Source organism: Dermacentor albipictus, chromosome 1 (assembly GCF_038994185.2).
Source record: "Dermacentor albipictus isolate Rhodes 1998 colony chromosome 1, USDA_Dalb.pri_finalv2, whole genome shotgun sequence".
NCBI classification, from domain to species: domain Eukaryota; kingdom Metazoa; phylum Arthropoda; class Arachnida; order Ixodida; family Ixodidae; genus Dermacentor; species Dermacentor albipictus.
The window spans coordinates 46,947,363-47,074,850 of NC_091821.1; the positions used below are offsets into that span (position 1 = coordinate 46,947,363).

The 127,488-nt window shown below is 45.6% G+C and overlaps 2 protein-coding genes across 10 annotated transcripts in view; both read left to right on the forward strand.

The window, feature by feature from the left end:
* The window catches only part of LOC135905876 (uncharacterized), a 10,210-nt gene extending 5,325 nt beyond the window's left edge, over positions 1-4,885 (forward strand). For all 3 annotated transcript variants that reach the window (XR_010565552.2, XR_010565558.2, XM_065436990.2), the window contains one exon: positions 4,364-4,885. Coding sequence is in view for 1 of the 3 variants with exons in the window: in XM_065436990.2 (XP_065293062.1) it covers positions 4,364-4,484 (121 nt within the window). In the remaining 2 variants the exon portion in view is untranslated. The remainder of the gene's footprint in view (positions 1-4,363) is intronic.
* An 18,966-nt stretch (positions 4,886-23,851) lies between these two features.
* LOC135905851 (microtubule-associated serine/threonine-protein kinase 2-like) lies at positions 23,852-116,107 on the forward strand. Of its 7 annotated transcripts, none has more exons than XM_070541422.1 (18): positions 23,852-24,063; positions 25,305-25,382; positions 25,448-25,497; positions 30,961-31,164; positions 33,426-33,587; positions 34,678-34,769; positions 37,291-37,456; positions 46,043-46,215; positions 46,278-46,348; positions 46,728-46,844; positions 46,907-47,017; positions 53,617-53,964; positions 58,246-58,376; positions 67,687-67,813; positions 69,130-69,275; positions 73,626-73,810; positions 93,130-93,279; positions 114,481-116,107. In XM_070541422.1, the coding sequence occupies exons 1-18, from the start codon at positions 24,045-24,047 to the stop codon at positions 114,917-114,919; spliced, it is 2,769 nt and encodes a 922-aa protein (XP_070397523.1). In that variant the 5' UTR covers positions 23,852-24,044; the 3' UTR covers positions 114,920-116,107. The 7 variants fall into 7 exon arrangements, with proteins under 7 accessions (XP_070397523.1, XP_070397527.1, XP_070397530.1 ...); XM_070541426.1 differs by having other exon boundaries at positions 23,853-24,063; positions 25,371-25,382; XM_070541436.1 differs by having other exon boundaries at positions 23,856-24,063; positions 93,130-93,295; positions 114,481-114,626.
* The last annotated feature ends 11,381 nt before the right edge of the window (positions 116,108-127,488 follow it).

Below are 127,488 nucleotides of genomic sequence, written 5' to 3' on the forward strand. Positions count from 1 at the left end.
CACAATGTGGGGAACATGACGTTTGCTTAAACGCAGTGAAAACAAACTTCGCAGTGCTTTTCTGCAGTCGATGCACCCTGCGGCATAAGGATGCGTTCGCAGGCTAGATGGCAGTACATGTTTACGGATAGTATACTTACGTATGGTTTAACCACAGATGACTCTATGCGCTCTTTATAGAATACATGGCACTTGTCCTGTGTTCTTTTTCTCACTTGTCCATAGTCTGTGCGTGCATGCTGGGTAATATACGCACGTGTAGTCTATACGCAACAATTTTCTGTTAGCAACCACCGGAGTTTCTGCACCAGGCCTTTGTCCTGCTATGCTATGATATTACGAGCTCTTCCGGCGTCTGTTTTTAGCGAATCCAATGTGTCCCATTCTTGCTCTCAATTTTGGCTTCTTCGATCACAGCAGCCGTAGGATTTCTGTGTTAGCACCCTGCGCGGCATATTGCCACAAGGTCTTAACGAAGCCTTCTTTGTAAACGAGGATGCCGTCATGTCTAAAACGTATTTTTTCACTATGACGCACTGAGGATTAACTGCCGACGAACAGGTCATTGGCATACAAATAACTTTATTAGGAAAGAGTTGGCGCGACGTAACCGGTTGGCATAGAGCAGGATTCTTTTTCGCCTGAACACAAGGCTGAACTTGGCCCGCGTGCATTAAACTTATCGGGCCGAATTCACAAAGCTTTTCTTTCGTAAGTGCTCCCTCCCGTTGGCCAACTGGTTTTGCTAATATATTCAGCATCAGAATTGGCTGGAATTTGCTTTTACGGAGAGACTGGTCGTATCGGCGCCGATCGTGCCATTATTAAACGGCGATCGCAACCATGAGTGGTGGGCACTCTAGTTTTATGGCCAATAATGTGACACTTTTACGTAAGAAATATTGTGACTACAAGCCCTGGGGACGAATTAGCGAAGTTTTTCTTTTGTAAGTGCCCTTAATTTGCCATTGCTTGGCCGCTTTCGCTAATATGTTCAGCGTCAGAATTGTCTGAAATTTGCTCTTACGAACAATTCTATCGAATGAGTTTGTTGTTATTATGGGCCCCGATTCCCTGGTGTGACAATGCCTAAGCCAATCAGGGACTAAATTCGCAAAAATTTTCGGCGTAGATGCTGTTTCTTATTAGCCAGCCACCTTCGCTAGTAATGTGTCCTGCATTACACTCGGCTGAGATCTGCTCTTGCGAAGAGTTTTAGCGGAAGAACATTTTTGTGTTTTTGAGAATAAGAAGTGATTGAGGGGGAGGCAATTTCATTGCGGGCATATCGTCTGCTTGACGAAAAGACACTGGCTCTACCAAATATGAGAAGACTTGGAGCCTTTGACTTTCTATAGCCAGTCAGACCAAGGACATTGATGACAAAAGTACGAAATTTTTGTAGCAATTGCTGGCCGAATCCTAGAGAAATGAGTTTCCCTCAAACATCCCTAGGTTAAACTTCCGAATGTAAACTTTAATTTGCATAATTAAAACATAAATAATTGGTGCAAATTATAGAGCACTCAGTAAAATTGGTACCAATTAATTTCGCTCACCTGAACAAATAATACAGCTGCACGAGTATAATCTCCATATTTGTTATAGGTTTTAGTTTGAATGCGATTTGTAAAGAAAAAATACACAAGACCCCAAGCTTAGATGGCATCCTCCATGAAATCTTTGACGCGCAAAACAAGCATATACCGGCCGTATTTTCGCGTGTTGGTTGGCAGTACTGCTGATGGGAAGGCCTACATTAACTTTCATGATACACCTTTTTCTTTTTAGTTCTGCCAATTTATCACTCGCATTGGTCACTCATGGAAGGCTAAAGAAAAAAGTGCGCACACACGTGGTTTTCTGCTGGTGGTTTTCAGCGTGATAAAGAAAAATCCCGTTAGGACGCCGTTGCGAAACCATGGAGGAACTGATTTCGATAAATATTTTCGCAGACAGCATCAAACTTGTCTGAACAGCTAAAACTGCTGAAAAATCTCTACTCAGAGCATATAAAGCGATGTTCGCGTAGACATAAATTTACTTCTTGGCGAAGCGTATTTTACATTCTTGAACTTTAGCTTGGTGGCGTAGGTGGAGATTTATTTAATTTCCGCGAATGAAGAGTTACGTATGAAAATGTTTTGATTACTATACTATTAGATATTGCTGACCACAGAGCGCACAAACATTCTAACTTGTCTTGTTTAGGAATCGGATAGCATACGAATGCTCAATCACAGATCCACATGCTATTCTGTTCGCTTCAAATCTGCGCCACCAATTATGCCATTCCACATATCACAGCATAATTGAAATGTTACTAGCTCCCACTGAAATCTGAGAGACATCTAAATTAGCCCTCAGAAAAGATTTGAAGCATAATGTAAATTTTAAGAGTGAACTTCATCTTTAAGTGGAAATCATCAGCCTTGAGCGTAACAGCAACATTGAATACGACAACCATACAGCGACTGTATAGTTTCTTAATTTGTTTGCATGTTGAGTGCATGGGAAATAGAAGGGGCGTTCGGGTTCCCTATTTCCTGCAGACAAGTACGTTGCGATTTGCATGCAAACCGAAGGGCCATACTCTCTGAGGTGCTGTTTAATAATACGTTGAATAAGCGCGCAAGGAAGATTTTGTGGACGAGCACGCTGAATAATGTCCGACATTGTTTATTGCGCAGTGTATAAAGAAACATACGGAAAGTGCGAAAGAACTCGGTACCACTGCACGCAAGCTGACCATCATTGTGGGCGAGGTTGCGACATCCTTGGATAAGATTGCCGAAGTCCTCGTCACACACTGGCTGGCCATCGGTGACGCTATTGTCAATAACGTTGACAATACAAGGGAGCCTCCGGAACAGACGAGTAGTTCCGTGTGGCATCAGATACCTATTTATGGGGGGGTTATGTGTTTTACCTCAAACAGGACATTGCGAGCATGACGTAAAGAGCATGACGTTGCGCTGTATCGATTGAAGTGCATACGTATACATGTAATCCTTGAGATCCGACAGCGTTGGCACGTGTAATAATGACATGGTAAGGCGTATGCTAATATAAGCCAACACTGCATGCTTGGGGAAATGCACGGTCGCTGTGCGTGAATACTCCTTACAAAGTTAGTGTCAGAAATAGGAAATCACTGCTGGAAGATAGTCCAAATTAAAGTAGGCGCGTTGTATGAGATAAGATTACCCGCCGCGGTTGCTTAGTGGCTGTGGTGTTGGGCTTAGTTACTAAGCACGAGGCCGGGGGATCGAAACCCGGCCACGGCGACCGCATTTTGATGGGAGCGAAATGTAAATACACCCGTGTGCTTAGATTTAGGTGCTCGTTAAAGAGCACCAGGTGGTCCAACTTTCCAGAGTCCCCCACTACGGCGTGCCTCATAATCAGATCGTGGTTTTTGCCCGCAAAATTCCATAATTTAGCTCGAGATAAGATTATAACCGCTCAGTCTAACTTCCGGCCTTGCGTCACCTACGAAGTGCATGATGTGCGCATTTTCGCGTTTTGTTCTTCTCGCTCTCTTCTGCATTTCGGAATTAATTACTTTCTATAAAGGGGATACTTACGAAATGTCCATCGCTATTTCATTGTTGGTAAAACCATGTCATCCTGTTTTTCGACTGGGCGTTTTCCTTTTGCCATCCCCGTAAGATGGAACGTATAAAAACACCAGCAAACAAAATAAAAAAAAGGTACCCCAAACACAGGGCGTCAATACTGGGCGCAAATGTCGTGAGGTCACACGCGTTTGTACTGCCATTGAAGTGTCAGCCACACGTAATTGCAAAAGAGCGTGCAGGATCTGCACGAATATTCATTAAATTATTTTTCTCAGCCTTTGAAGAAATCGGAGGAAATGTTTTCGCAGACGTGCGCGTCAAAGCAACTGCGTTTGGTCGTTGTGACTCGTTCAAACCCCTGTGCGACTGGAGCTTTACTTCATCGGTATAGATGTGCGGCATGTTTTTACACAGTAAGCAGCTCCTTAGGAAGTTGTAGGCGAAAACGCGGAGAAGCGGAAACAATTTAATGGTCTATTACTTCATGATACCTTGTCATGGTGGGCACACGTTCTGCTGCTGAAGTGCAAGATCGAGGGTTTCCTTTTCGACCGCGGCGACCATATTTCGATGGCGACGGAACACAACGCCCGTGCGCCGAGCCTCCTGCGCCGCAGGTTACAGAACCCCCGGTAGCCAGAAATTATCGGGAACTCTCCAGTATATACGGCGCCTCTTATGGCGCTTGCATTTATTTGGAAACATTAAACATCCCCAATCAACTTCGCGCCGGGATCTCGATAACGCTTTTAAACATGAATATGCGTGTTATTCACTTCCAGTACGCAGACGTGGTCAGTTCTAACAACGAGATGGTCCTTCCTGGGTGATGTGCTGTTCGAAATCGACGGCGTGTTAGCACATGACCGACACCAATGTCCCGTCGAAGTCTACAGCAGCTGATACACAGACCGACTGCATCATTATTGGCCCTGCCCTCGGACAACTGTTTTCTCGTATCTGTATGAAACCTGTATTATTGTATACGGCAAAAAGTGCATAACTTTCAAATGCTTGTATTATGCCATTTAAAGAGATCGCTCGCAAGCTTCCCTCCATAACGCATTTGTTATTTTGGCAGTATTTCGCCATTGCATTTTTGTGTGATATTATGGTATGTTGGAATACTTTCTCTAATTACGCTTCATTGGAGGGGAACGTCTATTCAATGCACCATAATAAGAAGGAACATTGCTGATGTCGCGGATTTAGCATGTACTTAGACACTGTGCTGCGATCCTGCAGGCTGTAATCCAGTTGCTTCTGGCTTGCATTATTAAAGAAAATCTAAGTATGTGTGTGAACTCGGAGCTGGCAGTGATGTAAGTGAGCAACTCTGTGTGGGGAAATACTTTATCTAGATGACTGTAGTAATAACACTTTTGAATGACTATTGCGAAGCTGCTACACTGACATAATTGCGAAGTCTGGCAATACCAGTGAGAACACTGTGCTCACCGATCCGTCTTGGCCATTTTGTTTGCTTTCTATGTTTCAGTAAAGCCAATGCTTCCACTAATACGCACCTCGGAGATCTTGGCGTCATGTTTTTGTGAAGAGTGCACCTTTCCCCTTTCGTTAGCCGGTCTTTTCAGTGATAACAGTGTGCTTGTTTAGAGGATGAATGAGCCTATACTGAATACGCATATTCCAACTCGGCAGGCTGCTATGATGGCCTCATGCTTTCTTGTCAAACCATTTTCTTCAGTTGTAAATGTAGCGTTCGCGTGAGGCAGCTTGCCGTGATAATTGTCGCGTATCCAGCTTTACAATGAATGTGTATGTCCAGCCAACTTGTACGCTTTATGACATGAAAAATATAAACGTGGGGCTCTTGTGATGAAGCATAGCAGCAAGCTTCAACAGGCGCACTTCGCGTTTCGTTTTCCTTTGAACAATGCCTGATCCCGTCATTAGTTAGGAAGCGCAGTTGTGAAACAGGAAAAAAAGAAAGAGAAAACAGATAAGCTTGCACGCACACCACAACAAATCTCTGAAAAATTATTACCATGCAATTCTCTAATAAGCTAACAGAAACAAATACCTATGGTTTGTCCCTGTTTGTCGCCCAAGGTGCAAACATAAGTTTCAGCTGGCCTATGATGGTCACATTGAGTGAAAAAAAAGGAAATTAAAACGACGCTGTATAATTTGATGACAGTGGTATGGGTGGGGCAAGTACACCCCTCTATGCAGGGTGTTTTTTTTTTTAGCTGCACCAATAAAAAAGGAATTGCCTGTGGCAGGTAATACAATTCTAACCCTTGATCTAAATTACTCGATGAGGCGGCCATTACTTATACGAGAAATCAAAATTATCATCAAATCATCACCAAATCATCAAAATTATCATCAAAATTATCATCAAATCAAATTATCATTTTAATGAATTACTTTACGGCACATATTTAAATCTACGAATTATAGCCGCTGAGTTCACACGGCGTATCCACTTGGAACGAATTCTCTGGACAGCACCAGTTCCGAGATATTAATTTTCGAAGTGTCCGTCGAAACGTATTGGTGTTCCAACTACTTCAGTGCTTCAATGCATAAAACAGTGATTTCTTAAAAAAGTACCACAGGTAGGCGCCGCCCCGGGAAAAGCAGGCGGCACAGCGGCAGGGCTCAAAAGAAAGCATTACGGAAGGCCAATCTTATGTAGGCGACATGAAAAGTGAACTAACCGGGCGTTTTCATTTAACCTCGGCTGACAGATTACGCCACTTCGGAAAAATGTGTCCATACATGTGGGTTGGGGCCTTGCACATTCTGTCATCTACAAACATCTGACCTTGTAATTTTCTCCTCACTGAATGCTCAGATCATGTTAAATCTCCAACTCACGAAGGTCACCATAACTTGGCATTCCCTCGAATGAAATGACCTTGACTGTTTGCTTTAGCGAATATTTGATGATTACACAATGCTTGTTTGTTTCAGAGGTGGATAATTAACTGTCAGGAAACCTTTTTCTAGGAATGCAAGTACTGTAGCATCTAGTAATGGAATGTATATAATTTTCCTTCCTTTTGTTGGCACCCTGTGATTGCTGTTGTGCTGTATCAGAGGGTCTTGAGACTGCAGGCAGTCATTTGCTGTTATGTTTAACGACTCAGAAACTATTATTGTGTTGTTCAAATAAACTTCAACTTCAAAGAAGACCTGAGGTCGAACCCCTGACGACCCCGTGAACTGTCCAAAGTTTTCTTCTCCAGCATCAACAGCCGACAATCACCAGCTCTTTTGGCGCTGCCCACAAACGAAAGCTATACTGAAAGAGAGGCTTGCAAGTGTTGCCGTTTAGAAGCTACGAGCGGATCAGACAGACGGTTACAACAATGGGCTCAGGAGCTGTAAGTTCGCTAAGTCGCTGCTGAAATTTCTTCTTGCGGATGATCTCGACGCTTTCATTTAAATACACATGTGTGCGGCATGGCAAGGTTCACGAAAAAAAATGCAGCTCGAAGGATAACACTTGTACGCAGATGACACTCACGGAATAGTTGGTCTTCAGCGTGACAAAGTTATCGCCACTTTCGGTATTTGTGTCTTCATTCATGAGGTTAAGCTGTTAAAGCATTAAAACATAAAGGAACTTCACAATTCAAGAACAGCAAGCAAAGAAAACAAAAAAATATACATACAGGAACGGGATTTCTGTTGAATCGCAGGTACGAATTGGAACTGACTACAATACGGAATCCCTTCGTTAAGTCATAATACTACAGCGACACTATAGTGACACTTTAGTACACTACAGTGGTAACACCAGACGATACAGAACCTATGTAATGGCGGAGCTTTCCGTCTGGTTTCATGGCACCGCAGAAAGGCGTTGGGCTCTCGAGTTTGAGGTCCTGGGTTCGAATTCTGTAAAAGCATTTTTTTCTGTGTTACATTTTAAGTTGCTGCATTATTTTTCTCATTTTACGTCTGCCTTGTTCTTTAATCATTTGCTTCACCACCACGCCTGACAAGGAGAGCTCCTGTCAAGGGGAATCAAGCTACCCGTTGCGTAGCCCAGGAAGAGAGGCTGAGAGGAGGGGTGACATAGGTAAATGTCGCTTGAGCAGCCACAAACCACTGATTAATGACACGTTGTTACCTGGCTACAGTGCCGCCCCAGTGAGATGGGCCAGCCAATGAACAGCGAAACTCGGCGCACATAACATGCGATGGAGTAAAATGAGCGCCTGTATACTTCCGCAACTGTACAGTGAGTGGGCCCGTCAAAATAACGTATAGATTATTATGACGGGCTCCCCCACCTTAGTAAGTGGCAGAGCAAATACGCAGAAAAGGGATTCCTCTTTAATCGCAGGTACCTTGCTTTGTTGAATGCACATCACTCAAGGTAACCAAGGGTGCAGAACAGCATTTCCTTGCACGCCATTTCTTTTTATTCGGGGCGAGGGAAAAGAAGCACACACACACACACACACACACACACACACACACACACACACACACACACACACATATATATATATATATATATATATATATATATATATATATATACATGAAGTTCATTTCTCTGCGGATTGCAGTAAAAAGGACCCAGAAACATAAGCGTACGCAAGAAGGAAGGTTTACAATTAAACTTTTTTAGAGGTAACAAGCAATTCTGAATGTAACCTTGTGTTTTACGACCTATAGGAGTGCTTTTATTTTGTAAAAGTGTATGTTATATAAACAACCGCAATGCAATATGCTAAGTAGGTCACAATTAGGGATATATTACTATGCTTGTTCCATACGATTCGTTCCAAAAGCAAAAGGTCACAACCGATAATTTGGAATGCCATTAAAAATATTAAAAATAACAGAAGAGCTACACATTCTTCGGCCAAAAGGTATATTGAAGAAAGCCCGAACTCTAGGAAAGCTTTACTGGTTGTGACTGAATGACGGTCTCTTGAAAGTGCGTGCTAAGCTTTTCTTCTCGCACTATTACTTACTCACCTCTTTTGTCCCTTTCACCCCTTCTGTAGTGCAGGGTATTAAACCGAGCTCAACCTGGCGAACCCCTCACCCGTCTCATGGCCGCATCACCTTGTGCTTGCTGTGTCTGAATAAAGTTACTGTATATATACGACCCTTGACTTGACCTGCTCACTCGCAACGATTTTAGAGTGCATTTCGGATTTCTTGCAACTGGGCATTGCTTTTACGTTTATCTTAAGCGACACGCTTGTTTCACCGTGGCCTCCGAGACCGGGTCTCGCGGGCTGTTTATCCCAGGCCGTCGCACTCGCCACGAAGGGCGCGTAGTCGGCGGAGTTCCTCTAACACTGCTGTGACACTTACCGCCGAGTCACATACTCTGTGCACGCAGCTTGTATATAGGCAGAAAATAACTCAGCTTGTGGCTCTCCTTGCAACGGTACGATAAACCATGTAAGGGTATGATGTTATTTCGGATGATATTACTTATGCTGAACTCTGTGGTGACTTCGGGGGGGAGGACGAAAGACGGACTCTTTACGCAGGCGAAGCAGAAACAAAAAACTTTATACAATATTTACAGAGGGTGGATGATAGCGTACAGGTAGCTGCAAGAGCGCATCAGACCGACTTGGTGGCTAGAAGCGACTCTCTCTGTTCACAATAGGCCAGTTCACCCTTAAATCCCTTCAGCGACTCCTCGTCGGCAGGAACCAGCTTGGCGACATCTCATCGGCAGGAACCAGGCGGGGTAGGGCAATGACGTCGCCCGCATCGAATTCTTGATTCGTTGCGGAGATGGCTGGGAGCTTCTTGAAGTGGCCTCCCGCGTCGAAATTCTTCATTCGTCGCGGAAAAGTAGGAGCTCCCGTCACCTCGATGATAGCGACGTAGTGCACGTAGTATGGCAGCTCCCATAGCCTCGGCGATAGGCACGTGGTATGGCACAACAGCACCCCCGCCGCTAGGTAATACCTCCAGAAGTCAAGCTGTTAGACTTTGCTCGACGTGTGCGATGTGCTGATTGAGTGATGTCCTTGATGGGGTTCAGGAACTGTCTTTGCCGCCCTTTCATACGCTGGTCTTGCATTTGCTTGGATCTGAGTAAGCTCACGGAGTGACCGAAAATCAACGCCAATCACTTCGGTGAAAGTGAGCACCCTCCCAATGCACTCCAGAACGCCAGACCAAACTCCGCGAAATCAAACGCTCTAATCCCCTTTGTGCTCTCAACAGCACCATTACTGTCATTGTACTAAACACGAAACACGCACCCGATAAAGAGCCCGGGATACAGACATCCACAAATAGTGCTCTCAAAGGAGACACATTCAAAAAGAATAAATAGCTAAAGAATAGATTGCAAAGAAATTACTAACAGTCATTCAGGCAAGCAAGACACAGCTGAGGCGATCGAAGAAAGTTTATATTTTGCTCTGTCTCACTCCGAGTGAAATTCTGTCACTTATCATTGGGTTTACCAACTTGCTGACATGCGTCGCATGACCGAACAAGTGTTTCAACCTCTTTCCAGCACCCTGGCTAATAGAAATCTTGCGCTAGCCTAGCCTTTGTCTTCTTGAAACCGAAATCACCCGCCTAAAAATTCCCATTCACTAACTCTAAAAGCTGTGGTCGGTACTTTTCTTGCACGAGTAGTTGGTTGTATGTCCGACCCTTAAAATCCTGATATTTCCTCTACTTGAAACCTGGCCTAGTGTAGAATGAGATGTTCTTTCGGGCCACTCCTTCATTTACATTAGCTTGCAGCACAGTTTGCAAAGGGTCACTTTTCTGTGCCGCGATGAGCGCCTCTCGTCCAACCCGACTAAGCTGCTCCCAGCAAGAAGATGCGGGACTAAGCAGTGAACCTTCCACTTCAGCCTTAGGCGCCCCGTTTTCCCGAGTCTTGAAGGGCTCCGCACCCACTGTCACTGATTCGGTAATTGATCCGTCACAAGCCTGAGTCCTCTGCTTTTCATCAGCTGTATCTCCTGGCCTAGGCTGCCGCTGTGAGGACGTTACACTGTCAGTTTCCTCGTTTGAAGATCAGCTTTCACGTTTGTTTGAGAGGGCGCGTGAACGCGATCGCGTTAATGCCATGCAAGCTAGACTGGCAGAGAATGACCGGCCCCCCTTTTCTAAAAGATGTTCCGATTTGCTCGAAAAAAGATATGAAAAGTGCTTGGGTAAACTTAGACTCACGGCTGCCTCCGTTTGGAACCTTCCAAAAGCGCCCTCGAGGGTTGTTACCGTGACAACTGGCAAGCACGCGCTCTGCTCTTCTGCGACTTGTCTGATCCAGTCGCATTCCTGTGTATAGTCCCCGAGAAAAACACAGGACGGATTAGTAACATTCATAGTGGCGGTGGAATCGCGAAGTGCCCTTTAATGCTGACGAACGCAATTTGCTCCTTGCAATTTGAGGAAATATGGCCTTCCGTGTTGCAACGGAAGCAGATAATTGGTCTCCGGGCCTTGAACGCGCGCTCTACATCTGCCTTAGCTTCAGCGGCCCCAGCCGACTGGGCTGTCTCTGCTAGCCCTTCCCTCACCACCTCAGCCTTAGTCGATACTCCTTTGCTTAACTCGTCGCTCGTAGATGATTTCTGATGCGGCAAAATTGCGTTGCGAGGGGAAAACCGTTTTACAGAAAAGTCTTGTTTTTCTAGCCTATCTTCCTGAGTGGGTTCTTCTTGGAGGTTTTGGTGCGTGTAATAGTCCTCCGCGAGCTGCACGGCCTTCTCTAGGTCTACCTCTGGGAGCCTGTCCTGCAGCCAAAGTCAAACTTTTTCTGGAAGAACTCGGTAAAATTGCTCCAGTGCTACACATTTAAGCACCCTCTTGTCGTTGTTGCCACACACTTCTCCACTTTTGAGCCACTCTTTTAAGTTAGATTTTAACTCGTAAGCGAACTCAGTGTGCGACTCGCTGCCCCTTTTTGCCTGTCTAAACCGCTGTCGAAATGTCTCGGCAGAGAGGCGGTATTTGCGAAGAAGCGCAACTTTTACTTTTCCATAGTTGTTGCAGTCTCCTTTACACAAGCCTGCGAGAACTTCCGCAGCCTCTCCTGGGACAACTGAAAGAAGTTTTTGAGACCAAAGGCATTCGTCCAGTCCTATCTCTTCACACGTGCGTTCGAAATTCACGAGAAAAAGTGCGATATCACCGCCTATCCTATACGGTAACATCAGGTCCTGTATTCTCAGTTTAGGCGCATCGTCTCCACCGGAAAGGGGACTCGTACGCACCGAGCTGATTTGGATTTGCTCTATTTCCAGTTCTCTCATTTTAAAAGCATGATCTCGCTTTTAGCGCCTTTTTTCTCCTCTGCCTCCTCGCGCCTTTTCTGCTCCTCTTCCTCGTCGCGCATTTTTTTCTAGCTTCTCCTTTCAAGAATTTCTCCCCAAACCTCTTAGACTTCCTCCTGAGTTACCGCTTGTGCCCTCATAACGTCCAGAATGGCATCCTTTTGCTTTGCCGTGGCCACCGAAAAGCCTATCTCCTGACAAACATCAAGAAGGTCCTGTATCCTGAGCTTCTCCATCGAGATGTGACGGCTCATCTCTGGTTTTGCCTCTAAATTAGCTTTGCTTCCGAAGCCTGAAATGTATGCAAGGCCTGAAGCGAACTAAGACAAAACCACAACAACCCATTCAGAATACTTGAGGAATTGTCCTTAGCATATACGTGTGCAATAAAGGTCTCGCGATGCGAAAGACAATCGTCGGGCACTCACCACTTCAAAGTAGCTGACGCCGGTGGTCCTCGTGGCTGCCGTTGAGCGGTTTAGCGGGACTTATCTGGCTTGGAATCCCACAGCTTACCATCCACTTTTGGGACTTGGGGGAGGGGGACGAAAGACGGACTCGTTCCGTAGGCGAAGAAGAAAAAAAATATTTACAGATAGTGGATGATAGCGCACAGGTAGCAGTAGGAGCTCATCAGACCGACTGGGTGGTTGCAAGCGACTCCCTGTGCTCACATTAGGCCAGTTCTCCCTTCAATCCCTTCGGCGACTCCTCGTCGGCAGGAACCAGGCGGGGCAGGGTGATGACGTCGACCGTGTCGAATTCTTGATTCGTGGCGGAGATAGCTGGGCGCTTCTTGAAGTGTCGCCGTGTCGAATTCTTTATTTCTCGCGGAGAAGTAGGAGCTCCTAAGTTGATCTAAGCTCATCTAAGCTGCCTACCATCAAGCAACTAGATATCTTCACTGATTCTTTAGCGTCTATTCAGGAACTCAAGAAGGTTGATAAGGCGATGGAAATCTGCGAGACAATACACACTATGAATAGTAAAACAGCTACTTGCGTCAAGGTACACTGGATTCAAGGCCACTCAGCGAACCCTCACAACATTGCTGCTGACCAGCAGACACACTGCCCTCCTAATCCTGATCCCCCACCTATTCCCCTCCCACCCCAACCCCGTAACTCGCTCCGAGCCCGTAAAAATGTTTTCCGACAGGACACACGTACGTGCTCTTATCGCACCATGTGTCTGCTCCCTCCCCCTTCACCTTACTAGGACGGAGGAAGTTGTGCTTAGGAGGCTTCGGGCCGGGATGGCCCTTACACCGGCTGTGGTCTCAAGGTGGAACTGGTCGCATTTACCACTGGGTGCTACGTGTCCATACTGCTCCGTTCCTGTGGTGGAAGCAGATGCATACCACCTAATATGGACATGTACGGATTTACAATCGGAACGCTCGCATCTCCTACTGCAGGCCGGCCTTCGCTACAGTGTGACAACCAGCTATGACCACTGGATACATGACAACAGATTCCACAGAACACTGTTTCAATTCATACACAACACAGGCCTCACAGCGCACGTAAAATACACATATACGCTCCAAGAATTATGCCTTAAGGGCAAGTCTTTATCGCAAAAAAAAAAGAAAAAGGAGGAGCTCCCGTCGCCCCGCTGATATGCACATGGTGCACGTAGTATGGCAGCTCCCGTCGCCTCGATGATAGGCATCTGGTATGGCACAACAACTCTAACTCGGCATGGTGACGTTGACCTTGTGAAGCATACGACTACGGGCATGAGATACTGGTCTCCGCAGCAGAGCAACACTTTCCCGGAAAAAGTTGTTGGTTCCTTTGCACAGAAGTGTGTGTGCGTGTGTGTGCTGTCGCTTTATCCGAGAAGTGGAGGTGACCAAACCGGAAAAAAACATATCTTCATGTGGGCGTTGGTGCTGTCAATCCAGTGTGCTTAGTTTTCCCAGAAGATAGGAAGTAATACGACATTGGCTTAGGGTTGTTCAAAAATTTAGTAACATATCTAAAAGAGTTAACCATTAGAAACTGAAAAGCTAGCTGCATCCAGTGCCCCAATTATTATTTTCTCACAAGCCACCTTCTACTACTTTCTTCTTAATAACTAATTTATTATTAACGTATTGGTTCAATTTAAATGTCTTTCTTCATTTATTGAATTATTTCACTTAAGATCATCCTGTTTTCTCTCTCTCTCAGCTTTCTACAGCACACGTAGTCTTACTGATTGCTTTAATTTCCCATTTGCTCTTCTATCTCTTGACCGGACGCCTAGCTCTAGATACGGTTCAGTTCTTTTTTAAAGCTGTTTATCTTTCTTTCTTTCTAGTTTTATTGTTTGATTTTCAACAGTCCGAGGTCTATCTCTTCTTAGTTGCTGTTTTCTGTGGAAATGGAAACCAAATATATAGAAATGTTTCAGGTGACAAAATCTGGAAAGAACCGTTACGTGGAAACAGGCGTTGTCAGTATACGGTCGGCTTAGCTTTCCCAGAAAACGGGAAATAATTATAGACAATTTCTGAACAGTTTAAAAACAAACAATAAAACAGATAGTTTAAATAAACTGAATTGCACCAAGAATTTGACTGCACACCAAGATTCGCACGTGTACATTTGCAGAAACCAGGGGCCCCATAACGTGAAACTATTTCAATATGTTTTTATTCCAATCTCCTGACGTAAAATTTGCCTAATCGCCAACGCAAGCATCCGGTGGTGACCCGCACGGTTATCTGAAGAAACCAATCAAACGCTCTCCTCATAGGAGGTCACTTTTGTTGGCTTTAAAAACGAATAACATCGCCTACTATGAGCGGCTTGTCTTATCTAATTGGCTGACAAGAGGCGCGGAGCACGCTCAAGTGGAGAGGCATTCGATGGGACCGAATCAGCGCACTGAAAATCGATAGCCGGTTGAAGAGGGTGATGCCGGCGTCTGCGACTGGTCCGCTTTCCCTTACTTAGCTTGCGGTGGCTGGTTGAAAATCACGGCTGCATGCAACGGAAGCTTAAGAATGACGCTAAAACAGATCCTTAGCAAAGAAGAGTTGGCAGAATGAGGTCGTAAACGTGACGAAAGTGCTCTAAAACATTACGCGGCCACGCAAGAAGTTTTATTACACGCAAATAAAACCATGCTCTCCGGCTGGTGCGAGAAGCCGGTGCCTGAGTGATCGGTGGCAGCCATCTTTTATTCCCTTCGGAACGAGGCAGCCTGCGGCTGTCGAGAAGAAAATTCAGTTTTGTTCGGCATAATAATGCATCTTTAAGGTGTACACGCCACTTTGATGTGGTGGGTTTTCGCGATCTTGTGACATCGCGTGACAGGCAGATGAAGTGGGCGCAGCCCGAAAACTTTTGACCAATCGCCGAGGGCTAATGGCGAAAACGCGGCGAATCAGATATGACAATTTTTCTTTTTTTTCGGTACAATCATTCATGATCAGTGAGTAACGTCATATCAGACGGGGAGCTATCACGGTTTTTAAGACGTCACGTGACAGACAGGGGAAGTGGGGGGGGGGGGGGGCGGGTTCTACAAAGTTTTTCACTAATCGCGGAGGGCTGATTGCAAAATTTGAATAGAAAATTTTCGGATAGCTTTACGTTATAGCGCACCAAGACGCTCTTAAAAAAAAAAAGATGACAAAAGTAGACCAGCGCTGTCAGAGAATTTCGTGCAAGAAGCAACTGTGCTAGACCGGACAACGCTCATATGTAGCATCGGAGCTGAAGCCGTTGTTTGGGTGCATAAATAATTTATTTTCCACGCAGCTACAATTTCCATCTGCAAGATGCGGAGTGATGATGATGCTGTCACTGCTGCTGCTGATGATGTTAATGGTGATGTATTGGCATCGCCTTTGAAGCGGGGCTGTGACAAGTGGTCACCTAGCCAGCTAGAGCTAATGAGGTATGCTCTACAGGTTTTTCATTCTAGCCTTTTGTACACATCTCCTCAATATTTTTTCATCTTCCTTAAAACTTCTATATTTACCTTGCACCGCTACCGATGCCTGTAACGGATCCGGTCCTATCAATCTCTTCGCTGCTTTTCTCCCCACTATAAATTATCTCGCTTATCTCGACTGCTCACCGGTTGATGATTCCATCCACTTGAAATACAAGCGCTTCTGAAAGGTGTACGTTATCTACGGATCTCGCTGGGTGCCCGGATTTCTGCCGCAGCAGACACATGCCTCAATTTGTTGCGAATATTTGTTCCGGCATGTTTTTGTACTTGTGCAACCAGCTCGAACCTGAACTACGTTTGTGTTACCGAACAGTTTTTCCTTTATAATCTTTTTTTTTACATTCTTGTAAATCTCCATCGTCTTCTTTTGTTCATTCTTTGCATCCAATTTACTGTCTCTGTTTCTCTCAGTTTCTTTTTTGTGACTCCTAGTTGTCTATTTACAGTTTCAATTACCCTGTGCTTGGTTGCCTACTTTCTTGAAATCTTCCTCCATTCTGTGTCCACGCTTTTCAGGTACAGATACTTGTGCACTTTAGCCACCCGTTTCTTTTGATCCATGTCCCTGAGTCCTTCGTCAAAACTAATTTTGCTCTGTGCTTCTCTGACTTCGAAAGAGGCCAAATCTATGCCACCCTGCACTGTCTCATTTATGGTTTTCTTGTGGGTTCCCAAAACCAACCAGCCTACCAATATTTGGTTTACTTGCAACCCCGACAAGACCATTTTGAAGCACAGGATGGCATTTACGGACGTTAGCGCTGGTATGATTTCTCCTTTCGAGATTTCGCGCACCACCTGATATTTACTGTAACCGTAAAGGGCTCTATGTTTCATCATTGCAGTACTCTATTTCCCCTATGCTTTCAGATTATCTTGGTGGGTGTTTCAGTAGGCTTTCCTTTCGTTTATGCCTACACAAAGGTATTTATACTGCTTGATTATGGGCGTGACTTGTTCTTGAAATGATACGACGTACTTACTCATCGCTTTATTAAGGATCGTAATCCCCAATTTCTCTGTGCTAAACTTAACGCCTAGATATGTCGCTGCGTTGCCACATATATTCGCAAGTCTCTGCAGATATTTTGCATTGTCCGCTAGTAGTACTATGTCGTCCGCATATATCAGCCTATCGACAATCTGTTATACCCTTTGCATATTAATAATGTAAGATAAATCAAACCATAAATACTTGTTTCCCAGCCGTCTTTCTATGTCCTCAATATAAAGCGTGAAAAACGATGGAGACAGAGTACATCCATGCTTCCGTCCTCGGTGAATTTTCTCTGCTTCATTGCATTTCCAGCCTTACCATACAACTTGCAATCGGCTGTTCCTGTATATCTCCCTCAGCTGCTCCACAAGGTCTTTAGCTGTGTCATCGTGCTTTAGGATATTTCATATGAATTGCCTGTCTACGTTGTCGTAGACTCGTCCTATGGTTTTCTTTTCGTTGTGTTGCGTCTGTCGCGCTGTCATGTACCCACTTTCTCTTAATATCAGGAAATGCTATTCATGAAAGCCTTTTCTGAGCAATTTAAATCTCTATGCACTGAGTTAGCCCAAACATATTATCCTCTAAGCGTCTGTCTGGTCTAAGCTCATTGTGTAGTTCTCCCAGTATATCATTTTTCTCCACCCACTTCGACAGTTCTAATTTTATGGCTTGCATTGTCATCCTATATATCACCAACCTTGCTGTAACTGGTCTGTGCGAGGTTGTCCTATCCTTATCACCTTTGCCTTTGTAAATAAGGTTCGTGTTGCTCTTACGCCACCCAAATTACATTTTTTTCGTTTTAATCACTTGCTCTATGGCGTAAGTCATCAATGCCTTGTTCTCTAGACCCAGCTGTTTTGGTAACCATATTGGGATTTCATCGGGTCCTCCGACCATGTTTTTAGGGAGTGTTCCTTCCGTTTTTTTTTTCCAGTAAATGTTTTCTAGGCTAAATTTGGATCTCTCAGCGATGCTTTGGTGGAGAGTGCACCTAGGGGCTTGCGGTCAAACTAGCGCATATTACGCTAGAGCTGCTGGGGAGCGGGTCGAGTTGGATGGCCTTGCAAAGACACCGTGCGCCGGGCGATGTCGAATGCCATGGTTTCACTTGTTGCGTGTGCTAATTGGAAGGTGTGAGGGCGGGGGTGCTGAAGGCAAGAAGGAACAATTTTATTTTGAGAAAAGCAGGGAGGTCGGCCGTAGGAGCTTCCCCTCTATCCTGCTGCTATACCTAGGGGAAAGGTAGAATAAAAAGGAGAGAGAGCACGGATGAAGATGATAGTGTGCAGTGAACTGTGTGTTAGGAACTACATGTACCCTATGAACTATCTACTCGAAGGAATGAATGGATCGATCTCGAAAGCAGCAGGTGTCAGAAATAGGTAGAAATAAGCATTGCCAGTTACTTCAAGTGTTTGTCCTTATTAATAGTCTATACGGTAGGTGTCCGTTATCAATTCACAAGTTAACGCTATCGGAAATGGAAGAAACAGTGATATCGGCAAATATGTCACCGCCACAGTCATGTTTCGATATTAACAGTCTATACGGTAGGTGTCCGTTCTAAATTCACGCTTAACACTACATAAAAAGGAAGAAACAGTAATATCGGGAATTGTGTCACTCCCAAAGTCATGTTTCTTGGGATATAAGATCAAAAGCTATCACAGCAGCTAACACTTTTAACTCAAAAGAAAAAAGAAAACCTTTTCACTGGTATTTTGCTTTAAAAATGAGGAATGTTTATTTGTCTTTAACCGGAGCCGTTCAATGCTTTTAATCTGGTCAGTAAACTCCCTCGACAGTTTCATATAGGGACAGAAGGTGCCACTAGACGCACTGGCGCCAGTTAAAGAGCGTGAAGCTGTCGCGGTGCATGGATGGCCGACTGCACGATCGTGGCAATCTTTTGCGAGGAAAGACGCCTCTCCAACATTTAATTCAAACTGTTTTCATAGTGAAGATACAACGGCAACATGCTGGCATGCAACATTATTAGGCATTGTCACTGTCACAAGCCCTCGCGGTCACAACAGGGGCGAGAAATATACGGTGCTCAAAAAATGAAAAGCGAATAGCGAAAAACAACAACGAATGCCTTTCATGCATAATCACACAGAAATGCGACGTGTAATCGATCTACAACTGGGGCCTTACAGTGTAAACATATTCCACTCTGTTTTTCGTACAATCTCGTGACGTCAAACCACCGATACTGGTAAGCATCAGGCGGTAACCCGCAGCGTTCTTGGAAAAGCCCGATGAAACGCTCTCCTCGTCATAGGAGGCTACTTCTGTTTGCTTTCAAAGAAAATAGCATTGCCTATATTAAGCGGCTTTTCTTTATCTCTGGGCCTTGCCCAAAGTTGCGGCCATACATCTCGGCGGTGTCCTCGACGCAGGCAGGCGCCGCACGCGGCAGCGCAGCCATGTGTGGGCGACGGTTGCAGCCTCGGATCGCCTGGACGAGACGCAAAAGTTTTTTTTTAATTATTATTTTACGCAATTAGGCCACTTCGCATGTACGTCACTCGAGGTGCACCAAAACCACGAAAACTCCCCATCTGATATTTTTGACAAGCCAATGCCAGAGCGTTCGGTGGGCAGCCACCTTCCATTCCTTTCGGAATGGAGCAGTCAATTAAGGGCCATTCAGAAAAAAAATCACTTTCTTTCGGTGTACTAACGCACCTTCAATGCGTACACGTACTTTGACGTGTACGGTGGCGTCACTCTCTCACCCGGTTATCTACGTTCGCTACGTTGGCTCAGCGCCACCGCAACCCCTCCACTTCAGTGTACTCCTCGTTTCTTGTCAGCCTGCTTGTCCTGTGCCTCTGAGTTCAAATGCCGGATCTGCCTGGCTCTGAGTAGAATGATGGAATTCAGAAATAATAATCTTTATTTCAATAAATAAATAAATAAATAAATAAATAAATAAAGTTTTATTTAAACAATTCAAGGAATGCGTACAAAAATAGTTGGACTAATAGCCTATGTGGCTAGCAGCTGGTCTGATTCACAAAAATACATATACAGGTCAACCAAGTACATATTTGCTCAATGAGTAAGAACATTATTTACATGAACAAGCACTTTTTTTCAAGAAGGACAGGAAGAAGCATTTACATACAAGATCAAAATTTCTGGTTACTTTTGTTTCCACAGCCACAGTGTTCCAAGTTATAGCGCCAAAGAACTCTAATAATCGTTCGCCGTAGACATTGCTGCAATAAGGAAGGTTTAAGTTAAAGGTAGTTGCTTGCCTGATGTTTGTACGCGGGAAGTTAAATATGGTGTTGGGTAAGGGTAATTTGGTGTTTAGTGTTTTGGGAACTAAACAAGTGATCTTATAGTTATTATAACTGGATGAAAGGGTGGCGCTGGCGTCTGCGATTGATCCGCTTGCCCTTACGCAGTGTGCGGTGGCCGGTCAAAAATCGCGGCGACGTGCAACGGAAGGTTAAAACTGTCGCAAAGACGAATCCACAGCGAAGAATAGTCGGAAGAGTGACTTCGTGTACGTGCCTAATTGGCTCGACATCGTTACAGTGAGACGGAAAAGTTTTTAGTTTTAGCAAATAAATCCAAGCTCCCCGGCATCTCCGAGTAGCCAGTTCCAGAGCGATCGGTGGGCCGCCATCTTCTATTCCTTTCGGAACGGGTAGTCTACGCCTATTCAGAAAAAAATTCAGTTTCATTCGTGTATACTAATGCATATTTAATGCTTATACGTAGTTTGACATGGTAAGTTTTCGTGGTTTTTTGACGTGGCGTGATAGAAAGGCAAAGTGGGCGCAGCCCGAAATCTTTTGAACAGCAGAAGACGGCCAATGTCAAAAAAGGCGTTTCAGAAATAATTATTTTTTTATTTTGTTGAGTCTAATGATGCAAAGTCAATGTGCACACGTCATATCAGATGGGGAATTTTGACGGTTTTGGGGACATCGCATGACAGACAGGTGAAGTGGGGGTGGCCCGTATTTTTTTGACCAATCGTGGCTAATTGTAGAGTTGGAATATAAGCGGTTTGGAATAGCTTCACGTCATAGCCCTGGTTTCTAATAGTTCTTGGAGTGGTCGCTTCCATCCTCCTACTCATAGTCGGGCAGATCCGGCATTCCTCGAATTAAGAGGCAGAGGACAAGCAGGCCAGCCGATCGTGTAATTCGCTCTCGGAGGAAGAAATGACAGGGGCGAAAGCACGTGTCTAGAGAAAAAAACGTCAGGTTTTGCTTAACCAAAGCTGGCAAAGCTCCCGACGATGCGAGGAAAAACGGCGGACGTGTCAGTGAGAAGAGCGTTTGTTGAGATGCCAGCATGCAGTGGATTCGCAGTGGATTCGCAGTAGATCCACGGCAGAGCGATGTCGTATACGCGCCCCAAGGGCTGGACAACGTTATACTTCCACGTAAGAACTTTTTTTATACGTAAATCGACCCCTTCTCCACAGCAGCTCCGAGCAGCCATTGCCAGAACGATCGGTAGGCAGACTTCTATTCCTTACATTCCTTCTCATAAAAAGAGTAGAGCGTAGCGAACGGGGCATTTCTGCGGATCAGTTTTTCGGCGAGGCAGCCATACTTTGCCGATTACAACGTGACTATCGGAAGCATAATTAACTAAACATCATAATTAAAATTTTATTTGAACATCGGAGAAGTTGTTTTAATGGGTTTTAATGCACCTGCAATTTTTTAAAATCTTAGAAATGGCACTAAGTTCAATAAATTCATAAACTAATTGCAAAGCTCAATCCAGCCAACATGAGTGCACAAAAGGCGGCCCCGCTACCTTATCAGACGGAAACGCCCCGTAACGAAAAGTGCGACGAAGTTTGAAGCAACGTCGCAGTCCGTTGCGGTAGGTACTGATACGGCACGCATGCTATAAATTATCGTCGCATCGGATAGTGATAGGCAAGCATCTACCTTGACGTACTGTATCAGTATTTGCCGCGACATGCCCGCATTCAAACTTCTGGACACACTTCGTCACGTAGTGTTTCCGTCCAAGGTAGCTGCGGCGTGCGCTCAGTTTCGATATTGCTTGGACTGCAGCATTAAAATTCGATTGTGATTATGCCCAATTGGTCGCGATTTTCAAGGTTAAAAAAATTGGGGTGCGTTAAAATATGATTCCATCCTAATTTGCCTTATAGACTGCTTCCAAAACTCTAATATGAAAAATAATTAGCAGTTTTTGTTAATTAGTCCTTTTGATACTTCCGTGATTCGCGGCGAAGTATTCCGCCCCGCCAATAAAACAATCTGCCAAAAACGCCACGTTCGCTACGCTTATACCATTTATAAATATATAAAAAAATGTGTAGTCTAAAAAAAATATCACTCTGTAGAAATATGTACCAGAGAGACACTGGTTCGGCTACTGCGTTTTTCATAAACGACGAAGCAACTCGGACAAAATGTGGCAAGAATACCAGTCAATATCGTTTGTTCGACCGTTATTAAACAGTAAATCGTTATTATTACAGTAAAGCAAACTGTTGTGTTTTCTTTTTCTTTCACGAGCATTGTCAGAGTTGGGTAATAATATAAGATTTAGATGATCTAACGTCGCAAGTTCACTGTATTAAAAATATTCAAAACGACGCAGTTTTTTGAACACATTGAGATTTATTTAGTGCAAATAACCAAGCCGGAGGATCACACCATACCGAGTGCCCTAGCACTCACACTGCAACTGAACCTGACGCTTTCCGGTCATGCAGAGGCATGAAAGCGTGTTTATCGCATATCTCCGTTCATTATATTTTCTTTCTTTTCATCTCGCGTTCCAACCGGTGACGCACCATTGAATAAGGAAACATTTCAAACAACAATGATTATGCGAGGCGATGTACACCTCTCTGCATTTGCTGAGGCGCGTGAAAGCATAATTGACGATGTTTTCTTGAGTGCTTGGTTGGCTGCAATTTCTTTACCTTCACCTGTCGTTTGGAACCGGTCTAACGGTGTCTACATCCTCAGTGCAGGTGTACTTTCCATATTTGAGCGTCGTTTGAAGTTCGTGTGAGATAATTAATGCGGCGTGCGTAATGCGGCGTGTTTCCCTTTTATAGACTCACACGCAGTTCAGCTACCAGGATGTGTTTGGAAAATGCTCATGAAACGCGCAGCTTCTGCGCTAGCCATCTTTGATTTGAAAAAGAAATGACTAGAGCACGCGGCATAAAAATCATGACGCACAGCGAGAACTGCGCTATCTTGTGCGAGGGAAACCGAAAACGAACGGCAATACGCGTGCAAATTTCAAGAATAACACCAGGAATGCAATCCCGCAGGACGGTACGTTGCGGTTTTATTTCTGCGATTCCATCTCGGAGATGTCTATCGCGAAACGTTTTGCTCCAACTAGCAATATGTCCCCCTGAAAGTCATGCGTCGTACGTTGAATATATCGCCGTTAATTGATGCTGCCTTCGAAATAGCTTGCGGCAACATTTCGTTTTTCTATGGTAGGCCTTGGCGATATTTTTTTAAAGAATTTATGCACGTTTATTGCCACGTCATAAAACCAGGTGTTTACTGCTAAGTTGGTTCTGCCTATAGTGCAAAATAAACAAATATCTGCTTTTATTCATGCTAGATTCAATCGGGGCAATTTTTCAGCAACACACTTACTACTTTCACATTGTTTGCTTCTGGAAACGTTGCGCCGAGTAGACTGTTTTTTTTTTTTTGCACCCTTAGCTTACAAGATACTAGTGTTCATTTCCACATTACTTTCAAACGGGTAAAACTGATCACGAAAAAAAAAAGAAGTAGGGACGAATAGCTTATGCCGGGTTGAAGTTGAGTTACTTTAAGAGAAAAGTGCCCTGATGACACACTGAATCCAAATCTGTCGGATGTTGTCAATGCTGAGGCAACAATTTATTTTTTCTTTTCGCGATGATCGCCACAAAAAAGGCGACGTCACGTGCGATAGAGGTCATTTTCGTGCTCAGCGCGGTCTGCCCCACCGATTGTCAGACGCGGCGAAACAGCGTGGCTTACAAGAGCAAAGGTGAAAAGATCAAAAGTGTTACGACAGGGTGCTTTTTAGCGCCGTGAAGACGAAAAAAAAGAAGCAACTCTAAACTGAAGCACGCGGAGAAATCGCGAGAAAAAGGCGCGTTGGCATGGATGAAGAAAGACGTTTTCCGTTCGTTCACACTTTGAAGTGGCTTCAGTGTCTCTGCGTTGTACTCAGTGGGTTTGTTCGTTAGCCTAATTTTCAAGCATGGGAGACGTCTCACCTGGTAAGCATACGACCTTACATAAAGTCTAAGTCCTGCTGCCCGTACCGCAGCTCCCACTGTCTACGCTTTCCTTGGCACGTTTCTTTATAGTTATGATGTAACGTCTTAAAAAAAACAGTCGCGATTAGTGCTATCACATTGTTGTTTTCGAGTGAGTAAGTATTGGACAGCTTCTTTACGCCACTGGTTGTGCTATTGTGTCTGAATCGTGTTACAATAGCTTTCATGTTGCCGTAGTAGTAGCGCATTTGAAGTCGCATCAACAAACACAGATACGTACAGAACACAAGCGCTGATGAGTGTTTAGTATTTGTGTTTTGTCTGTTTCTGTGTTTGTCTGTGTGACTATCTGTGGGCTGCTTCCACAACCATAGTCAGCTAGCCCACAAACAACCTTCGGTTTCGTGTGATGCAATATGAAACATTTCTGGCTCTCGCTCGAAGCCATTTTTTTATTTTTTGCATAGTGATTTGGGTGGCGAGAGCGTGCAGTGTAATGCTTCGGAACATGACTATGTTTCCGAAAGAGTGCGCGTGCCACAAAATAGGGCCTGCAGTGCTAACATTGCGCCGATTTGGCATGGATGTGCAGGGCGTTACAAAATTGGCTCGATGTGCAGAAACTTGTTCACATATTTAGTATGTCAGCATGTCAACGGTGAATCTTTGTGCACGTACATCTCAAGCAATTCTGAGAAACTAATGTTTGCTGATGAAACTAATGTCTGAGAAACTATAATGTTTGCATGTGCGATGTAACGCTGAAGAATAGTTCACATATTGCTAAAAATGTAATTGCCTTTACGTGACGAGCCATCGTTTGCCAAATGTTTCTGCTTTGAAGTTGAAGGGAAGTAGTAAACAGAGAGTGCTTTGGCTGCAGATAGATCAAACCTTGCGTGAATTCTCGGCATTTGCTACACCAGAGTAGTGTCTTGGATGAGAGCTTAATAGTACTAAAAATTTACTGACACGGTCGTCCATGCGTGGCTTCCGACTTAACAGCTCTACAGACAGTAGACTGACTATCTGCACGACTGTAAACGAACTTGTTTTCAAAAGCATTGGTTTTAAAAGCTACGGATGCATTATTTGTAGTCATTGCCAATGTGCACGGTACGACACGTGTGTTAACTGGCTACCCCTAACAGCAAAAATATTCTGATAAAGATGATCTTTTAACGTTATATTTGGTAATTTACACCCTTTCTAACAAATCTTGATGTGTTAAAATCTAACAGGAACCTTTTTTTATTCTTTTCACTCCTGTGCTTCCCATCACCGCTTCATACCAACGAACAATAAAGGGAGCCAAGACAGTAAGTTCACATAATTCTTCTTTGAATGGTAAGACGTAGACAACAATGTGCACTTCTGCTTACAGAACAGAAAAAGAAGTCTTCAGCAAAGGTTCTAACTACCTTGTTCCCAAGGGTAAGCTTCGACAGAGGTTCTCACTTCATAAGCTAATCACTTGCGCTAGAAATATTCGTTAGAGAAAATTCAAACCAATCTTGATTATGGGCACGTAATTAACGAAGGCGAACGGCCAATGTCAACGATCACTTACGAACGAAAAGTGAATTCGGCTCCAGATCAGTACAGCGAGTGCTGATGCACTTCAGCTTACGGCAGGGAAAAGCATCGGTTCTTAATAGGAGACAAGTAATACAAATGCAATTAAATAGGGGCTGTTCCCAACAATGAGACTCATTTCAGCTTAGATGGAGACTGAGTGCGTGACAGCAGGACTTCGACAGACGAATGTCATGCCTTGTTGGTGCACTGGGGCGTTACAAGTAGAGTGTGTGCGAATTTTTCAAACTTTTGACTAACGAATTGAATGCATGCTATTCAACTTGGTCTTCGAATCAAGTGACAGCTATTCGAAAGTTGGAACATTTATTGAGTGGTACGTCAAATATACTATAGCTTCCTTAAACGGACTCATGATGAAGACGTCATTATAAGCTCGTGTGACCGTTTTTAGGGGCTTTTGCATTCAGCTGTTTAATCATGAGAAGCGTGACCCAATTTGTGCTGTTTTATTTGTGGTGTTTCCGATGTAGTTAGCCTGTTTCGTCCAATTGTGATCCCTGTTTCTTTCTCTTCTTTCTTCTTCAACCTAATTTCCGAGTTTAATAGTTACAGATATCCTCATTATGTTCATATATGGATGCAATCTAGCTGTATTTGTTTCTTTCATTAATCAGACAAATCCCAATACTCTAGTTGCAATAAATATGTTGTCAACGAAATAAAACGTATTCACTATAGTGTTTCAAAACTAGCTGGAAAGCCTTCTCAATATTAGGAAGCTATTCAAAAGATATACGATTACAATTCTTGTTCGATATAGTCTCATCGCCATTGAATTCGTATTTCAATCGGTTTTTTATAAGCACTTTTCGCTGAGCGCTCACTGCACCTTACTGATGCACGGGCACACTCGCACCATGCTTTTTAGAGCACCGTATACAGGACATTGTAAAAGGCGGTTCTTATTTGTTGTAAAGCATAAAAGACTTCTATTAGGATAAGTTCACATATTGGCCACCACTACCGCAACTGTTGTAGCAAATGACTTCACAATTCCTGTCGGCGAATAGGGACTCGTTCATTGGAATGTATGCATGCAAATAAAGTCTCCATTAAGACAGAAGGCTGAATGTAGCCTAAAATTTACTTCCTTTCTCTGCATGTTTTATCCAGCTGGTTCACCTTTGGTCTTGTGCCCAGACAATTGCACTGTAGGCTGTTCAGTAACGAAGCGGCGAAAGTCAAAAGCGAAAACATGGGTGACAGTAGTATAATCGGAATGTCTTGCATGAGGTAGATAAGTTTAAATAGCTTATTTGGACTCCGTTGAGCATTGCATCAGTCTTAATGTACGCGAAGACTGATGCCACCTCTATTTGAAAACCATAAATAAAATCTTAACTTGAAAACCATAAATAAAATCTTAACTTTCTCTTGTACCGGTCTTTGAACTGCTAAACTCTATATTCATTTGTCCAAGACGCTACCTTTTTGCTTGTGTTTATTAGAATGGTGTGTCTCAGTAAAATGTAAATAAAGTTTTATGCTTGTGAGCTCATGGAGCTTTCAGGTTCAGGACATTGCACCTATCAATCGAGCTAGTCTTCCGGCTGTCTGACACAGCTGCTGTGCGTAAACTTCTGATCTCTACAACGTCTGATATTTTTTCTATTTCTCATGTTTATTTCATGGTATTACATCGCACTGTTCTCTCTTCAGTATTATTAAAAACACAGGTTGACCGTGTATCAGGAAGAGAGATATGTGAAACTTTGGAAAATATTGAAAAGGCGTCATTTTAATAGTAGAAATGAACAGAGACGAAACTTAGGGTATCATCATCATCATCAGCCTGGCTACGCCCACTGCAGGGTAATGACCTCTCCCATACTTCTCCAACTACCCCGGTCCTGTGCTAATTGTGGCCATGTTGTCCCTGTAAACTTCTTAATCTCATCCGCCCACCTTACCTCTGCCGCCCGCTGCAACGCTTCCCATCTCTTGGAATGCAGTCCGTAACCATTAATCACCATCGGTTCTCTTCCCTCCTCATTACAAGCCCTGCCCATGGCCATTTTTTTTCTTGATTTAAACTAAAATGTCACTAACTAGAGTTTGTTCACTCACCCAATCTGCTCTCATCCCATTAACGTTACATCCATCATTCTTCTTTTCATAGCTCGTTGCGTCGTCCTTAATTTAAGTAGAACCCTTTTCGTAAGCCTCCAGCTTTCTGCCCCGTAGTTGAGTACTGGTAAGACACAACTGTTATACACTTTTCTCTTCAGGGGTAATGGCAACCTGCTGTTCATGATCTGAGAATGCCTGCCAAACGCACCCCAGCCCATTCTTATTCTTGTAATTATTTCAGTCTCATGATCCGGATCCGTGGTCACTACCTGCTCCAAGTAGATGTACTCTCTCCCACTTCCAGTGCCTTGCTACCTATCGTAAACTGCTGTTCTTTTCCGAGAGTTTTAAACGTTACTTTAGTTTTATGCAGATTAATTTTTAGACCCACCCTTCTGCTTTGCTTGTCCAGGTCAGTGAGCATGCATTGCAATTCGTCCCCTGAGTTACTAAGCAAGGCAATACCATCAGCGAATCGCAAGTTACTAAGGTATTCTTCATTAACTCTTATCCCCAATTCTTCCCAATCCAGGTGTCTGAATACATCCTGTAAACACGCTGTGAATAGCATTGCAGATATCGTATCTCCCTGCCTCACGCCCTTATTTATTGGGATTTTGTTGCTTTTTTTTATGGAGGACTACAGTGGCTGTGGAGCCGCTTAGGGTACACAACGTGTTAAATAATCTTACTCAATGATATTGATGGTCTCTAACTTCTCATAAAAGTAAATTACGTCCAGTAATCACACAGTATACTTTGCAGCGATCCCGTTGGCGTGTATTTCTAATTACGTGAGCTAGTTGACGATACATTCTCCAGGCAAAAAATGTCATCCTTGAGTTATTTGAGACAAGAGATCAATTAAGCTGCACTGATGTGGCAGAACTTATTATATGTTTGTGTTCCTTGCTATATTACTCGAACATGCTTTAATGACTGCTTTAACCGTTTCTTGTTCTTTCGCTGCACTCAGAATCACACATAATTGCAGCAGTGTTCTTACGTTGCTGCAGATTTATTTATTTATTTCAGAATACTGCAGGCCAGATTGGCCCAAGCAGGAGGGGCATGAAAACACAAATCATAACAGCACGCAAATGCAAAAAAAAGAAAAAAAAGATTACATTGCATGTAACATACAAGAGAATCAAAAATTAAAAATGACAGAGCAGAAACTAAAACAATGAACATTGAAATTGCTTACTTTCTACTGAAGAAACAAAGTTTGAAGGGCCTGTTCCACGTCAGGAGAGCGAAAAATCGATTCAGGAAACGCGTTCCAATCAGCTATTGTTTGAGGGAAAAAACTGCGCTCAAATGAGTTTGTTTTAGCAAAAATAGGCTGTAATGAGTGTTCGCTATAATGTCGGGTCCTTCGAGTAGTGGAGTGCTTGAGGAATGAGGGGGGAGCAATGCTAAGCTTTCCTGCCAAAATTTTATGAAGGAAAGAAATGCGGCTCAGTTTTCTACGTGTACTAAGCAACGGGATAGTATTGTCCTTCATAAGTTGTGTTGGAGAGTCTGACCTTCTGTATTTATGATTAGTCAAGTGTTGATTAGACGATGAAATGGCGAATTTTTTGGTACATCACGAATGCCGCGATGGTAGCGTCACTATTTCGTGATAAGCCACTCAGATTCAGAGCCTCGCGGAATACGATTCTTCAGGGCAACGCATTAACATTGCGCCCAGTCAATATGCAGGTGAAATAGATCGCGCTGGTGTTCTCTGCTTTTGGTGGTTTGCCCTCTGGCCAACGCGGTGGCATCTTTTGTAGTTCGTTGTACAGAACCTTCACTGATGGCTGTACCACGAAAGTATTTTTATAGAGGTCTCCACCTAAATTTTGTTCTGTCGTCGATTTCACTAGTGTATATGAGCGTATATTGTGGTCCTTGCTGTTCCTTAGCTTTGTCACATTCGCGTACATGAAATATGTGACTCCCAGGCTCTTGCCCGAACAAATATTTACAAGATTGCAGCGAAAGCACCATCTGCGTAAATTGGTACGCGAGAAATTCAACCTGAAGTATAGGGCACGCGTTCCTGTTTCCACGTTTGCCAGTGTATGTCACATTGGTCTGACTCATGCTCGAACGGGAAAGTATAAGACAAAGTAAGGTGTGGTGTTTGCGGCACTTGAATCAAGCATCGAATATTCCAATATTTACGTGTATCATCATCATCATCATCAGCAGCAGCAGCAGCAGCAGCAGCAGCAGCAGCAGCAGCAGCAGCAGCAGCAGCAGCAGCAGCAGCAGCAGCCTTTTTTATTTCCGCTGCGGGACATAGGCCTCTACCTGCGATCTACAATTACCCCTGTCCTGCGCCAACCGATTCCAGCTAGCGCCTGCGAATTTCTTGATTTCATCACCCCACATAGTCTTCTGCCTTCCTCGACTGCGCGTCCTTTCTTTTGGCACCCATTCTGTAACCCTAATCTCCCACCGGTTATCTAACCTACGCATTACATGACCTGCGCATCTCGATTTCTTTCTCTTAATGTCCATTAGGACTTGGGCTATCCCTGTTTGCTTTCTGATCCACACCGCTCTCTTGCAGTCTCTAACGGTACGCCTAACCTTCGTTAGGCGAATGTTATGTGTAACATCATTCCTTCGTTCCATCGCTCTTTGCGCGGTCCTTAGCTTGTTTTCGAGCTTCTTTGTCAGTCTCCAAGTTTCTACCCCATTTGTCAGCACCGGTAGAATGCATTGATTGTACACTTATTTAACGATAACGGTAAGCTTCCAGTCAGGATCTGACAATGCCTGCCGTATGTGCTCCAACCCATTTTTATTCTTCTGTAAATTTGCTTCTCATGATCAGAATCCCCTGTGAGTGCGTGCTTGGAAGTATTCAAGCTATTAAAAGTGAAAGGCTTAAGATTAAGGATCAACACCGACTATCTCAACAACCTTCGATTCGCAGATGGCATTGTCCTGTTTAGCAACACCGGGGACAAGTTACAACAAGTGATTGAGGACCACTACAGAGAAGCTATAAGAGTGTGATTGAAGATTAATATGCAAAAGACAAAGATAACGATCAATAGCCGGGCAAGGGCACAAGAGTTCAGGATCGCCAGTCCGCCTCTAGAGTCTGTGAAAGAGTACGTTTACGTAGGTGAATTTACGTGTATAAAGCCTCCTATATATATGCTCCTTTCTTCAATCGCGCTTCAGCTTGCGCTGAAAGTACGCCCGATGAATCCTGCTGCGCAGATCCCGAAAGTAACTACAGTGCTGCTTGAGTTCTTCATCAAACGAGAAAGCAAGGTTTCCCTGTTCCGCGACCCCCTGTCACACTTCTGCCAGGAGCAGGTTGTTCTGGCCGCCCAAGACTGCTTGCAAAAGCTGAACCGGCAGGTCATAACCTTCCAGGACATCCGCGACATGATCGAGAACCTCATCGGCCTTCACAGCTTGGTGCGTGCATTGCCATGCCATTGCAGAAGTGTTCGCCTTATTTTGCAGGATATTTGCGAAATTTCTCAACAGAAATACAACATCAAAGCAAAGTGAATATGGTCTCAATGAAGCTTTTCTTTATTTAGTGTGGGGTGAAAGATGTGAGTGCGCAGAAAGTGGAACATTGTTGGGGGGAGGGGAGGCTTTAGAATGTGAATAAATTAGAGTACGTGTAAGCGCCCCATGTCGTTCTTTGTTCTAGATGTCAGTTCGCTTAAAAAAATGATAGTTAAAACGAGAACTGATATTCGCTGCCATATAATAGCGGTAATACAAAATCAGATTGATATGATTTGAACACGCCATAGTGCCTTTTACTCTCATGACGACATGCAAGGTGTGACGAGCAAGTAATTCTCACAAGAAAAAGCGAATATGATGGCAGCCAAATATGGCTGTAAGAGAACTATAGAGATTGTAGGCTGTGTAACGCGAGGTGTAACGCGAGGCCGCGTATAAGTACAAACTTCTTGTGCTGAGTACAGTCTCCCTGCCGCTATGTCTCTAATTATTTTTCGGATGGTTGTTTTGAGTCGTCTGAAGTATATTGAAAAGCAGCCCCATGTCTCTCTAGTTGGAATTGAGCTTTCGAAATGGCGGCATCCGGCTGCTTCTGATCGCGCGAATTTGCTCTCACAATTCGCTTCGAAGAGCTCCAAAATCTGGCTGGACTCGGAAGTGTGACGTGGTCATACCATCGTTCGTGAGTGAGCATGATCTCTGGTGGCCCTGGCTATAACGTACTGAAATTAACAACCTGTCTCCACTTCCGGCCCACTCAAAGCTGAAAAGCGTTGGGCTGGGGAGATTTTCAGGCTTAGACCAAGAGCAGATCCACTTGCTGATTCGCTGAAAATTATTGCAATCATCAGCTGAAGGTAATTGACTGTGAAAGTGCTGCACTAAAAAAGACAGATATGAACCTCTCAGCGATGGTGGTTTATGAGTAGTATGGTAGCGTTTTTGCGGAAACGTATCAGCTTTAAAACACGAAGTAACATATTAAGAGATATCGCGTATGTCGATGCTGCTAAATGCATCGTGAGGCATGGCACTGCTGAACTGAAGGTGACGATATAGAAGCATAGCACTGAGTGATACTGCGAAATACCAGGTTGTTCGCGCAAAATGTAGTCTAAGGTTGCAGAACGATATTAGCTATTGAATGCTTTAATAAGTATAGTGTTTAAACAGTATAATTTAACCATTATTAAAAAAGTATTGTTCACTAGGTACCTGAAGAGAACTCTATTGTCAGTTTAGGGATTAGAAAGACTACTGCATTGCGTCAAACACTTATTCTTCAGGTGTGCTTTATCACGCGAGCGGCACTGGGCTGCTCCATTGAGTCATTTGCGCACAATAGTTGTAAATAGGCGAAGTGAGGGGTCCGAATTCAGACTGCTGTCGGCACAGATCAAGAGCTATCACACATACCACTGTACGTTTTACCGCACAGCCCCTGCACTATCAATGAGTACAACAAGCGCATGCAGAAACCATCTGAAAAATAAGTAAGAAATGCTCGCGTAGAGTCCATCCACCACTCAGCACGTACGTGCAAACGGCCCCCAACACACCTGTCTGCGATGCGCTTAGAAGTGCATTCGCGCTGTTTAATTTAGGCCGCTGGCTCGACAACTTGCTTTGCCTATGCTTTATCAGATTAGCTCATCTCCCCTACTCATGCTTTCTCACTGTGAAATTTATCTTCACTGCTGCATTTTATCAACGACACCACCCTACGCCAGGAGAGCCTCAGTCGTCGCCAAGGTGCAAATCGCCAGGCGCGTCCTATCGCTTACTATCTGGCGTCTGTGTCCTCTGCAGAGAGGCTATCAACCAACTAGTCAGTAAAGCATTGTTTGCTGAGAAGAACATTGTCTCGCCCCTGCAGACGAAGAAAATGCAAACTTTCGCACACTGACTCCGCGCTCTATGTGATTGTGCTGCAGCTACACTAGTGGGTAATATTACGGCAATGACAGCGGCAAATAAATTTAATTTTGATGTGGCCTACATGTCTAACCTGGAAATAGGGGATGAACCACGCTGATCGCACCCGCCTGCGCTGACTGTATCTTTGAGTATTACGATGGGCGCGTAAGCCGCTTGACCATTCGACTGTGCGCCATCCGCGTGCTCAACAAATTCCCGTCATTGTACGCGCGGGCTTGCCGGCAGCCGTATGTGGCTGTACAGCAACCCCTCACCCGCAGTGCATGAAACGGGCTCCGGAGACAGCGAAAGAACTGGGTACCACGATACGTAAGCTGACCATCATCATTGGCGAGTTGGCGACTTCTCTAGAGAAGATCTGCGAAGTGAGTGTCACCGACTGGATGGCCATCGGCGACAGCGTGGTCAGCAAGACCGAAAAGGTGCGCATGTGTCGATTCTTGCACGAGTAATAAAAGAAACACGACGCAGTTCTGTCGTTCAGTCATACCCACACTGTGAATGAAAGGAAGCATAATATAATTAATGAGCGTTGCCACGATTATTTCACTGCTTGCGATATGCATTATTGACTAGGTGGGACAAATGCTCTAGAGAGTGCTCATCGTTTTGCACACCTTGCCATAAAAAATTCAATAAAAGCAATTGCAAAAAGAATGAACAAAATGCGTGCAATGCTTTCTAACGTGTGTGAACCTCGCGCATTTCTACATTTGAGACAGAAGTGGCCGTGCCGTATGTGCACGCTATAAGGCAAATTTTGAGGCAACGCGACAACCAATTGGTATTGAAAATAACAAAGAAAAGTTTGCGCTCAAGCGCAGAACCTCCATCTTACCAAAATAATTTGATAGGTCAGCCTGCTTTTAGGCTGTCAGGACGAGACCCGTCAGCATTATCACTTCCTCAAGCTACCGTGTGTTGCCACGCGCTACACAGGCTTATTATACGATCCTTGATCAAGGAATATATCCCATGAGCGCAAGGTTCTCAGGCTTCTACATCCATGTATCATAGATCTGGCACATAACCCCTGGGTGCTCTTCCCTAACATGAAATTCTGTAATGGGTACCAAGAGAAGCGAAGCGCAGTAGAGGAGGGCAGAAGACTAGGTGGTGCGATGAAATGAAGAAATTCGCGGGTGCTAGTTGGACTCGGTTGGTGCAGGACAGGGGCAATTGGAGATCGGAGGGAGAGGCCTTCGTTCTGCAGTGAATATAAGATAGGCTGATGATGATGATGATTTGCCATTCCAGCATTACATTTACTTGTCCACCTATAGTAAAAGCCTTGCGTTTTGCTTCCTTACCGGACTCGCGCCAAACCTGAACAGCACGTTCAAGTTTTGCCAGTATAGCATATTATAGGCTAAAACCTCCATTCCGAAGCTCGAATCAGCGCTTAAAGGAAGAAGGAGTTTTCGTATCGCATACAGGAATTAGGAGCACTGAGAACAATGAATGTGAAGAGCAATATAAATAGTGACACACCTTGTGTTTCCTGTCTTTCAGCTTAACCTGGAGAACATTCCACCTTACACGACCTTCATACCGAAGATGAAGGAATTTAAGCCACAAAAGCTTCTTGGTGCCGGCGGATTTGGGTAATTATCGCACCTCCACAGCTCTCACTACTTCTTGAAGTTGCGCAATGCCCCACAAATTGCTGACTATAAATATCTCACTCGTTTACGGTTAGGCCAATCACTTCGTGCTCTTTTCACCAGTCCTGTCCAAGTGTTCCTTTTGTTAGTGATTAAGACATATTTCCAAGGTTTCACAATTGTGCATGCTTGTCTTTTCTGTCTTTTCTTTTTCTGTCTTTTCTGTCTTTCTTGTCTGTCTCTTTTCTGTACGGGGTCTCTGCGGGCTAAATGAACTTTGGTTATGGAATACCAAATAGCTCGATCTTTCACATTGTTTTATACAAGTTTATTATGGCAACCATGCAACGTCATTCCGTATAATTCTGTCATTACGCTTCTACAGTTGTTGTCGTTTCTTGTTTGGTCCCTCCGCATAAGATGCCATAACTAGTGTTGAGCGTTCTTGATCAAAGCCAAAATGCCCTGGAAAAAAAAGGCCAAACTAATTTTCCGAAACTCGGCTTCAATCAGGCACAAGCTGTAGCTTTCGGGAACAGTATGAAGCGCGCTGGCGCGCACGTACGTGCAGAGATATGCAGGTGATAAACCTCAACAATACAGTTTTGAGTAATCATCGCATGGCAGCAGCTCCAATATCGTGTGCTAATCTAAATTGAAACACTAAAGAGCAGTGCAATTAGGGTACGCTTGCGCTTGTTACAGTTGAATGCTCATGATTAAAACAAAGCTATAGTGCAGGTAACTGCACGGAATAAGTTTCACTGCGAATACCCGCTGTAATGGTTTGGGACGTCAATCCCACCGCTGGCAAACAGTTGTAATGTTGTTTTAGGGGGAGGATTAGGGGGAGTTGTTTTAGGGGGAGGGTTACACACACTTCCACACAGGTTTTACTGACCACGCCGTGATGAGTGGGTTCTTGGAGACACGGGGCTTGGCCCGGGCAGGCGCCTCTTCATGCCAGTGTTGACCCCGCAGACAATGGCCACCGCGTCCGTCCATGACTTCTAAGCCCCCTGAGACGGCCGCGCAAAATATCTTCCAGGGGCTCCCCTGCTTCAAACAGCGAACACGGCGAATCCACGAACAATGCTTGGTCCGCCGACCACGTTTAGTCATAGCAGTGTCGAGGGGGTGTTGACGCGGCACATCGTCATCCCTACGAAGCGAGTAACCGCGGCAGGTGGTGAAGGCTTCCATGGTCGCTTCGGGGAAGCTCGCCATGCTCGCAGCTGCAGCTGGCTGAGAAAACTTTGCATGTCGGCACCTCTGCAGGCCGTTCCTAACACCGCGCGGAAGTTTATGGAGAGAAAATGAGCACTGCCATAGCTTGTTGCATAGGAATGGTGACATTTCGATGATTGAGTAAGAAGGGAACAAAAACTGTAATAGAATGGTTTGAGCGATGACCAGTTCCTTAACTGGTATTTTTGAAGGGTTAAAATGAAGTTCTTGAATGAAGCAAAAATGATTCATTACGGAATGGTTCAAAGCACTTCGTGACAACGTAAGCGCATAATTCACTCAGACGTGTGGGAAACTCGAAGAGTTTGATAGCATCTCGTACTTTCACTCGTACATAAGATGGTAAGATGCGTAGATGATGAGATGATAAGACGAGGAGATAAGAGTGAATTACAGCGCCTCAGTCTTGATCATAAATTATTAAAAGGACGCTCCTTGCGTTGGTCATTAAACAGTGATATACAGGGTGTTTTATTTTATCGCGAATAAAATTTTAATAAACCACCCATGACATGTAGTGTGATTCTACTGCTTGAGCTAGATTACTCTCAGAGGCAGACAACTGCACAGAAAGTGAAAGTGAATATTTGACTCATTAACACAGTTATGCTAATAACCTTTTCAACTAATTACGCCGCAAATTGCAATATACGAATTGTAGTCGGTAACCTTTAAAGTCATATGCTCTTAGAACTAATTAAGGAAGACACCAGTTTCGAGGTATGCGTTCCGATAGTTTGTAACGGAATGCATGGGTGTTCCAATAACTTTTGTGCTTCAATGAATAAAAAAAACGTTTTTTAAGCAAGTGCAACAACAATGCATTTTTACGACATGTTTGACTGCACTTATCTCAAAACTGGTGCTAACTACAAAATTCGTTCCAAGTGTGTGCCTTGCGAAATCACAGGCTTCATTTCATTCATCGCAATATGTGCGCTAAAGTAATTAGTTGAAAATGTAATTATTGAATTTTTTAGTATTCAAGTATGCGTATTGATTTTCAGTGTCAGCAGTGCATACCTTTTTGAGTATTCGAGCTGAATAAGTATAATTTTGTGCTAAATCCTACCGGTGATTTCTAAAATTTTGTCAAACTTAAATTAGAACACCCGGTATATACTTGCCCTTTCTAATTGATTGTTTCGACATTTCAGCATTTCTCGCTGCCATATGACATTAACCCTTCCTCATTCTCCTTAGTAAAAAAAAAGGGCGTGCTGGCATATAGCTTTCGTGCCGGGCGCTGACTGCAGGCTCGCTTTGAGCGCAGGGCGGTGTACAAAGCGGTGTACACACCGGCCAACTATATCTGCACCGTGAAGTTGGTGGCCATGGACCGGTTCACACGGCACAAGCAGGCCTGCATAGACAAGGTGGTCGCGTCCGTCATACGTAGCCCGTTCCTGGTGAAGTACTACTGCTGCTTCTGCGCCAAGGCAAGCACACCCCGCATTTCACGTGCGTCTTTTACATCGAAGCTGTTACTTCTTTAGAATCAGTCATAAGCTTGGCGAGATAAACATTTGAAAAAGGCGTGTGCATAGAGTAAGCGTCCGTACCCCTAAGTGCGAGGGCGCTAAAAAAATGGATCGCAATAAATGTTAGCGGGAATACGGAAGCTGCTCAAATGACTCATTCGATCAAGCAAGGGCCCTGAGTGCCCAGCAGCTGCGGCACACCTAACCAAGGTGGCGGTCAGACCTGTAATCCAGCAGAGAGTGCTAAGAATCTCTGGACCCGGACAGGCCGCCAATGGAAACTGACCCTGGCAACCTTTAACAACCGGACTCTGTCGAGTGAGGCTAGCTGAGCAGGACTCTTTGAGGAGGCATTGTTTAAGATAGCATTGGCCTTAATAAGGTTAGAACTGGTGAGGCTTATACACTGCTGACTAACGTCCATGACCTCTGCTATATAGGTCTCCCAGATAAGAAGCAATACGGGGTAGGATTCCTAATCCACACGCACATAGCGGGAAACATTGACGAATTCTACAGAATTAATGAGAGAGTAGCAGTAGTCGTAATCAAACTTTATAACAGGTATAGATTAAAGGTAGTACAAGCCTACGCTTCAACATCCAGTCACAATGATGATGAAGTAGATCAGTTTTATGAAGATGTTCAATTAGTGATGAGAAAAGTGCAAACTCAGTATACTGTAGCAATGAGCGACTTCAATGCAAAAGTGGGAAAAAGCAGGCTGTTGAACAAGCAATTGGCAACTACGGCGTTGAATCAAGGAACGCTAGAGGAGAGATGCTCGTAGAATTCGTGCAAACGAATAAGCTGCGAAGAATGAACAACTTCTTCAAGAAACGTAGCAACAGAAAGTGGACCTGGAAAAACCCTAATGGTCAAAAAAGAAATGAAATCAATTTCATACTTTCTGCTGATCCCAGCATAGTACGGGACGTAGAAGTGTTAGGTAGGGCGAACTGCAGTGATCATATATGTTAGTGAGGTCTAGGATTCACCTTAGTCTGAAGCAAGAAAGCAAAATTGTTCAAGAAGAAACAGGCCAACCTAGACGCAGTAAGGGTAAAAGCAATCCAATTCAGGCTGCTACGTATAAAAATATGCAGTCTTAGAACAAAGAGATGAAGATGACATAGCGGTAATGAATGAAACCCTAGCTAGGCTGGCTTCAGAAGCAGTAATTGAAGTGGGAGGTAAGGCACCAAGGCAACAAATAGGCAAGCTCTCCCAAAGAACATATGTTCTAATAAAGAAACGCCAAAGAATGAAAGAGTCCAACTCAAGAGATAAGATAGTATTCACGGAACTATCAAAACGGATCAACAAGGAGAAAATAAAGGATATTCGAAATTACAATATGAGAAAGACAGAGGAAGCCGTAAAAAGTCGACGCAGCATGAAATCAGTGAGAAGGAAACTTGGCATAGGGCAAGCCAAGCTGTATGCAGGGTAATATCATCAGCAATGTCGAAGGTATAGTAAAAGCACCGGAAGAGTTCTATACTGACCTGTAGAGTACCCAGAGGAGCCACAATATCTCCATTCGAAGACCTAATGAACAGGTTGCAGAGACTCCTTCTATAACTAGCTATGAGGTTAGAAGCCCCCTTGCAAGACATGAAACAGGGAAAAGCAGCAGGAGAAGTTGGACTACCAGTCGATTTAATCAAACATGGAGGAGACATAATTATTGAAAAACTGGCGGCTCTCTATACGAAGTGTCTATCGGTTTCAAGGGTCTCAAAAAACTGGAAGAATGCTATCATTATACTAATCCACAAAAAGGGAGACGCTAAAGCTAAAAAATTGAAGAATTATAGGCCCATTAGCTTACTCCCAGTTTTATATAAAATATTTACCAAAATAATATCCAATAGAATAAGGTCAACGCAGGAATTTAGTCAACCAAGGGAACAAGCTGGCTTCAGGAAGGGATACTCTACAATGGACTACATCCATGTCATTAATCAGGTTATCGAGAAATCCGCAGAGTACAATAAGCCTCTCTATATGGCTTTCATAGATAACGAAAATTCATTTGATTCAGTAGAGATACCAGCAGCCATGGAAGAATTACGTAATCAAGGAGTAAACAACCCTTACGTAAATGCCTTGGAAAATATCTACAGAGGTTCCACAGCTACCTTACTTTTACACAAGTAGGAAGATACCTATAAATAAAGGGGTCAGACCGGGAGACACAATCTCTCCAATGCTATTCATTGCGTACTTGGAAGAAGTATTCAAGCTGTTAAACTGGGAAGGCTTAGGAGTAAGGATCAACGGCAAATATCTCAGCAACCTTCGGTTTGCAGACGACATTATCCTGTTTAGTTACACTGGAGATGACTTACAACGAATGATTGAGGACCACAACAGAGCGAGTATAAGAGTGGGGTTGAAGATTATCTTGCAGAAGACAAAGATAATGATGAATAGCGAGGCAAGAGAACAAGAGTTCAGGATCGCCAGTCAGCCTCTAGAGTCTGTGAAGAAGTACCTTTACCTAGGTCAATTGTTCAAAGGGAACCCTGATCATGAGAAGGAAATTCACAGAGTAGTAATAAAGGGTTGGAGCGCAAACGGCAGACATTGTCAGATCCTGACTGTAAGCTTGTCATTATCATTAGAAAGGAAGGCATACAATCATTGCATTGGACGGGTGCTGAGATAAGAGCAGAAACTTGGAGACTGACAAAGAAGCTTGAGACCAAGTTAAGGACCACGCAAGGAGCGATGGAACGGACGGACAATACTAGGCATAACGTTAAGAGACAGAAAGAGCGCGATTTGAATAAGAGAGCAAACGAGTATAGCCGATATTCTAATTGACATAAGGAGAAAAAAATTGAGCTGGGCAGGTGATGTAATGCACCGGTTAGTTAACCGCTGGACCAATAGGGTTACAGAATTGGTACCAAGAGAAGGGAAACGCAGCCGAGGACGGCAGAAGACTAGGTGGAGGGAAGAAATTAGGAAATTCGGGGACGCTAATCGGCATCGGTCGGCGCAGGACAGGGGTAATTATAGGCTGGTAATTATAGGCGGTAAAATAGGCTGCTGCTGATGATGATCAGCGTTATCACGTTTCCGGGTTTTATGTCTTTGTGAATTTCGTTGAGTAAAAATCGGCCGTAATGTTTTAAGACGGGAAACCGAGGAGAAATCAAGGTTTTCGTCTAGTTTGGAAGCCGAAACTTCCGAATTTTCCTAGTAACTTTCCCAAACCATTAACACAGGCAATCGGTTCCTTTTACACACAACAGGTTTTATTTAAACAAGCGGCATTCACCCAGAGAAACGTGCAATAACAGAGAAATAAACTGAAGTCATGCGACGAACTTATCTATACAAGTCTTAGTTAGCAGGCATCATTTACTCTTTTATACTAAACCACATTACGAAAAATAACAAATAGAGACGTTCTTGGCTATCATTTGCTTACTTTGTTCTCTGAACTTTATAAACACAGAAAACTAGCACAAAAGCACACAGGCATGTTTCGCAAAAGGTGTGATGCTTTTTTCTGTCCTTACAAGAGTTTGTCAATGCAGAGCCGCCGTCAAGCTTAACCCCGAACGCGCCTTAAGCCCCTTTTTTATTCCAAAAGTGTGGGAAGTTGGGCTGTTGGTTATTCTGACTGTAGACACAGCGCAAGGTAGACAAGATGCACAGAAACCACACAAGGAGCTGAACCTCTCAACATTTTTTTATTGTGAAAAACGACGCATAGCATATATGCATATATATCTTTACGCCGAGATAACCACTTACAAAGCACTGAATCACGCAAGATACTACAGTCAGGAAGTCTTTCAAAGTGAAGCCATTGAAAGACCACCAGCAGTATTTCATAGGGCAAGTCAGACTTGCGGATAATTTCTACGCATTAAGTTTAGCTCTTTATTTGATAACGCTGTCGACGGGGCGCTTACACAGGTGTCGCACAACTGCGCGATCTTCTCAGCTTCAGTTATGTACCGTCCAAGGCAATCCCTGTGCTCGCTCAGAACAGTAAACATGTTAAACACGGGGAAATACTTGCACGATCTACAGTGGACGGCAAACCATCCTTCGAGTGTGCGTTTGAAATTGTTATCATGCTCCCTGAATCTATCGTTAACATAGCGGCCTGTCTGCCCGACATAAAACTTCCCACACGTGAGATGAATCTTATACGCAGCATTTTCAATGCAATCAGTATATATCGTTTTATGGTTCGTTTGGCATTTATTTTCCGGGTTCATTGCATTATTGGCCTCGTCGAACGGCAAATACTCCTCATTTTTGCAGGAACAGAAAACATCACTCTTACGTTCGACTGTTGCGCGATTCTCTTCAAGTTATGCGGCACTTTATGAAAAGAGGAATGACTGCATTAGTCACATCTTGATGAGGGCTAGTTGGTTCATAATTGGAACTGAGGTTTAACAGCGCGGATAAAAGGAGGACACGAAGAAACAAATACTATAGACAAGCACCGATGAAAGAATAAAGACGAGAGACCAGTGCATGTGGTGCCTTACTTGCACAAGTTGTCGCACAATGTAAAAACATTTTCCAATAGGCATAATTTACTTTTAAGTGCCCTGCGCAAGCTTTCCTGGACATGCCATCCCATGAAAACGCTCGAAAAGTCATTATGTATCACCAATCATAAAACTTGTTTTACTGACTGCGCGCGCAACGTTATCAGATACCGCTGAACCGTGTTAAAGCATATATTGGACAAACGGTAGTGTTTCGATAGCAGCTCGTAAGCACTGCACTAACGTAAAGAATGGATATGGAAGCCATTTAGCTGAACATTGTATCAAGTACGCATGCACTTCCATGTTACTATTTCCAAAGAAAAAAGTAAGCGGGAAAGGGAAATAATAAAGGCATATGAAATTCGAAAAGAAGGACACAAATGTTTGCGCGTTCCCTCTCTTGCTTTGTCAGAAAAATAAATAGCTTCTTTTGCATGAAAGATTATGATTTTGCGGATTTTGCATATGTATATGTGACTGGCGTACGCATGCCTATGCTGGAAAAGTACAAGAATGACTGGAGAAGCTAAGATAAACTGCCAGTTGGCAGTCAGTGCTTGTCTGTGGCATTTATTTCTTCATGTCCTTGTTTTATTAGCGCTGTTAAACGGCAGTTCTGAATGACCGCAACTTTTTTTGTTTGCCCTGTGCAATTTCTTGATATTCTGCAGTACATGCTCGAAACTTCTTGCGCATGCTTTCGGCTACAAACATTACTATATATATATATATATATATATATATATATATATATATATATATATATATATATATATATATACTCAGAATTCCCGGATAGCGTCGTCTACACAATTTAATAATAGATCACGTGGTATAGAATAATGTCTGTCGTTTACGTCTATTGAAAAAATGCCGCAGGCTCCCTTGGATACATTGTAGTGTCTGTAGCAGAAAACATGCGCAAGAAGTGTCGAGCATGTACTGCGGGAAATCAAGAACTTGCGAAGGGCAAAAACGAAAATGTCGCGTTCATTCCTCATATGCATAAAGTGTCGCATAACTTGAAGAGAATCGCGCAACGCTCAAATGTAAAAGTGGTATTTTATGCTCCTGCAAAACTGAGCAGTATCTGCCGTTTGACAAGGCAATATAATGCAATGAACCCGAAAAATAAGTGCCAAAATAAGCATAAAACGAGGTATACCGATGGCATTGAAAATGCTGCGTATAAGATTCCTCTCATGTGCGGGAAGTTTTATGTCGGGCAGACGGGCCGTTGTGCTAACGGTATATTAAGGCAGCATGATGAGAATGTCAAACGTGCACTCGAAGGATGTTTAGCCATTCACAGTATATCATGCAAATGTTCCGCCGTGTTTATTATGTGTATGTGTAATATGTGTACTCTTTTTACCGAGCACAGGGATCCCCTAGCACGTGGAATAATTGAAGCTGAGGAAATCGCGTAGTTGGGTGACACCTGTGTGAGCACTCTGTCGACAGCGTTATCATCTAAAGAGCTAAACTCCTTGCGTAGAAATTATCCGCAAACCTGACTTGCCATATGAAGTATACTGCTGGTGGTCTTTCAATGGCTTCACTGTGAAACACTTTCTGACTGTGGTCTTTGGTTGATTCAGTGCTTTGTTAGCTGTTACCTGGCGTGATCACGGTATATATATGCGGTACGTCGTTTTTCACAATAAAAAAAACGTTGAGAGACTCAGTGCCATGTGTGTCTTGTATTGTGCCTCCTGTATGCTTTGCCCTGTACACATATAGCTTTTGATACCTGTGCTGGAGGAGGGGGGGGGGGGGTAGTGATTTCCAGATTGGTTGACTGCCTTGAATTTCATAAGTTAATGCGCATTCCTTCCGAAACACTTAACGTTTGCAGCTTAAAAACGATTTCTTTTTTTACAATTATACAGCTATATATGTGTCTTCTCAGTTCGTGGTAAATCTGAGGGCAGCTGTACACTACTAAATACATTCTAAGCATATCTGTGCTCGTCCTCACCCTGTCGGGCCTATGAACGTACTTTAGTTGGGAAAACGTCCTCGCAATGTCACAGCGTATTATCGCCATTTGTACGTGTGGGCAGTGCAGGAAATGCTATGCCATGCACCATTGTCTCGTTCGTGCAAACGGCGCTACTAAATCGGCAACTACCTTTTCTACACCTCGCGTGGTTGCTTAGTGGCTGTGGTTTTGCGCTGCTAAGCACGAGATCGCGTGAGCAAATTCCGGCCACTTCGGTCGCATTTGGCTGGGGTCGAAATGCAAAAAGGCCCGTGTACTTATATTTACGTGCTCGTTAAAGCACCCCAGGTGATTCAAATAAATCCGGAGACCCCAACTCCGATGAGCCTTATGATCAAATCGTGTTTTTGGCACGTAAAACTCCATAATTCAATTAAACTTTCTTTCACTCAAGGCCGGCAGGCGCCAGATAAATGACCGTTTCCACTTGACTGCAACTTGAAAAAAAATAAAGCATGTGTCATATGCATACACGAATATAAATAATAGGATACACCTTGCTCACACAGTGTAGACAGCGTTCATTACTTTGTGTAAGAGTTGCATTTATTCTTACCTTTTACGATACGGGAAACTTAAGTAAAAAAAAAGGTGTAGCCCGATTTTTACAACACTTGTTCCGGGCTCAAAAATGGGGAAATATCGAGTTTTATTCAAAAACAGAGGACCCTGTGTATGATAAGCATGCAAAATGGTGATAATCTGAGATAATGATGGCTGTCGCAACAAAGTATCAGTGTTTCGCTTATTTTAAGTAACATCCACTGAGACGTCCGAGGGGATTGCTGTAAAAACACTAACGGTTGAACGGTAACTAAAATTCTGGGACTTTGGATTGAAAGACAATGACCTGATTATTGGGTACGCCGTAGTGGTGGACTCCGGATTATTTGAGAACAACTTGGATTCACAACTTGCCCCATTACTTGGTACACAAGAGTGTTCTTGCATTCGCAGTGGCACTCGTAAGGTGAGCGTAAGCATTGTGTAAACAACAAAGTAGTTCAGACTTGTCGGGCGACTGGAGGGAGCCAGAAGAAATGATCACATTCGAACTAATCTGAGCGTGCTGTGGAGATCGCGGCGAGACTAAAACAATAGCTACTTACAGAAATATTAGCGCCTCTGCAATGCATACCAGTGACAGTGGTTTAAAACGTGTCGGTCAATTTGGGGAGCCGCAAGAATTTAAGAAAACACATCGGGTGTTTGCTAAAACGCCTTACAAAAGGAAGAGATTAAGAAGTTGTGGCTACAAGCAAACGAATAAATATTTGGAGCAGAAAGTTGGCACAAGTATAATTGAATCCTTTTTCAAACTCATGATATAATTGAATATTGCTTTTCGAGATCAGAAACACGTAATTGCGCACGTTAACCATAGCGAGGTGCACCAAGCAGCGGCGGCGGTGGAGGAGATGGCGGAAAAGGTGAAATGACGTGGGGAGCGTGTCGCAAGAATCAGATGGGGCCTGGCGAGTCAGTGACATCGTTTCGGTGGAAAAGCGCACTGCGTTTGGATGATTTATTCTGGAAAGTTGCATTAGCCATCTAAGAGTTTCTTTTTTTTTTCTATATGCGAGGCACTGGTGTTGTCTTCCTTACGGTATATATGGCAGTCACCGTATGTTTCGAGCTGATGAGAAACAAAAGTGAATAAACGAAAATGCATGAGTACAGGCGAACGCCTAAGGCCACTGAATCATGCGTTTCGTTTTAAATCAATGTTTATTTTGACATGCTGTTTGCTGGAAGATTCTGCTCCCTGCATTTCAGGCTACATGGTGCCTGTCGCCACGGACTTATTCCGTCGATTTCGAACTCTTGCATCCATTTCACGATGTTCCGATCAGACTTGAACTCGCTTTTTTAAACTGTTGCATGACGACCTTTGAAAGTTGAAAATGTGGGACGGAAGCATCTGTAACACATGTAGCAGAAGTTGCACTATTAAGAAGTGCACTGCTGCCCTCCCTTCATCGAATTTCTTTTTGCTACCCTGTATAGGACTCATACGTGACCATGATGGAGTACATCTCGGGCGTGGACCTGATGCGCGTGGTGACCAAGGCTACGTACCTGAATATCGACCACGTGCAGATTGTCATAGCACAGCTGATTCTAGCACTGGAGCATCTTCACCTACGAGGCTTCTTGCATCGAGACGTGAAGGTATCCAAGTAAGTTCCCTCACCGTAGCCCTGGGAGCCGTAGAGACACGTCTTAATAAAAAGAATTGCAGCATGCTCATCGTTCCTGGCGGCCGGGTCAAGCTGATCGACTTCGACACCAACAAGGTCTGCCTGGGCCACTGTGAGTGTGCTTGAATCACATAGCAGCTCATTACGCAAAACGGCTCAGCGCTCTGTCTCCGAAGGAGGTAGTGGTGTCAGAGGGCGTGCAGAAATTTCAGCTAAATTTTGAATTTGTGCCAGCAAGGGATTGGCTTCTTCTACGGTAGCAGTCTATTAAAACCTATTGCAGTTTATTGCAACCGAAAATCTTCTAATGTCATATTGGCAAATTTTGGTACTATTTAAACAAGCAGGTGTGCCGCAAGAGCTCTTCCGAATCGAGAGGCGCAAGGTTCTCGTAGCCAACTGGTCCTTATAATGCTCACCTTCGGACACTGCCTGTTGCCGCGTGTAAGATCGCTGTTTGAGTGTGCGTGATACTGTGCTCTCTTCGACAGTTTCAAAACGACTGGTAAAAGGATACTTTGCCAGGACAGCGTTTGAATTCCATGACGGCGAGTCCGCGGGTACGATCCCGTACATGGCTCCCGAGATTCTGAAACGGCGGCCGTACGGTAAGTGTCCCACGCCAATACCACCCTGGTAGCTTTGTTGACGTGTTCACGCGCTTGCGCAGGTAGGGCCTGCGATTGGTGGTCATCAGGCATCGTATTTTACAAGTTGATGACCGGCAGAGTGCCTTTCAGAGGAAGGACAAAGCAGCTTCTACGGGACCGCATCATTGGAGGTAACACAATACTCGGTCTAACAGCTAACACAAGCTCGGTCGAGTGAAACTATCCGCACCTTTAGTTTGAGGAGGATGCACTTGCGCAAGTGTATATACTGCGTAGATTACAGAGACTGAAGAAGGCTGTCAGTAGCTTCATGTCCAGAGTGATAATATTGCGAAGCCCGACGGAATGCCGTCAACAGATTCTTGTACTCATTTCTCGCTCTTCTAAAAGGGTCACTAAACAGCCACACTAAACCTGTTTAAATAGGCAAAGGATTCTGTCAAGGCTCTACATTTATTCGGTGGTACAAAGCTGGTTACTAGAGAAAAAATTGAAGGCCAATGTTCTCCTTTTTGAATTTCACGCCCGAAATGCAGCGTGGTGCGTCAGTATGATGTCAAGGTTGTAAAAATATTCCCGTATGTGGGCTGTTTTATTTTTATTTTTCCTGCAAACGTTCTCGAAATACGCCAAGTTGAATGTTTGGTTCGTATACATTGCGGTGTTATGCCTTGATTATCATCATCGTCGTCAGCCTATTTTTACGTCCACTGCCGAACGAAGGCCGCTGTCAGCGATCTCCAATTACCCCGGTCTTGCGCAAGCTGATTCGAACTTGCGCCTGAAAATTTCATAATGTCATCACCCCAACTAATTTTCTGCCATCCCCGATTGCGTTTGCCTTCCCTTGTCGCTCATTTTGTAACCGTAATGGTCCAACGGTGACCGGCTCTGCGCATTACGTGGCCTGCCCAGCTCCATTTTTTGTCACTTATTGTAAACTAGTAAATTGGCTATCCCCGTTGCTCTCTGATTAACACCATTCTCTTCCTATCTCTCAACGTTACCCCTCACATTTCTGTTCCATCGCTCTTTGCGGGGTCCCTGACTTGTTCTGTAGCTTATTTGTCAACGTCCAAGTTTATGCCCCACATGTTAGCACCGGTAGAATGCAATGATTGTACACTTTTCTTTCCAAGAAAAGCGGTAAGCTTCCCATGATTATTTGGTAATGCCTGCCGTATGCGGTCAAAACTATTTCTCTTTTTCTGTAAATTTCATTCTCATGATCAGTAATTGCCTTAGATATACGTACTCCAGCAAAGATTCTAGAGGTTGACTGCCGACCATGAATTCTTTTTCCTTGTACAGGCTATTAAACACTATTTTTATCTTCTGTGTATTAATCTTCAACTCTGCTCGTATACTTTTTTGGTTAAGGTCAACAATAATTTCTTGAAATTCTTTCCTGTGCGTTGATGAACAGGACAATGTCACCTGCAAACAGGAGGTTGTTGAGGTATTGACTGTTGACCTTCACTCCTCGTTTTTCCCAATGTATAATAGATTAAATGCTTCTTCTAAGCACACAGTGAATAGCATTGGAAAGATTGTGTAGCTTTTCCTGACTCCTTTTTTTATAGGTATTTTTCCACTTTTTTTTGTATGGAGAATTAAGGTAGCTGTTGAGTGTGTAGATATTTGCCAAGGTATTCTCATATGCTTCATGTACTCCATGATTACTCAGTGCCGTCATAAATGCTAGTATTTGTACTGAATCAAATGCACTTTCATAATCTATGAACACCATATAGAGGAGTTAATTGTACTCCACATATTTCCTCAATTACCTGATTGATGACACGGATGAGATCCATAGTAGAACATGCCTTCTCGAAGCCAGCCTGTTCTCTCAGTTGATGGAAGTCAAGTGTTGCCCTTACTTCATCGTGAATTCGTCATCATCCTCATCAGCTTGTTTTATGTCCACTGCAGGACGACGGCCTCTCCCTGCTATCTCCAATTACCCCTGTCCAGCGCCAACCGATTCCAACTAGCACCTGCGAATTTCCTAATTTCATCGCTCCACCTAGTTTTATGCCGTTTTCGACTGCGCTTCCCTTCTCCTGGTACCAATTCGGTAACCCTAATGGTCCAACAGTTAGCTTACCGGCGCATCACATGACCTGCCCAGCTGCATTTTTTTTCTTTTAATGTCCATTAGAATATCGGCTGTACCCGTTTACTCTCTGATCCATACCACTCTCTGTCTCTTAACGTTATACCAAGCATTCCTTGTTCCATCGCTCTTTGCGCGGTCCTTAACTTGTTATCAAGCTTCTTTGTCAATCTCCAAGTCTCTGCCCCATTTCTCAGAACTGGTAAAATACACTGATTGTACGCCTTCCTTTCCAAACATGATGGTAAGCTTCCAGTGAGGATCTGACAATGTCTGCCGTTTGCGCTCCAACCCTTTATTATTATTCTGTAAATTTCCTTCTCATGATCAGGGTTCCCTTTGAGTAATTGACCTATGTAAAGGTACTTCTTCACAGACTCTATAGGCTGACTGGCGATCCTGAACTCTTGTTTCCTTGCCTCGCTATTCATCATTATCTTTGTCTTCTGTATGATAATCTTCGACCACACTCTTACACTTTCTCTGCTGTGATCCTCAATAATTTATTGTAACTCGTCTCCAGTGTTACTAAACAGGACAATGTGATCTGCAAACCGAAGGTTGCTGAGATATTCGCCGTTGATACTTACTCCTAAGTCCTTCCAGTTTAATAGTTTGAATCCTTCTTTCAAGCACGCAGTGAATAGCAATGGAGAGATCGTGTCACCTTGTCTGACCCCTTTCTTAATAGGTATCCTCCTACTTTTCTTGTGTAAAATTAAGGTAACTGTGGAAACTCTGTAGATATTTTCCAAGGTATTTACGTAAGCGGTCTGTACTCCTTGATTACGTAATGCCTCTATGACTGCTGGTGTGTCTACTGAATTAAATGTGTTTTCGTAATCTATGAAAGCCATATAGAAAGAGTTGTTGTACTCTGCGGATTTCTCGATTACCTGATTAATGAAATGTACGTGATCTACTGTAGAGTATCCCTTCCTGAAGCCAGCCGGTTCCCTTGGTTGAATAAAGTCCAGTGTTGCCCTTAATCTAATGGAGATTATTTTGGTGAATGTTTTATATAATACCGGAGTAAGGTAATGGGCGTATAATTCTTGAATTTTTTAACGTCTCCCTTTTTGTGGATTAGTATATTGTTTGGATTATTCCAGTTTTCTAGAACCCTTGCAATCAATAGACACTTCGTATAAAAAGCCGCCAGTTTTCCAAGCATTATATCTCCTCAATCTCTGAATAAATGGACAGTTATTCCATCCTTTCTTGCCGCGCTCTTACTCGTTTCATGCCTTGCAAAGCCCTTCTGGCTATGGTGTTGGGCTGCTGAGCACGAGGTCGCGGGATCGAATCCCGGCCACGGCGGCCGCATTTCGATGGGGGCGAAATGCGAAAACACCCGTGTGCTTAGATTTAGGTGCACGTTAAAGAACCCCAGGTGGTCAAAATTTCCGGAGTCCTCCACTACGGCGTGCCTCATAATCAGAAAGTGGTTTTGGCACGTAAAACCCCAAATATTATTATTATTAAAGCCCTTCTGACCTCATCGCTAGCTATAGCGGGAGTTTCTGTATCCTGTCTGTTACTGTTTCTAATTGAGGTATTGTGTACTGAACAGGTCAGTATAACATTCTTCCGCTGCTTTTACTGTATCTTCGAGATTGCTGATGATATTACCCTACTTCTCTTACAGTGCATACAACTTGATTTGTCCTGTGTCAGGTTTCCTTCTCACTGATTTGAGGCTGTATCCATTTTTACGGCTTCTTTAGTCTTTCTCATGTTACATCTTCGAATATTACCTATTTCCGCCTTGTTGATCTGTTTTGATATTTCCGCGAATTCTATCTTATCTCTTGAGTTGGACATTTTCATTCTTGGTCGTTTCTTTAGTAGGTTCTTTGTTATTTGGGAGATGTTGCCTACTGGCTGCCTTGGTTCCTTGGCTCCCACTTCTATTGCTGCCTCTAAAGCCAGTCTAGTTACGGTTTCATTCATTACCTCTATGTCATCTTCATCTCTCTCTTCTAAGGCTGCATATTTGTTTGCAAGTGTAAGCTGAATTTGTCTGCTTTTACCCTTACTGCCTCTAGGTTGACCAGTTTCTTCTTGACCAATTTTACTCTTTCTCTTTTCAAGTTGAGGTGAACTAACCTATGATCACTGCACTTTACCCTACCTATATCACTTCTACATCCTGCACTATGCTGGGATCAGCATAAAGTATGAAATCAATTTCATTTCTGCTTTCATCATTAGGGCTTTTACAGGTGCACTTTCTGTTGCTACGTTTCCTGAAAAAGGTGTTCATTATTCGAATCTTATTCCTTTCTGCGAATTCCACCAGCATCTCTCCTCTAGCGTTCCTAGAAACGACGCCGTAGTTGCCAGTTGCTTGTTCACCAGCCTGCTTTCCACCCCCCCCCCCCCCCTTTGCAATGAAGTCGCCCATTACTACCGTATACTGAGTTTCCACTTTTCTCATCGCTAATTCAACATCTTCATAAAACTGATCTACTTCATCATTATCGTGACTGGATGTTGGAGTGTAGTCTTGTACTACCTTTAATCTATACATCTTATTAGGTTTGATTACGACTACAGCTACCCTCCCAATAATGTTGTAGAATTCGTAAATGTCGCCCGCTATGTCGTTATGTATTAGGAATCCTACCCCGTATTGCTTTTTTATCTGGGAAACCTCTACAGCAGAGGACATGCCCGTTATTCAGCAATGTATAAGCCTCACCAGTTCTTCTAATCTCACTAAGGGCGATGATATCCCAAACAATGTCTAATAGTTCCTCAAAGAATCCTGCTAAGCTAGCCTCACTCGACAGATTTCGGCTATTAAAGGTTGACAGGGTCAGTTTCCATAGGTGGCCTGTCCGGACCCAGAGATTCTTAGCACCCTCTTCTGCGTTACAGGCCTGACCGCCGCCTTGGTCAGGTGATGCACAGCTGGTGGGGACTGAAGGCAATGGGTTAATTGTAGGAATCATTCGGGAGGTAGTGGCTGAATACGGCACCAGGGAGGCCAATTCCTATTCTGGTGAGGGAGTGTCTTTCTTGAAGCTTAGTGGGCCTTCCTAATTTGGTTGTACCTGGATTAGTATAGCACAATGCGTTGGCGGGCTAGATAGTATAGTACTAGTATAGTATTAGTTAGTATAGATTAGCATAGTCCCACTCAATCTCAGCATCTTTTGCCGGCGTCAGGCGTCACTCCGAGCCTGCAGGTGGTTCGCACTCGAGGAGGTGAATTTCAAGCTCACCATCGTCAAAAAAAAAACCATTATAGAGGATTCCAACTTCCCACTATGGCAACCGAGCATCCGACATAGTTTAGTGAGATAATCCCGTAGGCGGCGAGGCTACCTTATCACCGACAAGTAAAGCCCAGAGGGCCCTACGTGCCTGAAAGCTTCTTTTGCTCGTGATCTACAGGTGTAAAAACGCACATCCGCGAAAACTGATATAAGTGCACATGTAGAATAAATAATTAAACTTTGCAACTGTGGTCGTTACGTGATTTTTCCTTCTTCGCATGATACTGCAAACATTCTCATCACTTTTTTTCTCTTCCTTTAGCGCTACAATATTTTTATGGGGGGGGGGGGGGAGCTCTCACTAGAAAGTCAGCGCGAGGCATGAGTCATTTTAAGTCAATTTAGCATATCTCAACTGCCTGAAAACGGGCTTGAATTATCCGCAGTATACGGGTTTCGCTGAACGCGGCAGGTGGCACGGAATAGTATTTCTCAGTGGTTCTAACATCGTGGTTTCGGAGTTTCCCGTACGTAAGCGGTGATGAACGCGGCTAGATACACGATATATTTGCGACGAATTTTAACAGCACTTAATAGTAGTGCGGAAAAAAAGAAAATAAGAAAATGGAAAACGAAACCTTCAGTGCTTTCCCCGAATTTACTAGTCGCGTATGGAGGGAGGTACTCCAAAAAGTTCACTGTCTCGGCTGCCAGTCTCATGTATCGGAGAAGTCTTTCCGAACGAGACGGAACTGGTACTGATGCACAGCGCAAGGCTGACGTCGGATAAACTACCTAGGTGAATATTCTACACAAAACTGAAAGCAAGGTAATGGGCCTATGATTCTTGAATTCTTTAGCGTCCTCCTTCTTATGTATTACTATAACGTTGGTATTCTACCGCCCTTCTAACGTCATTGCTAGTGATACAAAAAGACTGTGCATCCTGTTCACTACTTTCAATGAAGGTTGCGTGGTTGCTTTAAGTATTGTACAGCTCAATAAAGTAGAAGTCCTGTGCTGCCTTTACAATAAAATTGAAATCACGAATGACATTACCCTCCTTATCATTCACTGCATACATCTTGCCAAGCCATATTCCAAGCTTTCTTCTCACTGATTACATGCTGCTCCCATTTTACACTGTCGCGTATTCCTTACCCATCCACAAATTATAGACCGCGGGAAACGCTGTTAAAATCCTCGATGTCATGTGGTGATAGCGGTGTTGCCACGCATCTTTCGTTCTTGTTTTTTTTTCGCCTAATTTTGGGCGTCCACTCACAACAAGGCGGGTACTTTTGGTAGTTTATTTGTGGAATCTGCCAATCAAGTTGCTCTTTATAATCCACTTTGGTGTTCCATTTAGACGTGGCAGTTTGTTTGTGGCGCGTCTAGGTTGACTGTGATACTTGTGTTGTTGCAGCACCACTGAAATGGCCCAAGACTGAGGAGCACCCGCATTCCGCAACGCCGGAGGCCAAGGACATGGTTTTCAAGCTTCTGCGAAAAAACCCGATAGAGCGACTCGCGTCTCGGCATTATCAGGACCTCAAAAACCACCCATTCTTCAGCGGCTTCAACTGGAAGGCGTTAAGCGCAAACAAATTTCTCTGCGACATTCCGGCCATTGCGGAAGCGATGGGCGGTGCTATCACCACTTTGTCCGCCGCCGACGACGGAGGCGGTCGTGAGGGCACCAAGAAGCCGAGGTCGTCCAAACCGCCCTCGAGAGGGGAGTCGCCGCCCGATAGAAAAGAGGAGCAGCAGCTTTGTGAGTCGCCGCTCTGGGATCGATACGTCGGCCCTCCTTTCTCAAGAGCCAGCAAACAAAAAATCAGAGTAAATGCCTCTTTCAAAGGAATTGCACATTAACACATAATATAAAGTGCATAATGTAATGCAGCGATTGCATCTTCGTACATTCAGCAAGACATATCTATAGTAAAAGCAGGCATGGGGGGGGGGGGGGTTTGTGACATTGAGATGCTCAAGAGAAGCCCCTCACCAGATGAGTAACCCTAGCTCAAGCCCGTCGTATGAAATAGTCAGAGCTCTTTCGATCTCTCGAGTTGAAGCGCCGTCTTATTAAAAATGAGTTCGGTGTTCGTGCTCCAGCTTGCCCTGATTCAATGGTTTAAGCTATTTAGATTCGTATTAAGTTTTCATTCAAGTGGAGCTTTGTTTAGTGCATCCGCCCAAAATTTATTATGTTGCCCACTTCGCACTTGCTGTACGTACATTGTACACGGCATGATGCTACTAGTATGGGGATTCACAAACAGAATATTCGCTCATAAAACTTCGGTGGCTTATGGCTGGTCGTGCCTAATTAAAGCTGGGCATCTCAAGCAAGTAAGAAGGCATGAGTTTCTATTTCGCACTTGACTGCGCCAAGTCATTCTTTGAGCACGTCGTATTGGTCACAATAGGCTGCTTCATGTACATGGTATCCCCGATGGAAAAGTGGAAAGACATATCTTTCTACAGCGAAGCGGTATACCTCTGTCGTCCAAGGAAATTTTCGCGTCATTGTTGGCGTGGTAAGCAAAAAACTCCTCATACGGGCGCCGATCCCAAAGATAGTGCAAAGCCGGGCCTACCCGCGGTGGAGGTGAAGCATGCGTTAAGCATTCCCCATGCATGGGCCGATCCCGAAGATAGTGCAATGCCGGGCCGACCCACGGCAGAGGTGTAGTTCGCAATTAAGGGGCCCACATACACAGCTTCGCTGGTCATGCTTCTTCACAGAGTGGAAGGGCACTGAGCTTTTCGTTTTATTTCTTACCCTGCCTTTTGCTTTTGCCACTGGCCTCATTTAAATGGTTTCAGATAGGTCTTTTATAGATCAGCTGCTAATCTTCTGTCAATCTTCAGCCAATCAGAGTGCGTCAGCCAATTATAGTTTATCAGGAGCAAGTTATTTCAGCTGTAGCATCGGGGCTGGCTCGATATTATTCGCACTAAGTCTTGCGTCATTTCATACAGTATCCGTTGGAGAAAATGTTCGAAAATGCATGGCGGAGCAATCTTCTACCGATGAGAACACAAGATTTATTGTGAAGCTGGCGTACCCTGGTTGTAAAATGGAAAGGCACAAGCACTTTGTGTTCTCTCCTTCCTTCCTTTCACATCTTACTGCTAGCTTTGCTTAAAATTCTTCACCTTAGTGCTGATTTATAGATAAACTGAAGCACTGAAAAGCGTGGTGTCAGCCTATCAGAGCAGCTAGAAGCACTGCTACACTCTTAAGCGGTATTTGATCTTGCCATTGAGTGCGGAAGTTGGCCGACGTTGAGGGGGACTTATAGAATTGAAGGTTTATTTACATTCTGTACATGAATAGAACGAAGCAAAATAACAGTAAAAAAGTCATCTTTACGGTGGGCAGTAAGTCGGACGCTGCGGCCCACTGCAGGAAGAACCCCTCTCTCTCCCCGATGGTTCTCTGGCTTATAACCCTTTTTGTCCGTCGGGGTCAGGTCATTTTCACCCAATCGTCGAGCATGTTCAGATGTCCTCATTTTCATCCAATTGGCGAGTCTGTACAGCTGTAGTCATGTTCCTCCTTTAATAGGGCCCATGCAGGTGGCGTCATGTTCAGCCAATGGGGGCATTCCATGGGCTATATTATCCGATGGCTGCCTCCATCGGGTGTTGCCTCCTCGCCTGCATGGTACAACCCGGGTGGTCTTGTACGACATTGCAGTGCTGCAAGCTGCATTTCCTGGTACTATAGTCAACTACCTCGAACCGTGCCGGCTTCCAGTTGAATTTTCTGGAAGCGTCACACAGGGGGGAGACAAAAGCTCCGACACGCGGCACACGAGGGCGAGATAGCCAACCTGTCTGATGGATCTGATAACATGGTCGACGTGCACCTGCGCACCATAATTGGAATGCGATGGCCCATAATTGGAATGCGACGGCGAGTGGTTGTGTTGGGAGACCTTGAGGGATGTTAGTTAATGGTCCGTATCTAACGGGGGCTAGATTATTTCCGAAGGTTGTGTCGGCGGAGTGGTTGAGAGATGTCACAGACTCCAGTGAATGAGGTGCCAACGCCGGGCCGAATTCCCAAGCTGACTTATCAGCTTCCGAAAATAATAACAGTAAGAGGCTTTCTGGTGCGCCAGCGAACGCCGGTTGTGGTCCAAAGACCGAGTCAGAGCCCGGAGTTGTCAAAACTCAACAAAACATAGTCTGCCAATAAGCCAGTTACAGTCACACACGCACACTTCGGCTAGGCACATCACAATATAATTGCGACGTGTCTTAACAAAACTCTGGAAAATAATTAATGACAAGCACTAAGAGTTCAGCAGTTGCAGCTGTACAGAATGAATAGGAGCACCAATTGTCCACTCGTATTCACCCGCGTTGGTTTTGAGCCAGATGTCCTCGGCGTAGCTCGAGGCAAATCTCGAAGCAGGGCCTTCTTCTGGAAACGCAGACACTCGAGAAACTCGTCAGCCAGCTTGTCGGGGAGTCCCCCTCTTCTGCAAACGGTCGGTCACCGGCGCGGTTTGATTCCCCCGATTCCATCCAGCACGGCGCTTTTATTGCCTCCACCGGAGTCTCCCGAACTTTTTGACGGAGTCGTCCCAGGCTTTGGCCTGGGAATCTTCTAGAAATTTCTCGCGTTTTCGGCCGCGGCCACAGACACAGCTTCGAGGAGGGTGGGAACTCATCCACTGGCGCACGTCAGGCTGTCCCCCTCCCCTCTCGCTATGCTCGCTCTGTGTCGAGGTCTGAGAGGGTCCTTCCGCACGCGCCCTCTCCCTCCTCTCTTTCGCGTGTCTCGTAGAAGTTTCCAGTCGCCGCTGCTAGCGTCGGTTTCCAGTGGCGCATGCACTCTCTCCTTCTGTCAAAGGTGTCGCGGTGCCGATGTACTCATTTGCTGGCTTGGGTGATATGCGGCGCGCGATATGATAATGGGCGCCTTTGTGACAAGAGGTAACACATATATATGGCAACCTGTAGAAGCACAGTTCGAATACTGGCTAAGCGACATTATTTTAATTTTTTTCACTTTATTTTTTAAACGTCTCGGAAATTAGGAAATAGTTCGCGAAGTCCCGTTAACTAAGGTAGTGGTAGAATAAAATATATAGATGTTAAGGTAAAACGTGGTGTACATTACGGCAAAATACACATTGGAGGAAAGGGTGCAATAAAAAAGATCACCCATTAAAATGGATTGGATGTATTCATTCGCGTAAACACCCTTTCCTATGAATGTGAGGGTGTATGTTATAGACACTAGAAAACACCCTTAATGGTGCAATTTTTCTTCAATGTGTGGTTTGTACTTGAGATATTCTGGCCTTCGAGAGCAAACTCCCGATCGAATAACCGTCAACCCCGTTCTCACTTCCTTCTTTGAATAGCAGAGAGTACAATAATGATATGGTTAGCGCGTCATGTAAATGATATTGCATAACGTTTCCACAATAATCTAGATAATAGTGCAAGTATTGACAATGTGCTCGTTTGGGTTTAGACATCTTGACAGAAAGATGCCTTGCTTTGGCAGCCAGGTTTGTTTTACAGACGGCTAATCTGCTATTCTGGGTGTCGGCTACTCTGGGGGTCGAAAGACGAGTGCATGTCTTAGCCTTAAAGGATATCACGCGGAACGTGATCCGTTACCACGCTGGTCTTAGCACGCTGGTCGCCCACGGACTTACTGTAAGACATCAGGAATCTGTCGAAAAAGATGCTGTCCTGGATATTCGCAACGCAATTTTATTTAATTTCGCTCATTTAGTACGTAGCTCCAGCTCACACCTGCACGCAGCAATCCTGGAAACACAAAGTCTTTGAAGCTGTTAAATTTTCTTGCAGCCGAAGAAACTAGCGTGATATTGAAGGGTACACAGTTCCAGTAGCATGCGCGTACACAGACCTCCTCCTCCCAGTTACATACGGCGCACCTATATGACTCGGGGTATTTGATAGTATTACGGCAGCCGTGTTTCGATAAGTTCTGCAAGCGTCTGTACTGACTGAAGCAAAGTCCATAATGAGTATAGCACAGCGGTCATGCTCGCAGCCGCCGGGGCCACGACTAACACAAAGAAGCGGAAGCTGCAAAAGATAGAAGACATGATCGACATGGAGCCCGACCTTCAAAAGCCGCTCTACACGTACGCTTCGGCCAGCTTCAAGAAGCTCGTCATCACGGTGAGCTGCCGATGTACTACCGATGCTTCTGACCTTTATTTAATTGTCTTTTTTTATCACAACGTGCTCCTGCTAGTATTTGATAACTACAGACTAGCATTCTAGTGAGATAATGTAGGGCGTTTTCTCATTGGAGTGTAGAAGTTGTCATGGCCAAGGTACCGTCAATACGCAAAGTCTCTCTTCAGATCATTCGCCGGGGTGCACGTAATGCTGAAATATAACTTTCATGAGTAAGTGAGTAATTGCCTGAACTGCGGAACATCTTAACTCCCCGATTTTGCTATATATAGGCACATGGAAGAGTTGGAACTAACGATTACAGTCGTGAGCATCTAGGTGGCCTCAAAGTTTATTTTCATACCCCTGGTTATGAAAGCGAGAGCTTGACGGAAACGCGTCTGGTCGGGAGGAGACGTTGTAAGTAGTTGAATGTTGCTGGACGCCGACCATAAAAATTAGAAATAAAAAAAAACGTTTCAGCTCCCGCGCGCGAGTTTCGTTCATAATGAGGATAAGCGACAAGAAAATCAGGTTATGTACGTTTCAAGACATGACGTGAACACTAGGCAGACACGTGTGGAAAGTTGTCGTTGCGATTGTGTGTGCGCTCAGTTGGGACTTCTGGATGAACAAAGATTCAAGATGAAGTCATGAAGCCAAATTTCTTTCTTTTTGCTTTCGCCCCTATGGATTTCATTAGTAGTCGTTTCTGCGTGTCTGAGCAGTGAGTTTGACTTAACGTTATTTTTCCTACAGTCGTAACGGTGTGCTTTTAACCATCGCTCGAAATTGCCTGTTTTGCCAACATAAACACAATCACATTCTGCGCAAGGGATACTATATATCAATCCAGGAAACTCTTCTTTGGGAAATTTGTCTTTTACCCTCACCGAAGAATCTCTCGGGTTCTGTGCTGGCACGTGGGCGATCTGTACTTTATTTCGGTACTTTAGCCAAAGTTTCACTGATTCCGGGTTCATAAGGTACTGGTGTGCGTTTCTTTCGAGTCATATCATCTTGATGTGCAGAACGAGAAAGTCTTCTTTCAAGTAAGCGCATGAAGAACTCAGGGTAGCCGCCTGATGCGAGGTCACAAAGCAGGTCACTTGCGTTGGCCGCAACGTCATCTGGATATGTGCAGATACGGCTTGCTCGATGGAGCGGAGAAGCTACACGCCGTTCGTGCGACGCTCGACAAACGGAAATATAAATAACGACCCGCGTGGGTAGCCTTTTTGCACACGCAAAATGACAATGCATGATGGTGGCGCCTAACGAGTACCATCTTGATCTCTTTGAGAGTGAACATGGGAGCACGTAGCTTCCAGCATGTAGCTTCCCACAATCGCTAGAGGGAACTCTGGCGCTGCAGTCGTTCAGCCACCATGGGAATGATGGGTAGTACATGGATTCGACTGCTCTTCGTGCTTGGGGCTTCAGAAGTTCCTGTGGCTTCGTTTGTTAATCTTTATCTGGGCCTAAATTGGCCTAAATTTGAAAGCAATTCATACTATATTGATGCAAATGGCAATATAAGATTGCAATCAAGCATAATCACTGCTAATTGTAGTGGTTCCCCTTGTCCATGCGTCCATGGCGTAATGCTTTAAATATTGGGCTTCTGTGACGGAGGCCCCGCGTTCGCATCCTGCGGTCTGGCAATTTTAATAATGTTAATTTAATTATATATAACGCAATATGATCGATTTGCAAAGAAGCGATTTAAAAGCCCGAAGGGCGAAGGTTAAGCAAATATATATATATATATATATATATATATATATATATATATATATATATATATATATATATATATATATATATATATATATATATATATATATATATATATATATATATATATATATAAGCACGACCACTCACGGCTGTGGCAGTGGGTGTAGAACATCGTATCAACCACAAGCGTCACGTAGCACGCGAACATTTTTAGGTGTGGGCAAGCGGTCAATAAACCCACAGATGCTACCTGAAGTGATGAAAGCTGTCGGATTCGACGCCGTCGCGATGTATTGGTCGAGAAGAAAGGAAACCAAGGGAGCTTATTATTATTAGTCATATATATATATATATATATATATATATATATATATATATATATATATATATATGTATGTATGTATCGCTGCAGATGTGTGGAGCCCCTACAGAAACCACCAATCCAGTTGTTGCCTGTACTATACGTTTCACGTAGTCCTTCTTTCTGGGTTGCAAAGAAAGCCCGTGAAATAATAGAAAAACAAAGCCACGTGACGGAGTGCTTGTGCAGTTGTGTCGTGCTGCTCTCAAGCGTTCGTTCTGACTGGCGCCTACTCTTAAGGCACAGTTAAATTGTAAGAATCACTTCGTGGATACGGAGCAAGTCTTAAAAAGAAAAGAAAATGCAAGCGTCGCGGAAGAGCGATCAGACAAGTTACCAGCGCGAAATTGACTCCGGTGCTAACTGAGCTATTATAGTTCAGGGCACATTTTCGCCTCGCATTTTGGTTGCGCCACAATTCACGCGCGAGAGCGAATGCCGCTGTTGTACAGTGAGATACGCTGGAACGCCTTATTAATATCGCAATGCGCACACGGATATGAGAGGAAGAGAGAATGAAACAGGCGAACGCTTATATGAGCAATTGAGTTTTTACAGCAAAAATCTACACTGCATCACGAATGAAAATTAAATTTGCGATAAGCCTTATATTCTTCATAAAAGAAAAGTGGAACAAAAGTGAAAGTAAAGACAGCTTGTCGCCGTAAAGGAACCGAACCCATAACCTCCACATGACACGTACGGTGCTCTACCAATTACGGAGCTGTGGTGGGGTCCAGCTGCCTCTCCGCCCATTTTCTTGAGAAAGTGTGTATGTAAGTATACGTGACACACACAATTCACAGCGTTAGCATCCCTCGAGATGTAATATGACGTCGTCGTAAAAGCAGTCTTCGTCTCAATTGTGGCAAATTACTTTAATTAATGAGGGCATCATCCATATATTGTGACTTGAATTTTTTGTAAAGACGATAATGGAAAGTGAGTAAGGTAGATGCGGCAACAAATCGAACTGCGCCTTGCTCATAGCTCGCACAGCGATCCATTATTTCAGCGATGGGGCACTCTCGTGATTAAAATAATAAAAGAAAAAAAAGCGTTCTTGGCAATCGATGATTTTTTTTCTCGGCCAAGCCATTATCTTTTTCTTAACAAATTTCCATTGCACATGTTTGTTAATAGCTAATTTTGTAAAAAAAAGTAAGCTGGCAATTTACTTAACAGAAAATAGTTACTTTAAAAGATTTTCAGCTAATTTTCAGAATTTTATGGACGGTGGCAACGTTAATTTGGCGGTTGCACTTGCTTCAATGCCTGTTTTTTTTTTTTCGTATTGCAACGTATGACACTTCAGAAGGCATTTTGTTTTAGTACTGCTCGCACCGAACCTCCGTGTAACTTTTTCCCTAGATAAACTCCTCAGAACAGGTTTTGCATTGTACAGGACGTCCTCCTAGTATACACTCATGAGCTGGTCTATTCAAGTTACAGCGCTTAGCTCTCAGTTATCTGGATATGGAAGCTTGTATGCTCGATACAATTTGAGAAACACTAACAATCATACAGTTATAGTAAAATCATACCACTGTTTCATGGGCAGACTGGATTAATGGCAATCGGTCGATGTAAGTGCCACCACTCGTTCGCCGGATGCTAACATGTTGTCAGCCTGCTTGTCTGACGTCATAGCCCCATACTTCAAGTGATGGGGCTATCTAGATGGTTTAATTATTAACTTGACGTACTTTCCTGTTTCAACAAATTATACCAATTGTACATGCCATAAAAAATCACGCCCTTGTGCGGAATTTGGCGCAAAATGGACGACATAAGATTTCGCATCGCAGAAATGCAGGAAGAGGTGAATAGGAGTATTGCAGAACCTGTTTATGTCGTTGCTTAGCCAGGCAATACGAAACGTACTGTCGCAAAATAAAGAGGATGCAGGTGAAATATTTTTGTCAGTCAATTGGAAGGCCATAGTTTTCATGCGATTTTCCCCTAATCTAAGCAGCCCTGGGCCCAATGGTTCTGGGCCCAATCTAAGCAGTCCTGGGCCCTTTGGGCCTAAGCAGTCCTGGGCCCAAAGACAAAGAAATGGCTTGTGTTTGTAACAAAATGTTAATAGTATATGTAGGGTTATTATTTCTATATTCATCGCAGCTATAATTTTTTCCTAACACACACCGAGCCGTATGCTGTAGATCTAAACACGGGTCGTAGCCTATGCAATGGAAGCACAGAAAACAAATGTGCCCTGCACGTGCAAGTTAATTGCACATAATTCATGGAACGAAAAAATTATTTGAGTGCCATCTTCTGCTTACAATTGCCGGTTCTTTCCTCGAAGTAACTCATTCTGGTAAATACAGGCAAACAAAAACAAGACAAAACAGTGGAAACTTCCTCTTATTGCCTTTTGCGATTCTGCGGGTCGCTGCGTTAACGCACAACCCATCGAGTTCATCACTAATTCCGAACCCGTCTAGTTGATCATGCCCTGACGTGCCCAACCAGTGTTTACTACTGACTCAAATGCAGTTATTCGTGACTCCAACTAAATGCTCACCCCCTGACGGCTGCGCCGAGAACCAGCTGATCTACGTACATCCGCAGGTCCTCGCATTACAACGTGCGCTGCAACTTTCCCTCGTAGTTTTCAAATCGTCGTGATGCCGCCGTGCACAAGCCCGGAAAAACTGACAGACATCGAGAGAATTTTGCTGTGTACCATTGTGGGGGTGTCAACGCGGCGGAAAGACTGCAATTCATCACTTCATCTTTTCCTGAAAGTAGTGAAAGACGAGCAATGGAGACCGACATGAATAAGAAACGTGCACTTTGGGAAAAATGTGGCGGAAACTATAGTGGCTTGTTCGAGACACTTCACTCGGGAAGAGTTCTTTATTCCCGGCGAGTAGACCATTGCTTTCTTTTCATATATTTTGAATATTGTCACGAACAGTGGCCAAGACAAAGACGTTGCAGTGGGGCTGGGTCAGAGTCTCTCTTGTCTGACTAAAGGAGCTGCTAAAACCTGCATGCCCTGTGCAGTCTTGACTAACGAAGTGCTAGCTGTTTACTGTTGAGTGAATATTCCCTGTAACGTCTTTTTGGTGGAGGCTGCGTGCTCCATTCCTCCCTGCCCTGGATCTTCGGAGCGGATGCCACGTTTCTCCCGCCTCCATGGCCGAAGACTGTACGCCATCATCGCAGCTCGCGCCCGCGGCTACAGCAACCGTAGTCCTTTCCCATCCCCTCAACCTCTGTACATTTTGGGGTATGGACAACAATGATGTCGACAACTGGCTCCTATTGTGCGAGCTCATCAGCAAGCACCACAGGTGGTATGAGACGCTGATGCTCGCCAACACCATTTTCTACTTACGGCGCACAGCTCACGTGTGGTTAACACGCACGAAGAACTAACAAGTTGGGACGTCTGCAATGAAAAGATGCACGAATTGTTTGGCCGATCGATCACACGACAAATAACAGCCCGGCACGAACTCGCGGGCAGAGCTGAGACGTCGACGGAATCGTTCGTCGCGTATATCCTAGACGTGCTAGCATTGTGCCGCACAAATAGACAAAGACATGCCAGAAGCGGACAAAGTTGGCCACGTGTTGAAAGACAGCTGGCGATGCCTTCAACATATTCATGTATAAGCATTACTGCACGGTTGACTCCATCATAACAGGATGCCGTCGGTTTGAACAACCAAAAAGCAGGCGCATCACTCCCCGCTTTGCCAGACTCCCGAACACGGCTGCGACATCCTCATGCGAAGATACCGTGACGCTCCCTCCGCTCTCGATGCCTAACAATCTAAACAGGATTGTTCGCCAGGAGCTCGAAGCCTTGGCTCTCGCCACTTATCAGACATCTGCTCGCGACCATTTGGTGGCAATATCCCTCATTCAAGCCGTCGTCCGTCAAGAGTTAGTGAATGTGGGCATTCTACAAGCCACCTGTCACGCACCTCAGCCCATGTGCGCTTCACGCCACTGCAATCATTGGTATTATCGACCAAGCTTTCCCCCAGATCGTGGCTAGTCTTCTAGCACATTTTTTCTCGACGACTACCTTCCGGCCTGCGAACCTCACCTTCTATCTTCGCGCTCTGCACCGACCTACGCCGATATTGCCGCTGCAGGACACTGGTCTAGCCGATCGCCGTCACCTCAGAGTCACCAGTCGCGCTCCCCTCAACGCCGTCACTCTCCCTCGCCCGCTTACTCTGACCACCACCCGGGAAACTAGCCAGTGCAGCTCTGGGAGGTGAGGCTGCATTGACGACAAGGACCGAAAAACCTCTATTGACGCCTACTTCAAAACCGAATTTGCTCGGTGTTCTCGTCGACGGCGTGAGCGTTACTGCTCTCATTGATACTGGTGCCCACATATCTGTTACAACTTCTGTGCTCCGACGCCGCCTACGAAATGGGCTGACACCTGCCGTCTGTCCTACTGGGCCAGTAGCTGATGGCACCCGAACACCGGTTCTTGGTATGTGCACTACCGCGGTACTTTTGCCGGCCACCACACTTAAGGTCTCTTCGCTGTTTTCGCCGCTTGCCCACATGATATCATTCTTGGTATTGACTTCTTGACCACCCACTCTGCCCTCATCGATTGTTCTACTGGCATTTTGTGGCTCGAACTGCCATTGTGTCCTGATGACGCTGCATCACGTAACACTCGTCTACATTCGGTGGAGTTTCTACGAACCATCTGCTCAGGCTGCTACTTACGTCCTTTTGTCACCGTTAGCCCCAGCCCCTGATGGTGACCATGTGGTCGCTCCCTTCGCAGGTATGATCCTCTCGCGCAACATCGCACTTCCTCACACCATAGTGGTTGTTGCCAAAAACAGAACGATGCTTTCAGTGCTCAACTTTTCTACTTCGGCAAATATATTCCTCAAGGAATTTCCCTAGCCGAACTGTCACCGCTGAAAGAATGTACAGTTTATGCATTCACTGCTGACAATGTGACCGTGCCCCAACCTATCATACCGGCGCCAACCAAGGCACTTCTGAACATATCACCCGACCTCTTACCTTCCCAAAGTGAAGCACTCCGTGCTGTCCTGTTTTCTTACCTTGATGTTTTTGATGTTGAGAACAGTCCACTAGGCCGTACACATCTTAATGTCGCGGTACGTCGTGCCCTACTGCGTGCTGCGCCAGGTGACTCCTGTCACCTATGAGATAACTCCCTTGACATCCACTTCATCGATAGCCACTCCACGAAGTGACACCATTCATGTTTTCCGCCTCAAGCGTTACAACTGTGATAAACCATTTTGACCGCAACCAGCACCGGGACGGTGCTTCACCGGCCGGCGATAACGTCACGAACAGTGGCGAAGACAAAGACATTGTAGTGAGGCTGGGTCAGAGTTTCTCCTGTCGGATTGAAGGAGCTGCTAAAAGGTGCGTGCCCTGTGTAGTCTTGACTAGCGAAGTGCTAGCCGTTTACTGTTGAGTGAATACTCCCCGTAACAATATGTTGTTGGCGTTTCAAATAGCGCAGTGTAACTTGTTTAGTTAGGCGCTTTAATAAATTAATGATGTATGCTTAAGCTTCATTTGGTTTTGTTAGTTTAGTTTTCTGCCCCAGCATTAGTGTTACTAATGCCTTGAGCAGCAGGAATATTTTCGCGAACGTACTTTTGTCCGCGAGCAACGGTAGCAGGAACGATGGCTATAGTTCTGTACCTCTGAAGTTGATCATTACTCACGTTATGCCGCGAGGTGGCATATCGTTTTGATAGCATGCTTTAGTTTAGCGGCGTATTCAGATGCTGTTTTCTAATTCAGCGCAGTGAGTTGTCAATTTGTTTGCAAGAAATTTAGAAGCGACTGCTAATAGCGCTCGTTACGGATTTAGAGCATTCAGCCTCGCCACAGCGCCGCTAGTTAGCATTCCGACACTGTGCACACAGCCAAATTCCATTACAACTGGTTCGTTTTTCTTCCAATTTATCCATATACACAAGTGACATTGCTCAAAATGAAACCCTCGATAAATTTCAGAAACCTATTGGAATTAACGCAACTGGGTCCAATTCGTTGTTATTTATTTCTCACGTTTCCTCGGGGTTTGAGAATTCTTACGGGTGTTGGGTGTATACTGTGTTCCCATGCCTGGAGCCCATCTCGAACATTGCGTACCACGAGCACGAACAAGCGCCAGTGATCAGACCAATGCTACCTGGTCACACGGATCGGCTAACTATAAAGAGAAAGGTGCACCCCAACTCACAAAAGGAACTCTCATTTGTTTTTATTCCAAAACACACTGACCAGGTAACGTTACAGTTGTTTTTCTCGTTCTATCAATGCACAATATCCGTATATACCTTCTGAAAGCACGACAGACGTTGCTGCCTATATATTGTGGGATGCTATGCTATATACTGTAACACGAGCCACAGTGTGGAGTTGCCTATGAAGGTCGAAAACAGTCGCATCCTATCTGTAGTAGCAGAGAAACGCCGCGAACAAGTTCTTGCACCTTTCAGAGGCCAGCTGTGCACAAACACTTCCCTTTTTTTTAACCTCCCGCTTGCTTGAAATGCTCTTTGTATTTATACATGACTGATGCGGCTTGCTAGGCAGACTGGACGTTTGCACACACATCGCAATGATTTCCGCGGTTTCGCAGATGAACTCCTCGAGGCCGATCAAAATAAGGTAATCGGCAACAAGGAGCCTTTCGGCTTCGACGAAACATCTCGATTCTACGCCACAGACGAGAAATCTGAGCACAGCAACAAGTGAAAGCGTCGCCCTCATGCCGCCGTGAACTTCGATGTCGTAGCCATCTTTGTTTATTTGGCCAGTGTTGCCAGCACAAGTAACAGATTGTGGTATTGCCATCTGAAAAAAAAAAGTATGAAATGAGCTTCGTTCAGGGAGCTGAATATGCCGACGAAACATCTCGATTCTATGTATACGCCACAAACGAGAAATTTGAGCACAGCAACACGCGAGAGAGCCGCCGTCATGCTGCCGTGAACCTGGATGTCGCAGTTATCTTTGCTTTTTTGGACAGAGTATGAAATGAGCTTCGTTCACGGAGCTGAATATGCCGGGCTCACATGCGCTATGTATCATAATGAAGCGGCACATAGCGTATCAATAACGTGACAGTTTTGTGACATGGTCATAGCATAGTTCATATAAATGAGAAACTGCGATTGAAGAAAGTTATGCCTTTTCTTTTTTTTCCTCGTTCAGCTGAAAGCAAAAAAGGCCGTCGAAGTGGATGACAATTTCATGAACACGTCAGGAATGGAATCCTCTGAAATTGATTACAGGAAAGTTTCAGTGGGTGACAGTATGATTGGAGCTGGCGCAATGTCCGGTGAGTTGCGATAGCGTATGCGCTACTTTTCTTGGGCAGCAGAAAAAAAAAAGAAAAATCAAATGACCTGGCATCTTCCATTTCAATAATGGAAAGTTCATTAGAATCGAGAATGCCAGGAAGCACTAGCAGTTCTTTGGAGCGGAGATAGCATTAAATAGCGCAGTTGGTCAAGTTTTCCATCCTTTCGCCGATGGAATGCTCTTTTAACGGACATACGCAGAAAGACAACTCTGGCTCTAAATTTGTAAGCAAGGCTTAAGACTAATGGAAAATCACTCCTCTACTCACTCCTCTCTGCGATTCGTAATGTAGAACCATCAGTGACAAAAGACTTTACGCCTTACTTCTAGAAAAAGTCGTGTATGCCATTGCACTCATCGCATGAACTGTTAACATTAAGCTGGTGTCATTTTTGCGTGTGCTAATATATAACCAATATAATGAGCAAAACGAGAACAAGGTGAAAGCAGGAGCTAACGTTCCGACAACTGGACTTGTCTTCTTCAAGGCGGACAGAAGCCCACATTCCGACAAGTCCACTTGTCCAAACGTTGGCTCCTGCTTTCACCTTGTTCTCGTTTTGCTCATCGTCTCGAATTTCCATCTCCCGCCTTCCCCATGTTTTCCCTATATAATCAATATAAAAGGTCACTAAGTGTAGCCACATGACATTCGTTCATTACTTTGCATCGAGGCCATGCAAATGGTCAACTGCAGTGCTGCCGCAACATAGTTAACAAAGAACGCGTGCATCGCGCACCAACTCGCATGATTTTGACTGTAACATGATCGCCTCAGCCAGCGCTACACAGTATGCTTTCCTACTTCAGGTATTTTAGCTCATTCTCTCCGCATGTTAGGCTGACATCTACACCAATATGGCCTCAACACGCGAAACTAATGATGTTTGCCGACTGCTTCAGCGGACAACGCACCTAGCGCAATTATGTAAGCCTGTTCCCATAGTTCTGTCTTGCACCATTTGAGATGTAAATGCCTCCGGCAACTGAAGAAACATGCGAGTACCTTCCTCGTTTCGCCTTAATTCTTGAATGAAAAAAAAATTATTTCGACTACGCCCTACTTGCATAAGGATCCAGCTTTAAGGATAATATCCCCAATCATTTTATTTCATTTGCTGCTTGCTGCAGCACTAGGTTGCACTACCTTATCGATTAATATCTCATGCGTTATATCATTCGATGCTGCATTGACTTTTCGTGCATAGAATATGCTGTGTGGTACTTCACAACACAGCTTCTGTAACAACTTTCCGTAACACTTTGATTTATTGCATTCCTTTTTACGGCTAGGAATGAGTGAAACACAAACGGCACGGTCATCAGAGAAGCTCGATGTCATTCTTTTTCGGAGAAGGAGCCTTGGAAAGTTCTGGAGCTTCGGTGTTAACCTTGAAAGAGTCAGAGGCGAAGGAGACAAGTTCTATTATATGGTCGAGGTAAGGACTGCTTTCAGAAAATGTTTAGCACTTCACATGGTTACAGAACCTAGAGCGCGAACAATAAAACGGCGAAACCCGCCGTGGTTGTTCAGTGGCTATGGTGTTGGGATGCTGAGCACGAGGTCGCGGGATCGAATCCCGGCCACGGCGGCCGCATTTCGATGGGGGCGAAATGCGCAAACACCCGTGTACTTAGATTAAGGTGCACGTTCAAGAACCCCAGTTGGTCGAAATTTCCGGAGTCCTCCACTACGGCGTGCCTCATAATCAGAAAGTGGTTTTGGCACGTAAAACCCCATAAGTAAAAAAATTAAAATAAGACGACAAAGATCGAAAGGCATGATTACGGAAAGTGTGAGCTTATACAACAATAACTTGAGTGGATCACGTTTGAATGTAGAAAATGAAGACATGCAGTCCTTATTTTAAATTATACATTTGGCGTGGCAACTGAATGTTTGTAGAAATAGACCTACTTTTTTCGACTGGCTCTAAACAGCCTTCGAACTTTTTGACCACAAAGAATTGATTAAATGATCCGAAAGAGTTGACTGGGCGCCTCCGATTACTGAAATTGGGGAGACAAATGGGTGGTATTCAGAGGGTATAAATTTTGGGATATGACCGTTTGCTCTGATAACGGCATGCTGGCGCCTGGGTTCAAAGGATCATTCTTGTTTTTCTTTAGGGCATGCGTGTCCTCCAGTATACCTGCGCCGTAACTACAGCACGGCGTTTGTGAAGTCTGCACATTGCTAAACCGACAAATAGGTTACAGAAATGATCTCTGAATTATCGACCCCTGCCATGCACTCTGTCATTTTCAAGGGAATGGAAATGGTTATCTGCGACTGAGTTGGCGTCATTCTGATAAAAAAATAATTTATTGCGTTAGCAATTATATCTGCACACTCCATGCCCATTTCCGCAGTCGGCGTCGTTATCGGCGTCACTGTGATGTTCCGTATAAAGTACAAGTGCGATAACATCGCGCACGCGTGCACTATGCTGTACGTGCAAGTGAACGCGCGCGCGAGTGAGCCGAGGATGGTGGCTCGATCTCGTGCGCTCAAGGTAGGAAGGCGGGGAAGAAGCGCGTCGTATTCCATCGCGTACAAGGCACCGGAAGTGTGGGGGGAGGAGGAGGGGTGGAGTTCTACTCCGGCAGCGGCTGCTGGGCTGCGCGCGACCTCGGGGTCCTACCTTGAAAGCGATCTGCGATTTGTAGAGTGTAGGAGTGCCGAGCGCTAATATCTTCGTTTGCACTGTGTTGTCACCGCTTAGTTCGCGTTCAAGCGAGAGGCAGCATGAAGGTAAATTCTCTCTGTTGCTGCTGCTGCTGTTCCTTACGCCAACGTGCAAACAGCGAGTGTCCGCGGTCATCGAGTGAGATTTGTTCATGTTTTCCTGTACGCGAGTGACACCATCGTTCTTAATTTAGTTAGTAAGCAAACGTTTACAAATTTATACGGCCGATAAAGATACTAGTCTTACTTATTATAGCTTGCTAATAATTTGCTATCACAATCGATCGTTCGCAGTTCGGGCGTAACTTCAACGTTTTGTCACCACCAAGTGATTTCGGCTTTCGTAAATGTAGGCGAACAGAACTGGCTCTGCTATCGCAATACGATTCAATATTAGACATACATGAATTAACAAAATATTAGGCGTCTATTTTCTCCATTTCTTTTATAGAAATAGTAATGTGTCGTTGTAAACAAGCGCCCTTAAGATTCTACGGATTGCTCCTTTATTTACATAAATAACAGTATTTCTGCCGCGCACGAGGTATTTCACGAACGTTTGCCAATTTCTATGTACAATTGTATATGGCTTGACGTTGCTGCGTTTACGGAAACTGATGTAGTTGTCAGGACTATGTCTTTGTAACTGAGGCAAGCACATTATAAAAAGAAGGCTTGAAATAGATATCGCCGGCACTCAATTCATTATGAAGTTACAGAGCTCTTGAATCTGCATCCTTCAACAGCTGAATGAGCTTTCAGTTGTGCCTTCTGTCGAAATTCTGCAATCTTTCTTGCAGCCAAGGTATTGTTACACAATCAAGTGATTGTCTTTGTGCCAAAAATAGCATGCCACTGAGAAATATGTCATGAATGCTATGTTTTGTATGTTATGCATCTGCTATGTTACGCATTAAATGTAGATGTGCGGTTTGCTGCTATGCGGGACACATTGCGGGTTGAATCCCGTCTGCGGTGGCCAAATTTTGATTGGGACAGAATGCAAACACGCTCGTGTACTTAGATTTAGGTGCACGCTAAAGAACCCCAGATGGTCAAAATTATTCCCGAGTCCCACGCTGCGGCGTGTCCCATAACCATGTTGTGATTTTGGGACGTAAAATCCAGAATTTATTTTTAAATGCGCAGCCATTTCTATGCTTACCCAACGAGAGAGACCACCGATCCGTCCCTCTGTCCGCCCGTCACCTTAAGACGATCGCTTTCAAGATAAAGCCCGCAGCAGCGGACGAATTTACCTTCGTGCTGCCTGTCGCTTCAGTTAGCGTGCCCCGATGTCAGCGCCATCTGAGAAGCGTGGCATCGAGGCACCCTAGCCTTAACGCGAACGAAGCGGCGGGAACACAGTGCGCACGAAGCTCTCAGCACACGCCGTGTATACCCTGCCCCTTTCACAGATCGCTTTCAAGATATTGGCCCCCGCGAATCTCTACAACGCGAAGCGCCGAATACAAAGCACTCGTTGCTATCAGCTTTGGGCACTATCTAACCGCATCGGAGATCATTTTCGCGATATGGTCGGTGCGACCGTGTTATGCGCAGCCGCTGCCGGAGTACGGCTAATCAGAGTTCATAATGGTTCGCCGCGAATGGATGAGGTGCTAAAGAGCGATAACAGCTTGCAAGACCCAGACCCCTACGTCTGTGTCTCTGCAGGCACACTACCGTCCCCTAAACTAAGACTCTCTAATGCTATTTGCGCCGCAGTCCGCATCAGTTCGCGTCGCCGCAGCGCTGTCGTTTGTACTGGCCGGATCAAGTTTCATAACATTGACATAATGTTATTACATAATTGACATTCTTAACATAACATTGAGTGTGTGTGTGTAAATGTGTGCGTGTACGTGTGTGTGTGTGGGTGTGTTTGCGTGTACGTGCGTGTGTGCGCACGTGTGCGCATGCGTGTGTTTGTGAGAGCACGTGTGTGTTTGTGCGTGCGTGTGTGTGTGTGTGTACGTGTGTGTGTGTGTGTGTGTGTGCGTGTGTGTGTGTGTGTGTGTGTGTGTGTGTGTGTCGTCGCATGTACGTGTGTGTGTGCGTGCGCACGTGCACACAAAATCTTGGCGCACGCTCGAAAGGTTTTGGATTGGCGAGATTTGGTGCGCTACAATAAATATAGCTACCGATACTATAGCTACATCGCCAGCTAATTCGGAGTCGTCACATCTTTCAGCGGCTTCGCGAATTCCACCATTCATCGGCTGATGCCGTATATTTTTTAGCTGCACCAATTTTTTGAAAATCACCTGCGGCAGATACCACAATTCTAACCTTGATCAAATTACTCGATGAGTCGGTCATTACTTCTACAATAAATACGCTTAATTAAATAATTAACATGATTATGCTAAATATTTTTTTCATTATTTACTTTGAGGCAAATATTTCAATCTACAAATTGTAGCTAGTGGGTAGGAAAGGAATTTCCTCTTAGACCGAATTCTAAAGATGGTACCGGTTTCGAGATATGAGTCTTCAAACTTGCGGTAAAAATCTACTGCTCTTGCACATGCTTCTTTAGGAAAATGCTGTTTCATGCATTGAAGCACAAGAGTAACTGAAATGCCGACGTATTTGGTTGGCAACTGCATGACGTTTAGTAAGTAGCCTCGGCAAGCCAACCTCCTCTGACTACGGCTCTCCCTCTTTGTCCTTTCCTTTGAGGCCCATAGGCTCGGTAGCTGTTGGGAAAAGGCCCGTACACATGGTTTCCAGACCAGTTACGGAAGTGTTTAGTTCATGGGAGCTCTTATAGGGACGCCCGCGTCCCGATCGGTGCTCCACAAAGTGCGAGATGGTTAGAAGCCACCGTCTGCCTGTCACGTGGTAGCCTTTCCCACAAGCTCGCTTTTGTATGTTTTTAATGAACGTGTATCTGAATTATCACATAATCCACTCTCTTAGTTATTGATGTTCTTTTTCTGCCTCGATAGCACGAAACCCTGAACTAGGCTTTTTATTTTCTTCTGGTACTAGAAAATGTGCAGTTAGACCTAAGAAATGGCGTAGCGAACTAGACAACGATGGGCGTCACGTACCGAGACGGTGGACTTGTTTTTCGTTTTATGGGTAAGCGCAGAGCGTGAAGCGCGGCAGCCCCGCCCAGCGGTCGCAGCTGCTCCAGGGGGACGTGGTGGTAGCTGTCAATGGAACGTCCATCGGCAAGATGCCCCTACCGCAGGTCAAGAAGCTGCTCAACTCGTCCGGCGACCAGGTCATCATCACTGTGCTCTCCTCGAGCGCATTCCGCATCCTGAACACGAGGTGAGCAAGAGGGGCGATGCGCACGGGCACTTGAATGGCCGCTCATGAGGTTTGGGAATTTCAGAGAGACAAACATGGTGCGTCGATGACGTGGTAACCATCGTGTATTATACCACCAAAAAACAGCAGAAAAGTTAAACAAAGGCCCGCGCACCTTTCTTGCCGAAAAAGCCGCAAGGCACGCCTACAAGGTTACGTCAAACGTGTGGCGCCATACTCTTTGCGCCCACGGCGTACAATTAGCCAGCAACAGCGCGAAGAACTCGAGGATTACAGTGAGCTATATGGTGCGCAAAACCGTTTGCGAAAACGCGCCACGCCGCAAAGAAAGAGAAGAGCCCCCCCCCCCCCCCCCAAAAAAATATGCAGATCCCACGCACTGTGGGAATCGATGTAAGCGAAACGTTCTCTGCTGGTTGCTTTGATTGATGATTATCAGGGGTGATGTTGACGGCGAAAGCTTAAGATCATCAACGTTTAGTCCAATACGAGTGTGGTGAGTAGATGTTAAACGTCACCTTGCGTGCACGACTGCTGTTTGTCTCAGTGGTACACAGAAAACGCGGGGAGACGTGTTTGCTGAGGCGTTGTTATGCGCCATTGTTCATAATCTTGGGAGGGTTTAGCATTATCATTGCCTCACATGGCACACCACATCCTGGCAGAAGTTTTAAACTTTAATTTAAATGTGAGGCGGTACGTGCCAAAACCATAATTGTATTACGAGGTACGCCGTAGTGGCGGACGCAGGTTTAATTTTGACATCATGGTGTTCTCTTAACGCGTCCCTCAATCTAAGTGCATGAGCGTTTTTTTATTTCGCCCCCGTCGAAATGCGGCAGCCGCGGTCTTGATCAAATCCGCGACCTCTAGCAATGTCTAGCAGCAAAGCTACTGCGGCTGGCACAGAAGTGTATATTTGACGGTCGACCACTTCCGTAGTGTCGCTTGGACCCTGAAGTGCGCTTTAATTAATGCGGCTCTGCTTCTGCACGCCCTGCGTAATTTGTCCGCTTTGCATATTTGTCTGATGTATATTTTTCAGAAAAAGCAGGAACGTACTGCACCGTATCTTGAACTTAAGCTTATCCCGTTTCCCCGCAAGCACTGTCCTACAGTTCTAGGGTTTCCTTAGCTTACATACCCCCCCCCCCCCCCCCTTGTATGCGAACTGCCTCTTCCCCTCCCACCTCTCTACAGGTCTATCTACGTCCCCTCTGGACTCGCACGTTAGTAGAAAGGGGAGCGTTGTAGTTTCTGCAATACTTTTGAGGGGGTCAGGGATAATTACAGCAGTCAAGAGGCTAATGTGGCGACGCCCAGGGAGCTCCAGAGGGCATTGTGCATATTCGACGTGGTGAGGTCCAAACGAGTTCCTTGCGTTGCCTTTCCTCTCTGACTCGCTCTTGTCATGTATACACACGCTCTGAGCCATCCCCGACGCAGTGGGAAAGTCGAAGGAAGAGGCAAAGCAAGCTTCGCTTTAAAACGAGATCGCAGGGGCAGGGCATGGCCGAGGTTCACAACGCAGTTTGTACTCAGTGTAGAGTGGTCCGTAAAACAGGCGCTCGTAGCGAACGTATTACTGGCAAAGGTTACCGGCCCATATGACCGGAAGTTCTATACGAACGAAAGGTTTAGTTAATGCCACCAGGGATCCTTGATGAACAAGACCATATAATAGACCACGCGGAAACGAGCAATTGATGGGCGAAATAACTAGGGGTGGGCGAAGATTCGAAGTTTAGAATGCGAATCGAATACAAGCTAAATTTCTCTGATGGCAGTGCATGCTCATGCGTTGCACCACCATTAGCGACAGGCAGAATCCAGGCACCATAATCACCGGCAATGGTTGGCGTTATTCGTCAGGCGTTTCCAAACTTGTTTGGGCATAGGAAGTAGAGATGGGCTACCTTCGACAGTGCTTAACGTCACCACAACTGTGTGAATAAAACTATTCAAATGGCAACTAAGGAACAACACTAAACATGCTTAGACTGATAAATTATGATCTCAAAACTCAATTTACAATACTTTTGATAGAAGAAAAGGTTATTAGTTAACAAAATTAAAGCGACATTATTATATCGCATCGGAACCTCAGCGCCGGTATGTTAGTCTTGCGTCACAGATTTCTGTGTACTTTCTCGTATTGATCTTGGCACAGATAGGATCTTCGAATCTTGCTAGGCTACGTTTGTTGGTTTCTATATGAAATGTAATGTAACCTTACCTCATCCTTCAAACAAAATTAATAGATCCGAGCAGGCGCGGCCGAAATTCATGACGTCACGGCGGCATGGTGCAGGGAATTTCGTGGCAGCGAAGCCAGCCCTCTTTCGTAATCACGTCTTTTTCCGGCCTGACAACCCTCTTCTTACAGTGAGGGCGGTTGTTTCGCTATTGCAGAAGCGCAATTTATTAATACGCCGGAACTTTTTTAAACTCTTTTGCATCTCTATAACCTTTTTGCTTGATACCTCGAGTGCCTCCGCTTGGGCGACAGGTTCGCGTTCGGTGTTAAACGTGACAATACAGGGCCCCTGAGCCATCTGGGGAGACAAGTTCTATTCCCAGTGCGCAGCACGCACGCGAAAGGATATCCTATAGGATAAGAGATGTGGTGGATTACGTGCCTTCGTTCTGTCCCTCCTTTCTTACCAAATTTGTTGCTCCTCAATGTTCAAACCCCAAACAAAGGAGCGAGTGGCGTATTTGTCCCGAAGTACTTTGTACAACATATTTTTCAGCTGTGGCAAGCTTTTGCCAAGGTGTTGGGGGCAAATACTTGGTCGCGGTTGAAAGTATATTTCCCAACACTTGTCAGTGTTGCAGATGAGACAGCGCGAAGAACTGGGCCAAGACAGGGCCAAGCGTTTATTGTATGGTTCCGGACTATGATGGCCAACATGCTGCTTAGTATAAACTTAGCATGAGCTGAGTAAACTATCACACCCTCTGCACTGCCGGCAGACATGACTCCCGTGGGCCAACAAGAAAACGTATACCCCTGGTGCCTCGCATAGCAATAGTGATAAAGAAGGACAAAACAAATGTAGTGCGCCTTTAATTTGATGCACTCCAATGCACATCGAGTCGGCAAGTATGGGTGCGAAGTGAAGATAATGTTGTTCCTATGTTATCACTACTTTGCTCTGACTGCGAACGCTGCTGCAAATCGCCTGGCTGCGAGACGGATGTGCCATCACGTCGCGTATTGCCGTTACTATTATTTGCCGACAGTGCCTTATACATTATAAAAATAAGTGCAATTCCTGTCGCAGCCATGATTGTTTTTCCCGAAAATGAAAGTGATTATAGTGACAACGCTTTCGCAAACTGCAATGTTAGGGGGGTTGCAGTATTTCCAATAGACAGAGCGCTGAGTAGCGATGGGTGACAAAGTTCACTATCGGCGCGTTTTTGCCGACAGATGTTGATGTTTTGTAGCCATCGTTTCAATTACAACTGCAACTAAAACATTCTTTGCATTCTTTGCATTAGCTGGTGTAGCTTCGCATGGTGCAATTTTTAATACATTAAAACATAGAGTGCCTTTTGCTAGAAATGAAACATTGCGTTTGTGAATTGCCGTATTGCATAAACTTTATCTGGCCAATGGCGTACTACAAGAGGATCGTTTTAATGTTTGGAACACACCATGTACTATGAAAGGCCTCCTAACCTTGACGCCTTCATACATTAGGGGCTCCCTTTCTTTCCTCGGCTTTCCGCCTCGAATGAAGATGGAGATCTCATGTACGGAAATCTTTTCGCATGTGTACTCACTCCCACAAGGACGCACATAATCACGCGCGCTTGCGTGCACAGAGTCCAAGCTTAATCTAGCCAAGGTTCAAAATCTTTCAGGTGTGCTATAGGAGGAGGTGACTAAAGGCATGTTGTCGGCCACTTTATGGTAGAAATCGCAAAATGGTTTCATTTTTCTAAAATTGCACAATTAATCAAGGATAATTATTGAACTCCTCAAGTCTTATAATTTCGAGGCAAACTTCCAATAAAAAAGTTGTAGAGCATTCAAAGAAACGTCCTATACTGCAGTGTTTAAACTCGTGCCTGTTATGCAACAAATTTTTCTGCGTCATAAACAAAAACCGCCAAATACGAACATACCTACGCGAATACGCGTTTGCGCGCCGCGATCGCGGTGCTCTCAAACATGTCACGCCATGAACGAACAGTCTATACACTATAAACTTATATGCAGCAGAGCATGCTCAGGTGTCAACAGGGGTGGCTTTTGCACTTTTGAAACAGGGTGTACACGTCGATAGTATACGTACTGTACTATGGTAAGTTTTAGCTTCTATGTATATATACTTACCTTATCGCTTTAGCGGAATATCGGGATGGAAATGCTGATGGCATCCGGGGACGAATGTGTTAAGAAAAAAATAACTCAGTGCCCTTCCACTCTGTGAAGAAGGATGACCAGCGAAGCTGTGTATGTGGGCCCCTTAATGGCGAACTGCACCTCCGCCGCGGGTCGACCCGACATTGCACCATCTTCGAGATCGGCCCCCGTATGGGGAGTGCTTAACGCCTGCTTCATCACCTCCACAGCGGGTCGGCCCGGCATTGCACTATCTTCGAGATCGGCCAATGAATGTGGAGGGCTTAGCGCCTGCTTCACATCCGCCGTGGGTCGGGCCGGTATTTCACTATATTGGGGATTGGCCGGCGAATAGGGAGTGCTTAACGCCTGCTTCCCCTCCGCCGCGGGTGGGCAGGTATTGCACGGTCTCCGGGATCAGCCCACGTAGGGAGAGCTTTTTTTTTGTTGCTTACCGCGTCAACAACGACACGAAAATTTCCTTGCACGGTAGAGGGAAACAGCTTCGCTGCAAAGACCTAACGTGTTTTTCTGAAAAGTCTTCTTATGGGGCACGGTAGAAGAATGTGCACTCGATCCCCCAAAATAATCCGGGCTGACTTCGTGGAGCTCTTCGTAATTGTATTGCTTCGTTCACCCCGCCAGGTGGGTGTAGACGGCAGAGTTGCCAGGTTTAGCGATTTGTCACCGAATTGGCTACTTTTAGAGGCTCCTGGCGACCGAAAATCGGGCTTGGCGACTTGGCTACTTTCTGGCTACTTTTGGCGGTGGTAATTGGTCTAGGTAGTGTCAAAATCACAGTCCCCCCCCCCCCCCCCCCCCCACTTACGGCCCCCTGATAGCAACAGCCCCAAACACCAGATCTTGAAGGCCAGGCATTCGTGTCTTGCAAGCTCTCGAAGCAAATTCAGTAGATAAAGATATTTCATAGCCACCATATGGTCAATGGGCCTTACTTATTGGACTTATCCTGGACTGAACTGCCCGAGATGTTTAATATGCAACGCTAGTCGGCTGAAATCAACGTTTTGGGTAGTCCGGGACTGTCATGAATTGATAATTCAGCAGGACCAAGAAGCTCCTTCTGAGTAACAGGAATTAACGAACCTTAAAGGAAATGCTTTTGCGCCCTTCGTACAACAGAAGCAGTAGGTGGTGTCCCGATATCACCCCCCAGTGACGGTTACCTCTATAGAGAATCTGGAATACCATGGTTCTTGGCGTCAGAAACGACTGCAACGACCGAAAACGTGTCATGACATTCATGAGATTACAGGTGTCAGTGTCTGTGTCACTATGAGACTGCGTGCCAGGGAGAGAAGTGCACGTGTGATGTCATACAGTTCGCGCGGAAACGTTTGAAGTGAAGCGATAGTGGTGCAAGGACGGCGTGCAGCGTGCTTACTGTACTGAAACTGGTGACACCGCTTCGGCCATGAGAAAGCACGAAAGTAGGAGGCGAAAATTATCAAGGAACGTCAGCTGGTCATTATGGTAAATTATGACACAATAATATGTGATAACATTTGTTTTGTTCTGTTATTTTGTTTGCCATCAGTGAAGCAGAAAACTACAGGTCTTTTTTCTTCATTTTCGCGTCAGAAATGGGCAATTGGTTTGTCGCAACATGGCTACTTTTTTGGCTACATTTCGAAATTTTTCGGCTACTTTTTCTCCCAAAGACCTGGCGACCCTTGTAAGTGGACAGTACACAAGTCTATAGCCAATCCGATATAGCCATAAAATGTCTTACGGGTTTGTGGTGACAGTTGTCCCACCTGTTGTTGCGCTACTCTTGAGAAATAATGATGTCTATTTGTAATGGACAACGAGAGATTTGGATTTCTCCTTTGAAAAGCGATCACTGAAACTGTTGAAATACTTTAAACGACGTTCAAGGAGGAGGCATGTGAGCCGTATACGAGCTTTTTGTACGCAAGCGGAACTGTCCAGCTCTTCAAATCGACGGTATCTGTCTGAAGCCGCGAAGCAAGCAAATGAGGAAGGCGCCTGCAGGCATGGCGGAAGAGTTTTTCTTCTTCCATGCCTGGAGGTGAAGAAAATCGTGTACGAAGGAGTAAGAAGGTACGAAGGAGCGCGAGTGAGCGTCAAAGTGACGCTACCTAGAGGAAAGTGCAGGTGACGTTGAGCGAATGCAGGAAGAACAATCAAGGCGAAGCGTCGAGGAGGACGAAGATAGGCAGGGGCACGCCGGGTTGCGTTTTTATAATTGCTAGTAGGTACAGCGGGAAGTGGCGCTTTTGACGGCGCTCGACGTTTCTGCGCAGGCGTGAGTAAGAGCGAGTGCGAGAGAGAAAAGCTGGGGGCCTTTGATCCTTGAATATGTGACTCTGCCCAGGCACTGCGGTGAAGAAGTTTCTTTGGGCGTGTAGCAAGCGTTTGTCCCTAGGCGTGCCGGCATGGCGGAGAGGGGTCGAGTTTGTTTATACTCCGCCGCTGACTGCCCGCGCGGCGAGGCAGTGGGCACGGACGCCCCATTTGGTGATCACTGTCTCTGAAGGGGCAAGGTTCTGACTGGTGTTGTATAAGTCGTGGGTCACTTTGATAGTCGCGACGATAGATTACAGTTTTTAAAGCACTGCTCCAGGAGGGCACATGTAACCGGCAAACCGAGGCCTCTAGAGAACACCTGAGGTTATATTAAAGCAGGCGGCGCAGGATCTCCGGGGCACTCAAGCTGTAGCTAGGGGATCAAAACTGGAAGCAGGGTGGCCCGTGGGCTGGGGCCGCGGAGGCCGAAGCGTGCCAGGGGATGTTCGCATAAAAAATTGGCTATCGGCGAAAGCGGACAGCCGATCTTATACTCCTCTGGCACGCGCAGGCCTCTGCTTCTAGCTTTGATGTCCCCGTTGCCGCTTTGGCGTCCTGGAGGCGCCGCCAATAATGCGAAATAGTGACACGTTGTTTTAATTGGTAACCAACACGATTAAATAAATATAATTGCGTCGAGGCGCCAACTTGTGATGATACGTTCAGCACTACCACGCTCTGCGACTTCTGCCGGCGCTCCTAGGGACAAGCGCATACAACACGCGCTAAGAAGCTCCTCCGTAGTGCCTAGGCAGAGTCGTATATTCAAGGAGCAAACGTTCGCACATTTCCTCTCTCGCACCCGCTCTTACTCACGCATGCGCGCAAACGTCCGTCGTCTACGCAAGTGCCACGCACCGCTGTAACTACTAGCAGTTGGAAATACGCCGCCGGGTTTCGGTGTTTCTATTTACGCCCAATCCGAGTGCTCGACCGCTGCGCCGCCATGTGCCGCCCGGACGTGCCAAGTTTCTAGGTACTTTTTCGCCGAAGCGCTGGGGCACACACTCTAGATCCTTCTAGGTATTTGGTTTTATGTCTCTGGCTGTGGCGCGCAGTCTGCTCAGCCCAGCCCGCATTCGCAGAGTTTAGGTGGTGTAGGTAAGTTTTAAACTGAAATGGGCAAGCATTTCTATGCTTTTCCAACGAGAAAACCATCCCTCCGTCCGTCCCGTAAAGACGACCACTTTCGAGATAGCGCCCGCAGCAGCGAGTGAATTTGCCTTTGCGGTGCTTCTCGCTTCAACGCCAACGAAGGGGCAAGGACACAGGCCACGAAGCTATGAGCAGGCAGCACTCCTTGTGGGCATCGCAGATCGCTTTCACGGTGCGACCCACGCTGCGGTGCCATACGAAGCCCCCTTCCTGAGTACGTTCATGGTTTATAATGGTTCTACGCGGATCCATAAGGCGCTAAAGAGCGATAACGGTTCCTAATGATCGGAACGTCATCAGCGCACCTGGCGCCTCCACCTGCAGTACCTTGCTTGCGTCATCAATGCTCATTGCGCCACCGTCGGCACGAGTTCGTGTCGCCACTGCGCTGTTGTGAGCACTGGCCTAATCAAGTTATATAACATTGGTAAAGACACCGGGCTGCATGGAGGTCAGCAAGTAGCACAATGCTTGCGCATGCTTAGACAACTCCCCGAGGAGCTTCTGTGTGATTTTTTTTTGTTCCTGGAAGTCGCGTGATAGTTTATTTAATATGCGTCGTGTGTGCCGCCTGCGCCTTGCTGCAGTTTTGGCTGGAAGAGAGATAATGATGTAAGTAAGGAAAGGATGCTTTATTGCAGCGATGATATGGCTTATGGTGCGAGAAACCCTCCATTCCCCACGATTATCCCAGCTTTTGTAAATCAAAGCACCTTGCACACTACGGCCGACTTCTTATCACGTCCCTTTATCCCCGTATCCAGAACAAAAATTTCGTCCAGCGTTACATCAGCTTCCGCACGCAACTTTTATTTTTAAATATCTTAGGTTTCTAAATAGGTTTTGAAAAAAAAATTGGAGGACTCTTAAGCTTCGCCTTCAAGAGTGGAACGCGATAGCGTTATCCCACCCCGTTCGCACCGCCCACTCATCGCTAAGCATGCTCTTGACGAGACGAAGGGGAGAAGCGGGTGAGTGGCGCGCCACCTTTCGTGGCAGCGCCATACATTGCGAGGAGGGGGTCTTCTGTTCTTTGCCGCAAGATGGCTCTTCGTGTGCGCCAAGCGCAAAAGAAATGTAGCGGAAACGTACTTCGCTACTCGTTTAACTGCGACTTCTGTAATTTACATGCTCATAATTACCGATATACACCGCAGTATAACGTTCTACGGTACGTTTCTAAGGCAACACCGCATTCACTAGAGGTGCTTTTGTCCCGCTTTGAACACACGAACTCATGGCTGAGTGGTAGCATCTCCGTCACACTCTGGTGACTCTGGTTCGATTCCCACCCAGCCCATCTTGCAAGTTGTTTTTATTTATGAATTACCTTCCGGGATTTTTCGCTCACGGCAAACGCCGCCGACGCCGACGACACCGGCTTTCCTGCTACACGGGCTCCTTAACTGTGTCGCGTGAAAAACCTATTCTCTCATAGCGACAGCTAGCTGAGGAGATCGTGTGCCCAGGCGTGTAACATCTTCCTAGTTCCACCAAATACCCAGAAGGATCTAAGGCACTCACCGTGGCTCTTCGTGGAAAAAAGTACTTAGAAGTACCTACACGCGAGCGGCGCATGGCGGCGCAGCGGTCGAGCACTGCTCTTGGGTGCACCTTGGAACGCGTCGCCGGCTGACCTCCCCTAGCAGTTGCTAGAGGTATTGTTTGCGATACTGACGTACACTGTCGTCCTCTGGCGCCGTACGCTTTGTGTGCGAGTGAAAGCGGGCGACGGTGAGCCGACAATGGCGGCTCAATCTCACGTGCGCAAGGGGGGCAGCGCGCCTTTAGGTACCCAAATTTTCCGGAAGATAATCGTTTTTCCGTTAGGTTGCTCACAAACTTTCATGGAATTGATAAATCTTTTCGAGCCTTCCACCGAATAGATCAGCGGTGTAAATGTTTGACCACGGATTGTAGGGGACTTCAATGAATTCTATTTATCTGTATTTTGTCTACGTTGGCGTTAGAATTATGTAATGGGAATTGGCCAATAAATTGAATTAATTGTGTAAAATCATAATAATGTAATAGATTACGTGTAAAATCACAATTATGCAATAGATTACGCGTACTGTGATTTTGAATTCTGTTTTTGTGTATACTTAGCGAACTGTCGCATTGCGTTTGTTTTTCACCACACTGCTGCTCTGTGGGGCGTAGGGGGTTCTCAAGCTGCATTTGGCAGCTTTTTCCCTTCCTTCTTCTCATTCTGTAGTTTGTTTTGATAGAAATAAATCTATCTGTATCTGTATCCCGCCACGCGCATGACTCCGGGGGAGGGGAAGGGGGCGGAGCGTGGTACTTCGACCGCGCGCGGTCGCGCAGGCTTTATATGGAAAGCAGTATGCTTTGGGGGAACATTCTAGGTATTCCGATCGCTCGTAGCTATGCGTACGCTGTGTTCTCACTCAGTTTGTGTTGAAGCGTCATATCGCTCGCTGCTGCTGCCGCGATTCCTCTCGCCAGCATTTTGACAGCGAGTGTCCGCAGTCATCGAGTGTGAAGAGTTCACGCTTGCCTGTGCGCGCTGACACCATGCTAGTTATTTCAGTTAGTAAGCAAGTGTTTACAAGGGGGCCTTCTACTCCGGCTGCTACTGCGTATGGCGCGGCCGCGCGAGCCCTGTCTTGAATAAGATATGCGATGCGAGCAGTGTAGGCGTTCAGGCACACCGAGGGCCAATAGCATCGTGTGCTCTATAGCACCCTTACGCTTGCGTGTCACCCGCGTACACGAAGCAAAATGTCACTAAATTTTTTTAGTGGTATTAAGAGGAGAAATGAGTGTTAAAGCCATCGTCGTTTCAGCCGACCTTCATCTAGTCGTACCTATGAAGTCGTCGAAACATTCGACAAAAAACCCTTTGAGAGTCGTCGCTACACTATTGAAAATATTTCAGAAGCTGCTGGAGTGAATTGGAGCTCATGTGAGTGAATTTTGAATGTGGAATTAGGGCGGCATGAGATGCGTTGCCGCAATGTTTGTTCCCCGCTTTTTCCCAAAAGGCAAAAAAAACGTTTGTTTGATTTTGCACCAGGATTTGAAAAAAAATCAGATCGAAAGTGACCCTGTCCTCCTTTCGAAGAACGTTATGGGAGACGAAAGCTGGTGCTATGGATATGGCTCCGACACCAAGCAAATTTCCAGCCAGTTGTGGACGCCCTCACCAACACCGAATAAAACAAAACAAAAATATCCCACTTGCGCTAGTTCGGGTAAAGACGATGATTATCGTTTCTTGTTTTTCTTCAATTACGTCTGTGGAATTATGCAGCGTGAATTTACTTCTCCTGGACAGTTGACACTAACCAATTTTACTTGAAGATGTTAAGGCAACTGAGAAAGGATGTGGGAGGGAAAAGCGCAAAAATTGTGAAATGCGGGTGTCTGGTTTCTCCATCATGACAACACTGCAGCTAATACTGCAGCAGGTGAGACTTGGGCGTTGTTGAAGTAATAGTTGTTCTATTGCTGCGCACTGCTGCCAAACTTTGACTGTATGTTTGCATGTAATCGCTAAGAATGGCTGACAATGCTAAGGAAATTACGAAGGCTCTTGAAGACTTCAAAAGGGAAATGAAATTAGAGTTGCGTAGTGTGAAGGACAGTGTTAAATTTTGTAGTGACACGTGTGACGAAACAAAGGCAATCGGCGCTGACTTGAAGGCACTTCGACAGGAAATTGGTGAGCTGATTAAGTTCAATGAAACCCTGCAAAATGAAAACAAGCGCTTAACGTGGAGAGTTGAAGAGCTGGAGCAGTATCCCAGGTTAAATAACTTGGAAATAAAAGGCATCAAGTCAAACGGGAACCCTGTTGACATAGTCAAGAAAATCGGCGACGATCTAAAAGAACCAGTTGCTAGCCATGACACGTGTCACCGGATCCCAACGCGCAAGCCAGGCGAGACCAATATCTTGGTTCGCTTTGTTCGGAGAGATAAGCGTCAAGCGTTTCCTGCTAAGGCCAGGAAGCAAAATGTTACAAATGACCAGCTCGGCTTATCTGGGACCGACAGCGTTTATGTGAACGAGCATCTTACGCAGTCTAACAAACAGCTGCTTTGTGCTGCTATTGCCCGCAAGAAAGTGGCATGGAAGTCTGTCTGGACGAGCGGCGGCAAGGTTTTCGCGCGGAAGGATGAGCACATGGACGCTGTTAGGATTCAGGGTCTGGCTGATCTGGCGAAGATGACTAGATAATAACATTGCTTTTGCAACATGCTCATCATTCCTGACTTATCACGATGCTTTTTCCACCTACCTGCACTACATACAATACTGATCATTTTAATTCTAGCTTTAAAAGTACCAGCTAAATATATTTTTCGCTTTTCATTTAAATATTCGTAGCATGAAAAACAAGCGCGATGATCTTGATTTATTTCTAGGGTCGCTGTCAGTGAAGTTTGATGTTATGCTTTTTTCTGAATCATGGTTCGTTACTGATGGTGACGAGTGTTGTTTCCATGACTATAATTACAATGGTTTATCAAGGCCCCATGGAAGAGGTGGTGGCCTTGCTGTATATGTTAAAAAGATGTCATTCGCACTCTGTGGTTAGCGATGTTACAGTCACAAATCCCAACGTTGAGTGCTTAGCTATATCGTTACAGAATATTATCGTTGTTGCTTGTATAGACCCACTCAGGGTAACATATCAAACTTTTTTGAGTTCTCAGAAAGCGTTTTCACTTTTCTCGACTCTACTAAACTACCTTTCATTTTAATGGGTGATTTAAACATTGACCTATTATCAGATGATTCTCATTGCAGAGCCTCATTGCTTCTTACGCATGTGTAAACTATATAAACTATATCACTTTGCCTACTAGAATATCTTGCAACACGGCTACTTTATTAGATATCTGTATCTCAAATGTTCAGCCTCCACACACTGAATCTGGTCTATTATCTTTGGATATTAGTGACCATTTGCCCATATTTTGTTTTATACCTCTCAGATTAAATCGTGTAACAAATGCGGTTACGCATATGACCAGAGATATTAATGATTTTGCTCTCAACGAGTTTTGTAAACTAATCGAAGGTACTAACTGGGAATCTATATACGAGATATCTGAAGTTAATACAGCATATTCTGAGTTTATTGATATTTTCTTAACCCAATATAACGCAGCTTTCTCACAAATAGAGAGAAAAATTAATGTTAAGAAGTTTAAGAAGCCTTGGATGAACAAATCACTTTACTCAAAGATAAGAAACAAAAATAATATCTATGATGAGTTTCTCCATTGCGGAGATCTAGCTCTGCTTTCTCAATTTCCACAATTTAGAAATGAACTTAACAAAGACTTAAATATGCGAAATCTAATTATTGCATAAGCCATTTTTCTCGTATACAAAATGATAGTCGTAAAGTTTGGCAAGAGGTTAACAACTTGAAGAATAAAACAAAATGCACACAACGTAGTGAAATAATTACAGCTAATGGTTGATTAACTGGCCGTGAGCTATCAAACGCCCTGAATGACTACTTCATTAATGTTGGTTCACCAAATCTTTTTAGGCATACTCCGGTTGATAGTTTTATGGGCCTCACCACTCTACTGAATTCTATAGCACTCGCACCAACAACTCCTCAAGAAGTAGCTACATTAATATTTTCTTTAAAGAATGATGCATCCGCTGGATATGACGATATAAAGTAATTCCCCTGAAGTATGTATGCACCGTTATATGCGACGTCTTGTCATACATTATAAACCTTATGTTGTCAACAGGTGTTTTTCCTGACAAATTAAAATTGGCCCGAGTGGTTCCAATATATAAAAATGGTGACATAAATAAACTGTCTAATTACCGACCTATTTCTGTACTACCTGTTCTACCAAAAATTTTTCAAAGCGTTATTAATTCAAGGGTAGCCAATTTTCTCCATAAATACAATGTCATTGCTGATTCACAGTATGGGATTATAAAATATAGGTCCACGGAACAAGCGCTGTTAGTTGTTAAAGACAAAGCAATAGATAAAATTGAATGTAAAAAAAAATATACGCTCGGTCTATTTTTAGATTTTCGCAAGGCCTTTGATTGCGTACATCATGATACTCTCCTTAAGAAGCTTTGCGACTACGGGGTTCGCGGTATTGCGTTGAACCTGTTGAAAAGTTACCTGAGTAACAGGTCGCAATACGTACGAACAAATAACATCTCCTCCGATACACAGACAATAATGCATGGTGTCCCGCAGGGATCAATACTAGGGCCTTTATTATTCATTACATACATCAATTACCTAGCCGATATATATAATTCTCCAGATCTGGTAATGTACGCTGACGACACAAATCTTTTCTCTTGCTCCCGCTCATTACCCGCCCTCCAAAGTATGGTTAACGCTTATTTACTGAAGTGATTGGGTACACGTAAATAAACTTAGTTTAAATATAAATAAAACAAAATATATTCTTTTCAAGCCGATCAACACCATGGAACGTTATTCTATACAGATTTATTATGATAATACACAAATAAGTCAGGTTTCTTCTCAAAAACTCCTCGGCGGGTGGTTTAATGAAAATTTCTCTTGGTCTGTTCATATCTCAAAACTTGCTTCTGAACTAAGCAAAATTGTTGGTCTGCTCTTTAGGATATCTAAACTTTTGCCTTTTTGGTTAAAGGTGTACATGTATAACCCACTGTTTTTCTCAAAACTGTCATATTGTAATCTTGTATGGGGTACGAGTACGTCTTCAAATTACCATAAACTACTACTGCTACAAAAAAGAGCATTGCGTGCTATTGATGGCTATTGCGGCGCACCACTGTAATTACGTACAAAATCCTTGTTTGTTGAACATAGCATACTACAAGCTGAACAAGTGTATTATCTACGGCTGTTGCAATACATTCATAGAAACAGTTTGTACTTTATTGCTAACAGTATCATAAATTACAACCTTCGTGAGGTAAAACTACATATACCGCGAACGCGCACGAATTATTGTAAACAAAAGATAAATTTTCAAGTAGCCAACGCCCTCAACAAATTTCCCTTTAGAGATGATTTCTTTTTATCTAAAAATGTGTTCAAGAAAAATATGAAACGACGTTTGATTGAAGGCGAAATTCAAATGTAAAAAAAATGTATCTACCGTTTGTTTATACATATGTTTCTCTCTATTTTTGTTGCAGACAAGTGCTGCAGTTGCATGTTTTCATGTCTTAATTCACCAGTCATGTACGCATTGTATTTGTACGTGTATAACTTTGAGTGCTTGCATATTACCTTGCACATGTTTGTATTTTTCCCGAATTAAGTTTCACTGTGCGCATTGTAGCGTTGTTTTGACATAGTTGTCGCGCCTTCTATGTACATTTTTTTTTTGCTTTTACATTGTTGCTGCCAATTGTATGGGTATCGGGGCCTCGTCAGGCCTTGCTGCCTGTTGTCCCGGTCCCCTCTTTTCCTTGAAAAGAAGAATAAACTTCACTTCACTGCCTTTGCTCTGACGTGATATTTAGCCTCTCTGCAATAGGCTAGCGTTCTCCATGCACCGTTCTTATTGGACAGAGTTCCCTTAGAAGAAATTGAAATAAAAGAAGGAGATTTACTAGTTTGCACGAGTTGAAGACTACTTCACAGGGGGCCACTTAATAGGAGAAGCTCCAGAGTTGCTCCGAAGAGTGGGAAAGAAGGTTGAACAAGTGTGTTGACTCCGTTGGAGAGTACTTTGAAGGAAACTTCGGTCTATTTCACACACACACACACACACACACACACACGCACACACGCACGTACACACACACAGATATATATATATATATATATATATATATATATATATATATATATATATATATATATATATATATCATTCGGAGACAAGCCGATTGTCTTTGGGTACCCGTCGTAGTTTTCCGCCGTGCTACTGAGTGACGCTTATTCGTATAGTATCACGAAGGTTGGAATCCCTGCGATAACTTCTACGTCCTCGGATGAGAGTGCGCTTTCACAAAATACCTGCCATCAGTGGCCGACGTGTTTCGGATGAGTGCGTCACAGTTAAGTCACCGCCAGTGCTACGTTTCGTGGATCTGTCATGATCCACGAACTGGATATGTGCGCGGAAATGCCACCGTCGCTGCCAGGAATATAATCTGCGTCATGTTGCTGCAGTACAACACCAAAGCCGGGCCATTAATGTTGTGAATGAGCTGTTAACCAAATTTTCTAATTATTTAACACACCACCTGACTAGGTCACTGGAATGAACAGGCAGCCATTTATGATTATCTATAGATATGGCTGAGCAGAAATGGTTCTATCGTGAACCCCCATAAAACAATGATGGGCTACTGGGGCGAGCTCCACCAATGGAAAAGCTGGCACCACCGCACCGGCGTGACGTGCCATGAGGGATCACGTGGACACAGCGGTCGCGTCGGCTGCTTCGGAAGCGCTGAAGCGAGCTGAAAACGAAAGTTTAAAGCCCCACCTGCGTTGCCGTTCTGATTAAGTGGTAAGGCTCTCCCGCCTTGGGTGTCTGTTTGATAACATTTGAAAGCACTAGAATAGGCAATGGCAACCTTTAAAGGCGTGCATCATGGTAGGCTACTGTTCGGTGCAGCAGTGCCGGACGTACGCAACGGAGCCCAGTGTCAGCCTTATTCACACGTAGCCGCAGGAGAAGAAGCTGTGTGAAGCTTGGCTTGCGAAACTTAGAACCGGCAGGCAGTCATCCGCTACAACTCGAGTGTGCAGCAAGCACAAACGCGAGGAAGATTTCTAATACGGCGTCGAAGCTGCGTTGTTCGGTGAGTTGCAGAAAGCGCGTGCGCTGCCGGGCTAATGTCATGAAGTTTATGCCTATTAGCTTGTTGATGCTGGATACTGGAAAGTTCACAGTAAAGGAAAGGGAACCATAAAAACACACAAAAAGGGGCATGACATGTGCTCACGCTTGTTTAGCACCAAACAATGAAATGTACTGGATTAAATAAACGGAGCAGCGTGTAACTGCTCGCTGAGAAGACCGATAAACATACAGTGCGAGGCAACATGAGAAATAATGGTATTTAAACGTCCAAGACCTTAGAAAAACTGAAGATTCAATCGTTGTGAAGGGATATCCCAAGTCGCCCTGGTCGGTGTCGAACTCCTATAGTTGTAACGAAATTAATTTTGAACAACTCTGATAGTTTCCACGCAGCGCTGATTGCTTGTGTGCTGTCAAATGCTCATATGCGGCGGCCTAAAGCTCAGGGCACGATGCTAAAACGCTCTCGCCGTGAAAGGGAAGCATTGTGCGCGTACATGAATGCAGGCGCATAGTCGGTCACCGCAAACCGTGCGATCGCTGAATTGAGGCCTCATTCTGTTATATTCCATTTAGTTATGCAGAGAGCCCACAATAGGAGCATATTTCACATAGCTTGCTGGCAGCATTTGTCTGCCTTTCACGCAAGAAGCCGGTTTGGGGGACTCCATCGCGGCGACCGCGCGCGATGCCGTTCACTGTACGTATTCGGTAAAGACATAGCGTCTGTAAATCATTCTGTGCTTTCAGTTGGCCCAAGATTATTATATCGACAGTCAAAAACTTCCCTCGTTTTGAGACTACTTACAGAAATGTCCAAGAGGGCTTCCGCGTGGTGTTTTTATTCAGAGCCGTAAGCCGAAATTGTGAGTAGCGCGCCGCGTGATCCCTCATGCTACGCAAGGGAGGCGCGTCCGACATATGCCGACTCCGTAACTCCTCGCCCCCAATAATTGTCAGAATTTTTCTGTACTGCAATATTTTTTTTTTTTGCGTCGGATTCCTTTGTATCAATGTGTGCAACTGTACACCGGTGACTTCGTTAAGAAGCCTTCATACGCCCCCATGCTCGTAGGCGCGATTATGAAGTCTCCTATGACAGCGTGGAAGGGGCCCGCCATCTATGAACCAATTCCAGAAGCAGCACTGGCTTGGCAGGTTCTTGAAGGTCACGATGGAGATAATGGGAGCGCGTCACGCCGAGAATGTCCGAGTTTAGAGCCTCTGCGCTATGTGCGGCAAAGAGTACACTATACTTGTGAGGTTGTACGCATAGCGTCATGTATGCTTAAATCGCTGCAGTAGGTGGCGGGCGCATGCTCGCGATAGTTATTCAATGTACCCACAATTAAACAGTTAGGCTGTCACTGTTGAAAGGGTAAACATAAGTAGGGAGATCATGGAAAGAAAAGTACATAGAATGCAAAAAAAAAAAATGTCAGTGGCGACTTAGCGGTAAATGCGAGAGTAATGCCCTACTGGCAGTATACGTCACATTTATCGCGTCGCACATATATATATATACAGGTAGCTTGTTATTTGATCATTCGCCGCTTGAAAGAGTAATGCACACAAAATATCTCGGAATATGCTTAAATGAACAACTACTTTTCCACAAGTATATTTATAAGCTTAGACGGCCACATTTATAATCTTATATTACCACTAGCTGTCATGAGCCAGCGTCAAGAAAAAAGTTACGGGTGGGACACGCGTTCTGGAAGATGCGGGCGCTGAGAAAGAAGCAGTGGAGACTGAGCATTCAGACTTTAGGAGGATGACACTGCCTTGTCCAACCCTCTGTCTTGCTGACGCTGTGCACGCCAATTGTAATTTCGGGCGTGTAGACAAGGTGTCCAACGTAACTTTCGCCAGGGTTTAAAATATGCTGATGCACTCTAAGACGACGCCACCAAATGCACGTTGCTTTATTGCATGTAGTAAATCACACTGTTTTTTGTATCCTGCTTACTTGCATAGTTAGTCAACCTTAATGAACCAAATTCTGAATCCCAGTTAGACGGCTTAATTTCCAGTTGTAAAAATCCAGTTAAAAAGTTGTAGAGCGGTTGGCTAAACGTCCGATTAAACTGTTTATAACTTTCTATCGATTAACTGTTAGTGTTTTTCCGCTTACTCTTGCTGCCCGCGAAATAACAATAAAAAAGACACCACGTGGCATACCTGCTTGCGCGCCATGATTGCAGCGCTCCCAAACGTTCCGTTATAGCAGTGCAACTGGGCTGCTATAACGGTTGCCCTGTTGCCTTTTAAGCGGCAGCGCACACTGCTACATGCTATGTTCGTTTGTATGCGCAACGTTTGGGAGCACTGCTGCGACAACAGAGCACAGTGTCAGTGCAGAGCGTCCAGACAAAAATCGGAGAATCCTTAATTACCAACACCGTTTGAGTAATCAAACAATTTTTGATATATTTAATCAAATTGTAGTATTTATTGTCTTCTACTGCAGTATATATATATATATATATATATATATATATATATATATATATATATATATATATATATATGCTAAGGTTGGCAGATGTGTGCGAGGGACAATTACCAGTAACGTGGCGGATCCTCTCCTACAGTAGTATGGCACACTGCACAACGACAAAGGAATGTGAAATGAACGCATTTGAATTGATCGTTCGCTTTTCCGCCATTCGTGTGCCCCGCAGGAGAGACATACAGGCCATCCTCAGCTCGTGTCGTCGAGAAACCATCGCGCTTCGAGCGGTGCGTGGAGGATGCACGGGGAGCGGCAACGGTTACGGCTTCAAGACGATGGAAGTGAAGACGTACAACGAGCAGCAGAAGAGTCACACCAGGTACCACATTGTGCAGGTAATCACGCGCGTCTCGCCACGTCGTCGTGGAGCATACGGAAAGGGGATACGTCCGGGATTTTGTAAAAGCACGCGGAAGTACTGCCTCTTGGTATGCGAGTAGGGCCAAAGGCTGACGAAAGGCCATAGAGATCTGTCATGGGTACTTGTGGTAAAGAACACGGGGCGCTTCATCGAAAGAGCACCCCCGTTGACCTGAATAAATGTATTATTAACAGGTTAGGTGAACGGCTGTAATAGTCTCCTGATCATAGTGTGGTCATAAATAGAGCCGTGATATCAAGATTGTAAAGGTGTTTATTGGCCACCAGCGGTTGGGCCGACCGTCAGCGCAGTGCACGAACTCGGCACGAGCGGCGTTCCCCGAGAACAGTGCTGGAGAGCTTGACCCGGAGAGTGCTGAATGAGAGGCTGGCCCACTATAGTGTTTCTCTTCTTCGCTACAATTACCCCCGGAAAGGAAAAGGGAGCCGTCCGGCTACCTAACAGCTGCTCAATATGACTGTACGGCTTGAGGCGTTCGACGTTGACAATGTCTCGTCCACGACTGCGCAAGTCCGAACATGGTTCAATGGGTTTGATCACGTAGTTAACGGGGGATGCGCGCTCGACGATACGGCATATGGCCCTTCATACTTGGGCATTAGTTTTGAAGAGAGCCCAGTTGCAGCGGAAGGAACGGAAAGCCACACTAGCGCTCCAGGAAGGAAGGTGGGTGTAGAGATGGTGTCTCCGCGAGTGCTCTTCTGGCGCTCCTAGTCACTGGAGGTAAAGGCACGTGCCAGATCGTGGCACTCTTCAGCATGTCCTGCTGTGGCAGGACATGCTGACGCAAATTGCGAGCAAATTCAGATGCATCCGGCCGGTATAGTAGAATTGTGTCGATGGTGTGCGCAGGGTGCCTACCGCACAGTAAGAAAAAGGGCGTAAAGCCGGTGGTGCTCTGAGTAGCGGTGTTGTACGCATAGGTCACGAAGGGCAGAATGACGTCCCAATTTGTGTGGTCGGGGGTGACGTACATTGCAAGCACGTTGCCGAGCGTGTCGTCGAAGCGTAAGGCCATTCGTTTGAGGTGGTTCGCAGTAGTGCGATGAACAACGTGACTCTCTTTAAGAATGGCTTCAATACTTCGGATAGGAAGACACGTCTGCGATCACTGAGCAGTTCCTCAGGTGGTCCAAGACGCAAGATGAATCGATGAAGCAGGAAGTAGGCAACATCGCGCGCTGTAGCTACCGGGAGGGTGGCAGTTTCGGCGTACAGCATGAGGTAGTCAACCGCCACAATGACCTAGCAGTTTTCAGCCGATGTCTGGGGAAGGAGCCCATATAGATAGATGCTGACGCGCCCAAACGGCCAGGTAGGGCAAGGTAAAGGTTGCAGACCGGCTGGAGAGAGGATGGGTGGAGATTTCCGGCGTTGACAATCGGGGCAAGAACGAACATACTTCTGAACGTCGCTGTACATCCCTCGCCAGTAGTACCGCTGTCGAAGGCGCTAATAAGCTTTGAAAACTCCCGACTGTGCACACTGTAGATCGGCGTGGAAAGCCGCGCATATGTCGGAACGGAGACTGCGAGGTACTACTAACAACCACTGGCGCCCGTCGGGGTTATAATTGCGTCGGTGGAGCAGGTTGTCGCGAATGGCAAAATGGTGAGCTTGACGACGCAGCGTGCAAGTGTTTGGTGGTGCTGATGAGCCAGAAAGTAAGTCTAAAGAGAGGTAATCCAATGGTCCTTGCGCTGCTCAGACGCGATGGTGGTAAGGTCCAGCGAAGGAACGGTAAAGTAGGGTAGTGATGGCGAAGTGCCCATCGGGCAAAACGGCTTGGGGGAGCTTTCAAGAACGACGGCCAACACAGGGCATGGTTATCCGTGATTACATCAAATGGACGGCCTTACAAATAAGGCTTGAACTTGGTGAGAGCACAGATAATGGCCAGGCATTCTTAGTCTGTTACAGTGTAATTGGTCTCAGCTTTCGTAAGTATAATACCTGCATAAGCCATGACATATTCAGGAAACCACTGTCTATGCTGGGCAAGAACAGCGCCGAGGCCAACACCGCTGGCATCTGTGTGCACCTGGGTAGCGGCTGTCGGGTCGTAATGGCGCAAAATTGGCGGGGATGTAAGCAAACGACGGAGCTTTGTGAAGGCTTCGTCGCACTCGGATGACCACGAAGTGAGGGGCCCGTTGCTTCTAAGCAGGTTCGTCAGGAGTGATATGATGACAGCGAAATTGCGAATGAAGCGCCTGAAGTACACTCTTAAAAAAAGAGAGCGAAAACGCAGCAACTAGCCGTTTTCCTCTTTCAGGCCGGCGAGTTCCTCCTTCCCACGCACTTCACATGTCGCGCCCTCTTGTGGCAAGCAAAAGGGGAGGGGCGTTTCTCCCTTGGGTGCGTATCTTGCGTCGCCGCCGCCGGTGACCCGAACATCGGCTGCAATAACTTCTTTTCGACGGAAAGTATGTTCAGTAGCATAATCGGAGGCCTAAACCTTTCATGAGAAGCTACCACCGCAGTGTCAAACCTCTAGCTCGAACGGGAGCTGCGATACGAGAATAGTTCAACTCAAAGGAACGCCTGGCTGCTGATGCACAGCGAGACAAGCCCGTATTCAGCCATCTCGGCCTAGACACCGCAGATATCAGCCAACCTGTCTCTTTTGGCGCGTGAAATTAGGATTAACAGAAAGATAAGCATTCTCAAATGTATGCATTTACCCGCCGTGGCTGCTCAGTGGCTATGGTGTTGGGCTGCTGAGCACGAGGTCGCGGGATCGAATCCCGGCCACGGCGGCCACATTTCGATGGGGGCGAAATGCGAAAACACCCGTGTACTTAGATTTAGGTGCACGTTAAAGAACCCCAGGTGGTCAAAATTTCCGGAGTCCTCAACTACGGCGTGCCTCATAATCAGAAAGTGGTTTTGGCACGTATAACCCCAAGTATTATTATTAAATGTATGCATTTGTGGCCTCATTGAAGCACCATCCGCGACGGCTTCGAAGCGAAAGCAAAATGCGTTTGCTTACGCCGTCGGAACGTAGCTGGGCGGTGTGTGTGCTTCACCGCCGCAAGCGACGCCGTCAAATCCACAGCTCGCACACAAACCGCCGCCAGAGCAACCTGCCGCCAGAGCGAGGAGGCGCTCGAGCGCAACATGCAACCAGATATACAGCTGTATATCCAGCGTCACTTGCGTGCCGGTTCGTCTGCGTCGATCTCCACCCGCCAGCGGTGGCTTCTCCGTGATACATCGTGCAGCGCGCACGACAATACAGAGACAGGAAGCACCGACGAACAATAGAAGATGTATTTCCTAAAAGGTGGGGTACAAGCAAACGTTCAAACAGAAAGTATCCAGAAAATAAATTTGAAAAATGCTTTTACAAATTTCTGACTTCCGCGTTGCAGTTTCGCACATACGGCTGTCGGGGTCTGTGAAGAAAAGGAGACGCTCTCGAAGATAACGTGTAGAGAGATAATTGAAACTACAAAGTACGAAAACCGTAATGAAAGGCACAAGGGTACGGGACAAACGGATATGCATGACCAGACTTGAACGGGAGACCAAGCTAAGGACACACATGGGCACGGCAGCGTTGTGCACTGTGTCGAGTGTAGGGATTCTAGAAAGCTGCAGGGCAGTGTCGAACTCGAACATCGGTACGAAGTGAAACCACCCTCGCTCTAGAAGAAAGCACGACTACCACGGCGCGGCAGACACAGCTTTGCAGTAGAAGTGCTCGGAGAGAGACGGCATGCACCAAAGTCAAAGCTATCCTTCCCGGTCACTTTTCGCGAGGGTTACGCTCCAGCCACTGTATTTACGCTACGGTTATAGTAGTTGTAGCCTAGTAGACTGTATCGCAACAATCTTCGTTATCAAGACTCTCCTAGAAATGGATATAACACAACAGACACCAGCAGTTAGCCTTCTGATGTCGTCAATGGTGAGCGGGGCCAGTCACGCCAACCGCGGTGAGTAATCTTTGGTTCTCGTATGTAGTAGTATCCTAACATCACGGCGAGTAACTTGTATCATAGCCTCCTTTGATGCAGTGCTAGTATTTACGACCGCTCTCCTCCAATGTCCTTACAAATCGCACGCAACTGCTCAGCGTGTAGCAGCGAATCACGTCCTCGACGTTACAGAATACTTTTAGCCTGTGGACAGGAAGGCAAAACATGATTTCGAAGGCTTGCTCGAAAGCGGTGGCTTCAGCGTCCCGGTCAGATTCATCCCTACACTATACGCCCGGCCTCAGATATGTGCCGCGGGATTCGCCGCCACAGCGCGCGCCGGCTCGCACGTGCCCGTTTTGCAGCGGCGTACGGACGCGGCGGATAGCAGATTGTTTGCCATTTCTGTATGAAATTAGCTGAGAAGACGTTGAAGCGATCTCAACAGAATGTATTTTGTAAACGTCAGCGGTACATGAAGCGCCATCCGCTACGGCTTCCAAATGAAAGGCTTAGATTGCCGTCGCCACCGTGCTGATTATTGAAAGTCGCTTGTCAAAAGCATTCATTATACTGCGGTTTTATATTAACAGCTCTTTCTGAATTTGCCGTGCCTATCTGTTGACTATGCCCAAACAAGTATTATATCTAAATTTCTTGCTGAAGTACATATACAGAGTCACTCACTGGCACTACTATGCAGGTTGAAACATTATGGCTATATAGGTTCCAAGGCATATGGATGTAGATAGCTCGAGCAGTGTTGTGTATGTGTTGTGTGTCGTGGGTGCTCTGTTCTGCGCAGTCTGTGTGATAGTGCTCCGTGTTGCTCTGTTGTGCATAGTATGACTGTGAAAGTGTTGTTTGTTCCTCTGGCGGGACCTTGCCGAACGGAAAATGCAAAATAAAATGCGGGCATTTTTTTGTCAGCTTTTGGCACCATCTATCGGGCCGCGCAGTAACTATACGGTTCAGTAATTTGAAGCCTCTCCAGCTAGCGCTACGTGCATAGTTTACATAAGCGTATGTGGGTGTGTGTGTGACGGATTGATGTGTGGATATCCCTATGTCTACGTAAGTTCAGCGCCGCGATGTTCTAGCGATGCTATTCCTTCGCGCGCTTCGACAGTGGTTAGAGCGACGCTCCGCCCGCGTTATGAACATGATCTGCTGGCCGTCAATGGTGGGTGATAAACGTGGCAGTCGAGCGGAAGGCATCGCTACAAAATCGTGTCGTACTTGCACCTGGTTCCTTGTAAGGGCCAAAGTAAAGCTTAGCGAGATTGTTCTTTTTTTTCTGGTTTGCAAGTATCAGTAACATACACTATGCTTATGACGCGCTCGTTGTTTTTCAGCTGCGAACCAGCACATTTCGTAGGCCTAGCTGCATCCATCGCTTCGCTTGCCTGGAATCGGCCATGTTGGTTTTGGAGAGGGAGGAACCGTTGCTCCCATGCATGAGTGAGGAAATTTGCTCCATTTAAAGACAAACATAGGGGACATCGCCGTTCCTCCCTTAATGGAGCAAGGGTCACTCCTCTTTTTCTTAGAGTGAAGGAACACAGACAGGTGAAATTGCGAAATTCTTTCACGGGCGTTGGCTTAGGGAATTCGGCGACGGCCCGAAGTTTGGCTGGATCGGGGAGAATTCCATCCTTGGATACGATGTAACCTAGAATTGTCAGCTGCCGAGCAGCAAATCGGCACGTCTTGAGGTTTATTTGTAGCACTGCGTTTGTTAAATACGTTAAAACAGACCGGAGCCGTTGAAGGTGCGCGGTGAAGTCAGGAGCAAAAACAACGTCGTCAAGATAACACAAGCAGGTGTGCCACTTCAAGCCGCGCAGAACTGTGTCCATAAAGCGCTCAACTGTTTCGGGCGCATTACAATGTCCAAAAGGCATTACGTTAAATTTGTATAAGCCGTCGGCTGTGATAAAAGCTGTCTTCGGCCAATCGGCGTCCGCCATGGGTATTTGCCAATACCCTGAGCACAAATCTAGAGATGGAAATAATTCTGTGCCTTGTAGACTGTCAATCGCGTCGTTTATGCGCGGGAGAGGGTAGGCGTCCTTGCGAGTGATCTTGTTGGGGCAGCGGTAGTCCACACAAATCAGCGAAAGTGAGCGACGACGGGGAAAAGGTGAACGGCGGGTAGTTGTCGGGCTCAATGTCGGCGACATAGCCGATGGGGGGCCGTAAAGCCTGTTTCACATGATGCGATTTTCGTCGCACCGGAAGTACGATTTACGTCGTTTGCGATGAAAATCGCAGTCGCAGTGCCGACCCCCCGATTTTCGGCTGCGACCAACCGGTTGGTCGCGCTGTCGCACCGTCGCACCGATCGCTGCGATTTTCCGTCGAAATTGCGCGGAGAGCTGTCAACGGAGCTATTTCGCCGGTTTCTTTTGGAAAATGGCGTCTCGCCCGACAAGTGCAATGCGCGGAGACGCGAAGGGAGAATAAAAAACTTGTACCGCAGATTGCATTCTCCGATTGCTATGCGTTTGTTGACACGCTACACAGCAAATGAAGTGCATTTTCACGTTTGCTTCGTACGCCTTTGCGAGTTGTCAGTGCTAGGAGGTGTTCGATCCCCAGCAGACGACGAGGTTGTCACAATTTTCTTTTGTTGAGTAGCATGCAAAAATCGCGCTTACGGAGCAGCTTGAATTATTTCTACCTCGGCAAGGACAAATGACAAGACAGCAAAGTACCCGAAGTTTCAACGTTGCACTGAACGCGGTACCGTTCAGTTGCATTTTCTTGTCGGTTTTCAAGCACGAATTTCCCTATGCATCTTGAAAGCTTATCTTGCCTCTTATTAAATTTGACAGAGCAAAAGTGTAGGCTATCGTAATGAATTCGCTACGATAGCATTAAATCCGTGGCTTGAATAAAATATTACATGCACGTTAAGTTGCACCTCTTCTCTGGAGAATTTTTTTTTCTTGCACAAAAACCAATATACATTGACTATGTTGCGGACTTTGTATCCTTACTGCATCTGTATGAACACTTGCTCTGCAAGGTAATTAACTGTATAGCTAGTATATTAAGTAAATTGCTTGCTATAGTGGCACAGTGACAACGTACCCTCCTGCACAATTATGTAGAACTCGTGCAACAATGCGAAAAGCAGGCAAACGGCCTGTTCTTGTGGGGATAAAACAGTATAAAACGACACGCTGAGCAAAAGAAAATCAAAACTGTGCAGTGAAGTCAGCCAGTACAAGCAGTTCTTGCACGTTCACAGCTGATCAAGTGTGCAGAAACATTCGTGCCTTACATGTTTCTAGTAAGTTTCTAATAAGTTTGTGATCAGATATATTAGTGTGTAAAACCATATAACGATATCCGCTGCGATTACTATCTTTATAAGTAATGAAATACCATGCTACTTGCAAGAACATATATCACCTGAGGATTTTAGAACAAATTTCTGCATTTCAACTATACACAATATGTGGTTTATTCAATAAAAGACCACAAACTGGGCTTTTTTGCAATGACAAACTTATTCCAAACTTTACTTACATACAGGCACGGAAAAAAATTATAGACAGAACTATTCAATTTGTTCACCTGCCACTGTGGCTATAGCATTCTGCTGCTAACACAAGGCAAGGGATTGATATGCCAGCCATGGAAGTCGCATTTCGATGGGAGTCGTAGGTGAGAAAAAAAGCTCTTACACTTCGATTTAGTTCATCACCTTTTATTGAACCCTTACACTTCAAAATACTACTGCATAGGGGAGCATGCTTATGCAAAATTTAACACCAATAGAAAGCAAAGGGCAGAATTGTAAAACAACCATCTTTCGTGATAATTCGAGTGTGTAAATATTGATTGCATCAATATGTATTGTTCAACAGCACTGCACAAATAAGCATGATCAGGTATAGCAAGTACTGTGTCAGGAAGCTGGTTCTACAGATGTATGAATGTCAAGGCATGAATGCTCATACTACGTCGCACACATAGCACAAAGAAAACCTTTTTCAAGAGTTGTCCCTTCTGGCAGTAATGAGTGGGCCATAAGCAGCAGAAACTTTATCGCAGGACATTGTGTAATACCGCTTATGAAAGAATGAAGAGAGTGAAGAGGCTTTTAACAGCAGTACCTTATGCTGCTCTAATAAGAGGAACGATGAGCAAAAACATTTCTGGTAGAGCACTTAAACAGTAACTTTCTGCGAGACAGAAAATTCCAGGTCAGAGTTGGAGGTACATTTGGCCCACACACACCAACAACACGGGCATTCTACAAGAAACACTACAGCCTATGGCGTATTACAGTCTATGTGAAAGCTATCTTATACAGAAATCAATGATGATGCAACAAGCCCTGGACAACACTGCAGACTTTCTTGGCCAGTCTGGCCTCTCGCTTTTTGATAAGTCAGCTCATATCGACGTCGGAAAAAAAGAAAGACTAGAATCAAGAACTACCCCAGATTGCACATTGTGATCCACATAGCTGGACAAATATGCCCGCAAGTCAACGTCCACAAATCCTCAGCAAGTGTAAACCCATGACGGCAGAGCCAGCACGTGGGTGAAACAATTATGCAATGCCTGGACGCAACTTCCACACCTGGTGAAAAGAATAATCTCGAAATAATGGGGGTGGACGAGTGGATACTATAGAAAATCGCAGATGCTTTGCTTCTGTCAAAGGTATGGTACGGTATGAATTACCTGCAGCACACAAGAAAGACAACTCATCGAATACAGGCATAGGGTAGTAATAACAGGTCTTTCCAACTGTACCATGCTTGAAGATCTCTATGAGAAAGAGCTAACGAACAAGCCCCTAGACAGAGTGGAATTGCTGCCTGCAGCACAAGTTCTTTGTCTCAAGAGCTCAGAACCTCGTACTAAGATAGTATGCCCGCTAGCATATGAGATGCAAAGACGACTACCCCTCCCTTCAGAAACACAACCTCGGGAGTACCTGAACTTGAAACACAACAGGCCCGTACCGTGGAATATGGGGGTAAACAATTAGGCCAGGAGACTATATGCAACTGCCAAACACACAGAGGAGGCTGCTAATCATGAAGATGCAAGCAAACATAAGGCAGACATAGTACACTGATGTGGCAATAGCAGTGTAACAGTAGTGTGGCACTACATAAAACTAAACCCCATATAAGTGAGTACCATTCCAGGTCATCCTACACCTAGAAAAGCTAAACTGAAAGCAATCAAAGCAGCACTTGTAGTGCAGATTACACCCTGCACAACACCCTGCATGGATTCACCAGAAACTGTCTGGGCCTGCACATGACACAAGATTGACAGGAAAATCAGAAGATTGACACGTGACTTGCAAGCACATGGCCAGAAATTAAATTACAGGATACATAGCCATGCAAATATTTCAGGACACAAGCGGGCTTATAAGCCTGACATAATAACTGAAAACTAGATGAGTTTGTGTGTATTCATTATTAACTAAAGTGCAACAGATAGACAAGAGACAAGAACGAAGCGCTCTGTGTGTTCACTTCGTGCCTGTCCATTACATTTCTGTTGCACTATAGTTAATGAATTCATAAGGCTGCACAGGAGAAGAATGATACCTCTGCCCAAGGGCCCGATCTCACATCCAAATCCACACGTGTGCACACACACGCACACAAATGTTGCAAGAGTGCATAGCATGAAGCAGTATCAACAGGATGACACTAGATATGGAGGAGGACTAACTTTCAACAGAGGTTCATTTGTAAAAATGTGGCGAGTTATACAAATTACCAGAAAAAAAAAGGACGATGAGCAAAACTAGAACAAGCTGAAAGCAGGAGCCAACATCTCGACTAGTGGACTTGTCTTCTTCAAGGTCCACGTTTGGAAACGTTGGCTCCTACTTTCACCTTGTTCTCATGTTGCTCATCGTCTTGAATTTCTATCTCCTGCCTTCCCCGAGTTTTCCCCAGAAAAAGAAAGACATCTTTGAAAGATAGATAAAAATGGGTGCTTGATGCAGCCAAACATAAATAAAAATGCTACAGAAAGAAAATAGAGAAAAATTCCAAGTGCAGGAAAAATTCATTACAATTGCCAATCCTGCATGCCAGCACCTTTCAAGAAAACTGATGTTATTCCAATAGATAGTCTGACAGCTTGCTTATGCAAGCACATTCTTCTAGTTCCATGCCATTGGGAAAAAAATGAGTTTCCTGGAAGGTAGCCACATGCACACTTGGTGATCACAATGTTTTTTTCCCTGGACTTGTAAATCTATATGTATTTTCTCCCTTTCCTGCTTTTATGTTTGGTTTCATCAAGCACTAGTCTTTATCTGGTTTTATTGTTGTACTACTTTGTGGTAACCTTTATAGATCATTGCATTTTCACTATAAACCTTTAATTAGAAGTCAGCATAACCTGTTCTTAATGCTTCACACTGTACGTTCTTGCTACATTGGCCAAATAAGAGATTTTATAAGGTATCATGAGGGCCATTAAAGTGACTTGTTGCAGTCTAAAATAAACGAATAGCCTGGCTTCAAATGGCACCAGAGAACACATCGGACAAACAAGAAAACCGAGATGATCTAACAACCAAAGTTTAATGCACACACCGAGTTCATGCTCGCTGACAAGCAATAGACTGAACATACACAAAAAGGAGAAGCAAAGATTCATGTGTGTTTCCTGACAGCAAATGCATCCATTTCTAACGGAGGCCGTGATGACAAGATTAACGCAGCATTTTTAGATCTACAGCTTCTGTAATTTCTCTAGGCAGCCGATCTGCACAGAATGCTAGATTCTTCCTCTACAATGCACGCTCAGATGTGGAGAGTGCATTGTAGAGGAAGAAGCTAGCAATCTGTGGAGATCGGCTGCCTAGAGAAATTATGGTGCTGTAGATGCAAATACACTGGGAGAATCTTGTGTCAGCATGGTCGCTGTTACACTTTCAGAGATGGATGCGTTTCCTGTTGAGATCTGTATGGACACACATCAGCTCTTGCTTCTGCTTTTTGTGTAAATTTGATTTATTGGTTGTCGAACAGCATTTACTCGGCATGTTCAATAAACTTTCATTTGTTAATACACCCAATGATTGTCTTGGTCTCTAGCAGAAAGGTGTTCATTCTTTTTACAGTGAAGCTGTGTATGCCTAGGCGAAACACTCATGGTCCGATCCCAAAAACCCTAGTGTAGGGGTATGAGCCATTGTTTAAGGGGGTGTGAGCCATTGCATTCGTCTTGCATGATGGACGGAGACATTTCATGTTGGGTAGACATAAAAATGCTTATGCATTTCAAACATACATTTATCTGCGTATTATTGCAGGGAAGGGACACAGAGAGGGATGGGGTTAAGACAAGATCATGATGTCATTATTATCTCGCAGCGAAGGTGTGATGGGCCATTGGCTACACCGATAGTGACGTCGTTTCTCTCTAGCAGCAGAGTGCGCGTGCAGCAGTCTCTCTCCGACTTCCCAAGAGGTTCGAAAATGTGTCCCTGTATTTAATTAAATGAAATGTGCAGCCCTGGTGTGTTACTTCGTAACTACAGTGCATAACTGAGTCATAAACATTATGATTAACGCATTACAAAACACAAGTGCGTAACATAATCCTGAAAGACTTTTATGGACCCGCTGGATTAACACAATGAACCACTCATTGCACATTCCATGATGGTGATCTTGCAAAGTGCACTGTGTGGCATTCCAAACAAACAATGTGATAAACCCAAGCCAAACATGTGCATAACCTCATTAAGAAACACAGACATAACCAATAATATAGAAAGACTTGAATAAACCATTGGAATTAACCCAGTGATAAACACCAGGGCTGCACATTTCAGCTTCGCTGGTTTACCGTCTGTACAGGGTGCATGGGCAGTAACTTTATCTGTTATTGTTTCTTAAGTGTTGTATAATGTTGTGGCAGTAAAACACGTTGGGCTAGTTGGTTCAATGTATTGGTACTGCTTTTTTTGCTGTTTTTTTCTTAATGTTGTGCCCTTCTTCCTTTTGTAACAACTTTTTTATTCCCCCTTGCATAATACTCCAACCTTAATTGCAGCCTGCGAGGTATATAAATAAATAAGTACATAAGCACGTCATTCATTCATCTGCATACACCTCGCACCATTCCTTGCTCAACAAATGTCACTTTGTTATGTCTCGCAGCGTGCATCTACATTAACTGCCGTTTGCATTTCGGTATGGTTTGTGGACAGTGTAATGCATAAAGATTATATGAGATTAAGGTTGTGACCTATGCGGTGCATAAGCAAACCTTGCAAAAGATGACATGTTGGATTGTTGAAAATAGGACAAATTGTATATATCGCAGTTACTTTAACAGCATTTATTTGACCACTTGACAAAAACTTCACTTCGCATAGATTCCAACACGTACACTGAATCTGCAGTTTTCTTTTTTGCTTATTAATGCAGTCGTTACTGCATGGCCACATTGTAGATTTGAGAACAAAGTGAAATAAGTTTGTTTGTTGCAATATAACAATATGCGTAGACCACTGCGATTGTAACACGAGAACTTGATACAAACATGCACACTATAGGATGCAGACAAATGCTCAGGACAAACTCCAGAATGTTTGCATCCTGATACTTATGAAAGTGAACGGTTTCATTACATGGCTGTCAATGAGAGGGAGAGAGAAAACTTAATTGTGTTCGTGGAACAAAGACGCATTGATAAGCTTAGACATATAGTCATTGCTTAACAATTTCGAAATGAATAATTATAGCTTGCTATCGACATTGAAGCAGCCATTCGACAGTAAGAAAAGGAATCAGTTTTTCCAGCTCTGAACATTGAATTGCAGGAAATGCAAGCAGGCATAAAATTCTGCCAATATTATGTTCAGGAATACCAAATTGGAATAAACATTGAGACTTGCATTTGTACTTTCTCTGGCTGAGCAATCTAGTTTGAAATGACTCCCATAAGCATGCCATAACAATGTTGGTCTAATACAGGTTAAATGCATAACCAGCTTAAGAAATCTGTATGATTGCTATAAATTACAGTGAAGAAACTATAATATCTAATAACATTAATAATATAATAATAATATTTATTTCCACAAAACAGGCTAACCGTGAGAGGCGTGCGAGGCTGAGCAGAAAGCTGAAAAATTCCACGGCAAGTGCGCCTGCCGTGGGCCTACGATCCTGCATTATGAATAGCGCGTATTGATATGGTCTTCTTGTTAGAAGTTCCGAGTATGCTACCAGCGCGAGACACGGGACAACAAAGTGGACGAGAAGCGTGTCTTTTAGAATGCTATGTTACAACGTACAGGTTTCTACAAAAGTGACGGTAACTGCTCGAAACATTTGATGCGTCTGCTTTTGCGCCTTTAGAAATATTCAGAGAGGGCTCCCATATATATATTCGCAGCGCAAGCACGGCGATGGACGAACCAGGCTAACGCTAAGGTGTGATTTCACAACACAATTTTCATTCCACGTCGTAATAACACAGATCGTTTGAGGCTTCGTTCAGGGCCACACGCGGGCGTTCGGCTTGGTGCTTCTTGTTGCGTTTGGCGTAAGAATATGGCTAGGAGCAAGCACCACATATGCGGGCAATGACGCATATGCAATGACGGGCAATATACACGCATCATTTCTCCAGAAGCTGACGCCGAGCACGGGTAGCGCGAGGATCTTGTTGGGCTGACACGACAACTTCGTGGCAGCCGAATTCCGAATACTGCATATGCGGTGAGGGTAGCTATATGAACTTGTCGATAGGTCATCTTGTAGATTGTTGTAGCACAGGCAGAACGAAACGGTCATAGAAGGTAGATAAGACAACACACAGCGCTGAACCACAGAATAAAGAACCGCTGAACCACCTGCGAACAGCTGTTTACGTGCGCGATGTCGGACTGAACTACAGAAACCGCCGTCGCGCACCCCAAGACTAATCCTAACTAACGTTTTTAAATTAGTAAACGTACATAATATTTGCTTCTAATCAAGAGAAGTCAATAATATTGCAGTGTAAACGTTTTATTGACTACAATAAAAGAATTATGCAGCGTGTGCCACGAAACCTGGCGGTAAGCAACCCTGGGCGTCGCACCAGCCGCATTGTTGAAATCGCAATCATGGGAAATGAGCCCTCTAAAAATCGCATTGCCACGCGTGCGACAGCACCGATTTTCGTCGTTGCAGTCGCAGCATGTGAAATAGCCTTAACATGGACGGTTGGACTGGCTTGACACGGGTGGTGCGGATCCAGGCGGCTGCACACGATTACAAAAAACTGCGGCATTACCGGTGTAGCCGCACGCAAATCATATTGGCAGGTTGTCGGGAGTATGCCACCGGCTCGCAGGGCGGCGTGTTTCTATTTACGCCCAAGCCCAATGCTCGACCGCTGCGGCACCATGCGCCACTCGTGTGTACCACGTTTCTAGGTACTTTTTCACCGAATCGCCACAGCGAGCGCCCTAGAATCTTGTAGGTACTTGGTGGGACTAGGGAGATGTTATGCCTGGGCGCACAATCTGCTCACCCAGCTGTCGCTAAGAAAAAATTGGTTTTTCAAAGCAAGCCGCCTAGGCTGTTTCGAAATAAGAGTTGCGTGCGGAAGCTGACACAACACTGGATGACATTTTTCAGTTTGGATAAGGGGATAAAGGGATGTGATAAGAAGTGGGTCATGGTATGCGAGGCGCTTCGATCAACAAAAGCTGGGATAATGGTGGGTTTCTCGCACCATGAGCCACATCATCGTTGCGCTCAAGCTTCCTTTCCTTCTTGACATCACTATCTCTCTTCCAGCAGAAAAAATAGCAAGGCACGGGCGCCACACACGACGCGTATTAAACGGCCAGGAGGAGGAGGAGGAAGAACTTTATTAAAAGCACCAGTCAATGAACGTCAGAAGAGAAATGCTTCTCCCCCTTCGCCCCTAGCCGTCGGCCGGAATGCCTTGAGACGCAGCAGCAGCAAGGGCTTGACCGATGATGTCCCGCTGGACGTTGGGGTCTGGGCTGCGGAGCAAAGCCTCCCAGGATTCTAGAGTTCGCGAGCTATCATGTTTGGCCGGGCATGTCCACACCATGTGAACCAGATTCGCTGCCTCATCACAGAACCTGCACTTTGACCTGTACACTCCTGGATGCCACTTGCTGTAGAGTACGGGGTTTGGAAAAACCCCCGTCTGCAATTTCCTCCACATAACCTCATCTTTCTTACTGAGCGTTCTGTCCGCTCCCGGGTAGATTTGGCGATTTAGTCTGTAGTATGCTATGATTTCATGGTATGCGCGCATATCCTCTCTTCTGATTATAGTTTCGGTGGTTTGGGGGCTTCCGGGGGTCGACCGGTAAGTGAGACCTCGGGCGACCGAATGAGCCTCCTCGTTCCCTCTAAGTCCCTGGTGAGCTGGTGCCCAAACGAGCAGAACAAGCTGCCTGGGTCCTCCTTCCCTGTTTAACATACGGATGGCAGTCTCCGTCACCCTCCCCGATTCGTAATTTCTCACAGCGTCTTTGGAGTCGCTGATGACCACATTTACCCCCCTTTGGCTGAGGGCCAAGGCTATGGCTACTTCCTCAGCTTCAACCGTCTCGACGCCACTGACTGTGCAGCACGCCACCGGTGTTCCATCTTCTCTAACCGCCACAGCCGCGTGTGCCGCTTTGCTTGCATATTCCGCAGCGTCCGTATATAGGACGTCCTGTCGACAAGTGTATCTAGCTTGTAATGCCTCTGCCCTGTCTTTACGTCTGCCGTCGTGAAAGGCAGGGTTCATGTTTCTGGGTAGCGGAGGTATTTTTATCTTGTCCCTGATCTGTCTGGGTATGTCGCCTGAGCGCACTTGCTCATGTTTTGGCTCGTAGCCTAATTTCTCTAAAATTTTCCTACCTGTTTTAGATCCAAGTAGCCTTTGGTGCTGCGCGGTAACGGCAGCCTCAGTTCCTCGAGAGTGTTCGACACACCCAGCTGCATAAGTTTGCCGGTGGGCGTGTTCGGGGGGAGTCCGAGCGCGACCTTGACACTTTTCCTAATAATGATTTCGAGCTTGTTCCGTTCTACAGAACTGAGCTTGAGGTAGGGTGCCACGTACACTATCCTACTGATTACAAAGGCTTGTGCTAGCCTCAGGAGATTCGCCTCCTTCATCCCAGCGTGCCTGTTCGCTATTCGCCTGATAAGACGACACGTTTGATTTGAACTGGCTTCTAACCTAGCAAGCGTTTCATAATTTTTCCGGTTTGCCTGAATCCTCAGCCCGAGGACGCGGATACTGTCGACCGCGGGGATCTCGGCGCCGTTAACGTACAGGTGGATGCCCGCTTCGCGCCTTTGGTGAAGCCGCTGTTTTCCGGGGGGCATCAGGAACAGTACTTCCGACTTTTCGGCCGAACATTTAAGCCCTTTGGGTTTCAGGTACTCCTCGATAATGTCAATTGCATTTTGCAGGGAGCTTTCAATTTGCCCATCACTGCCCTTGTTTATCCATAGTGTTAAGTCATCCGCGTATATGGTAAAGTTTAGATTCTCAATTTCCCCCAACCGTTCGGGGAGTTTCAACATGGCAATGTTGAAGAGGGTAGGTGATAAGACCGAGCCCTGCGGCGTCCCCACGTTACCCAGGTCAATGCTCTTTATAGATTCTTCCCCTATCGTGAGAGTGGCTTTCCTGTTGGTAAGAAAGTCCTTGATGTAATCGTACACTCTCTTCCCGACATTGAGCGAGTTCAAATTCTCCAAGATGGACACGTGCCTCACGTTGTCGAATGCCTTGGCCACATCTAACCCCACGATCACTTTCGTGTCTCGCGTTTGCTTGTCTATAATTTGGTCTTTGAGCTGCAGCATCACGTCGCATGCCGATAACTTTGGTCGAAAACCGATCATGGTGTCCGGATACAGACCATTGTCCTCCATGTACTTGTGATGTACCATCACCGATCGTTCTTGGGAAAATGAATATATACAACAATTATTACGTATTGGGTACGGTGTTAATGCTCGATCATGCCGCTGTCTTATGTTATAACCTGAGGAAAATCGAATAACTGTAGATGCATCAACCTTAACATCTCCCACTAGTATTTGGTATAGAAATTTTAAATGTGAATGACGGTTTCTCGCGGCTAGACGATTAAGGTTAGCTCTGGTTAATACGTATGTGACAGATGTGCGGTCATAACGATTGTATGTAACACGAACTGCTGTTTTCTGAATAATTTCTATCTTTTCAATATTCGTTTTTTTGAATGGATCCCAGATAACAACGGCGTAACTAACCTAAGCAGAATCACAGATTTATACTCAAGAAGACGGAACTGCTGGTTAACAAGATGGGGCTATAATTGATTGTCATTGAGCGATCGCTAGATTTGAAGATCGACACAATTTGAACCACCCCCCAGTCTTGAGGAATGGAGTGGGATGATAGTGATTGTGTGAAATGGGCAAATATAATTGGCCAAAGGCTAGCCGATATATTTCTTGATATCTTGTTGTTGAATTCGAGCAGATCAGACGCCGAAGAAAATTCTCATTATATAAGAAGATTCTTATATAATGAGTAAATTTCTGCTCCTGTAATAATTATTTCTGACGTCGCTATATCACTGCGAATGTTAATGAACAAACTTGCGTCTCGTATTTTTTTAGCAAATATTGGTAGTAATTTTGATACATTTTGTGTAGCGTTGCCATGAACGAAAAGCAGGATTTTCGTCAACATTCACATAGAGTCCCTTTTTCTGGCAGCATTCCGCTTGAGTCGCACACCCTCGTTCAATGAGTGGCGTCGAAGCCGTTCTGTCACAGTTAGCTCTCTTGTAGCACATTTTATACTTGTCCCTGATTTGGCGTCTACTAGGTGAGATAGCAAGGACACCGGTAATAACATCATGGTCAAACAGATCATCAATCAAGTTAGAGCAAGAGTTGAGATTATTTGCTCAGATGAGATCCAGAATATTAACAGATGAAGCCGTCGTCCTTGCTGGACGAGTGATTGGCTGTGTTAAAGAAAGGTCCAGACAATTTAGAAGAAAACAGTGCTCTTATGTGAGAATTGGTGGAACAGATAACATCGGCTAGTTACTAGTCGAAAAGTTGAAATCTACAAAAATAAGCAAAGTGCAGTCGGGACAAGTGATTGACTACAAGGCTGAGTAGTCTTTGAAATTCGTCTGAAAATCTGCTGCTCATATTTGGGGGTCGACAAAATACATTGAATAATAATAATTTAATATCACGTTTCATCGTGATCTATATACATACTAAAAGAAATGTATTGGAACATCTCTGGCAATAAATTCCTTTCTAACAGCTACTAAAACACCTCTGCCCTTTTTTTGTACGTTTGGGCACAAAAGAAATCAAATTAAACTCCAACCAACAACACAAAATAAGCTTATCGGGCACTGAGTCATCAATCCATGTTTCAGTGAGTATGACTAGTGATGCTGAGCATGAGTCGATGATGGATCATACAGCGAGAGAATTAGGAAGCACGCTTCTACTAATCGTGAATGGGAAGAAAATACTGTTATCCCGTTAATACTTGCAATATGCAATAAATTGCAATATGTGCCATAAGGTAATTAGTTTAAAATTTAATTAGTGATTTTTGTTAATTCGTAGATTATATATTTCATTTTTTTCTTCAAGTAATGTGCACCTATTCCAGTAAACTAGCTCACGTACGGGAATTGTGTTATCTGCCACAGGCAATTATAAAAACTTGTTGAAAGTGTTCACTGAAACATCCTATTAGCAGGGTAACGCTGCTGCAATATTCGCATTCTGCCGCATGGTGCCTGTCACCAAGCAACCGATCGGCTTTGTACTGCAAGCTTTGTCGCTTCACTGCTAAGAACTACTGGGGCCGAATTCATGAAACTTTCTGTTCGTATGTGTTCTGTGCCATTGGCCGGTGACCTTGGCTAATATTTCCATTATCGGAACTGACTGACATTTTCTCTTACCAACGATTCTAGCGTAAAGAATTTTTTGCAGATTCGGGCCCCGGTGTCATAGGTCTTCGTTGGCATTGGCTCCCCCCTTTGTATTGCAACTTAATAATCAACATGGACCAACACGGAAACAAAAGATGCAGGAAACAGTGCCTGTTACACGTAGTACGTTTGCTGAGACATAGGTAGTAGCGCTAACAAGACTAACGAAAAAAAGTTGGGAGAGGACACAGCGCTAGTGTCCGTCCTGCCGCTAGTATCTGTCTAGCACTCTGTCCTGTCCCAACTTTTTTTTCCTATTAGTATTGTTAGCGCTAGTAACTATGTCTCAGCAAATGCATCCGCACCAATTAGCTCAACTGTCTGCGTTAAGGTAGTGCGCTTGCACACTGTAGTCGAAGTTGGCAGGAGCCCCAAGCTGCCGGCGCACCTGTGCTGTAAGAAAGATTTGGCGGTGTTCAGATGATACAGACTTGGCAGTGTTGCAAGGAAGCGCAAGAGCACTGCGGTATATCCATAGCAGATATCATATGATAATTTTGTCTGACGCCATTGTCTGGCTTTATTGGCGTCTTGACGTTTGCTTGTCCTAAAGTATGCTTATAACTATGCGAAAATTCGTCCTTGCTGCCCCTCCTCCCACTCCTACCTTCCTTTTTTTTCTGTTTCTGTTAGAAATCGCATTTTAACAGCATACGTAGTTGTCGCATTAATATGCGATCATTACTTTCGTTCTTTCAATTTAATCGCTCAATGCGGAGCGGTGCAGACCTTGTTGGAAGATGTGTTAAGCTAGCCTTTTTTTTTCTTCTCGTACCACTTAGCGAATGCCCTATTAGCCTAGGAACCCATGTTCAATGTCGAGGCTAAACACTTTTGACACCCCAGTCTGAGTCAAGCTTTACGATTCGGATGCAATTTTATGGACACACAGCTGCAATGACACCATAGCGGGCGCTACACTACCAGAACTAGAGGCCGAAGTTACAGTTTTTAGCTCATAAGTGGTCTTTACCATTGGCCGACCACCTTCACTGGATTGGCTTTTACGAACAATCCTAACTTAAGGGCTTTTCTGTGAACACGTGCCGAGATGCGAGCAGATCGTCTCAGATTTCGTGCAGTCGGTATTACACCCGGCTGCGCGCACGGACTTTTTCGTTACGATGAAAGATCGCAGCGGCACACAACGCTGCAGCAACACAGAAATGCGTCATCTGAAATTCAGAATCCACTAAGTAGTTAGTACTCTGCAGAGCGTTTCGTAAAAAAAAAAACGCCTCAATCTGGACAGTATGCTTACTAGCGTTGACCAATGGGAAAGGGCATCATATAATATAAAGGATTATTTCCCACAAATTTTATTCTTTTTTATCACCCATGACAACGAGTGGCCGATACCGGCGATAGACGTAGGCGTGGCGTCCTGCCCATCAGTGACAAAGAGCAATATAATAATAATAATATTTGGGGTTTTACGTGCCAAAACCACTTTCTGATTATGAGGCACGCCGTAGTGGAGGACTCCGGAAATTTTGACCACCTGGGGTTCTTTAACGTGCACCTAAATCTAAGCACACGGGTGTTTTCGCATTTCGCCCCCATCGAAATGCGGCCGCCGTGGCCGGGATTCGATCCCGCGACCTCGTGCTCAGCAGCCCAACACCATAGCCACTGAGCAACCACGGCGGGTGACAAAGAGCAAAACGAATGACAAATAAAAATAATCGTCACATATTACGCCATTGGTAATTCTGCGATAACAAAAATATTTGCAAAGTGCAGTCCTGAGGTCAAATTCACATTTCTTTTTCTATTATTCTCTATGCTCGAGGTGCATGAAACCGTCATTCACCGGCGTTATGATGCTCGTAACCACGTTTGGCCAGCACGTGTTCTACGAAAAGCTACAATAACCTGCGAACTGTTTTGAGAATCCGGCCCTTGTTGCTAAGCGGTGTGCCGTCGACCCGTTCACGTTTGCATTCATTTTGCCAAGTCGGGTTGGGGTGAGTCAACCTGCCCATGTGCGCACATTTAATCACAGCAAAGCGCAACCCTTTTGCGAGCCCCACAGGTAAATACAGCCAGACAAGCAGACTCGTCCAACTTTTGTTGTGTTCACGGGTCGCGCTGACTATCTAGTTTTCTGTGCTGTGATAACGCTTTCGAATATGTCGCAGCTACCGTCATCGAATGCTTGCTCTTTCGCCCTTGGGCGTTTCCACGTGGCGCAGAAAGTGGGCAGCCTGAACGTGAACTCGCCTGGCAAAACCATCTACCCGGGGGACATCGTAACACACGTGGACGACATACCTGTGGAGTCGTTCACGCAGACCATGATGAAGACGACGCTGACCAAGACCAAGGCCGAGGTGAAGATCACCATCGCGGCCATCTCGCCGCTGCGCAAGCGGCGGCCTTCGTACACGCGCCTCCACGAGACCGTCATGACGGACACCAATGTCGAGACACCTTCGTCAGACGCCTTTGTCAACGAGGGCAAAACAGAATGACTCTGTCGCGCCCTCACGTCATCTGTACATTCTGCTCATTACACTGTTTATTACCATCACCCCACGCACTGTTCTCCGCGAGTGAAAAGCATCTGCCATCCAACAACAGTGCTGTGTCTTCGCGTCTTTACTTTCACGAAAATGATGGGAAAAGAGGTGCGTGAGCAGCGTCCGAGCACCTGATTCGTGAGCTGAGCCAGAGCATTGTTAAAGCCTTTGTGGCATGCCTCCAGTTAGGCCCGGTAACCAGTAGCCCCGTTGTGAGGAACTACAAAATTTTGCAGGCTGCCCATGCCGTTTCGGTTTTCGCATAGGCCGTACAGCGGTTTGAAGACATCTAATTCGGCAGCCAATACAAGTACGAGCCCTCTATGTAAACTACAGAACGCCAGCGTGCGAAACAGAGAGTCAACTTGCGGTATTCACTGATGCACGGCCGCTCCATGCCAGTTTTTCGCTTGAATTGCTGTCAGAGCTATGTGTACTGTCCCATTATGTTAAAATGCCAGGCAACGTACTCAGCAAGCGCTTCATCAAGAATTGACGCACGTCTCCTATGGCTCCTCCGCTGTAAACTCGCGCCTGTTCTCTCATTTGGCACTTCAAATGTTGGATTTCGGTTATAAATTCGTCGAAGCGCGGCACGCTGGTTATACATACACTTGGAGACATCTACTCAAACAAGGAAGATAAAGGAACATGAAAATACAAAGTAAAAGTTCGCAGTGCAACGTAAAATATTTTGTGACACATAAGTGAATTAAGCGCAAGGGCTTCCCATCTTTAACATAGCATGTGCATTCTTTGTCCTAGCTGTCCTGAGTATACCTTCATTCAGGAAGGTGTTTGGCTTTCAAAGGGTGCTTTGACAATCTATGTTTACGAAGGTTTAGAATATACGGTAGACTTGCCCGAGGCTATGGATTGTTGGTTTTGTGACATTCTGCAGAAGATATCAAATATGCCTGCTGGTTTGGTACGTTTGCGACAGAATGTGTTGCCCGTTGTTCCACGTTTATGTTGTCGGGAACATGCTGACCGAAATCAGCGATTGCGCCACGTTCCTGTCGCGTCATCGACGTTGCTTTGATGTTAAGACAGATTCATCATTGTCAACGAATCCAAGCGGAGTTTTGTGATGCATGTTCACTCATGGACGCAGTTTTATTATTGTATGGAGCGCGGTGATTACTGCGCAATTAACTTGTAGATGTGTTGACTACTTTCGCGAAATTAAATTCCTCTTAGTGAGCGGGCATGCATGGAGTGGTTCATACTTATTTTGTGAGCAATGGGACCGTCTGACAACCATTTTCTTCTGTCTCTTTTCGCATAACGCTTACGGGGTAACTGTGCTGCCACATGTGCAAATTGTTTTCCATCATGAAAATAAAATGTGCTATTTATTTATTTATTTATTTTACTACTGTCATTCGCCCGAAGGCTTTACAGAGACGAAGGGCAAGAATAAATGTAAGTGTTAGTCGCAGTCTTGAACTTGGAATTCTGGGTGTTCGCGATGGCAGTGGTGGAGGCAGGGAGATGGTTCGTCTTCCGAGGTACGTGGTATAAGTGAGTCTGAGTAAATTTTTGTGCGACAAAGGTGTCACGAACTCGTTGGGAATTATCAATACGATATGACATGTACGATGGCCGACGAATCAGTTCTTCCCTAAATATGTGATTGAAGTAAAATATTTTATGGAAGAGGCGCAGTCACAGGGTGCACGTTAAATAGCACGAGATGATAAAAATGAATACGGAGCTTCTCACTACGGCGTCCCTAATGACCCAGTGAGCTAATCTTCGGGCATTAAATGCCAGAATTATTTTAACATGTACTGTTGCATACTCCAGGGTAGCTTATCGTACTGCTCCCGAGTTGTAGCAACGCCTGCCTAATAAAGCTCGACCGACGTTACTTATTGGGTAGCGTGGCGTTGTCGGTGGGCTGCAGGCATTCGGTAGACCATGGCGACCAAGCAAGGACCAGACGATTTCTAGTGCGAAACTTGCACAGTTTATTCAAAGGTTGATGAAAATTCAAGAGAACAGAATGAAGTGATCAAAAATATATTTCTGAGCCCCTTAAATAGGCTCTCTACAATTGTGGGCGGGATCTTGCTTCCGTCGACGTCACGTGACCGGCACAAAAAGAGGGCCCCTACTCCTGTCGTTATACCGAGCCTGCTGCAAGGAAGAGGTCGTCCCGCATCCTGGAATTGTAGACGCCTGTCCATCTCTTCTGCGCGTTGCGGGTTCGTGGAAGTTCTCCTCTAGGTCCAATTCGCGGAAAGGGTCTTCCTAAACTCGCACGCACGCATGCACGCACGCACGCACACACACACACACACACAAACACACACACAAAGAGGCCTGTACACTGCGGGGCTTCTGGCAGACACTCGAAATGGTCATGGCGAATTAGGAAGTCATGCTTCATTTCGACGAGGCCTGGTGGAAGAAGGTCGGGTGAGAGAAAGTTCTTTCTACACAATGTGCGGGGCGCCAACAATAGCAGGTGAAGTCACGCCTCATTTCGACGAGGCAGGGTGAGAGATGGTCGGTTGAGAGAGAGAGAGAGAGAGAAAAAACATTTATTTGGACCACCGAGGTGGTTGCTCTTGAGGTCGAGTGGGTGGGGTCCTCATTCCAGGACTCCACTGGCCGTGGCTGCTCGACGTACTTGCTGGACGAGAGCTTCTTGTCCCGCCAGGGTATCGCCGGTCAGCTGTACCTCCCACCGCTCAAATGACGTGCTAGGCGTCTTTAAGTGTTGAGGTTTGCCCTCGCACCCCCAAGAGATGTGAAAAAGTGTAGGGCGTGTGTCGCCGCACCAGGGGCAGATGTCGCGATATGTATGTGGGAACATTTTACTGTATCTGTGTAGGTTTGGAAATGTGTTGGTCTGTATAAGTCGGAGAGCTACGGCATCTTCAGTGCTGAGATTTTTGTGAGGCGGGGGATAAATCCTGCGGTTGAGTCGCTGGATCTCCAGTCGGTCGCAATAATTGAATGGCAGGGGCATGAAGGTAAAGGGTGGGGATTGATGAGACGATTGGTCTTGCCCCGCTCGGTTGATTAGCGCTCGAGCTAGGGCGTTCGCCCTTTCATTCCCCTCCAGACCCGCGTGACCCGGCGTCCACGTGATTTGATGGTATTCTTGCAGCCTCGGGCCTAGAATCTGAGCTGCCAGCAGCGGTGTTCGTCCGTTCGTAAAGTTACGGCAGGCCTGTTGCGAGTCGGTAACGACATGGACTTCCCTGCCTACCCTGTCTTCTTGCTTTATTACCAGCGCCGCGGCTATGGTCTCAGCCGCAGCTGGGGTCTCTGCCCTCACGGAGGCCGCGAGAGTCAAGGAGTTGTCGCTCCCGTTCACGGCGGCTACCGCGAAGAGGCGCCCCACAGGGTACGCCGCCACGTCCACGTACGTCACGTACGGGTCACCCTTGAATTGTCGGCGCTGTCTGTCGACGCGAGCCTTGCGTCGTCCTTTATGGAGTTCATGACTCATGTGCTTCGGTACCGGATTCGCCTTGATCTTGCCTCTGACCTCAGGCGGGAGTGATCGTTGCCCATCGAGGGCACGGAGCTCCGTTGCCGTTCCGGTCCGGTGGAGGATGGCTCTGCCCGCCGCCGTGTTCTGCAGTCTGGCCTTTTGCGAAGCCATAACCGCGTCCGACAGCTCAGCGAAAGTGTTGTGGATCCCGAGGGCCGCTAACTTCTCGTTTGAGGTGGTGACAGGGAGACCCAGGGCCGTTTTGTAAGCGCCTCTGATGATGGCATCGACTTGTTCTTGGTCGCGTTTGTTTAGCGAGTGATAGTGATACGGCATGCTATACGTTATTCTGCTGATCACCAGAGCCTGGACGAGGCGAATCGTGTCCTCTTCTCGCATGCCCTTGCGGCTTCTGGTAATTCGTTTTATAATCCGCGAGATCTGGTTGGTGGCCGACCTTAGGGTTTGGATGGTGTGGGAGGCTTTCAGGTTCCTCTGGATCCAAAAACCCAGAATCCTAGTCTTACTGCCTTCCGTTATCTTCTGGCCCTCAAGATAGAGGTCGATAGGGCCGGGGGACTTGTAGATTCCTCCTCCGTGCACCCGGATCACCTCGGACTTTTCGGGCGCACAACGCATCCCGCTCGCCGCCGCAAATCTCTCCACGGCCGTCGCGGCTTCTTGAAGGGTCGCCTCTTTTTGCGCTAGAGAGCCCTTGGTGGCCCAGAGCGTGATGTCGTCTGCGTACAGGGCGTAACCTAGGTCGGGGATCTTCCGCAGCTCTTTGGTCAGCGCTAGCATCGCGACATTGAAGAGAATCGGGGAGATTATCGCCCCCTGCGGTGTTCCTTTGTTCGGCACGTTGATCGTATCCGATCGAGTCGTGCCTATTCCGATGGTTGCTGTCCGGCCCGTCAGGAACGATTTAACGTAATTAAATATGCGCTCCCCGCAGCTGATGTCGTTCAGTCCCTTGAGAATGGCCTCGTGGGAGATGTTATCGAAGGCCCCTTTTAGGTCGAGTGCGAGCAGGAGGTGTTCTCCTCCCTTCGGGATGCCCTTGAGAACTTCTTCCCTTAGGATTAGGAACGCATCTTGAGCCGAAAGTCCCGGCCTGAAGCCAAGCATGGTGTGCGGGAAGAGGTCACCGTCCTCTATGTAATGTTGGAGGCGGGTTTCGATGACCCTCTCGTACAGCTTGCCGAGGCACGAAGTCAGCGAGATGGGACGCAGTGCGTCGATCGCGGGCTTCTTGCCGGGTTTTGGAATGGTCACGATTTCCGCGTGTTTCCACTCGTTTGGTACGTGGCCCTTGCTCCAGAGTTCCTCGTTTAGGTATTCGGTCAAGTCCTGGATGTGCATCGGGCTCAGGTTTCTAATCATGGCATTGGTGATTTTGTCAACTCCGGGAGCTGTGTTGCGCTGTGAGGCTCGTGCCGCGGCATACACCTCTTCCTCCGTGATGGGAGCGTCCAGCGCTGGTCTTGGTTCTCCTTCATATTTTAGGAGGCAGGGTTGTATGGGGTCGCTACCCAGGTATCGGGTTTTTAGGGTGTCAATCAAATCCTGGTCGTTTCCGGGGAACTTGTGAGCGATTTCTAGAAGCGTCCGACTAGTTGTCGATTTCGCCTTGTCGGGCTCGATCAGGCAGCGTAGGATGGCCCACGTCTGCGCCGTACTCAGGGTACCCTTGAGCGAGGTGCAAAACTGTACCCAATTTTGCTGCGTCAGCTCGTTTGCGTAATTTCTGGCTTCGTCTGTTATTTTCTCGATTCGAAGACGTAGCTTCCGGTTTAACCGCTGTCGCTTCCACCGTTTGAGGAGGCCCTCACGGGCTTCCCACAGGTGTAAGAGCCGGCGGTCGACTTCGGGCGTCTCGACCGTGCGCTGGATGGTTTTAGTGGTTTGGATGTGGGCTTCCCGGAGGTGCTGCATCCATTCCGCTATGTCTGTTATACCGTTTTCGGGCGGGGGGTACTGCCTGAATGCCTCCCAGTCCGTAAGCCTAATTTCGCCAATTGTTCTCTTGAGTTTCGGCGTGGATACCGAGATGCTGAGGATATAGTGATCGCTGCCCAATGTTTCGCCCAGGTGCGCCCATGAGTATTCCCTTACGTTTTTGACAAATGTCAGGTCCGGAAACGTGTCTCGACTTACACTGTTGCCTACTCGGGTTGGTTGGAGGAGGTTGGTTATCAATTCGAGGCCCATTTGGTCAACCGCATCGAGGAGCGACCTTCCCTTTTGCGTGTCTTGTTGGTAGCCCCAAGTCGTGTGTCTAGCGTTCATGTCTCCCACAACTACCAGCTGGTTGCAGCCAGCGGCTCTCACGCTGTCGTAAATGATGTTGCGGAAGTCGTCTTTCTGAGCCCTCGACGGACTGTACAAATTCAGGATGAAAGTGCTACGTCTACCCCTCTTCTGCGGGAGGACTTCTACTAGCACGTGATTAATGTCATGATGTTGATAATGTTGTCCCACGGCCGTCACCGTTTTGTGCACTAAAACCGCGACTTTCGGCGATCCCGCGTGTTTAATTACGTAGTAACCCCGTAGCCTGATCGGCTGGTTCCCGACCTCCTGAAGGCAGATGACGTCGGGGGGGTATAGGTGATTTTGGATGAAGAGTTGGAGTGAACTTGCCTTCTTGTTGAAAGAGCGACAATTCCACTGCCAGATCTCGAGGTGTTCGGGCGCGCTGCGTGTGGTGTTAGCCATTGCTGACGTTCATGCCACCACCGTCGCAGTTGTCGGCGTCCCTGACGTCACCCGTGTTGTTTATGCGCCTGTACGCCTTGATGCGTGGGTTGCTGATCTCGTCGTCGACCCGCTTGCGCGAGCCAAACTCAACCTTGCGTATTCTTCTTTCAAGGTCTTCATGGCTTAGTGTGTTCTCCTTGACTTTATTGTTTAATTCGCCCATCTGGTGAAGCATCTGTTGTATCGTAGCATAAATACCTTCGAGGGTGACTACACTTGACTGGACTGCCGCTGCCGAGGCTGCACCGGGGAGCGATGAGGGCGTGGTGGTTCTTGAGGGGGGAGGAATGGAGATGGCGGGCTCGTGGCCTATCGTTCCGCTTTGCGACCCTGCCTGTGTGTTGTTGCTGGTTTTGCTTAGCAACGCTTCTAAGCGTTGCATGCGTTGGTTTAGGTCGTTAATCTGAGCCTTGAGTTTTTTATTTTCTTCCCTGATGCGCGTACATTCTGGGGAGCATTTACTTTTTTCACTGGTGTTTTGAGCGGAGGAGGTACAAGACTGATTCCGGCTCACCTTGTTGTTGTTGGCTTGCTTCTTCTGTTTAGACGTGGATGTCGAGGTAGAAGGCTGCCGCTGCCCTTGCTTCTCTCCTAGCTTTGGCCACTCCGAGCGGAATCGGGACCTGGACCTGGACTGGGACCGGGATCGGGACCGGGATCGGGACCGGGACCGGGACCGGGACATTGACCTGGACTGGGCCCGGGACCTCGAGCGGCTCGCCGAGGATTCCGAGCTGAACCACCGTAGGCGGCTTCGCCTTGGTCTTCCTCCATCATTGTCGTCGTCTGCCTTCCTCCTTCCGGGTGGAGGATGCTTCTTGGTGGTAGTGCTCTTGTTTTTTAGCTTTTGCTTGCACTCGCGAGACCCCGTGGCGTGGGCTTCGCCGCAGACGGCGCACTTGAGTGAGCACTCGTGGCCGTCCGTCGGGTCGCGCGTCCCGCAAGCGAGACAGATTTTGATGTTCGGGGTAGGACAAACGTCCGATCGGTGTCCCATGCGCTGGCACACATAGCAGATTTGTTTTGTGGGCTTGTAGGTGTGGCACTCGGTCTCCCCTCCGTAGTAGTAGACGTATCGTGGAACTACGTGAGAGTTGAACGTGATCAAGGCTGTCTTGGTCTTTCCCAGCATGCGGGCCTGCACGATTTCCACGCCTTGGGTCCTAACCCTTAGGTGAGTCATAAGCTCCTCGGGCGGGGTATCCGGGTCGATTCCATGAATGACGCCCCGGGCCACTCCGTCCGGTGCCGCAACGTAAGAGTTGACTTCGTAAAGGTTGCCGCCCAGCACAATCCGCGTGATCTTGCGCGCAATATCCGCGACCTCCTGATCTGGGGTACTAACAATAATTATGTTGGAACCGGGTCTCAATCGCACGATGAAATGCGAATCGTCAACTTTCCCTCCGCAGGCGGCCGAGACGGCTTTTGATATTTGGTGGTTGCTGAAACTCTTCACCTGAAGGCCTTTCTTGGGTCGAATGATGATTTTGAAGTCGCTACGTGGCAGTGGGGGGAGTCGTCGCCTCTTCTTAAAAGAAGGCTTCTTTGATGCCCCAGCGCCTGCAGCTGCGTAGGATTATGATGATAACGCGGTGGCAGAGGAGGGTGGCAGCGGAGAGATCACCCTGCCTGCCACGCACACTTGCTCACCTCTGGCGAGCTTCTTCTTCGTTCTTCGCTTGAGGTGTAATGACCAGTTGGAATAAGGACATTCCGATGGCGTCCCTTGCGAAAGGTCCTCTTCCATAGTGGCAGGGTCGTCGTGGCGATCTTCCGAAATGTCTTGGAAGTCCATGGCTGTAGTTTCTGGCGACGAAGGCCCGGCGGCAGCTTGAACAATAGCACCGGGGGCGGGTGGGGCTGTAGCAACAACTCCACCTCCACTCCCTCTGGTAGAAGTAGAAGTGGCCGGCTGGGATCCAGCAATGTGCGCCATAGTGAGTGCCGAGTAATCGTAGCAAGCGAGCGGCGGCAAAGGCGGCGGAGCGCCTCGCCTACCTCCGCGCTGCTACGTACGGCGGCGTCAGGCTTAACACGGCAGCGCCACCCCGGAGAACTTCAAAGTCCAAAAGCGCAAAATAATATGCACTCACGGTCTTCAAACTTCCCAAGGGGGTTCCGGATGACTTCACGAAGGACGTCCGACAAAGACTTCGGTCCGCCGATGTGAATTTCTTAAGAGAATAATGAAAGACGACAGAGCCCATGCGAAGCACGTCTACGCCGCTCGGCTCTTCTTCTTCTTCCGGTCGGTTGAAATTCCTTTGAACTCGTGGTGCCAGACGCCAACCCTAATAGTACTTAAATGGTGCCCAACTTTAGCTGAGAATACACGCACACCTGCCCTGCCGGCGTTATCACTGCTGTTTGTGTCTAACACTAAAAGGTGAGCAACCTTACGACGTTCCAGCCTCGTGAAGTCGACCTCAACCCCTATTTGACCTCTACCTCACGCGATGAGGTGACGTTGAGGTCAAGTTTCGGTTCAGTGATGGTGTGGTGAGGTTGGTGACTCATGCAAATTCCATGAGTGAGTTCGGTAATGTTGAACTCCATGCGCGAGTTTGAGGTTGAGTGAGGTCGAATCCTCATTCAGGTTCAATTTTGAAGTCAATCGTTCGCTCAGCTGCTTGCATGCAGGTCTGCGCCTCCTGGAGCAGACAAGTTTTTCTTGATGTAAATTTTTACATCTTTAGAAGTATGTCTACGTGTGTTTTAGCCCCAACAAGTTTCAGTGGTGTCCTCTAGCTTGTGACGTCAGCTGCGGGACTCCGCTGCCGCGCCTCGCGTGTGCTCTCAATGTGAAGACTGCTGGTTGGTCGACCTCCCCTGATCGTGCTTGAGACTTTTAGTTTGCACTTCGCTGTACGCTATAACCTTGTACACTACTCAACACGACACTCAGCTGGGGGAATCGCTGCCTGACAAGCCGTCAAAACCACGCTTAGTCATCCAGTTTTGTGCGAGCAATCAGTGTGTACAAGTGTGTGTGCAGCGTGGTCTTCTTGCGAAGTCTGGTCCGTAGTTGTACCGGACTTGATTGCCCTTTTCTAACGATGAACGGGCGTTACGTTGCTGTGTGTGCCCTGTAATAAATTAAATGTTTCTGCCCAGCGTGCGCTGCATGGTCGGTGCGCGCTTTCTTGGCGTGAAAAATTACATTTCGGGTGGTGTCCAGCGTTAGAAAATTACGGAATGCGTTCTATGTCGTTCTCAAGAAGCTAAGTAGTTGCTGCGGATAATGATGTGTTATACCAGCAGTGTAGCAGAATGCCTCATTGATGAAATCTGGCCTTGGCGGTGAAATTTTGCTTCCAGGAAGTGAGTGACGGATCAGTGGTGCTCAATGGTCCAGTACTTGCGCTAGAAGCCTGAAAACTAAGGAAGCGTGAAAACATTGATTCCGTGCCAGGTACCATGTTTACCTGGCCTTCATACACCGAAGATACAATACGAAGATTACCCGCTCTTCGTATAGAAAGTGAAGTTCAAACAGATAAATCTTCAATTTACTGCAATCAGAGGGTTTCAATGCCAGAAAATCTAACAACGCATAGCTGAGTACAGCCGTTTACATTTTAATGCGCACAGCCGATATCTCCTTGAGCAATTAATATCAAATATTTGAACCCCTAGTAAAAGGGGCGTGCAAAAATACTTGACAAGATAGGTCAACTTACGTATGTAAGTGCCACAGTGCTGACATGCCTAGAAAAATTTGACTATATTAATTCTCACATGCACTTACGAGATGTCCCGATTTAGGCGGGACACGTCCCGTTTTTACAGCAGTAGTCCTGCTGTCCCACCGCTCACGTATGGACTTTGTTCTGTCACGCGTTGGCCTACCCGGACCCCTAGTTGTACCGAAATGCCTGTTCTGTAGTACCGAATTGGATGTTCACTTTCTCGGTTGCGTTGGCGCCACTTCCTAAAAAGCTCGAGAGGCAGGCGACAACGCGAAACTATGCTGGAAGTGAGGTAGCAGAACCTGCGTTGCGATCCCATAATGGTTCAGAAACTAACCATTCGGTTTCCCTCGCGTAATTGAGCTTTTGCTGACGAATGAGCGGTTCTGATCAGTCACGCGAGGGCAAGCAAGCGGTTCTTTTTCTGAACTGTTATAAGATAGCACCCAACCTAGAACGCATGACCACTTACGACTCGTATTGTTTCTAGATCCAAGTACGAAGGATTTCTTAATGTGCTGGCTAACCAGCCGTAGCTAAGCCAAAGTGCACTGACCACACCGTCTTGCTTGTCACACATGTGGCATTGGAAGCATGTGGAATAATGCTCAAACGCAAGTGCAAATTTACTGATGAGCTTGAAAAAGTTTTTCGTCCCCCCCGTGTAAGGAAAACTTCAAATAAATGTTAAATCTTGCTTCGGTCCTCGAATCCCCACCTCCCTCATCCGGCGCGCTAGTTAACATCCGAGGAATCGGGTCACATTACTCTAACTTTAAGAGCGCCACGTCAGGAAGAAAAAACTTCGGCTCGTCAGAAAGGACCTCGGTGATACAGGTTTGCGAAGTGAATCGTGAGCCATGTGGGTCGTCATGGTTCGGAAAACGCGCAATGTATTGGGCTTCGTGGCAACTTGTTTTTTATACCTGGTGTTGTTAGGTGGACAGCGGAGTGTTTCAGACTGTATCGTGGTTGATAGGCGTCGTTCAGGCGGAGCAGTTGCCGGCAACTTCGGCAAGGCTCCGCCTGCAGTAAGCACCAAAGCACCACCACTCCTCTTCCTAAGGAAGGACTCTGCTCAGCTCCTGCAAGTTAGTTTAGTGGGTGTCCGTGTAAGAAACGACGAATAAAAGGAATATCGAAGTCTTCATGCTGAGTTATGTTTTTGCTTCTGCCTTCGGCAGCGTACACCGTTCGCGGGTGAAATTTGTCCGCCGATGCAAATAGTTGCTATCTTGTAGCAAGGACAGGCAATAACCTCAAAAAAGATTAAGCTTTGGGGTGTTACGTGCCAAAACCGCGAAATGATTATAAGGCATGCCGTACTGAAGGACTCCGGTATAATTTTTATTACGTGGGGTTCTTTAACGTGAACCGAATGCACGGTGCACGGGTATTTTTGCACATTGTCCCCAGATAAATGCTAATACCACGTCTGGTATTTGAACCAGCCCTTAGGACATAGCAGCGCAACGCAGGCGATAACCTCGGCCGAATACTACGTGTATTCCTTTAAGTATACTTAATTCGTAGACATGCAATATTCATTTTGAAACTAAAACGATGAAATTAAAATATAGCGCTTCGGACTTGTTGATAAGTGTTCTATTGTCCCATCCTCACCACAGTATGAGCACGAGGAGGAGGGCGCCAGACCAGGCCGATACAGATAGTAGTTTAACGTAGGTATTCAACATCGGAGTTTCGTAAACAGTACAACTTTTCAAGTACGGCAGCAGTTTCTGTTTCAAGGAAATAGGAGGTGTGCAAAATCAATTAAATTTGTTAATTATAGGTTCCAAGAGTCTTGCTGACTGCACGTCTGCTGAACCTAGCAGCAGTTATGAAAGTTGGTACAGGAAGTATCGGGAGAATTGTACCACTAAGGGACGCTCTCGCCCAGCTGTCTGGTAATTCATCACTAATCCTTTGTGATCAGGCACCCATACCAACCTAATTAGTGTTACGTGAGAGGGTACCAGAAAATGAAATGTACGTAGATGCAGATGCAAATGCAGAACCTTGTGATCTGTTGGCACGTACGCATTCTGGAGGATTGGCCATGAATCAGGTAGATTAACGTAAAGTGTAAAATAAGGGGTAAAAATTTCATAATAGGTAAGTTATAATCGAAAGATAGAGATTGGAGAGCCTGTATAAATCATGAAAATAAAAATTATACCATATTCATAAAAATAAAACCTTTCAAATTCAATTTTGATGAAAGGGAAGGAGGTTTAAAATTTCGTATTCGGACTTTAAATCTCATTGATTTTAAAATCAAATCTTGGATGGCAGCACTAACTTTCCTGTCGCTATGCCCAAGTGCAGAGGCGCCCTAAATAGCACGTCTCGGACAGTTAAATCCAATCCAAGAAGGCGAAGTGGAGCTTCAAAGGTTCGTTTTCTTAAGCTAATAAATAGTCGACAAGAAATAAAAAAAAATGTTCTATGGTTTCATCTTCCCTACACATATGACAAAATTGGTGAGGGTGCCAGACCAGCCTTGCATCAATAAAAGTTTAAGGTATGCCACAGCAAAGGCTACTAATAGGTACTTCAATTTTTTCTTCGCTTGGCATAGGTTACTTCTCCAAGGGTACAAGAAGTGTTTAAAATCCGAGAAATTCGCTATAGATGGTACAAAGAATTCTCGCAGCATCATTTGCCTCCGAAATCTTGCAGCTACGATCAAGGCTGATGCAGGGAGAACTTGAATGGCTGGACCAGGCTATCGATGCCTTCGCCAATGAATCAGCCGTTTCATTTAGAAGTGAAATAT

What these genes read in the sequence shown, in the direction of transcription:
- LOC135905851 (XM_070541422.1), top strand. An exon ending in CAAGGTCTGCCTGGGCCACT is followed by an intron (nt 46,349 to 46,727) that starts GTGAGTGTGCTT and finishes TCTCTTCGACAG; the next exon opens with TTTCAAAACGACTGGTAAAA. An exon ending in CAGCAGAAGAGTCACACCAG is followed by an intron (nt 93,280 to 114,480) that starts GTACCACATTGT and finishes TGGCGCAGAAAG; the next exon opens with TGGGCAGCCTGAACGTGAAC.